At 46.8% G+C, this 139973-nt stretch overlaps 13 protein-coding genes, 3 long non-coding RNA genes, 1 other non-coding gene and 1 pseudogene across 19 annotated transcripts; 9 read left to right on the forward strand and 9 right to left on the reverse strand.

Annotated features, from left to right (window-relative positions):
* Nucleotides 1–4010: 4010 nt before the first annotated feature.
* Nucleotides 4011–7905, reverse strand: LOC100839982 (phospholipase D alpha 2). Its single transcript, XM_003563613.4, has 3 exons — nucleotides 7432–7905; nucleotides 5239–7165; nucleotides 4011–4685 (listed from the first exon to the last, which is right to left on the reverse strand). The coding sequence occupies exons 1-3, from the start codon at nucleotides 7537–7539 to the stop codon at nucleotides 4249–4251; spliced, it is 2472 nt and encodes an 823-aa protein (XP_003563661.1). The 5' UTR covers nucleotides 7540–7905; the 3' UTR covers nucleotides 4011–4248.
* Nucleotides 7906–15764: 7859 nt separating this feature from the next.
* On the forward strand, nucleotides 15765–17257 carry LOC100840291 (ethylene-responsive transcription factor WIN1). The gene is made up of 2 exons (XM_003563614.4): nucleotides 15765–16111; nucleotides 16288–17257. The coding sequence occupies exons 1-2, from the start codon at nucleotides 16029–16031 to the stop codon at nucleotides 16880–16882; spliced, it is 678 nt and encodes a 225-aa protein (XP_003563662.1). The 5' UTR covers nucleotides 15765–16028; the 3' UTR covers nucleotides 16883–17257.
* Nucleotides 17258–22624: 5367 nt separating this feature from the next.
* On the reverse strand, nucleotides 22625–25179 carry LOC112270884. 2 transcript variants are annotated; one of them, XR_002963470.1, is made up of 2 exons: nucleotides 24817–25179; nucleotides 22625–24083 (listed from the first exon to the last, which is right to left on the reverse strand). It is a non-coding gene; the product is annotated as an uncharacterized LOC112270884 (long non-coding RNA). The 2 variants fall into 2 exon arrangements; XR_002963469.1 differs by having other exon boundaries at nucleotides 22625–24095; nucleotides 24817–25163.
* Nucleotides 25180–30715: 5536 nt separating this feature from the next.
* Nucleotides 30716–34204, forward strand: LOC100840599 (SPX domain-containing protein 1). The gene is made up of 3 exons (XM_003563615.4): nucleotides 30716–31202; nucleotides 31308–31440; nucleotides 33531–34204. Exons 1-3 carry the CDS (start codon nucleotides 30891–30893, stop codon nucleotides 33983–33985), a joined length of 900 nt encoding a protein of 299 aa, XP_003563663.1. The 5' UTR covers nucleotides 30716–30890; the 3' UTR covers nucleotides 33986–34204.
* Nucleotides 34205–34833: 629 nt separating this feature from the next.
* On the forward strand, nucleotides 34834–36705 carry LOC100840897 (DNA-directed RNA polymerase III subunit rpc6). Its single transcript, XM_003563616.4, has one exon. It carries the CDS (start codon nucleotides 35110–35112, stop codon nucleotides 35884–35886), a length of 777 nt encoding a protein of 258 aa, XP_003563664.1. The 5' UTR covers nucleotides 34834–35109; the 3' UTR covers nucleotides 35887–36705.
* Nucleotides 36706–48708: 12003 nt separating this feature from the next.
* Nucleotides 48709–49814, forward strand: LOC100841203 (protein MKS1). The gene has a single exon (XM_003563617.4). It carries the CDS (start codon nucleotides 48879–48881, stop codon nucleotides 49506–49508), a length of 630 nt encoding a protein of 209 aa, XP_003563665.1. The 5' UTR covers nucleotides 48709–48878; the 3' UTR covers nucleotides 49509–49814.
* Nucleotides 49815–50461: 647 nt separating this feature from the next.
* Nucleotides 50462–50533, forward strand: TRNAP-AGG. Its single transcript has one exon. It is a non-coding gene; the product is annotated as a tRNA-Pro (tRNA).
* Nucleotides 50534–54969: 4436 nt separating this feature from the next.
* Nucleotides 54970–55148, reverse strand: LOC112270319 (annotated as a pseudogene).
* Nucleotides 55149–58112: 2964 nt separating this feature from the next.
* Nucleotides 58113–62786, forward strand: LOC100841507 (heme oxygenase 1, chloroplastic). The gene is made up of 4 exons (XM_003563618.4): nucleotides 58113–58829; nucleotides 61674–61897; nucleotides 62348–62455; nucleotides 62549–62786. The coding sequence occupies exons 1-4, from the start codon at nucleotides 58415–58417 to the stop codon at nucleotides 62639–62641; spliced, it is 840 nt and encodes a 279-aa protein (XP_003563666.1). The 5' UTR covers nucleotides 58113–58414; the 3' UTR covers nucleotides 62642–62786.
* Nucleotides 62787–62933: 147 nt separating this feature from the next.
* On the forward strand, nucleotides 62934–65446 carry LOC100841815 (NADP-dependent alkenal double bond reductase P2). The gene is made up of 4 exons (XM_003563619.4): nucleotides 62934–64093; nucleotides 64189–64542; nucleotides 64620–64702; nucleotides 64809–65446. The coding sequence occupies exons 1-4, from the start codon at nucleotides 63869–63871 to the stop codon at nucleotides 65179–65181; spliced, it is 1035 nt and encodes a 344-aa protein (XP_003563667.1). The 5' UTR covers nucleotides 62934–63868; the 3' UTR covers nucleotides 65182–65446.
* Nucleotides 65447–65734: 288 nt separating this feature from the next.
* Nucleotides 65735–70358, reverse strand: LOC100842111 (beta-glucuronosyltransferase GlcAT14A). Its single transcript, XM_003563620.4, has 4 exons — nucleotides 69432–70358; nucleotides 68670–68745; nucleotides 68477–68592; nucleotides 65735–66688 (listed from the first exon to the last, which is right to left on the reverse strand). Exons 1-4 carry the CDS (start codon nucleotides 70048–70050, stop codon nucleotides 66174–66176), a joined length of 1326 nt encoding a protein of 441 aa, XP_003563668.1. The 5' UTR covers nucleotides 70051–70358; the 3' UTR covers nucleotides 65735–66173.
* A 7030-nt stretch (nucleotides 70359–77388) lies between these two features.
* On the forward strand, nucleotides 77389–80821 carry LOC100842423 (adenine nucleotide transporter BT1, chloroplastic/mitochondrial). Of its 2 annotated transcripts, XM_014897619.2 has the most exons (4): nucleotides 77389–77558; nucleotides 77807–78495; nucleotides 79697–79858; nucleotides 79940–80407. In XM_014897619.2, exons 2-4 carry the CDS (start codon nucleotides 77869–77871, stop codon nucleotides 80405–80407), a joined length of 1257 nt encoding a protein of 418 aa, XP_014753105.1. In that variant the 5' UTR covers nucleotides 77389–77558; nucleotides 77807–77868. The 2 variants fall into 2 exon arrangements, with proteins under 2 accessions (XP_014753105.1, XP_003563669.1); XM_003563621.4 differs by lacking the exon at nucleotides 77389–77558 and having other exon boundaries at nucleotides 77869–78495; nucleotides 79940–80821.
* A 6611-nt stretch (nucleotides 80822–87432) lies between these two features.
* On the reverse strand, nucleotides 87433–88362 carry LOC100835679 (putative protein phosphatase 2C 24). Its single transcript, XM_003560560.1, has one exon. It carries the CDS (start codon nucleotides 88360–88362, stop codon nucleotides 87433–87435), a length of 930 nt encoding a protein of 309 aa, XP_003560608.1.
* A 79-nt stretch (nucleotides 88363–88441) lies between these two features.
* On the forward strand, nucleotides 88442–93748 carry LOC112270143. Its single transcript, XR_002962516.1, has 2 exons — nucleotides 88442–93314; nucleotides 93481–93748. It is a non-coding gene; the product is annotated as an uncharacterized LOC112270143 (long non-coding RNA).
* A 1614-nt stretch (nucleotides 93749–95362) lies between these two features.
* LOC100842728 (uncharacterized protein At2g34160) lies at nucleotides 95363–97387 on the reverse strand. The gene is made up of 5 exons (XM_003563622.4): nucleotides 97076–97387; nucleotides 96755–96803; nucleotides 96035–96097; nucleotides 95892–95956; nucleotides 95363–95756 (listed from the first exon to the last, which is right to left on the reverse strand). The coding sequence occupies exons 1-5, from the start codon at nucleotides 97190–97192 to the stop codon at nucleotides 95652–95654; spliced, it is 399 nt and encodes a 132-aa protein (XP_003563670.1). The 5' UTR covers nucleotides 97193–97387; the 3' UTR covers nucleotides 95363–95651.
* Nucleotides 97388–104276: 6889 nt separating this feature from the next.
* LOC106865814 lies at nucleotides 104277–105558 on the reverse strand. Its single transcript, XM_014896636.2, has 2 exons — nucleotides 104520–105558; nucleotides 104277–104415 (listed from the first exon to the last, which is right to left on the reverse strand). Exons 1-2 carry the CDS (start codon nucleotides 105382–105384, stop codon nucleotides 104399–104401), a joined length of 882 nt encoding a protein of 293 aa, XP_014752122.2. The 5' UTR covers nucleotides 105385–105558; the 3' UTR covers nucleotides 104277–104398.
* Nucleotides 105559–124901: 19343 nt separating this feature from the next.
* LOC104582151 lies at nucleotides 124902–126472 on the reverse strand. The gene is made up of 2 exons (XM_010231503.1): nucleotides 126104–126472; nucleotides 124902–124919 (listed from the first exon to the last, which is right to left on the reverse strand). Exons 1-2 carry the CDS (start codon nucleotides 126470–126472, stop codon nucleotides 124902–124904), a joined length of 387 nt encoding a protein of 128 aa, XP_010229805.1.
* Nucleotides 126473–131424: 4952 nt separating this feature from the next.
* LOC106866648 lies at nucleotides 131425–132786 on the reverse strand. Its single transcript, XR_001407607.2, has 2 exons — nucleotides 132428–132786; nucleotides 131425–132334 (listed from the first exon to the last, which is right to left on the reverse strand). It is a non-coding gene; the product is annotated as an uncharacterized LOC106866648 (long non-coding RNA).
* Nucleotides 132787–139973: the final 7187 nt, after the last annotated feature.

Here is a 139973-nt window from a genome sequence, read left to right on the forward strand (position 1 = left end):
GGCGTGTACAGTCACTGAAATTGTTTTTTCCCAAATATGTTTGTGAGATGTCTACATATGTAGACAAAAAGAGGGTACACATAGTTATATCAACAATTATACAACTTTTATTTCTAATTTAAAGAATAAAAGTTAGAGATACCAAATTCAATACGGGAAAGGCATTACAATTTATGCGCAAATTTAGAGATACCAAATTCAATAACGGAAAGGCATTACAACAGTACAAAAAAATATCGTTTTCTCTCTTGTAGCATCAACCACCGAGTTTTATGCATACAGAGCAAGACTAGGATAAATTTACCTTACAACTCATTTGACACATCAATTCTGCCTAGCATCCTCGAGTTTATTTTGGATTTCAGAAACCAACTTGTTTGGTTGGCGTGAAATTGATTACTCCTTCTGTCCCATATTAAATGACTTCATATTATATGTATCTAGACGTATTTTAGTATATAGATAAGTTCATATTTAAACAAATTTGAGTCAATTAATATGGGACGTAGAGAGTATATGATTTCAATTTGAAATTCTATGAAATCACACTGTAACTGACATTTGTTTCTCTCTAAAAGGCATCAAATTTTTAAATTGTCTCTCGCTATGAGAATCCATTGGCTGACAAACATGATTTTGCGAGTGAATAACAAAGGGACAAATATCAATACATTTCCTATTTAATCTGCACACACTCTTTGAATTGAACGTCTAAACTACTGATGGATAGGCTCAAAAGTTGATATACTTTCCAGTTCAAAGGTCAAGGAGTAGACGGCCTCTGTCTCCTGAGAAGAAAGAAATGCGCCATGAAGGTGCGGGAATAAAATGTGGAAATAAAAGGAGAAGAAGAGCCTGGAAGTGAGGCGACCAAGGCGCACATGACTCATGAGAGCCGCAGAAGTGGACTGTGTCAGCGTGTGCGAAGGACTAGAAGCGCTTGAATTCTACTCTCCCGTCGGCATGTGCCTGTCGACCCGTTGACACGATTTGGTGCGAGTTGGGTTGGACGGTGGCAATATACTGTAGTTGGGGTGCTCCTCGCTCAATCCTACGAGTACTCGTGTTGCGACGGGTGTGGGCACTGGAGGCGGTCTGGCTGATGTTGCGAGTGATTGCGATTTGGACCGGTCATTGATGGGGATTATTATGGTCTGTACTCTCGTGGATGGTGTGATACGCGGGATTTGTTTTTTGAGTTGATAAATGAAATCTGTATAGTGCTCCCGGGCGGCACCCTGGCCAACTACCTCGTGCCTGTTTCGCGGCATTGGACACCTCACACCTATCGCATGCCAAGATGAGCTGTGATGGCCGGTCCAATTTATCGTACGTGTCAATCTATCTTGGTGTAGGTCCAGGCGATACAAGCGAGCTACTAGTAAGAGGACAGAAAAAACTTGTACTGCTGCTGCCTTCGTCCAATAATACGAGCCATATTAGGATTCGGTTGACCAAACCTTTGATCACGAGTTACTTCATGAATATGTGACTAATGTGATCAAAATAATAAACATAAACAAATATCTTTGAGTATGAACATAATAGATATGAATCTATGTCATATAATTATATATTAATAAAATAATTTGTGATCAAAACATTGATAAAAAAAACCTAATACGTCCCATATCGTTGAGCAGAGGTACTACTAGGTCAGGAATGTCATCAGACAGGAGAGGACAGTAGGGCACCAGGACATCTTTGATGGGCATGATTCAAAAACGCGGAAAAATAAAATACAATAGGATTATAATGTTACGCCTAATTGACTTTTACGGAACTGAATTTGCACTGCAGTTTTTTAATGCCAAAAGTCTCTGCATGAGAATTTGGGACAAATAAAAAATTCCATACGAAATGTATTGCAGGTGAAATCCACATGAACAATTCCTATGTTCCTACAATCAAGAGCTGCAAAAAATATACTCCCTCGGTACTAAAATAAGTGACTCAAATTTGTCTAAATTCATATGTATTTACAGAACTGAGGCACGATTGACTGAAATTAAGGTACGATTGAACAGAAGCTGGTTAGGCACGATTGAACTATTTGCTCTCTTAATTTTCAATTTCAGTCCAATCGTGCCTTAGTTTCGTAACCTGCTTATGTTAATTTGCTCCCTTAATTTCAGTCGTGCCTTAATTTCAGTCGAATTGCTGTGTTTGTGGACGAAACACAAGCTACGTCCATTTAAGCTAATTTGTTCCAATCGGTTTGAGCGACACCAGTTGGAACTAATCAGCTTCGCCCGAACCGGTTAGTCGCTGACTGCCCCTAATCGGCTTGGGCCAAGCAGCCTGGCCCATGCCGAGGGTGGCCTAGTTTTGTAATTTTTAAAAAACTCGTATTGTTTTCAAAATGATTAAATAATTTGTATTATTTAAAAAATCAGCTAAATAAGTGACTCGAATTTGTCTAAATTCACATGTATTTATACGTGATTTACAATGTATAAATACATGCGAGTTTTGACAAATCTGACATATAAATAGATGCGAATTTTGACAAATCTGAGTCACTTGTTTACGGACGAAGGAAGCACTATAACGAAGCATAGATTAAGTTCTCAGTGCACTGGTTGTATCTCAAGCCCACCAGATACTAAACCCTAGGCCTCGTGTGTCACGTTGTGTTCAGCGTCAGTAAAAGAAAGCTGAAAGAAAAACTGTACATTTCATTCTCCATTTTGAGGTCGTCAAACTGCCGAGCCACGTTAATTATGGACCATCTGGAATAGCCATTTATTTTAGAAAGATGAATAGCCATTTATGTAGTGCTTCTTGGATAATTCTTCCCGGGAATACTCATCCCAGCATCTCTTGATCGTGCCAGTGCCTGGCTTTAAGTGTTTGCGCTGAAAATGGATGGACGCGAAGAAACGGAGGAATAAATTGGACAGGAACAGGCTTGATGCACAAGGATGGAAAAGGACCGAGAAAAAGCAAGAAAGACGAAAGCATCAAGTGGTCCAAAGGTCACTCAGGTCAGCGATCACCATTTCTCCTCCAAAGCTTCCACCAAAGACCAGACCAGACCAACACCAAACTGACAGAACAAGCAACAGCAGCTGCAGTTGGCCAGAAAGTTCTTCCATACTGAACATGAGCGGTGACTCAATGAAATACACAAATGCTCCATCTTAGAGCATCCTTGTGAATATGGTTGTCCATATGCCATTTAAACAACCAAAGTGCAAAGTAAGGATCCAACAGCTTGTCTACATGCTAGTCTAAATTCAGACATCGTCCAAATCTCTCTCCACAATGTCCATATATAGACGATCCAGCGACGATGTCCAAATGCCCACTATATGATTTAGCTATGAAGATAGGAGAGACAATATAGACGACTCAGATATAGACAAGCTGATGGAGGATTATAAGATTTTAGAAAAAAAAAAATTTAGACCATTGTCTATATTGAGACAACCGACCATTTTCCAACAAAGTCACTGCCCACACCCTGTAATCTATACTCCGTATCTGAGAAAACTCAAACAAAAATGTTTCCAATAAACCCCCTCATCCCCACCCCTCAAATCTGTCCAGTCCTCGTATCAATCACTTCACCTCTCTCATATCTAGGGCGCAAGATGAGCGCTCCTCATTTTTTATACCAGCAAAATAAGTCTGTACTGATCCACGCAATTTGGTGCTCACCTATGCAATTTGGTGCATAGGTGAAATCTGAGGGTTCGAAATGCTCTTGTATCCACTCTAACAATGGAACTAATAAAGTGCCAGGACATCGCCCAGGGGATGAGCATTCTGACTAGACTTACTACTGTCTAGTGTCGACATTATTTTCATCAATGATGCAGCGCATGCAGAAATATAGGATCAACAAAGCAGCCATACTGGCTGCGTGTTAGCTCCAGGAACCTTTCAGAAGCTGTCTGCAATCCAAGAGGTCAACATCTCTTTACTTTTTTTTAGGGAAAACAACAGCTTTCTTTAGATACCAGTACAAGAGTTTATTTCCCCGTCGCTGCATCAAGATGGTCATAAAAGTCTGAAGTGTGGACAACTACTGATTCAGTCCAATCTCAAGTGAAGCATTAAAAAAATCTTCCGAGTTCAGACTTCAGTACTCATAAGCATGCATCATGCAAGGGCTAGACTAGCTAAAATGTTCAGACTTCAGATAAGCCGATCAGCCAAATACCGGACAGAAACATCATGTAGAGGTAACAGCAATAGAATAGCCTACATACACTTGCTGAAGTGCAGAATTTGGGGTGCTCTCTATGTGGTGAGAATGGGAGGCATGTAATTAGATTTCATTCCAAGCACGGGAGCCTGCGTGTCGGGAAAGCATTTCATCCCTGGCAGCTCTGTCACTATACCGTCCTTCGTCACGGCAACCGGATAGGTGAGAAGGTGCCCGGGCAGGTCGTCGTTGAGTTCATCACTAGCATAGAGGTCCCAGTACTTGTCAGCCATCTTGTTCACCCTCTGGACGCACTCCAGGCTCCCTGGCTTCAGGAAATCATCGTGCAGCATGCCGAGGTGTTCATACCACAGCGACATCCGGAAACCATGGATCTGCCCTCTGGCAACCTGGTCTTCGGTGTTCAGGTGGTGTGGCTGGAATGCACCCATGGCGATTTCAGAGTCCCTGCCCCCGTCCATTGACCGTTGGTTGATGTTGGCTGATCCGACAATGATGTACTCGTCATCGACTGAAACAAGCCAATAAGGGTACATGTTAGATTTTGAACTTCAAACAAACGAGACATGTCCTGGCGGTTTACAATAGGATCAAGTGATAATATCAGGGCAATTTGTCACAACAAGAACAGAGTAGTGGAGATATGTTCTGTTGTAACAATATCAGGTATGACATGTCTGTTCGAGAGAAAAAAAGTACAGTATGTCAGTTGTGCATCAGAATCTCGACAACGACAAAACTGATCAGGTATATCGCAAGAGTTGCCTAGTGGCTAGTTCCTCCTAGGCAATGTACTATTTTATCTAAACACATTTCTGAATGCCTGCCTGCCTTTTTCCCAATTTTTTTTAAAAACAGAGGACAGCTACAAATGATTCTAAGCATGCTTCAAAGAATGGAACATTAGAAACTCGACATGTAATGTAAAGTGCCTAAGATGTCCAACAACTGCAAGAATTTTCATGTAGCATCTGGTATTCTGTAGTTTGCTGCAAGATGTTAATTAATCGCAGGAAATTCACATTGCTAGAAAGTTCTTGGGTCTGCAATGTGAAAGAGCATACCTATCATCATTTTGGAGTGAACATAGACCATGTACCGCCGAGCCTTCTGTGCCCTCTCGTAGTCTGACCCTTCCATTGGCTGCTCTGCAGGTTCATACTCGCCACTCCTCTTCACCTCCCTGTTCCCTAAGCAAAAGAATGTGAGGTAATCCTTGGGGTTCGCGTCGATCCTCTTCCCCTCAAGAGCAACGGCAATGTCATGGTACATCATGTCCATGGTCCTCCTCTGCCAATCTAGTATTGCCTGCACAGATGCACCTGCAGGAGCACCTTCCGGCCACATTGGCAGCACAACATAGACCGCGAAATGTTCACCAGCCTCGATCTTGCTCACGATCTTCAGCGAAAGCTCACGGGGAATCAGATGCAACGCCTCAATTTCTTCCGGCTTTATGCCATCAGCTTTCCAAGCGAATGAGCTGCCAAGGAAGTATTGATTCTCGATGTAGATGAAGTGCTTGGCGCGGCGTATCGCGTGGATGTAGGCATCCTGGATGCTCCTGTCAATGATGTTGTTCTTGCCACTGACAAGGCCAGACCGAGCAGCATCCTCGGGGGTGCTAGGAAAGCCGAAGCACGCACCACCGTCGATGGACCGGAACACCTGCACATTCCATGCCTCCTGGTCATCAGGGAACATCACTGGCGATGGCGGTATGATGAGGTTCACCAAGGCTTTGAGATCAACAAGGAGGTCATTGCTGCTGCCTTGCTTCCTCCACCGCTGCTCGAAGTTGTAGAGCACGTCCCAGGCCGCGGGGCCTTCGAGCTTGGCGTGGATGTCGTGCCACGGCTCCCTCGGCCCGCCCTTGCCGATGGCCGCGCCCACCAGGATGGGCTGGTGGAAGTCCTTGTGGTGTGCCGTGTCCAGCGTCCTGAACAGGGAGTGGAACTGGGTGTCGTAGCGTCCGTCGCAGAGGTCGAGGCCGCCTACGAAGCTGACGATGCGGCGGCGGGTGGAGCCGCCCCTCACCGGCATGTCGTGGTCGACGGCGATGATCTTCTGGTGGTGGCTGATCATGTAGGCGATCTGCGCGCCCTTGACGACGCTGCTGCCGACGTCGGGGTTCCGCGGGCAGAGCACGCAGTGCACGTCGGTGCCGCGGAAGTAGTCGGCCGTCTCGGCGTCGTGCGTGCCCATGTACCCTTGCTTCCAGCCGATGGACTCCACGGAGGAGCGGTCGTCCCAGACGAGCATGAGCACGCGCACGCCCTCGCTGGCCTTGCGCTTCAGGAGCTCGCCCAGGGTGGCGTCGCCGCCGGGGCGCGGCGGCCGGGCGCCGTCACGCAGGAGCGTGATCTCCGTGTACACCGACCATCCCGTGACGTACACCAGGTGGCGCGCGTCGCTGATGGCGTCGAAGACGTCCTCCCAGCACCGCCCTTGCTCGTACATCCGGCCGCCGGAGAGCGGGATCCTGGGCGCGAACGCGTCCGGGGTGTGCGCGTCCTGGTACAGGGTGACCTTGCACCCGGGCCGCTGCGAGAAGAAGGTGTACGGCACGCCGGGGAACCGCAGGCCGCCGATACCCCGCCCCCACTCTCGGCGGCCCTCGGCAGCAGCGACATCGCAGAACCTGAGGCGGACATGGATGGTCGGCCCGTGGGGGAGCTTCTTCTTCCCCGGGTCGAGCACGTCGAGCCGGCGCTCGATTTCCTTGCCGGCGGCGTCGAGGAGGTCGCGGACGGGGAGGTAAGCGCGGCCGAGGAGCGTGGCGCCGATGGGCTGATCGGCCTTGACGGTGAAGACGACGTCGGCTGCGAAGTGGGCGCAGTAGATGTGGAACTCCTCGTACCACCGCGGGTTCACCGGGTCGTCGGCGATGACCCGCGTCCGGCCCACGCGCGCCCGCCCGAGGTCGATGGTCGCGTACAGCCGCGTCGACCCTTTCCCCCGCCCGATCGTCTCCTCGAACCCTTCCACGAACTACAACATGTGGGACAAGCAAAGATTCTCAGTAGTTTCCCCGACGAACAACATTCAAATCTAGCATCGCACGCTCCACTGTAAAAATCCGCATCCATTTTATACTTTTAACTTTTTGCGACTCCTCACCTACTCCATTCAAATCTACCGACAAGATTTCAGATCTCCTCCTAAGGAAGTGAGATTTTGATTTTAAATTTCCACGCAATCTTCTCTGCTCACAGCTGATGGTAGTAGGTAGCAAGTAGAGGTTGCAGGGAGCTGACCTTGCGGAAGATCCCAGGGGCGCCGCCGGTGGCGCGGGTGGGGTCGGTGAGCTTGTCGGCCTCCAAGATGGTGGCGTGGAGGGTGCCGTGAAGCAGCCGGTGAGCCATTGCGCCGCTGCCGTCGCCGCGCAAGAAAGCTTCGAGATTCAAGACGGACGGACGAAACAATGTGCCAAGAAGGCGAGAGTGAAAGGTCCGTGACCGTCCAATAGGAGCCCGCTAGCTGTCAGCTTTACCGGAAAGAAGCTTGTCGAGCTGTTCGTAGCGATGTGAAATAGGATTTTATCAGAAGAAATCTGTTGGAAGGAATTAATTGGGAGTAATTGGCAATTATTAACTGAAATTAAAAGAGAGAGAGAGAAACAAAATCTTTTTTGATTTTCTGGTTACTACTGCATGAATAAAAGATACTATTTCCGAACATGACGAAGTGGAAGCAAAGCAAAGGCGAATTGGATGGGGAGCTGCCCACTATCTCTGGCATTTCACTTGGTAGCGGTAGAGCAGGGCAGGGCCAGGCCCCAGCGGGCAGCCGGCCACAGTAGTTGCCACTTTATAAAGGTGAGTCACGTGGCGTCATCGCTATAGTAGATCGCAGGCAGGCTCGCAGCAGAGCTCGACTGTGCGCGTACGAGAATCAGAGGAAGATGCTGTCAACGAAGATATGATCACGATCCACAATGCGCACCACGGCCAAGTGAGCATCCACCGACGGGTAGATCAGATTTCACAATTTTTTTCGTGGCAGGATGTACCATCGTGTCTCCTTCCTTCTCCGTTTATTTTGTCCTGCTCCCCTCCATTCTCGCTTCTCCCGTCGTCTCAACTCCTGGCTCGCATAAGACCCTTCATGTTGCCATGGTAACCACTACCGTCGCCATGATAACTCGAAATCATGGTTGGAAATTGTATTTGTGGGTAACTTCCTTGAGCTCCATAAAATTTGGCATGTTGTGGATAATGAGGATGAAAATTGGGATTGGAATTATATTGAGGGGCACTATAGTTCATTTCATATGAGAAGAACGAATGTTTGTGTACTACTGGCTGATTGGGTTTTGTGTATTTGCAGCAGCATGTTTGGATTTTGGTGATTTGAAGGTGGAAATGATGAAGGTGGGAGTGAAGAGGAGTTCATCGTGCTTGTGAAGCTTTGTGAAGTGGAATGCTCCATCCATATTTCCAAATAAGATTTTTTCGTAGAAGAGTGTTGCATTGCTTGTTTGAAATAGATGCATCCCCCGATAGAAAAAAGCCCTAGCCGCCACCCAACGGCCGCTCCCGACCGATCTCGTTTCCCGGCCGGCCGGCCAGGGAACGACGTCGCTGCTTCTTCTACGTTTGGTGCTATAGTAAATCCTCAAAATTAGGCTTTGGTCAACCGGCAACCGAGTTATGGTGGTGATGGCGGCACTGTGCGGGTCAAGAATAAGATTTTTCCGACTTCTCGTCCACCACATCGACGGCAATCCTGCCGCTGGCGTTGAGAAGTGCGGGATGGTTGGTCGCTACTCTTCTGACTGGTGGATCTGTTTATTTGTTTGTGCTTTGCAAGTCGTCTACGCGTATCGTTTTATTGGTTCCTTTTCTGATCGATGAGACTCGGCCAGCTTCGACCTCATAGTGGAGTTATTGTGGCCAAGTCTTCTCGGATTCGTCTGGCCGGATCTGAGATGATCATCCAACTCTCTTCGTTGTTTTCTTCTCTGGGACGGTGATTTGTTTCTCAGATCATTACTGCCGGCATCTTCTGGCTCCGACCGGCGACTTCCCAGCAGCTACGTTAACAACGGTTTCCTGGCTCCGACGTGGTTTGGAGGTCTAGAGGTAGCATCGAGTTTCGCTCACGGCACGCCACCAACGAGTGCAGGAGGAAGACAACGACGTTTAGCTACAAAAACTTGCGTGTGATTTTCTTTTACCTTAGAGATGGTTCTTTAAGGGTTGTTTGATTTTAATATATGGCCTTGGCCTTCTCGCAAAAAAAAGAAAAGAAATAGATGCATCCATTGTATAGAGAATGCAGGCACAAACGGTCATATTTGTTCTTGTATGCAACGTAGGGTATTTGGGGTTGCTGGTAGTTGAAATGAGAAAGATGGTTGCCGCTGGCACTTGTAAAAATATTATTATTATATTTGTCCGGAAGTTTGGGCATCGGAGCAACTACATACTCCAGTTCCCTTGATTTCTGGTTTGGCACCAACTGGACAGTGGAGGGCACCGGTGACAAATGTCCAAAAGTTAATTTGGCACTGGTATTTGACCTACGCTATGGTGGGTCTAAGATCTCTCCACAATGGCCAGTCAAATTTTTGACGTCCTTCTCGGAGCAGTTAGGCGGGGGGGGGGGGGGGGGGATTTTCTAAAGCAGATATTTACCCAAACCAAATATAATATTTTGTACACTCATCAACCCCTCATTTTTGCACTAAGTATTTTTAGAGCGCCTTTATCAAGTGTTAAGGCAACAAACTGCCGTAAGAATACAAGCTGGGCTGCCTTTGCAGTTGCCCCGTTTGTAAAAAAAGAAGAAGCAAACACTACTGTCTACTGCATGGATTGAGCTCTATGCTACTCTGTTGCACACTAAAAATCAGGCTCTACTGTCTACTGTGTTCTAAACATATAAAGCAATTATAAAAAAATTATGTCCAGAAGCACCAAACATTCACTAAACACCTTTGGGGGAACACCCATGCGGGATGACACATGAGTATATCTGGACATGACCACTTAGGGTGTGTTTGGTTTCATTTTTGGCACGATTTCTGTGTTTGGTTCCTGAAATATGCAAACTAGAATGGAACCAAGTGGTTCTCAGAAAGAAATATATCTTCAATATGCGGAACCAACTGATAACGTCAAAACGAAGGAATGTGTTATTGCTATCGAAATGGGCGGGTCCCAGCGAAAAATTAGACCCAAATTCCCCCCCCCCCCCACACACACCCACCCCACCCCTCTATTCTCACCCCTCCCCAACCAACCCAACCTGTCTCTCCCCCCCTCCCCCCTCGTCTCATGTCTCTCTCCCATGGCGGCTGTGAGCTTGGGCTTCCACCTCCACGAGATCCCTGCCATCTCGAGGAGATCCTGACAAGCGGCGGGCATGTCCGCGCGGCAGGCGTCGGGAGAGGAGGCCAGCGGCGGGTTAGGCGGAGGACACCACAGATCTCGGGTACCCCCACGGGTTCAGGCCAGATCGCGGCCGGCGAGTGGCGACGGAGGAGGCCGGCTGATATTAGTTGAGATGTTGTGCACAATTCCTACCAATGAATGAACATATTTGTTGTTTGTTTTCTTCTAAGAATGTTGAAACTTCATGCGGGATCTAGAAAATGTTAATTTCTTCTGAATTTAATTTGTTTGTGTTATGTATCAACTTCCTTATGTGCATAATTTTGAGGTAACCTCACCAGCATGTCGGTGCATCATTTGCATCACACTCCATCTCCCAAACCAAACAGATAATGAAACCATTCCATTCCACTGTATTTCACAATTCCATCTTCTCAACAAAACAACAAATGAGAACCATTTCCATTATATTCCATTTCTATAGGAATGGATAGGTTTCACTCCAATGGAGTGGTTTCATTCCATTCCACCTAACTCTGCAATCAAACACTACCTTAATGCACTGGCTTATCACCACTGCCGCCACCACCATTTATCTAGAAAAGGGATAAAAATTCCAGACCCCAAGTACCCATACTTCCACAAAAACCCACAAAATAATAATCCCCACACTTTTTGGATGAGATATCCCAAACCACACCGCTACTACCTCCGCTGACATTGACCCCAAACCACCACTCTACACTTCGTTGCTACCACATCGGAAATTCCATCAGCATTTATACCCACTGCCATGTCGGAATCCCCATGGACATGACCCCCTTGGGTAAAGCGGAGGCTATACCCATAACGATATCTACCCCATCTTTGTAGCCACACATTTCATGTCATACACCGTATTAGTTGCTTTATGTTATATTGGAGAGAGATAATTAGTAGCGAGAGTACTACTTGTGTCAGCCATTTTTTGGATGTGACACCTGACAACTTATTTTCTTTACTTCTCTCTCCTCTGTGTCAGGCACTCACTTTTTTCTTTCCCACTCATATTTTTTGTCTCACTTTGGTTATAATATATTTTATTTCTTTTGTGCATAGAGGTCCACTTGTTACTCTTTTACTAATTTTACTCGTTTGTACATGTTACAGTACGTCAGGTACATGTAAAATTTAGACAGTACGTGATATGTTAAATGTACACGAAGGCACATCAAATTGAGTACACCATGGTCCATGGTAACGATAGTTAGTACATCATCTCAATACTTAGTACCTCGTCTGGTTGTACATCTTAGTACATTGCAAACACATAATGGTACATGTCAAGTACACTAGGTACATGACAATATGCCATCCGTTTTATGTACCTCATCAATTTTAAGTATCCTGTCAACATCCATCTACACTCAAAAGTAATAAGTACCTTCAATGTTTTGCAAGTACATCCTGATTTATCAATTTTTAATACCAAGTCCTTGTACATCAATCCACATGAAAATGAATACATGTTGGCACTAAAAAAGCACATCCGATAGCATCAAACAAATCAACTCATCGATGATTATCTATGTACATTACCTCCTCAATCATATCCCAGTGGCAAGATCGAAAAATCCATCGGCGTGTATCCTACCACATCATCGACATGACCCTTTGGGGCTCCCCCCTCCACAAACCTAACTAACATGAATCTGAAGCTGCGATGACAAGCTATCGAGCAACTGTGCGGGAGAGGGAGAACAACATGAACCGAGAGAGACGGCGACTCCTTCCTCTTCCCATGTTCTTCGAAAAATCCATTAACTCCGACGATGAGCTGCACGAAAACCCCTCCCTTCTCTGTCTTTCTCGAATGCTCTCCGCGAAAAGAAAGGGCAGCTTCGAGTGAAAAAAAATCAAAACGGATGCTCCGGCCCAGCGGGCAATCAAAATGAAAAACAGATCCCAGCGCGCGACTCAAACCCCATAAAGCCCACTTGCAACTCGACCCAAAACACAGACACCTTCGAATAAAAGCCCAGCACGCATCAAGGTTGGTGACAAAATGAATGGACACAAAGGTGAATGGCAACGAATTGCTGATCAGCTAGCTGCTGAATAGCAAAACCGTATAAAAATACAACACACGTCCCTTAGCACCTTCGGCTGTTGGAAGCGAGAGAAACAAGCGAAAATTACAATGGTGGTTTTTGTCTGGCCAAACTTAGCACCCAGATAGGCCCACCAATTAAATGTTTCCTGCAGCCCAGGTAGATGCGAAGGCCCAAAACTATAGCTCCAATAACTACCAGTACCAGTACTTTGTTTAACGCAACAACTAGTGGTATGTACTGGCCCGTTCGCAACCACAAGTCCACAAGTCGCCTTATTATTACTTGTGCCCAGCTAGCAAAACCCTTTCAACATAGCTCAACGCTGCTGTTTGTAAAAAAGGAAATGCTCAACATACGAAGTAATCTCTAACTCTCTATGCCAAATCTGCAAACAGAATTTGGGACAGGTTTCTTTCATGGGCTGGCCGACACAATTAGCCCTGAAACCTAGGAGTTAGGACACTCAGCTGATTTCCTGCACACTGCACTGCGTGTGCGGAAATTCGGCAAAAAACGATTGACTAGTGAGGGTTTGGTGCTGACCCACACAATCACGAGAAATCCAGCCCCCGGGTACCGCCACTTTACTTCAAAGGCATAGTGAAACCAGAAGTACGGCCAGTAGCTAGCTTTGCTACAGGTCAGAACAAGATTAGGCGGAGGGATATATTAGTAACTCCTACAGGTTTTATTACAAAGTTCTGATCAACTCGTAGATGTAAGTCTAGGAAGTCGCCGACCACTCCATCTTTCTTTTCTTCTTAGTTGAAACAAGGAAACACGCGTACAAAAATAGTACTGTACCTTTCGGAGACTTGGACGGCCAGACGCCACGCCCATCGGGTCGCCTTCTGCTTCCCGCAACGATCGGCGTCGGCCGGTCCGGCCAGCTCGGCTGCGGGCCCAATGTCGACTGCAAATAATGTGAACTGGCAGAGAAAACGTAAGCAATTGTCAAAAGGCAAGGGAGAATTTGCTGTAGTTATATTAGTTATGGAAAGAAAGAAATTAAGCCTTGGAGACCAAAATTAGCATCTGAAAGCATGCAGAAAATGGTGCTAATCAAGCTTAGAGGCTACTCCTACATCACGGGTCTCACCTTAAAAGCTAAAACAGTCTCCAAGCACCACCATTGCCGTATTACGGGTCCACACATTACAGCCCAAAATAGCCGATAATACTCCAGTACGGGACTGGTAGGAAGCAAGTTGCCAGATGCTGTCTGCTAGATCACTGATCATCAGAGTACTGTTACAGTTAGCGGTACGGGCATAGCGTACTACCAGGCCAACCGCGGTACTGAACTGAACCGCCTGCTCATCCTTTTTAACCGTCTTTCACACGACATGTCCTGACAGCGTATGGCCACAACGGCCAACAACAACCACCTTAACCTGCCTGCTCTTGCACTTTCACTTTCCATGGGAAAAAGGATCAAAAGGACCGCGCCCGCGCGTGTGAGCTCTGTACGACGACGAAGAGATGGAAGCTTCCATGCATCCGGCCAAGAACTCACTGACACACGTATCTGAGTGGAGCCGAGAACCGTAAAAGCAAGAGCTGGGCCATTCAATTCGGCTGGCGCCATTAATTTTCCCCTTTGGCACGCCCTTGATCTTCTTCTTTTTTTACGGAACGGACGCCGATGATTGAATTGCCCTGCTGCTTGAGTGAGTGGTTGATTGATTGACCGATTGAGTACTGCATGCAGCGTGCATGGTGGGTTGATGGATGGATGCAAGGCCGCAGTTATTGCCGGCCAACCGCTTGCTCCTGATGATCCGTTGCAAATGTGAATGTGAATGTGTCCGTCCTTCCCCATGAACGTAGCTTTGGAACTAGTTAAACATGCAGTGCATCGGTTCAGGCCATGGATCGTGTTTCAGCACTAGGACCGCTTGAGTTGCTGCCATACCGACATGGGCTGGGCATTGTATCAAAGCACAAGCGCATGCTCTGTCATGAAACAGGCAGTAGTATTCTTTTTCCTTTTCAAGTAAAGAAAAAACTTAATTTGAATAGCATATGAATGTTGTGACGACATACAATTGAAGTAATCAGTTTTGTGTACCGTTGTAACTATATTGAAAAAAAAATCACACAAAAAGATTGAAAGTTAACATCTGAAATTGGACAGCTAAATCACACAAAAAGATTTAAAGTTAACATCTGAAGTATTTGTGAAGCAGGGAGTAACAACCCTTCGAGTCCTGAGCCTTCACATAAACCTGCTGAACTACATGCAGCAATGTACAGGCAAAATGGACGCAGCAAGTTGGTTGGATCAAATGACAAGTTTAGCGTTCACAATTGAGCGAGCTAGGACGAGTGGCAACCAGCTGCTAGTTAGCAATATAGGAGCTGGCGACGGGTGGATCCATCCATGCATGGCTCAGCTCGATGAGGTCATGTAAATGAGGTCTCCCATAGTCCCATGCCATGAATGAGGTCGCCAAGGGCGTAGGTGAGGGAGTTTAATTACCGGAGGGTACGTACTGGGCAGCGAGGAGAGTGGTTACGTGTCACCGACAGGCCACCCCGGCTGCTAGCGCAACGGGGCCTCTTCTCCTCCTCTCTCGCCGGAGAGACTTTTCTTCCCTCCCTTCCTTGAGCTTGTCTTTGTGGTCTTTCCCTCTGGTTGAGCTTTATCCCTTGCCACACGCATGTCGGTACTGCAGCTGACCCCACGGCTCCAACCTCCCCGCACTGTACATATATGCTGCGCGTTAGACACTGCTACAATGCACACATGTTTATATTTGGAAATGAAGTTGTATTTCCATACTGATGTATAACAACTTCCACGGTAGTATGTACTAGATGATTATTTCCACGTACTTGAAAAATAGAGTCGTAACTTCTAGCTCCTGAAAGTAAATTTGTCTTGGTAGGATGATAGGTGGACTAATCCATGGGTCACACAAATCTTACCACAAAGACAGTATACGCCAATGTCCTACTAGCTGAGTACGTAGGAGTAGATCTTATACGTGGAACTCAAGTCAGACGTACTGCACAATCCCACAGTTAAGTTACTGCCAGTGGCTGCCACAACCCCCACAAATCCAAAATCCACAGCAGGCTACTGCTCCCACACGCGCGCGATCGAGCACATGTAGCCGTCCCTATATATGCATGCGCGTACATATGCATCTATCCATCTTTCTATCTAACCACATTTAATCTAACGCTGGAAGTACAGGGGTGAGGGGTAGCTTATATTCACTGGAAGTAGCAGGGCACAGCACACTACACTCCTCCCCCCACTCTTCCTTCTCTGAAGGAGGCCGGGCTCACACTCTCTCACACTGCCACTGCCACACTCCCTGCTCATTCCCTTCCCTCTGCCGCTCCTGTCCTTCCCTTCCCTGCTAGAGAAATCATCAACTTCTCTCCCGCTCTCTGCATTCTGCAGAGGGAAACATGGTACAGTCGAAGAAGAAGTTTCGCGGTGTCAGGCAGCGCCACTGGGGCTCCTGGGTCTCCGAGATCAGGCACCCTCTCCTGTAAGCCTCACTCTCGATCACTAGCTGCTAATCCTACATACCCGTGTAGCTATCCCATGTTGTCCTGAGAGATACATTAACTTCAATTGCTACTTTGATATTGCTTTCGTCAATTCTTTTTCATGATGTGTCCATGCATGCTTGTGTGAATGGTTTGCCATGTTCTTAATTTGAAGGAAGAGGAGGGTGTGGCTAGGCACCTTCGAGACGGCGGAAGAGGCGGCACGGGCATACGACGAGGCCGCCATCCTGATGAGCGGGCGCAACGCCAAGACCAACTTCCCTGTCCCGAGGAGCGCCACCGGAGAGATCATCGTCGCCCCAGCAGCGGCAAGGGACAGTCGTGGCGGCGGTCTCGGCTCGTCCTCCGGCGCAGGTAGCCTGTCACAGATCCTCAGCGCCAAGCTCCGCAAGTGCTGCAAGACGCCGTCCCCATCCCTCACCTGCCTCCGCCTCGACACCGAGAAGTCCCACATTGGCGTCTGGCAGAAGCGCGCGGGCACCCGCGCCGACTCCAGCTGGGTCATGACAGTCGAGCTCAACAAGGAACCAGCAGCAGCAGCAACAACAACAACGCTCAGTGACAGCGTGGCACCGACGACTCCGTCCACGTCATCCACGTCCGCATCCACAGCAGGCTCGCCACCGGTGGGAATGGACGACGAGGAGAGGATCGCGCTGCAGATGATCGAGGAGCTGCTGGGCGGGAGCAGCCCGAATTCGCCGTCACATGGGCTGCTGCAGGGTGAAGAAGGCAGCTTCGTCATCTGAGCATGCAAGAAAAAGTTTACAAAAAAAATGCACGGTTAAGAAAGCGTGATCAGGTCACCATCCTAGATCAAGGATCTGGTAGGGTGGTTGGTGCACAAGCAGTTAAGATCATTGCTAGCTCCACATGATAGGTATCTCAGTATCATCTCTCTGTTAAGTCCTTCGTAAATCAAGTTTAGGAAACAGTTAATTACTAAGCGTGAAGCTCTGTGTATTTATTAGTTATAATTAAAGGCTTACTTGTATGTATACGCCATTCCCCCGTCATGATAGTGACACTATGTATGTATCAGTATAATCAGACCATATATAATTACATATATATCATCAGTGATATCGCTTTCTAATGAATGGAAATAAACACTTTGTAATGCAGTACTCTTGTGCTTTTAATTTGCTTTGCTTTCAGACTACTGTTGGGGTTTCATCAAAAGGATATCTGGAATTTGGTGAGTGTGATATTTGCAAATCCGTCTTTTTATAAGACTAGTACAGTGCCCGTACGTTGCCACGGCATCTTAAACATGTGCACACGAAAATTCATGTTTATACAAAACATAATAATATAATTGGACATTCATCAAAATGATCTCGGGGTCGATGCTAGCAGCCGCGGCCACGGACATGGCACCCAGTCCACGTCGCCCGCCGGCCGTGGCTGGCGTCAGAGCACGCGGTGGTGCAGTGCACGAGGAACGGTGGATAGTGCCGATCAGTCCTGGACCCCTTTGCTCGTCTCTTGCACGATAATCTAATCCGACGCCGACGCGTATCGAGAGCGGTCACCGCAGGGAGGTGCTGCGCGGGCAGTTGAGTCGGCGGCAGCGGCCCGGGAAGGTAGTGCTGTGGGAATAGGAAAAAGAAGGTTCGATGGAGTGTAAGGAGACACGAAAAATCAGAACATGCACGGAAATTGATGCACGGCGGACGACGACGAAGGAAACCTTCCTGCTTTTATTATTAGGGATAGATAGTCGTCTCTAAGCACTGCTCGTTCTAGTCCAGTTTTGGTAGTACGTCCTAAGAATAAGGTTGCAGAAAAAGAAACTTATGGACTGTCATATGAATGCAAGCAAGTTTTTGAACATTACTTTTTTATAGCCGGAAGAAGGAACAAAGACAAGACACATCGTCACATCAAATTTTACTGTATATCATCTCAACTCCAATAGTACACTGAAAGCAAATAGTTAACCAAAGTGCATCAATGGAAATTGAGAAGTAAACAGATTTCAAACTACAAAAGGATCTGGTAAGACAAAATGACAGGGAGAACATAATTTACCAAAAACAACCCATTTATTCGTTTAAGTAGTCCCGTGCATGACAGGGCACCTTCCGGGTGTCCCCATCGAACTCCAAGGGATCAGTCATCATCAGAAAACCATCAGATACTGTAAAAACATTGCTGCGTAGAAACATGATCAGATAGCTAGCGGTGAGCTCAAATATTGATCAATACACGAAACATAGCAAATTGAGATTTAAAAAACTCCCATCTCTCCTCATTCAAGAAATAAATCCAACTGAAAGGGAGTCAATAATCAGCAATCATGTTGGCCTAGTACACGGGCCATGCATAACGAGACACTACTGCACCAAGGGTATATGGACGAACACTGATGGCCACAAGGCATCGACTTAACTGAGGCAGTGCGCATATGAATGGGTATTCATTCATACACAGAGCAGTATTAAAAGCCAGAGCAAAATGAGACCATGCATGTCAGTTTCAACCTATGTCGTGTAACTTTTCGCAGAAAAATAGAAAACCTATGTCGTGTAACTGTGACGCCAATGCAGCACAAGCTAGCAACCAAAAAGTTTTCAAGATAAACATAACAGCATGTATGAAATATAAAATGGGAAATAAATTGAAGCACTAAAATGGATGGCAAAGATCACGGTCCCCATATCCTTTCCCTTTCTTAATTTCACAGCATACACATATAGTCGCAATGAAGCACGGATCAACTCCACAGTTGGTTTTATAGGTTGGTAAAGAATGCAATCAATGCACAAGGCCCCAGTCAGTTAGTTGGTCAGTCATAAAGTACAATCATGTCAGAACAAAAAGTAATGATAACCCTTTAAGAAAAAGGTAAAGACAATAGTGTGACATTATATATTAGCTGCCTGCCATTGATAAATCATGCATACACTAGTGTGAGGTCTAGGATGCTGATGAAAACAATAGTGGCGCTACACATTTAGTAGTACACAAAATGATGTAGTACCTGATTAAGATAAGACCTTAGGGAAATCCAATGATAGCCAGAAACAAAATTGATGCCAATATAGTGGGCTTCCTATTGAGTTTGGATGCTTAAAACAAACAAACCAGTTTGCCTTTCTCATCATGTCCTTGTATCATAAAAGATGCTCACCAATTCAGGTCTCCATCTATCAAAACATAATAAATGGGTTCCACACAACAAAACTGAAATATGACAAATAGTGCTCCTATATGTCCTGCAGAACAGATTGTTAGATACATGATGTTCAAATGATTTTGGCTAGTGACACTACTGATCTTAAGCTCCTTGCACCTATAAATTCTGAAAAATCATGCTAGTTTCCCCTTGACATCTTGTGGTGCCACAGTAGCTGGTGAAGGACCTCCCATGTTGCAAAAGCGTGCATTAAATATGTCCAGTAGTGTAGGTGTGTACTGGTCCATCAACATTAACTTCGCCCTTCTCTGCACTCTAATTGGAATCGATCTGGCGATATCAACCTAATTAAGATACATAAACTAGTATATTGCATTAAGTTACCCAGCGAAGTTGACACTGTTATCCGCCAGATCTACCTAAAATGGCCCAAATTTCATTGCATGTACATGCTAACTAATTCATCGACTATATTGTCAGGTGGATGGTGAAGATAGCAGGCGTATAACCCCTTGGCAATTATACTGAAAAATGGAAAGCTGCTTCTGGATGGTGAGAAAAGCTGCAGAGCAGCAGAGGTACACGATTAGACAAAGGACACTATGAATCATTCAAGTAAACAGCATTCCCGTATTTTTCTACATAACTGGTTAGTTATGATAGTTGCAACCCACATATACATTACTGTAGAAGATTAACTTAGATATGAGGAAAACCATATTTGAAATATAACTGTCTACATAAATTTGTTTTTCCCATAAACCATAAGTTAAAAATGCAGGCCAAGTTTATTATAAAGTAGTAACGAGACTGAAAATTGGGGAGTACCAATGAGGCAGTTATTGTATAGGAGTGATAGTCTAACTTTTCGCAACAACCATTGGATTGTGAATTATAAAATTGAATTGAAGATTTACGGATTGTTCAGATCCAAAGCATCCCACCGTAAGTAGTACTCCATTTTATGATGGCATAGAAAATAGTAACTTAAGGTCATAAAAGTTGCTGAAATTCTCAAATGTTTATGATGGTATCAAATGCACAGGTAATACCGAATTTGTCACTACGAAACATATATTCCCTCCGTCCAACAAAGGATGTCTCAACTTTGACTAAATATGAATGCATCTATGCACAAAATCACATCTAGATACATCCAAATTTTGACAAATTTGAGACATCTTTTGTTGGACGGAGGGAGTACTTGGATATGAGAAAACAATATTTAAATTATAAGTTTATCTAAACTTGTTTGCCTGATAAGCCACTCGAAGCAAAGAAAATCAGAGTATCAAGCATACGTTAAATGCAAGACATAAGATTGCAATTAGGAGGTAAAGAGACTAAGAGTGAATGAGAGTCCCTTTCCCAACAACCATTGGATTGTGATTTATAAAAATGAATTAGAGATTTACATGTAGTTAGAACACAAGTATCCGATCATAACTCGTACAGCACAGAAGATTAGTTCCACACCCTACCGAGTGATCTGCTGAGGTATGCAGTGAATAAATTACTATACTATGCAAAAGTATTATCTAAAAGAGACACTGTACGCAAGACTCGGTACTTCTTTCTATCAAAGATAAATCAAGTCTGACACAATTACAAAATGCGCAATGTCGTCTAAAAAAACAAGTCTGACACAGCATTTCTGTATGCAGATAGCTGTAGACCAGCCAACCACCCATTGCAAAGCGTTGATAAGTATAACTGCTAGTGTATTCCCTAGTGTATGATCAAACCCCTGCCCCTCTTAGGAGGGCTTAGTACCGTGGCCTTGTGGTCCTATCTAGTTGTTAGATCTTGACTCTATTACAGGCTTACAGCCACATTTGGAGTCTTTCCATGGAATAATAAAGAATGAGTACTCTTTTTAATAGTACACATATAGATTGCATTGAAGACTTGCAGAACAATGTTTTAGTTATTCCCTATTTTATAAGTTGTATATGCCACGGTGTCACCATGGAATGCAAGCAAAAAAAAAACATCCCCACTTTCGACCACTATCTATTATACTGGAGTAAATTTTGCAAGACTATAGGTTTATTGTCAAAACCATCAGAAAAGTACACCAGTCATCAATTTAGCAGAAACACAGATTTACGGGTCAAATAACTGCATGTTTGAAGAATTCAGTTGGATACTGTGGCTACATGGCAACCGGTCCACCTGCCAATGAAATGCATATCAGATATCACCATCTACGGTCGCAGTTGACTTGGCATGTGAGGTTCCTTTGTGCTGTTGACACTGTTATGATTTGACAGGAACTCATAAACATGTAGTTTTGGATACACTTCACCTAAATTATGTAGTTATGTAAAATTGTTGCTTAAATTTGTAGTTTTCTGATAGATCTGACATTACAAATATAATTTGTGAACATGTTATTTGACTCAATCAACTAGCTTTTGGACAGTTCCCATTGACATCCATACTTTTGCGCATGAAGTGGTTTGAGTAGTTCTACCTAATCTGGTTACTGCACATTACTAGCAAAATTATGCAGTCCGGTGCCTGTCAGCAGAAAAAAGGAGGGTCCAGAAAAGACCAAGTGGAACTTAGTCAAATAACCAATAAGTTTCATAGAGCTATGCAAGATAAATCAAACCTGACATTACGTACAATATATACATGGGCATAATTTTATTGATTATTTGATTCAAGTTCAGTACCGATATTGCAAAGCTTCAACCGCTTGATCTTTAAAAAAGGCAAAGCCATGGTGCTGGTCTTGGTACTTATATGCACTGTTTATTTCGATAGCCTTGTTCTCAATTTCACCAGTTCAACTATTTTACACTTGGCAAATGTTCATTTGGTCCCATACTTTTTGTAGCCTACATAGTTGAGCACATCTTCTGCTTGTCAATATAAGATCCTTAAGCCTTGACTAATGAACTTCAGTGCATAGAACGGATATGACAGTCAAGGGTTACAATTATTCAGGTGACAACACTTAGAGCTCACAAACACAAGCCAACAGTTACGAAAGCACAAATGTGTCAGGCCTATAGCGTTCATAAGTTACCATAAAAAATTACTGTGAGAGTAACATGTGCTACGGGAGATAGCATAGTAAGGAAAGTGACTCCGTGCTTCGTGAAAGAAAACAGCAAATATCCCAAAACAAATAAGGAGTCAAAAGGTTGATTTGCACTAGAAAGTTAGGGACCAAGATGCAGCTTTATTTTGGAAGAGTATAGAGTCACTCATGTATGTGGTAAGGTATCATTCAAAGCTCCTTGTGCTGCAGCTAGCAAACAAGTAGAAAACTAAAAGTCCTAAAGTTATAGCATTAACTCTTAACAGAATTTATATAACTCAAACGATTTCAATAGGATTAAGGAAAACTGTGAATCATACCTTTCGTATTTGACTCATATATTGTTTACATTCACATAGGTGGCAGATGATTTACATTTGTCATATGAATTTATGATATAGAAGCCCTGTCGAACTGATGCCCCTGCACTCCTGCAGGCACCAGAGAATGAATAAACTCACAAAAAAAAAATGCTTACAGTCGTCCTCAACAACAAAATTGCCCTATCCTCATCCTCCATTCATGATATTGCACATTGGAATTCAACAGGTTAAACAATAAGCTTGACATACTCCCAAAATCCATAATCCATAGTTCCCTACTATGTCCGAAACCTCATAGAAACAGGAGATTATGTCCCTTGGTGGAAACTTAGAATCCTTTTGAACTGTCTTGCCTCCTGCTTGCCATCTTATAGCTATGATAAAAGCAATTCCCAATGTGCTCCGCTAGCACTTAACAGTATTTGCAATGCAAAATCGACCCTTATTATGAAACCCACGTGCATGGCAGCTAGAGGCCTATCGTTCTGCTTACTAGCCACTCTCTCGAAACCTTTGCTTCTTCTGCCAAGACTCCACAATAGCGATTATTGTTTAGTTACTTAACTGCTCTGTTCAGTTTACTTGGTTTCCTGCAGGTATATATCTTACTGTTAACCAGAGCATACGTCTTCCTAATCTCTAAATATACTGTTGTGAGTGTCATAAGCACAGGCTGTGGAAGTGCTCGAAAGAGTTACCTGGCCAAATACCTGAACACCATTGGCTGTAAACAATCTAACGTCATCCAAACAAAGGTGCAGAACACTACAAGGATCAATGTTGTAAGATCAACCGGCCTACCATATCTTAGTGGTACCAACTATCACCCATCTCAACTTCTGCAGTTCTGGAGCCAAAAGATCTCCATAGAGCAGTTTTAAAAGGCAGATCCTTTTGGAGCACTATTGCTTGCTCTTCCACCAACAGGTGCAACTGCATATGGTCCTCACTGGTCCATAAGTGCTACAACGAACAGCTAGAGATTTTGTTAACTGGGAACAGAACTGATTCCTTTGCTGATACCAACCATTAACAGAAACAAAAGCTCCCATTATGTATAACTTGCATCTGTCTCAAGAATGAGCAAAACCTTCGGCGGAAGACCACAGGACCAGGCTCATGTGATTGTGGTTCTGGATGAAGCGATCTCGCCAGTGTCTGAAATGGGTGCAGCTGCTACCTCGAGTATAGAAGCTTTCACCATCAACTAGGAATTCAGCATATTCTGCTGCTGTAGCAGAGAACAGCAAAAGGAAAAGGAACGCTCTTGAATTCCTTCTCAATCTGGCCCACATGTGTACTTGCCAGTTGCCATATTATCCAGATGCAACACAGTGTTGCTCCTAAGGAATGACTTCTGCCTGCTAAAAAAACCCATGGCAGGCAACACATTATCCAGCAACCCCTGAATTAGATGATGAAATAGGACGGACCTGCATCACGTACTACTTCACAAATATAAGTAAAACTGGTAATGCCATAACGTAGATAATAGAGGAAAACTAGAAGAATGACATAAACTAACTCTACTTTTTGTAGGGAAAACTCTTTCACTATGGTACATATTTGTTGCGGCATAGAACTGAACAAAGTCCTATATGAACAATCTCACGGTTGAAACAGATAAAGCTTCGGTCACAATTTAAACTACAATAGCTAAGCCATTGTATCCATATGTGTACATTTATCTCGCAGCCATCCGAATGCAAAATGCGTTGTCAGAAACTATTGCTATCTCGAAACAACAATATTTCAGAAATTATATTCAGGAATTCGACCATGAGCAAACAATGATAAAAATCACATTGCACAGAAGACATGGCCACCTCGTTACATCCCACTCTGAAACCAAACAAGGACATTCTAACTACCAAAATTTCGATGGCAACATCTCAGAACTCCCCCCCCCCCCCCCCTCGCCTCGCCACAGGTCTGACAACCACACCACCGTTTCAAAACCGCAGGCAGAACGGTAAGGGCTGCCGCGTTCGTACGCATTAAGAGCAGTAATTCCCGCTCAAAGTAAGTCGCACATTACAAAGCGCACTCTTCGCAAGGCCAAAACCGCCCCCCTCGCCACGAAACACGAGAACCCATAGGTGGGTAGCACCGGCCGCCGTAAGAAGCGGTTGTAGGGTTAAGGGGGAGGAGACTTTCGGAGTATACCTCTCGCGGCGGCGGTGTCGTCTGGACTCTGGAGACCGCGCACCGGGGCTCTTGCCTCGTGGCCAGCGACGGCGAGGGATTCGAGTCGGCTAGGAGCGGCACCGCACGGGGACCGCCCGGTCAGGGAACACGAGCGGGCGAGAGAGAGCAGCGCGGCCATCTCTCGAGTTGTGATGGGCTACTTCTCGTGGGCTCGTGTGATTCATTTCAAAGAAATGGAACTGGGCGGGGCCTTGGGCTCTAAAAGACTTCTCATGGGCTCGTAGAGTCGTAGTTGAGCCTACTTGGGAGTCTGGACTCTGGAGTGCGGTCGTTTGTTGGGTTTGGCCGTCGGGTGAGTTCTTAATTTTTTTTTTGGAGACGGGTGAGTTCTTAATGAGCAGGGTTCTCTGGACTCGTCGTGGTTTGTGGACGTCGAGCATAAGCAGCCTAAGAGGGCCCTTTTTGCGGCCCACTTATGTTGCGGCGTGTTATGACTTGCAATACCATGTTTTTCTTAGTAAATTTCAAGGAATAATAGTTTTTGGGGCAGTCGTCTCATCAGCCCCATTTTTTGCTAATTTGCTTGTAGAACCACATTCTTTCGGTCAGACTGTCTCAACTAGCCCAAAATACAAGTTTTAGCCCGTCTAACAGGATTCCTTACAGTTGTGCCGCATTTGTTAGGTGCCACGATGGACCCAAAAATGCGGGTTACCGAGAGGGGAAAGGGGCCCAGCGGAATTAAAATTTAGGTTACCAGGTCGGGTCGGGTCCGACATGGCAATTGACAGGCTGGGCCCACCAGCTAGGAATCCTGTCAAACAGATTAAACTTGTGTTTTGAGCTAGTTGAGACATCTTGACTGAAAATGTGTGTTTATGCAGACAAATTAGCAAAAACTGGAGCTCGGTGAGACGACTGCCCCAAAAATTGTGGTTCTCTGAAATTTACTCTGTTTTTCTTTGTCCCATGTTATTTTTGCTGATAGACTAGCCAATTGGTTTGTGGTAAATAGTGATAAAGATGGTTGTCATGAGGCTAGTCTAAAGAAATTGTCCACAAATTTCTATATTTATTTTTAAGATTAATGTGTTTGAGAAAAAATAAACGAGTTCGGCTTTGATGTATGTCATCTTCTGAAAATAGAAGGTATGGTTTTAAACACTTTCCTTGTGTGTTGCGTGCACCTTCTACATTTTGGAATTCCTGCAATTCAATGGAACATCCAAAAAGCCATTTTTGCAAATTCAAGCCTGTTGTGCTTCAATTTTCTGTAGGATTAAGCATGTCATGGCATCATAAGCTCACCTTTTCTACCATTTATTTCTCTTGAGACAAACTACAATGTGGGTGACGCGTAGGTTATATCGCTATATCAGTCCATTCATTCTACTCAGAGATGCCGACTTTACGAGATACAGTCATACATAATCTCTTGCACACAAGCTAACGAAGTCGACCCATTCATCGACCTAACGAATATGCTGCTATGGTCCAATAAGACTGTTGGCCGTCACACTTAAGAAGGATATGCTCACCTGATGCCATTTTAATTTTGTAGGCCAAAGATCCACGGTCGGCGAAGAACATAGGAGTACTTACTTGCAAGTGCGCACCGGCCTACCGAACCGGCGAAAAAACAAAGATCACGTAACGTATCTGTAGTTTGGCCGTTATGTACGCATATCGGTGCCAGAATATGCGAAGATTCGGGTCGTCTTCTGGAGAATAGGTACGACTGGCCAAAGAAAATTTAAAATCCAGTCTAGGCTGACTGCAGCACACTGCTGTCTGCTGCTGTTTTGTGCTTCAGGTGTTCAGATTCTTCCTTCTCGTCGTGTTCTTCCTGATCAGAAAATCGAGGAGCAGCATGCTGGTCGAACGGAAGTATACGAACTTGTTACTACGCTCTCAGATAGAGAGGAGTCCAATTGGGTATAATTATAGCATCAGAGTTTTTAGAAGCAAGAATAATCATCCTACTCCGTCAATAATAAATCAGTAAAAGTATCAGTTAAACTGCAGCTCTGCCACTCACCGACAGTATCAACACCTGGAACATTGGCCTTAGATGACCAATCAATCCCTGTTTTGTTAACTTGGTTTTTTTTTCTCTGGGTTTATTACAACTTCTAGGCACATGCATCAGGAGGATTGAGCTTTTGTGCTTTTCTCAGTCGGGCAGAGGAGTGAGAGAGATGGGCGGGCCGATGTATGGGGACAGAGGAGGACTGGCACTTTAAGGCAGGACAGGGACGCGCAAAGGACCTGCCCGGGACATATCCGGTTGGATATTCCGGTCCCAACTCGCAAGCATGGAATTATGCTTCGAATCTTCCATCGCGACAAGTCTTGGAGTGTAGCAGTACTATACTTTAATTCTGGGAATGGTTTTGGAGTTCTCTTCCGATCTTCTGTGCCAAAAGCATTGTGTTTCTCTACCGAGCTGGTTGTTTTGGTACTCCGTATGTAACAACCTTGTTTTTTTAAAAAAAAAACTCACACTCTACTCTCATGACCTTCTAGAGAAGGAGCCGGCAGATCTTGAGAGATTGATGAAATCCGAATTCCTGGATTTAGATCCTCAAATAAATATAGAAAATGTGAGCATAAATGTCAAGTGTGGGACTTGAGCCTAGGTGAGCTGGTTCTCTCACAAGAAACTAGACCACCTCAGTTAGGCTCAATTCACATGTAACAAGCTTGTTGTTTGAGCATGGTCTACGAGTTGTTGTTTTTTTGCGAAGAATGGTCTAAGAGTTTTTTTTTTCGAACAATGGTCAAAGAGTTTTAGTCTAAGCAAAAAAAAAAGAGTCTAGGATTTAGTTCTAGAAAATACTCTCTCTGATCTGATCTTAAATTCTTGACTCAAATTTGCTCAAATATGGATGTATCTATTTTTAAAAAGCGTCTAGATACATGTAATATTTTGACAACAATTTATGATCAGGGGGAGTAGTTTTTTAGATTGGTTGCATTTCTCGGCCTATATATTCGTGATAAAGCATAAACAGCCACCGGATACCAGTTTACAGAGCAACAGAGGTCCAAACCAACGAAAGAAACAAAAGCTATGTCCGTGTTGACAATGTTAATTTAGAGTAGAGAAGTGGAAGTACTCTGATCGTATCCTCAAACGTGCTTTTGTCTTTCCTCCTGACTGATAGCTCTTAGGGCTGTAAGAAGATTGAAGATTTGAAGTCAGCCCCATGCTCGGGGATCATTCCCTTGAGTAGGGCTTGTTGCGGGTCGTACAGAGCACACGTCTCTCTGTGAACACCACGCAAATAATAATATGCATGAACATGGATATTATTTCGGACAATTTTAATTGTTAAATTGCAGTTTGTCATGTCACTATAATAACATTATAGAATTTACATTGAGCGAACGTTCGCTCTTTAGTCTCTCGAAGCGAACATCTGGTAGCCCTCCGATTGAGAAGACCATGTCTGAGTTCGTGCCACGTGTCTTGTAGGCATGACAACTTTAGTTATGTGGCGTGACAACTTTAGTTCTGTAGAGCTGGCAACTTTGGTTTATGAGGGTTGCAACTTTAGTTCTGTGTGGGTGGAAACTTTACTTCGTCGCGCCAGAAAACTGGGATGCGAACGTTTAATTCCGTGGGATGGCAATTTTAATTTTGTGGGGTTGGCAACTTTAGTCTGTGAGGGTGGCAACTTTATTTCTGTGCGGATGTCAACTTTACTCGTCGTGACGAAAGACCAAGGAGCGAACGTTCCCTATTCCATCCCCATTACATTCATTATTTGGAGAAAAATATTGTGAAACAAAAATGTATAATTTCTATGAGTTAGTTTCCACCCCAACCCTCTATATAGCGTCAAACACTTAACTCAAAACTAATTCACTCATTGACTCTTCATTTCTACATCTGGATGGGTGAACTCTAGATTCTGGACTTTATGTTTAGTAACTTTTTATATATATTTCAGGGACGAAGCATGTAAGTTAGAGTCTTACCGAACACTAATGGTTCTTGTGTTAATCTTCAATCATTTGTGCATGTAAATTATTTACCCTACTAATTTGACAGCCTATGGTCACTCACTGTGATTTATGATGACCACTCATTCCGTATTCACATGACACATATAGCACTCAATGGATACGAGCTAGTCGAACTCTATCCCATCCAACTTTGTCGTGTTAATGTCCAATCTCTTCCACTTCAGGATGAACGAGGAATAAAAGGGGGCTGCTACGAATTAAAAATGCCAATGCACGACACCGGATACTTCCACAAACCACGCGTCCTCCTGCATGCACACCGGCCGGCAATATCGCACGCGCACAGCAACCTGACCAACCCACCGCTCCGTACACACACATTGCCAGCGGGCCACTAACCGACCAAACCCCACCACCCACATGCATCCACCAGAGATCCCACCACACACTAATCGCTGACAGGAGTCCATCCACATCAGCCAGGCCCCGTAGTCATTCAAGGACGGAAAGCAACACGCAGTCAACCGGACGGAAAAACAACCCGCGAACGAAAAGAAAAAAAAAACACCCACCTCCGTGGAGCAAGGAGAAGCCAAACAATCCTTCGGCTTTAGGATTTGGATGTTATTCTTGCTTGTATATTTCCTAGTTACGTGTTGGTAGAACTCCACTACATCCTAGTAGCACTCCTTAGCATTTCTTTCATAGCCCACTATCATTGTCGTGTTTGTCATCAAAAGTAGTCACATCCCATTTCCAATTGTGCTGGCCAAACCCATTTCATTGCAACACCTTGAAGAGTAATGTCTAGGACATGAAGGTAAAGGCATGTGCGATATCCAAATTTTAACATTGTGCGTGATATCCAATTTTAACGTTGCTGGAGGCAATTTGAGCATGAGGAGCTTTCTCGTCACGTGCTGGAAAAGCTTGCTGGTTAGTCTCAACCATGTCCCCAACTTCGACATGCGCCACCCTGAATGTTATTGTCTTTGCCACCAATTTCGCAAGCACGAACTTTTGAAAAGATGCCACGAGCTAATATTGCTACAAAGAACTGGACATCAGAGATCCAAAGCCTTGTTATGGAAGATGCCACCCGTGTCGGAAGTTACGTGTCGGTGTGTCGTGAGGGTAGTTGATCGACGCGTGGAATTCGTGAGAAGTCTCCCTAACCGACAGTACTGAGCAACACATCAAAATCAAAATGCGTGAATGTTGTCTCGATCATTGCAACTTTTTTTGAATTGGGCATAAATTGTGGAGAATAATGGTGGTCTAGCCTAGATCCTTGGCAGGGCAGGTGAGGATAGGTTATGGCATGTACAATGGGGCTGATTTAGGTGTCTATAAGAGGTAGTTTTGTTGAGGTGGAGGAAAGAAATTGAAAAAAGACAACAGTCTGTCTGTAGTTCTACAGACAATCTAATAGACAACTTATAGACAGATTATTTACCATTATATGTCTCATGTCTATAATTTTTAGTAGAGATTTTTTAGACAATGTATAGACAGACTATTGTATATACTATCTGTAAAATTGTCTGTAAATCACATACAAAACATTATAGATGGCTGGGTGTCTCTACCTTTGTACATGCCCTTAGGCTTGAGCCGTGCGCAAGCGCATTAGAGCATGTTCAATGCACGGTGCTTAGAGAGGTGCTTGCATAAAAAACCAAGTTTTGTCTAAGCACTGGTGTTTGTGTTGTATAGTACAGGTGTTTAATTAATCACCTCTAGTATACAAATCAACTTTCATTGGACACGCTCTTGCCATGTTTTCGGTGGTGGTGGACGTAAGGCTACAGTAGATTCGGACAGAGAGGTTTGATAAGCGATAGGCGATAGTCATCCGATCAGCGTTCAGAAAAAGCGGAAACTCGAGAAAGGAATAATAATCCACTGCCGCACACCGCAAAATAATATCCTCCCGCTCGCGAATATTCCGTTCTTGCCCTTCCCCCTCTCCGCATATCCTCTCTCCCCCCTCTTCCCTTTCCCCTCTATTTCATCGCCCCCGCCGCAGGACCTCCAGCACAATCCCTACATCCTTCTTCGTTCCCCTCGCCATTGCCCATTGGAGATCGAGCCACATAATCCTCTGTCAGTCTGGCCGGATGAAGTTCGGCAAGAGCCTGAGCAGCCAGATCGTGGAGACGCTGCCGGAGTGGCGCGACAAGTTCCTGTCCTACAAGGACCTCAAGAAGCGGCTCAAGCTCATCGGCATCGGCGCCGGAGGGGAGGAGGAGCGGCAGGCCAAGCGCGCCCGCGTCGCTGAAGCCGCCGCGGATGGCGATGACGCCGCGCCGGCGCCGGCACCGGCGATGACGCCGGAGGAGGCCGAGTTCATGCGGCTCCTAGAGGCCGAGCTCGACAAGTTCAATTCCTTCTTCGTCGAGAAAGAGGAGGAGTACATCATCCGCCAGAAGGTGCCTAGCCACTAGCTCGTACAGTTCTTCATTTGTTTTTCCTTTTTTCCTTTGTTATTGGTGGAGTTCTTTGATCTGATTGGTATAGTGGATGGGACGGTGCAGGAGTTGCAGGACAGGGTGGCGAGGGCGGCCGGGATGGAGTCCAGGGAGGAACTGCTGCGAGTGCACAAGGAGATCGTCGATTTCCACGGCGAGATGGTGCTGCTCGAGAATTACAGCGCCCTCAACTACACTGGTGAGTCGAGCGCGCACTTCCCACTACTGCTGCATCATATTGCCTCTAGTTGTTATGCCGTTGCAAAATTAATACTTTAAGGATGTGTTGCTAGTTGCTACTTATGTCCTTTGGGAATGATGATTTGTGCCTGTTGTGTTTCCATGTTTGGGAAGGGAGTAGGGAAATGGCTGAAATTTGGGTAATCAAGTATTTTAGCACGCATCGCAAAACGGAGGAGCTAAGAGTGAGCTTCTGTGAACATAGGTCAAGATAAGGGCGACTTGCCATGCCCTCTCCAGGCAGCCATGCCTTGCTTGCTAGTGAGTGGAGCACTTGTGTCGCTTTCAAGGAGAATGGATTGAAATCACACACGTCATTGTCCTGACTATTGACGAATATGAATGATTGCTGCGAAATTGTCTGCGCATGATACTTAAGCAATTTGATTTCTAGCGGCAAACTAGTGATTTCTTGCGTGGGTGCAGATATTTTGTTTATTTTGAACCTTTTCCCTGCTAGTTGAAATAGCCCTAAGAGGTTGTACATCTTTAGGCGTAAATTTAATTTTGTTTGGCTTGCTGTCAAGTGTTGAGTATCGGCATCCATTAACCATTCATTCAGAGGTTGTAGACACTAGACAGTATAAAATTGTAAAAGAAATGAGAGAAAATAAGTTTTGTTTTTCAAGAGTCCAGTTTGCATATCAGCATCGTAATATGGTGTTTTCCCAATTCACATTAAGATATTGTTGGGTTCAGAATTAACATAGTCACACGCTTTCAAGCTGTGATGTGGTATTATGCACTAGATTATCCGCTGTTCAGAATAAACAAACTAGCTCTGTAACGTTAATCTTGTTTCCTCTTTGTCAATATTGCTGGCTCTATGGGAAGATTTTTTTTGTAAAGTCATATTTTTGCCAGCTCTAGTGAACTTGAGGTTACTGTTTTAGACAAAAAAGGCACAATGCCTGGCTTTACTTTAATAATAAAGTCCCAAAATGGCGAGCCAACAAGATACAATGCTGGGGAAACATCGTAAAGGACAACAAATAAGAACAAGCAATCAAAAACCAAATCAAAAGGTGCAGCTTGAAAGTTGATGAAACCCACAATCAGACGAAGAACCATGCTTTTATGAGCTATCAAATGTTGAAAAAGCACAAAGCTAGTTTGTTCTGATGTTCTCTGCAGATACACTATTTGTCTAAAGTTGTTGCCTGACTAGGATGGATAATGTCAGGGTTCAAATTTCGTTGTGGTTGGGAACCATTTGATCCAAGTTGACTAAACACATCAAGAAGCATCTGTTTTAGTATCAAGCATGAGTCTGCAAACATTTGTTTCTGAGGCACCCTCTGCATTTATCAATAGAGTCGCTTAAAAAAAATCTGGGAAAGTCAACTAGTGAAGCCTGGGCACTTTCTCAAGGTTTAGTTCACTTGCTGATTGTAATCTTGACACTTAAAAAGCGTATCCGTTCTGAAGTTTTGTTGTCTTGGATTATGACAAGCTGTGTATGTTTTACTTCCGGATGCTTGGTTCTTGTATACTTTAACCAGACCGTTTCACCATCTGTGCTTGTTGCCATCTTTTTACTAGTCGTGCTGGTCTGTTTATTTCTGTGATCTGTGTGGTCAACTGATCTCACAGCCCTTTAGCAATATCATCAAATACAAGCGTAAATTCATCTAGAATAACAGAAAACTAGGTAAAGTTTATAGATAATCATGTTTTTCACACCACAGGGTAAGAGTCCTGGCACCGCCATTCTAGTGCCGTATGACAGTTTGAAACTATCCGTTCATCATCTTTGTTGCCCCACGGCTACTGGCGCCTTTAGTCAGGTTCCCTTGTGAAGGGGCACAATAAATTACTTATGACTGCTGTTTCAATCGTTAGCAACACACAAAAGTACACTTTGTCAAAGGTGCATATTTGCTGTATATCTCATGTTCTGTAGATTTCACTGTGGGTATAATTTATAGTCTGACTCATGTAAGTATGTAACAATGCTATGTAATAATGCTCCATGCCTAACCTTCCATGCATCCAGATTGTTTAGAATTTTCATAATTCGCAATTCCTATTTCCCTGTTCTCTTTATAGGACTGGTCAAGATTCTCAAGAAGTATGACAAGAGAACTGGGGCCCTGATCCGTCTGCCCTTCATCCAGAATGTGCTACTTCAGCCTTTCTTCACTACTGACCTCCTGTACCAGCTTGTCAAGGAATGTGAGGCCATGCTTGACCAGCTACTACCGTCAAACAAACCATTTGTATCAAGTGAAGATGGACAAGAAAATACTAACAGCGAGGACAAGTTGTCAAACCCCAGTTCTTCCTTGGTTAACAGCGGCTGCATTCCAGAGCTTGACGAGATCGAGTTCATGGAGAGCATGTACATGAAAAGCACGGTCGCGGCGCTTAGATCTCTGAAAGAGATCCGGAGCAAAAGCTCGACTGTCAGTGCATTCTCCTTGCCGCCTCTTCAGGGAAGCAATGCACCAGAGGAGCAGGAAAGGTGGAAGAAGATGTCTGTGATTGAGCAGGCTGCCAAATGACAAGATGAGCACACGACACACGCCTCTTACTCGTAACGACCTTAATCTTCGTGTTTGCTGGAGATGGGACTGGGATCTCACTCTCCCCGTCACATATTCAGTAATTTGTAAAATTCGAGGATCCCTAACAGCTGTAAAATGGTGGAAATATTCAATGTACATTGTTAAATCACATAATGCCATCATGATCATCAAACTGAGCAAATTTGGTTTTATTCACTACACTGAATTAAATCATGTATTTTTTACATTCTTTGGTCTGGTTTATCTTGTTTCTTGCCTGCCTAAAAAGAACTTGTTTCTTCATAGAAATTATCTTTGCTTGTTGCAAAAGAAAACCAAAGGGTTTATGAAATGAGGGAGAGTATTATATCGCTGGGCTGTAGATAGATCCTAGCTGTAGAGAGGTGTCTGGATCTGCTTTGATATTACAGCTGAGAAACGGGACGTAATTTCAGATCATTACTCTTCTGAAGACCAAATTCATACTGTCATCTTGGTTTGGGGTGTGGTATCATAACTTAAACTTAAGCTAGGCTATACTCTTTTTTCTTTTTCTTTTTGTTTTTGTTTTTTTGACAGCAAGCTAGGCTATATTCTGTGGAGTAAGCGTCCAAAGCGGCGTTCTAAGACGAAGAAAACCTAGTTTCAAAAAAAACAAAAGACGAAGAAAACCTCCTTTTTTTGTTTTTTTTAGAATACGAAGAAAACCTCCTGGAAGCAAAGACTCGTGTAATTGGGCTGACGAGTGCCATCTGGCTTCCTTATTGGAGTAGCATCCTTCGTAGAGTTGCTCCCGGCCCAGGCCCAGCCCCATAGCCTCTGCCTCTTTCTGACTGGGTAGCTCTCTCTCGGCCCCGTCCCGTTCGCTGCTTCGCTCGTGGCAGAGAGATAGGGGATAGAGAGGCGGCAGCACCCTCAATTCTCCCCCAATTCTCTCGACCTCGACGAAAAACCCTAGACGCCGTCGCGCCGGCGACATCTCCTTCCTCTCCCCCGGCGGCCAAGCCACACTTCAGTTCTGATTTCTCAGATCAATCGGCCAACTCGTCCTCTTCTTGCCCCCGCTGCCCCCATTTGCTCCTTCCGCACCCTCCGCCGCCCGCTCCTCATCGGCTTCCGCTATGCCGCCGCGCAAGCGCCCGCTGGAGCCGTCCTCGGGCAAGCCTCCCCCACCGGACGTCAAGGCCATCGTCCCCCCGCCCTCCGATCCCCCCGCCGCAGCCCAGGAGATCCCACCTATCTCCGCCGCCATCCTCAACAACCTCCCGGGCCCCGAGCGCGAGGTCTACAAGCGCGTCTACGCGGCGGGCAACAAGGGCATCTGGAGCCAGGATCTCCGGCACTCGATGCAGCTGGCCGCCCCCACCGTCACCAAGCTCACCCGCGCCCTCGTCCAGCGGGGAATCCTCAAGGAGGTCACGGACGTCCGCCACCGAGGGAAGAAGGTCTTCATGGACTCCCGCATGGAGCCCGCCCCGGAGATCACCGGCGGCACCTGGTATCACAATGGCCAGCTCGATACCGAGGCTGTCGCTGCCGTGCGCCGCAGGTGCCTCGACCAGATAGACAGGCTCGGCGCTGCCACCCCAGACATGGTCCACAAGGGCGTCGAGAGGGAAGACCCCAGGGCAGGGTACATGATCGACCAGATCAGGGACATCCTAAAGACCATGGCGCTCGACAGGGTCCTTGAGGAGTGCAGGAGCACTGGGGAGGGAGAGTTCAGCGCTGTCAGGTCTGGGAGGGTGTGCTACCGGAGGGGCGGCGCTCCCCAGGGTGGCATGATTGAGGGGATCCCATGTGGGGTTTGCCCCAGGATTGATGAATGCTCGCCGGATGGGGTCATCTCGCCGACCACCTGTGTCTACTACAAGAAGTGGCTGCAGATGGACTTCTAGGTTGTGAACCATCTTCTGCATGCAGATTGTGCTGGGATGGATTGGTGAATCAAGCTTTAGATTGCTCAATTGGCATTGGTATGAACTTGTGGGATCGCTGCAGTTCTGATAGCATGGTGTTGTGCTGTGTGGTCTAGGACAGGATAGGCATGTCAGCTGTCAGGTGCATTTCCTTATTAAAGTATTTACTAACTAAATACCCGAGAAGTTGCTACCGGTAGAAAAAATTAGATTATTCAACATATTTCTATGATTATCAGAACAAATTAGACTACCTAGAGTCCATTATTGCCAAGCTTAGCAAATGAAACACACTTTTGCTTGTTGTTTCTCAATTTTGTCATAGTTTTAGTCTATGCCACTTGTTATCTTAAAATGTACAATTTTTTTGTCAAGTGCTCAGTGTAGCTTCTCAAAAAGGTGCAGTACTGCAGTTGACAATCCCAATATGCGCAACAAAGCATTATCCACCATGGGAAAATTCTATAGCATCTGAATTGTAATCTTCAAGTGAAATATGATTTGTCACAACTCACAACTGCCTTATAGTTGTGGTAGTGTTCTGTTCTTATAGTGCAGGTGTTGTATATATATGATGTACTCCCTCCGTCCCATATTAACTGTCAAATTTGTCCAAATATGAATGTATCTATGCCTAAAAAGCGTCTAGATACATATAATATTTTGACAATTAATATGGGACGGAGGGAGTAATAGGTACCTATTGTTTTTAGAACTTTATTATTTGTGCACTTCCTGAAGCCCTTTCTGGCCCTTCTTTTATCAATATCAACATGCCATACCAAATGCCTTAGGGTACTATGAATTGTGTTATTAATAAGATACTATGACAGTCCATAAATTGATGGCCATGTAGTATGTATCTGCCGTCTAACTACTTGTCTCATTTTCCTTCCGCATTGTCAGCTTCTTATCCTGTTTATGATTCTTACCCTCAGTCGAACTCTGAATAACATGTTCAATTCATTGTCTGCTTCTATTAATTTAAGGTCTCAATTTTGGTGCTTGCTTGTGGCACTATTGTTTTGCTTGACCGGGTGAAACTGTCAATGAGTATACAAGATTGAAGCTCAAGTTTCCTTAATGTGAACCTCTGATCATATCGCAACTATAGACATTTACACTGGCTTAGCGAATCTGTTAATGGGCTTTTATACTATGAAGGCCTTTTTGGAAGGCTAAAGAACTTAGAGGTAGTAATGAACAAGGTAACACTATATTGAGCACAAAGTTTACATGTTCACAGCACGGACACGGAATTTCAAGTAATTCTTCTCGCCTTTTTGTTTTTGTTACAAACCTAATGTTTGGTTCGTGCATCCTGATAAAATTGTGTATGCAAATAGGAAGAATCTTACGAGATAACTCATGGAATGAGATGGTCCTGTCAGGTCTTAATTCAGTTTTAACCCAAATATGAAATGTCTATGCTAGCAGTCTGCAACCTGTTGGCTAAGCCAAATCTAAATTATACCTGCATCTATCATCATATTTTGAAAGGCGTTCAAAATGACTGTTTCATTGGTGAAGACTCGGAGAGAATAAGCCCCTAGTTTGAAAAAAAAAATACGTGGAGGACGGTGAGGTTTATATACTGTAATATTAGTTGACCTCAAACTGCATTAATTGCCATCCTTTAAGATTGAAAATTAGTGGAGTTGTGTACCAGGTCCTCTAGAGATTTCTTGTATTTCTGTTCCTCTATTATTGTTTTCAACAATAATTTTATAGAGCCTCCTCAATCCTTTGTCAACTCATTGGAGATAATGTATTGAGAGTTCAAAACTGTTTTTATAAGCTACCCTGGTATAATCTTTTTTCTTCAATTCCTTGTTGCAAACCAGAACTGAGAAAACAAACTGAACGTTCTTCACACAGGCTATGTTAGGATAAATCTCAGCAAATTATATAATGCATGCACATGGTTAAGTACTTATTATTGTGAAAAACAAGGTGTGGTTGGTTGTCTGTTCTTTTCAGCTTACGCCTGATATGATTTCACAATAAACTGTAGTTTCCGTTGTGGTAAAAAAACTGTATTTTCCGTTCGACTGCTGGCAGTCTGCCACCTGTTCGCTAAGCCAAATCTAACTAATATAAGACTGACTTAAGAGTGAGATAAGTTCTACATCCCTGACATGCCGACAGTATTATCTTGTCCAGGGATATGGGAGTTGACCCGGATCAACTTTTATTATTTGTGCTGGCCATTTGCTTTATATGTACGGTAGCTGTATTATCTTTGCAATCATTTGCTTTACTCGTATCGCCCAAGATGTATCCGCTTCATCTGAAGCCCCATCCATACAGAAATGCAAGGTCAAGGCTTAATGAGTTTCATTTCCAGCTGCTATTCTCTTATCGCAGTCTGCTGTTGTAATACGTTGGTTTCGAGAGGAACCACTGTCAGTTCCAAACTGTACATCGCTTGTACTCCAGGGGAAGCTACAATTGCTTTCCAGCTTGCTTTTACCTTTTTTTTTGAGATAACAGGCAGCATCATTTATCTTCAGTGGATGACTGAGCCTTGTTTTGCGACACATAAAAAACATATCCGGGCAAACTTCTTTGTGTGACCGACATCATGCTCTTTTTTTACGAGCAATATGAGTTAACGTTGCTTGGATGTATTTAAGTTGGTTTTCTTGGTGGTTTTTATGAGCTTTTTAATTTCTCTGTTTCAAAATATAATGTAATGTATTGACCTAAAAGTACTTTGTTAATACGTAGTTTACCTGATATGAAATTGATATCACCAGATTAGTTTTCAAGTTACTCATTGGTAGATTTTGTACTCCCTCTGTTCCATAATACAAGGCAGGCACGAATTTCAAGATTTTGCTTTGACCACCAATTAGACCAACAAAATGTGAATTATGTAATATAAAAATTATACCGTCGAAAACTTCTTTCAGATATGAATCTAGTGGTATAATTTTTATAACATATAATCCAAATTTTGTTAGTCTAATTGATGATCAAAGTTGGACCTCAAAATGCGTAGACGTCTTATATTATGGAACAGAGGGAGTATCATATGAACCATAACAAAAGTCTTGTCTTAATGAAACCTAGTATATCTTAGCTAGTGACGATGATAATTAGGAAAATTCACTGAGGTCAATTGTTTGTTCATCCCAATCCGCATGCAGGTTCCTCGCCGATGCGTGCTAGGTTTTGAATTATATGCAAATACATTGCTGAATTATTCTTGTCTTCTTGAAGACCCCTTGGCACGGTAAGGACTTTTCTTGGCATATGCACCTATTTATTTTGCTAGCAATTGCTAGAAGTTTGATTTGTAGTGGCGAGGGTTAGGATTCCAAAAGCGAGAGATTCCACCAGCAAGTTGGATGGCTTCTTCTCTCTTCGGTGAGGCGATCACGATCAAGGAGGAGGGGCTCCAGTCTCCCTCTCCGGTACTTACCGTCGCCGGTGGGCCCCACGCCGCCAGTGGGCCTCGCGTCGCCGGTGGGCACCCCGCAGCCGGAGCCACGCGGGTGGCCGACGCCCACGCCAGGGCCATACTGCGCCGGCGGTTCCCGCGCCACCAGCCTCCGCCACGCCGGCATCCGCGACACCGGCCTTCGCACCGTCGGATCCTGCGCCGCCGGCTCCCCGGAGTACATGCCCTCCATGGAATGGTTGATGTAGGGGCCGGCGCCGCCCATGCTCGGCGAGGAGGACGACTTCGTCATCGCCCTAGCGCCTCCACCGCCCGCGCCCCTCTACTGCCGTCCATGGGTTCGGGCCGTGCCCGGTGAGGGACGGCACGGCGCCGACCCTTCCCTCCCCGACTCCTCACGCGCCGGTCGCCGAAGATGAGCCTCCGGCCGTCACCGCCGCACCTCCGGCCGTGGACGCCCGGCCGCCGACCTCGCTCCCCCAGCCGCCAACGACGAAGACGCCGTCCACCCGGACGCCCGGCGCCTCCTCAAGAAATTCGCGGCCGCCATGGCCGCCAACCGCGCCGCTACAGCCGCCGGCGGGTGGGACCCGAAGGCCCTCGACCTCTCCTCCTCCAACGAGGAGGGGTCCCCATCCATCTAACTGCGTCGGCGACGCGGTGGCGGGGGCGTAGCGGCGACAGCGGCATGACGGCAGCGGGGTTTGAGGGAAGAAACGGCGGCGGCGGGGCGGGGTAACCCTAACCCTAAACGCCCCCCCCCCCCCGCCCCTTAACCGCCTACGCCCCCTCTCCCTCGGCCCGACCTGGGACGGCCGAAAGGCCGCCGAGGCCCAGGCCCATGCCCGCGCCCTCCTTCCACTGGCTACGGCCATTTTGCGGAAAAGTCCGGATAATTCCGGCTATTTGCGATTTGATTCTTATATCTATTTAATAGTAGTATTTTACATACATATAGGTCCCTGAACTTATATTTATTTAGATTCCAATGGTTTTAAGATACATTCCTATTAAAAGACATATTCCTATGTAAATGTCAATGTAAATATTGTCGTGTTCAATGTGTTTGTATGATATACATCCCCTATTACATGTGATATTTACATCTTGCAATTGAGATATTTATTTCTTGCATATTTGAGAGTTTGCTTCAACGATTAAGTCCCAAAAAGGAATCAAAAATGTCCAAATTAGACTTGATTCAAGAGAAATCTCCATTAGTGATAAGCAAAAACTATCACCATGTGACTACCTCAATTTAATATATGCGAAACACAAGGTACTATTGACTTTCAATAACGGTAAAATGCTACATGGCGTTAAATGTTTCGTGGGAACATACACCTTATTGAAAGCAACGAATTATTTCGCGTAGTGCTGAGAGATCTACATTGTATCGAATACACACAATGACTACCTTCAACGTGCTCTTCCAATATTAAATTAAAAAATAACACAAGGTGCTACGGTCTTTTAATAACGATAAAATGCTACATGGCGTTGAATGTTCCGTGAGAACATACACCTTATTGAAAGCAGCGAATTTTCCGCGTAGAGCTGAGAGATCTATACCAATAATTGCTGATTATCTTCAAAGTGTTATTTGAGGTCTACACTATATGAATTTAACATCGATTAAATCTCATGAATTTCTTGCAATTTAATTACAACAATGACCACAATATTTTGGCTTTACCAACTAGTAATTGAAAAAATACATGGTTTTTCAACCCCATGTAGGACAAAATGACCGGGAAAGAGTTTGAGAAACTTGCCCTCGACGGTCGAAACTATCCAACTTGTGCAATGGACGTAAAAGTGAGCCTTGCGTCACGCGGTCTTTCAGCGACCATACAACCTCCTCAAGAAGGACAACCGCCCATCGCAGATTTATACAAATATAATGCCTTATACACTATAAGGAACCACATCCATGCTGATCTCAAATTAGAGTATCTCATGGAAAAAGATCCATACACACCATGGCTTGCCCTACAAACTAGATATGAACAGCAGAAGGCCGTGATTTTGCCTGAAACCACACATGAATGGAGTCAACTACGCCTACGAGATTTTAAATCCATTGGAGAGTTCAATCATGCCGTTCACAAAATTTGTTCAAAGTTGCAATTTTGCGAGAAGGAACCTTCTGAAGCGGAAAAGATTGAGAAGACCTTATCCACTATGCTTCCGGTTGATAGGATCCTCCAGCAACAGTATCGTGCACGCCAATTCAATAGATATTCTGATCTTATCCATGTTTTACTTCAAGCCGAAAAGCATGATGAACTTCTAATGAGGAACCATCATCAGCGTCCTGTAGGCGCTGCACCTTTGCCTGAAGTACATGCTAATTTTCAGAAAAACAACAAGTTGAATGAATCGACTAATTGATCAAACAACTTCAAAGGCAAGCAAAAGGGTGGCAAGAAAAACAAGCTACGTGTACTGGAAAAGGGGAAAGGCACTTTCAAACCACAATACGACAAAGCTAAAGTTTGTTAGAAATATGGGTGCTACAAGCATATTACAAAGAAACGTCGCACCCCTCGTCATTTGGTAGATCTGTACCTCCAATCCGTAGGACGCAAGCGACCTGCTCATCAAGGACCAAGATTTGAATCACACTTCAATTTCCAATCCGACAATTTTAAGGAAGCCGGTTGTTCGCATGATATCAAGGAGGAACCAATCAACAACCCGACAATCCGATCGTCTGAGGATCTAATGAGCACGGAGAACATGATCATTGAATTCACTTCAAATGATATGTTTGGAGACCTAAATTAGTTCACCTATCTCTGAAATAGATTTTCTCTATATTTACGTTCCTAAGTATTGTTGTAAATAAATTATAGTGACCGTTGTCATCTATATTGTAATATTACATTATTGTATCAGCACTTTGATACCTACATATTTGACATATGTATTGTAAATTACGATATTGTATTATCAATTTAATACATAAATAAATTTGTATGTATTCTATATATCTATTAAGAAAGATATTAAAATTCTTCCTTTTCCATATATATTTTTCTACGGGAGTCAATCCAAAATGGACGAAGAACTTTGCCTTGTGGACAGCGCCACCACAAATACTATACTTAGGGAAACAAAATATTTTCAAACCCTTAGTAAAACGCAAGGGAATATTTTGACAATCGCTGGACGCGATACATTAATTGTTGGCTCTGGACGTGCCATCATCACACTTCCTATGGGTACACAAGTAATAATCGAGGACACTTTATTGTATCCCGATTCAACTCGTACTCTAATAAGTTATAGGGATATCCGTCAAAATGGGATTCATATTGAAACCCACGATGACAACAATGAGGAATTTCTCCTATTTACAAAAAGTAACGGATATGGCAAACAAATTCTTGAAAAAATTCCTTCTTTATCGTCCGGATTGTACTATACATACATAAAACCTGTAGCCCATGTTGCGTATAAAATAATTTTTCAGAACGTCAATACATTCCAGACTTGGCATGATCACCTTGGTCACCCTGGTATCGGGATGATACGAAAAATTATTAATAATTCTGTTGGTCATAATATTAATAAAGCAAAATTCTCAAAATCTCAGGATTTTGTATGCACCGCTTGTGCACAAGGCAAGCTCATTTTAAGACCTTCTTATCTTAAAATACAAGCGGAACCACTCCAATTCCTTGAACGAATTCAAGGAGATATTTGTGGCACAATCCAACCATTGTCTGGACCATTTAGGTATTTCATGGTCTTAATCGACACATCTACAAGATGGTCTAATGTGTGTCTACTTTTCACACGTAACCATGCATTCGCAAACATAATGAGCCAAGTGATTAAACTAAAAGCTCATTATCCAGAACATCAAATTAAAACAATTCGAATGGACAATGCCGCTGAATTCTCCTCACGCGCCTTCAATGATTATTGCATGGCATTAGGAATCGAAATTCAGTACTTAGTCCCATATGTCCACACACAAAATGGTTTGGCTGAATCTTTAATTAAGAGAATTAAGTTTATTGCAAGATCTTTATTACAGAATTGTAATTTACCAACAACTTGTTGGGGTCATGCAGTTATACATGCCACTGATTTAATTCAATTGCGACCAACTGCATATCATACCTCTTCTCCCCTTCAATTAGTACATGAAAATCCACCAAGTATTTCCCATCTGCGAAAATTCGGCTTCCCATCTGCGAAAATTCGGCTGCGCTACATACGTACCGATCTCACCACCACAACGTACATCAATGGGACCACATAGAAAATTGGGGATCTATGTGGGGTACAAATCACCGTCAATTATCAAGTACCTAAAACCTCGCACAGGGGATCTATTCACTGCCCGGTACGCTGATTGTATTTTGAATGAGGATCATTTCCCGGCATTAGGGGGAGAATTAAAGTACCAAAAACAAGAATGCCATGAAATCAAGTGGAATGTCTAAGGCATTTCCGTCTCAGATCCACGTACTCAAGAAACTGAACAACAGGTTCAGAAAATTATAAATTTGCAACATATTGCAAACAATCTACCAGACACATTTGTTGATTAGAAAGCTGTAACTAAATCCTGTAATCCTGCACATAACGTACCCGAAAGAGTGGAGGTACCAATAAAAACTACTCAACCTCCTGCACCTACCGTTCAAACGAAGAGGGGAAGAGGTACGACAATCAAAAAGGATCTAGCTTTAAGCAAGCAACAAAAGGAACAAACGAAGGAACCACGGCAAAGAAAACAGAAGAATAAACTTTCTGAATCTCCTTCAACAACAACAAATGTGAGTCAACATTTGATTGACCGAGATCAATTGAGTAATATACACCCAGTGGATAAACAACATCCACAACCCAGCTCAATACTGCACTCAATTACTGATGCTGGGACATCGGAAAACCTGGACTTAACCGCATAGGGAAATCGTGAACAATCACCAAAGGTAAACAAAATTTTCACAAATTACTTTGACACTGGAGAAATATACAATAGAAAGACTACGTTTGTTGACACTTATTTCTCAACTAAGATTGCAAACAACCTTCTAAATGATCATGATCCAAAAACCATAGCTGAGTGTGAAAAACGCTCCGACTAGCCTAAATGGAAGAATGCAATTCAAGCAGAAATAGCCTCGCTCAATAAAAGGAAGGTATTTACAGAAGTAATACCTACACCTCCAAATGTTTTCCCAGTGGGATTCAAATGGGTTTTTGTATAGAAAAGGAACGGAAACAATGAGGTGGTGAGATATAAAGCGAGACTAGTAGCACAAGGGTTCACGCAGATACCCGGCATTGATTTCAATGAAACACATTTTCCGATTATGAGTGGAATTTACATTCCGATATTTAATCTCATTGTCTGTTCAAAATCGTCTATCTATGCAGTTGACGGACGTCGTGACTGCATATCTTTATGAGTCATTAGATTCGGACATTTACATGAAGGTTCCCGATGGAATCCAAATTCCGAATACTAACGAAGACGCAACATGTACTGTGTAAAGTTGAATTCTTTATATGGTTTAAAACAGTCGGGTAGAATGTGGTACAATCGACTAAGTGAGTTTCTCATTAAAAAGAGTTACTCTAACAATGATGACTGCCCATGTGTATTCATCAAGAAATACAGAACATGATTTTGCATTATCTCTGTATATGTTGATGATTTAAACATCATTGGCAACAAACAGGATATAAATGAAGCTTGTAATCATCTAATGACGAAATTTGAAATGAAAGATTTGGGTAAAACCAAATTCTGCTTGGGTTTACAACTTGAGCACCTTCCTTCGGAAATATTGGTTCACCAAGCTACATATATCCAAAAAATCTTAGAGAAATTTAACATGGACAAATCCTATCCATGCAAAACACCTATGGTAGTTCGATCTCTAGACGTAAAGAAAGATCCGTTCAGACCAAAAGGTGCTGGAGAGGAAATTTTGGGATCTGAATTCCCATATCTTAGTGCCATTGGAGCATTAATGTACCTAGCAAATTGCATCCGGCCGGATATTGCATTTGTGGTAAATTTACTAGCTAGACACAGCGGAGCCCCAACAAAACGCCATTGGGTAGGAGTCAAGCAAATTTTTCGCTACCTACCAGGCACTAAAGATCTAGGTCTATATTTCCAAAAGGAAAAACAAAACTCTGAAATAATCAGATACACTGATGCTGGCTATTTATCTGATCCCCACAATGCAGATCCCAGACCGGTTTCGTGTTCCTACACGGTGGGACAGCCATATCGTGGAAGTCTTCTAAACAGACTCTAGTGGCTACATCCACAAATCATTCGGAAATAATAACCTTATATGAAGCATCTCGTGAAAGTGTATGGCTACGCAGAGTGATTAACCACATACAACAATCATGTGGCATTGGTTCGATTGAATCACCAACCATTATCTATGAGGATAATTTTGCTTGTGTTACTCGGATGCAATCAGGTTATATAAAAAGCTATATAACTAAACATATTGCACCTAAACTATTCTATCCTCATGAATTACAACAAAATAGGGAGATAAATATTTTGCAAACCAAATCATGTGATAACCTCGCTGATTTGTTCACCAAGTCCTTACCCAACTCCACATTTCAAAAATGTGTATACAGGATTGGTATGCGACGACTTAAAAATTTGCAGGCATCAGGGGAGTATTCACCTGAATTTAACCTGTTCATAACATTATATTGCACTCTTTTCCTATTATGAGTTTTACTCACTAGTTTCTCATAAAATGTTTTTAATGAGACAATAATAACATAAGATTATATGTCATATTTTCTATTTTCCCCACCGGGATTTTTATAGATAATATACAAGACATATTTATTATTCACATAATTCGACATGAATTATCAAGTGACAGTATTCAAAATATGTTATACAATTTTCTCCTTATTTTTCCCATTGGGTTTTTAAAAGGAGTTTTCATAACATATCAATATTATTATTATTTTCTTAATATTTTTCCCACAGGGTTTTTGGAGGAAATTACAAGACTACAAGATTCCATGATGATTCAAGAATATACAAATCAACGGAGCAAATTGATCAAGGGGGAGTGTTGAGAATAATTATTTATGATCAATTACGATTAATTATTAGTTAATTAATAGTTAATTAGGCAGTTAAAGTTGTTACTGTTGGTGTCCCAATTTTGGAAAAATTGGGACGCGAATGCCCAAAACTTGGGACACTAATGCATGTATTGGTGTCTCTTTCCCTTTTATAAATATAATCATCGATCAATGGAATAAGATACAGATTTCATTCTAACAGGAGCTTCCTAAAACCGGAAAGAGGGTAGCTACCATGCAGGCAAGATCCTTGACACCTTCCTCAGAGCGTCATACATCTTCCCCGAAGTAACCCTGGACAAGTGGATTAATAATTAATGGTAATAAATAATACTAATCTAGTACTCCGTATCAATTAATTAACGTGCCAACACACCACCGCGACCCGGCCAGTCCTTACCCCTCCCTGTCGTACGTACGTATGTACGCATGGCGCTTTCTTGCACGCTGCTGCGATTTGGTGATTGCTGAATCAGGTCACGCCTTCACGCCTTGCCGCGCTGCCCCTGCATTGTCAAACCGGGAGAAAGTGACGGCGTCGAAGCTCAGGAAACGAAACACAGGGCGCTGCTGCGCGCTGTGTTCGTACCTGCTCCCGATAAATTATCTTACAATATCAAGGATTCAAGATGGTAGTCGGGAAGAAGAAGTGCTGCTGCTGGGGCGGCGGCCCGTGAGAAAAAGACGTGAGATATACGTTGCGCCTTTTCTAACTGCTGATTGATCTTTCTTTCTGGCACCGGGTAGTCCAGCTGCATGTGCACCTGGCGTACAGACTGAAGCAGCTCCGAAGGTACTGAAAAAGCGTCGTTGCTCTTTTGGATCGAGCTGATTTTCCTTTCCGTCAGGTGCTTTCGGGGTTGATTAAATTGACGGAGTATCACTCAGCGATCGATGGCGCATCATATGACACGTTTTTACCCGTGCTTCTTTTCTGCAGGGGTTGTGGCATATGTCCCGTGTACGTACGTACTCCTACGTTTCATGTGCAAGAAAACATGCATGTCTAATGTTTCGTACTGTTCCGATCCCTAATAGTTTTGTACTAAATCTAAACACTTATTATGGATCGAAGAAAGTATCTTGTATCCTATATCCGAGCTCCGTCCTGCTGGTAGTTAATAGCACGGACCTTATTGAATTGCCGTCTTGGCAGCCTCGCAGGCAAGCACAGGAATTAAACGTGCGTGCATGCATGCACCTCGTCGTCCTATCGCCCTCAAATATTATTCCGGTCCGGTCCTCCTCCGTCCGTCCGTCAAGCAGTCCTTAGCCGCGCAGTCCCAGATTGTGTGCTTGACCCCATCCGCGCTAGCAGCTAGATCACCGATCGATTACCCGGGCACACGCACCTACGTTTACGTTAATTAAAACCTGCGGGCGACCGAGAGTTCACGCCACGTCGCCCCGGCCGGCTGCTGCAAAAACTACACATGTTTCGCCCCGCGCAGTTAGCCACAGCTAGATCGACATACATACATATCGGCCCCTGCAGGAAGCTCTCTTAGTCGTGTCCATGTGCGTGTGGGAGCTGACTTTGCCGGCCCCGGCAGCCAATGGCGCGAGATGAAGTGCACCATGTACGTGTCTCCGTCCATATCGATACCGACGGGCGCTTCTCCTGTCCGCTCGCTCAGCCGACGTGGACACCAAATGCATACACAATCGCACACATTAATTCTTTTAAGGCGAGGAGGGGCCGGATGGCCGTCGCGCGCCTTGTGTTTTTAAAATGGTTTTTAGATGGTTTGTTGGCCCGGGGCTCTCGAGCTAGCTAGCTTGCCCGGTCGCCGCTCTGTTTCGTCGGCTCAATCTTGCCTGCGGCTGCTGGTGGGCCCAGGGGGTGGATGTGCATTTGTCAAAAGGATGGTGTTGCATCGTCATATGGGGGCAGGATCTGCTGTGGCGACCCAAAATCAACTTTGGTTGTAAAAATGTCGAGGTGTTGCACTACGAATGGGTTTCTTCTAGAGTAAAATTCGAAGAAGAACCCCTTGGTGGCTACCAGACATCATATTTATATTAGTCTTAAAATTGCGGGAGTGCTACATTTCAATTGGGTTTCTCCAAGCTGTAAAAAAAAAGCAGATCGATGGCGTCATCAACTAATGCAGCTAGCACAACCGGGGCTACGACGGTGCGACCCACAAGGGATGGAATTGCAGGCACGTGCCACGCCGTATCATTATAATTTCTTTGTCTCATTCGATTTTAAGCGTTAATTAACCTATATGTCAAGAAGAGCCCCGGCCCTGCCGGGACGCTGTCGTCGGCTATAAAACCCACGTCTAACCGGTCCGTCGAGTTTTAGCCTCTTGCTGTCCCCTTCAAATCTTCCGTGTCTCCTCCATCTGCTAGCTGCCTCAGCTCTCAAAAGTCGCACCTATCCATCAATAAACACCGCGCGCGTAGCTATCCATCCACATCGATCCTTGCGCACCTTGGGTTCATTCCATCCATGGCCGCCGCGAGCTACGACGCCGATCACGTCCGGCGCCACAGCGGCCTCGGCGTGCACGCCGCGTCGCGGAAGATCGGCAAGCCGGCGCCGTCGGCACCGTCGACATCGCAGAATCGGAAGCCGGTGATCATCTACATGGTGTCCCCGAAGGTGATCCACGTGGAGGCCCACGAGTTCATGTCGCTCGTGCAGCGGCTCACCGGCCCCGACGGCGGCGACGATCAGGCCAGGCTGCAGCAGGCCTCGACGTCGTCGTCTTCCCCGAGGGCGGCGGCGGCCCGCAAGCAGGGCGCGCCGCCGGTGCGCGTGAAGGCGCGGGCCCTGAACCGGCCCGGCCCGGCGGTGTCCGTGTCGGTCACGGCCACGAGGCAGCAGCAGCAGCAGCAGCAGGCCGGGCCTCCGTCGTCGTGGGCCGTGCCGTCGCCGGCGTCGGGGTTCCTGTTCCGCGACCTCAGCCCGCTCCGCGGCGGCGCGCTCAAGGGCGAGGGGGCCTCCTCCCTCGTCTCCCCATGGCTGCACCACGTCAGCGGCGGCGACCATTTCCTGAGCCCCGGTGCGCCGGGCCTCGCCTCGCCCTCGGGCTTCCTCGACATCTTCGGCCCGCTATCCTCCTCTCAGCACCAATGATTCATCGGATCCATGGTCAGGATTCTGGGAACTCAAGAGTACGTACGTATGCTTTAGGGTTTTTGCTGCGTGAACTCGCATCGATAGCTCTCAGCCTCTCACATGATGATCAATCAAAAATATCCCCTGCGTGGATCCTGGATGGTTCGGCAAAGCTGTAAATAGGCGTAGGTTTTCGATCACGGTATTCGGGTATTGAGTTCATGTGCTTGATTTTGATCTTGTTTTGCAGTTCTTGTTGTACATTAATTGTAATAACTGGTGCACCCTTGACCTTGAGATATATGAAATTGATTTATTTGTTCATTCGTTTCAGTTGGCGCGCGTGCGCGCAAGTTGTAATTGTCAGGAGCAGCTGCTTAACTGGAAATAGCTAGCCTACGCGCTTCAATTAACAGTATCGATCTATATGCAACATATCCTGTGTGCTGGAAATGGCCTAGCTGATTCACTATACATCTGTGGATTGTGTGTTGTTGTTCCATTTTCCAGTTTATACTACTACGGAGAATATCATCCTGCTCCCCGTGTTACATGCAAACCACTTATGCTAGCTCTCGAAGAAATCAAGCAGATCGTGTTTTGGTCCACTGGCGATGCGGCATCTACAGCTTGCTCACCATGGCTATATATATGTCTCAGAATTGGCATACAATTGACAGGTTTAAGCGGATACATATTTCTTTTTTTTCACAGGATTATATATTAGGAGCTACAGATTGCAATGCACGTTTTCTTTCCTATACGAGCATTCAGTCTTATAGCTTGTCTAATTCTAGTTTTCTATATCATCTGAGGAATCACAAAAACCTTGCAAAGTCTGAAAACACTTGCAGCGGATATTTCAGAAGTAGTCTTGCGTTGCCACACCCAATTAAGATGATTAGGATCCTAGCATGGATGATCATTCAAGCCCGAATATGTAATCTGCAATATTAATTTACAACAACAAAGGGCATTTGGTCTAGTGGTATGATTCTCGCTTAGGGTGCGAGAGGTCCCGAGTTCAATTCTCGGAATGCCCCAAATTTTAGACTTTTTTGTTTATTCCGCCTGCTACGTTTGGTACCTTCCTACTGTCTCTACTGACTCGCACGTTGCTGCGGGACTATTGTTTTCTATTAATTAATAGCTTGAAAAAAGGTGCACAAAATATCTGTACTCATATGCAAAAAGAAAGACCATCAAATTTATCTGTACTCATATGCAAATGCCTGAACAAATACATTTTGAAATGTGAAACAAATACACTTTAGTACTAACTGACAAAGAATCAGTATTAAGATGGCATTCATATCCTATGAATATGTATTTGTATTCTAAATAGGAATAAATTAGCTGGATAAGAAAATGATGTCAATATGGAGATGCAGTATTCAAAAGAATATCTCAATAAGCAATTAAGCATTGGCTTCAATATTCGCTTACGGTATGCCAGAAAGAGGATCGAACAGTGCTTGATTCCGAGTACATAAACACCAATGGCAGCTCATTAAACTTACAAAACTCGCCACAGAGAAGTAATAACACAGCTAGCAGTGGGAAGCATTCTTTCAACCTGCCAAGCCTTCATAATTCTTGCATCACCATTTGCATTCCCACTGTTCTAGGAATAGAAGAGCTTAGCTGTTGCATGTTGGCTGTTGTAATCTTGAGTGCGAGGAGGAGAAGAAACAATGGCGCTCTCCCCGACGTTCTCCTTTCCATGAGGCTTTCCATGTTAGAGCGCACAGCGGCTCGGCCCAACTACTCATACATGAGCTGATGCCTTACCGGCCTAGGTCCACAGGAGCCCACAACATATAAGGCCTCGAGCCTAACTCAACCCAAAAGACTGATCCAATAGGTGAGGTTTGCTCCACCTTATATGTTGTGCTCCCCCACAGTCAATTTCCGATGTGGGACTAAATCCAACATTCTCCCCCGTCACACATCGGGCTGAACGGGCTCCCCCGTCATCTGGAGATGTTAGTTCTTTTTTCAACCATGGGTCTTGATCTCCCGTTACTAAGAGATCAACCACGAGGCTCTGATATCAATTGTTAGAGCGCACAGCGGCTCGGCCCAACTACTCATACATGAGCTGATGCCTTACCGGCTCAGGTCCACAGGAGCCCACAACATATAAGGCCTCGAGCCTAACTCAACCCAAAGGACCGATCCAATAGGTGAGGTTTGCTCCACCTTATATGTTGTGCTCCCCCACAGTCAATTTCCGATGTGGGACTAAACCCAACATTCCAGACGTGCTGACTCAGTAACACCATTTAGCTATTGGATGTTGTAGCCTGAAGGCGGCCTGGGGAGGCGGACGCCTGCCCCTACGCGGTGGCCTGTTGAGGCGGAGGTGGCGCGTAGCGCTACAACGGCGGCATGGGCGGCGGGAAGGGGGCCCCGGCAGCAGCACGCCGTTCGGCGCCTGCTACGGGTGTGGCGAGGCGACGCCGGGCTGCGGCTGTGGTATCATGGCACCTGCGGCCGGAACGCCGCGGTGGCGCACAAGGAAGAGGTCCAGGATGTGGCGGCGAGCCGCGGAGCTTGAAGATCCTCCTCCGTGCACCTTGCAGCACGGGCCGCCACGCGTGAAGCTCGGCGAAGAAGCCCGAGCATGCCAGTGCTCCACCGGCCAGCAGCGTGCTATCTCATGAGGAGTATATAGCATCATGGACAATTATTATTGAGTGGAAATTGAGAAGGGCAAATGGGAGGAGGAATGGAAACGACAGGACATTTGTTCCTTGATTAGTGCGACTGTTTCTATTCTACTACGGTGTACTCGGTAATTGATACTACCAGAAGAGAGAGGGTCATTTGTTCCTTAATTAGTGCGTCCCTTAATTTCCATTCTAATACGGAGTAACTATTTAAGATCGTGCTAATTGATAACGGAAGAGAGAGAGAGAGAGAGGGGGGAGGAGGAAAGAGAACACATGACATTTGTTTCTTGGGATGGTTTAACGGATGGATGGACCCAAGTTTTTTTTTATCGGAAACACAGGCAAGTTGGGGCGCCTCGTGGGAATGATGGGGCTGCTGACATGGCACAAATCATTAACATGATTGGTGGCTGATGTGGATAGGCTGCATGTTGAGAGAAATAGGTTAGTGGGTTGTCTCTACTTAGATATAGAGGATCACCCATTGCAGCAATTTATTTACTCATTCCAATTGGAGTTGGAAAGAAAAGCAAACCTTCGCGCAAATAAATTCTTGCTCACCTATTTTGCATGGCAGGTTGATATTTATCTTAATGTGTTCTAAGAGGCTTTTACAAGCAGAGATGTTGTCCTGCAAAACATGTTTTGAAGAACACACCTATATGAGCTTGACTGTTAAACGTCGCAGTCCGTGAGAGTTAGGGTGCTCTCTAATAAACTCATGAAAGGTCCCGGAGTATGACGCATAAGCTCCACCCGCGGAGAAGTCCTGCGGTAGCCTAGTATCGGTCAAGGCTTTGTGTGAAACTAGGTTCGCAGAAAACTTGTAGTTCAAGGCACCGTCCACTGTTCAAGTTGCATAGTGTAACATAAAGTCCTACGTGGAAGTTCAACTTAACAGCATCGGTATATTAAACAATGCTTTGGAATCATAGGCAAATCTTATGTGCCTTTAGGATCTGGTGGGGGATTGTTGGAATTTATGTGGCCCAACCCATTATTTAATCTATAGTCCAATAAATTCCTGGAAAAAATCCCTACGGCCCATGTTAACCCATTCATGTGTGTCAAGAGGTGGGACAAAACTTTAGTCCCATATTGCTAGTTGAAGAGAGTTTGCACCAAAGGGAGGCTCCTCCACTTGTTGTATGAGCATGAGAAGAAGAGAACTTCTACGCGCTCCTCCTCCTCCGCCGCCCGCCACGACGCGCGCGTGCCGCGAGTTGCGGGAATGCCTCGAGCCGAGAGCTTCTCTATCTTTTTGCCACGCGTGTATGGAAAATAAACGGTTGCACAGAAGCTGAAACGAATTTGTCAGTGGGTTTTTATTGCAGCCGGGCTGAAACGAATTGTCAGTGGGTTTTTATTGCATCGCCTCTTCGTTTTCGCCTCCCTCTGTTGCCTGTTCGGCTGCCTGCTGTGCCTATATAAGAAAGGTCGCTCCTCTCCAGAAAACACACCGAAAAATCACTCCTGCCTCCTCTCGTTCCAGAGCATTGCGGTGCCGCTCCGTTCTTCCCAATCCCGTCTCGCAGTGTGCACCGCAGGTCGGGACAGTAGGCCTCCGAAACCCCGCCTCTTCAAGTCCTGTACAAGAGAACGGCGATAAGGTTTTTGGGGAGCGCTACGCGCGACTACTGGCTTCTTCCTCTTCGCTGCCAACGCACTGGACTCCGACGACTCCTTCCAAGACGACGACTTCTTCCCAGAGGTCGACGACATCCTCGGCATCAACATGACTGGCAACGGAAACACAAACGGTTCCGCCTTTGCACCGTACGTATCACTGTTTCCCATACTTGAGACCATACTGCAATTCGTATGTTTAGTTCTTGCGTGTTTTGTTCATATGCTTGCATGGCTACTGTGTTTGATCTAGTCATGTTTTTCCCACTATTCATGTTGATTAATTCTTGTCGCGAATCATTCATGGTTGCAATATTCCACATGTTTTATTTACTGTTTTTATCTATTAAATCTTGTGATAAATTGCTCATATTTCCATCAGTAGATATATTCAAATTTTGACAAACTTGAGACATCCTTTGTTGAACGGAGAAATTACTGTAACATGTTTAGTTTTACTGACCGTTGCAAGAAGAAAACGCAGATACGTATGATGTCAACGGCATCTGCTTGTGGTCGACAACAACTAGCTCTTCTCGACAGACTGAACCAACCGCCTTGGTCTGATAGTATCCATTATCCCCCTTTTTTTTTGTCTTAGAAACGAACTCCCACGCTTGCTTGGGTATGAACCACATAGGACAACGAGGTGGTGCATCACAGCAGTATATTGACATGTTGAAGTAGTTCTAAGTTACAGGTATCATGTTTCTACTTAATTAGCACATTGAGCTTTCTACTTAATTAGCACATTCAACTTAAGCCATGAAGCACGAAAAAATATAAATTCTCGGTGGCTTCAACTTCCAGACATCACGAATACCCACTATTTATCTAACTGGAGGCACTTAAACAACAATGGACGATTTCATTTCGCAAAGAGAAGCGATTTTACAAGACACATGTGAACAATACCAAAGATAATTTGGATGTCATACAAACTACGAATGAACCGAGGCAGAACTACTCGATGGCTGCAGCAATTCTGGATGATTGTGCAATCCTGGCATCTTATATCATGAAGATCTCCTTCAGCCCAAGGGAAGTCAATGGTGTGGCGCATGATCTCACATCAATTGCAGAATCTTCTCCACCGGCACTCTCCACCGCAGTACCTCTTTTAATCAAAGATGTACGTAAACATGATTTCAAATGAAATGCTTTGATTGAAGATTTGGTTGGGGTGCGCCGGCCCGGTCAGCAATGCAACGACCAGGCGACACACGAGAGCCCCAATAGCAAGCTATTGTTGCCGACTCTCCGCCATAAAAAATAAATAAATTTAATATCGGTGTGGACATATGGTCCACATATCGATACTACACTTGATCTTAGCCCAAAAGGCCGAGAAGGGTATGATTTGACAGATGGCCCTGGCTCGCCTCATATAGTGTTTCTCCTCCACCGATGAGTTTAGCTGGGCGATTTGGTACTAAACAGAGGCAGGCAGAAGCACAACGCTCTGTGTTCCTCTGATTTGGGCTGTCGTCTATATGGAGCCCATACATAGTTGGGCTGATTCCTTTACTTAGCTCAGAATAAAACGTTTGCTCAAAAAAAAAAAAAGCTCGGAATAAAACGAGAAAGGTTGCCACAGGTGGGCTTCTAAGAAATGTGTTTATGGCTTACTGAGGAAAAGGAGACCGTTCTACAAAACAAAACAACAAAACTTATCTCCATCTCAAAAAAAAAATGAGAACCTTTTTCGAATGAAGAAAAAGATGACTTGCCTCAGGGTGGATAACTACTGACTAGTGCAGCTGTCAATATGTCTGGTCAGTCATAGAAACAAGCTTAGCCAAAAATTGAAGTTCCACTGCTGATTCAATTCGTGTGTCTTTGATGTCACGATTATACATCCGCAAAAAAAAATGTCACGATTATACGGGCGCAATGAGCGAGAAGACTGGAAAATTAAGGCGTCGCCGACGCATATCTACACCACCCGGCACGGAAGCTGAGAGGGACCAATACGTTATACGTGTCACGTATGTGCAACTTTGTTTAATTTTGGGTAGCAATTTGTGCTGAACACGCTGCCTGAAATTGCTTCAAAATTTACATCAAGTTGGCTAACATCACGCAGTATCACCGATTGATAAATAAATAAACGTCATGATTGGGAGAAGTGATTTGTCACCGGTAACTCCAGCCCGTAGGGGTCAAGCAAAGCAAGCGCTAGGCAAAGATTGCGGTGCATCTGATATGTACTCTGACCTCGTCTGTCCTCCACAAAAGCGTTGAAATTATGAAAAGCATTGACACAGTTAGAATAGGAATCATGCATCCATGCGTATCTGTTACGTTGAAAAAAAACGAATGAGAGAGAAACAGAAAAGAGAGACGATTTGGCTAGAATTGGGACGTTTTATCCACTTCATTATCACTTCTCCACAACAACATTGGTGGGTCGGCCGGTTTTGGGAAAGGGATATAGGATGAGATAGATGAAGAATTAAGGCGGTGTGATTGTGCTCGTTAGTGTAGGAGACAAAACGGGGACGTGGTTAATAAAGAACAGAATCTTGGACAAGGAAGGTGGGATGTTTCTTCAAGGGAAAAAAAGAATGGAAGATAAGAGAAAGAAGCAATGCGGTGGATAAGTCATAAAGTGCGCCCCGGTTCTGAAAAGAATCTTCATTGTCCCGATCCTAATGTCTCGTCACAAGATTGAGCAAGAAAATGTCACTCCTACGTAAATATAGTCATATAGTGCCTTTGCTGTCGCAGTCTCTTCTCTTGATTCTGGAAGAACGCTTATAAAAGCTTTGTGTCTCACTCGCTCATTCAATTAAGAGAAATAATTTTGCCGTCACGATCACAAAGGAACAGAGTTCTAAAAAAGTGCAAGGAAACATTTCCTAAGCACCAATTAGGACAATGCAGCAGTACTTTCTCGAACAAAAGTTAAGGCATGGCCTGCACACACACAGCGACACCTCTCCTGGCATGATAGAAAGCGACCGTGCAACCTGTTTAATTTTCTGTGCTTTTGCTGCTGCCCAGAAGTCAGAAGATGCCAACTCCGTAGCATTTGTTAGGGAAGTTAACTCCACTAGTAACCGTTTGACACACGGAAGGCACTACGTAACGTAGCGTGAAGCAAAGCGCTGGTGATGCTCAGGCCCCTGGTGATACTTAACGTGTACGCCTCTCCGTCCGTTCCTCGCCGTCGTCGGTGCGTCACTCCCCGCTGATCCCATGGCGGTCATGGTTCCAACTTCCAAGCGCCCGAGCCGTGTTGTTTCTTGTCCTTTATAAATTTTACAAAATCACAGTTTTTGAAACACCGCAGTTAACAGAAACCGTTGGTAGAATCGCACTTTTTGAATGAAGCTGTCTCAGTTAACCCGAAAGCAAGTGGTTTGACGGTTTGCTTGATTTCTTACATGTGTGCCCACCTATCGAACACCACGTCAGTCCAACCCGACCTGTTAGCCCGCGATTAAACTCTTCGGCCTCTTCTCACTCCCACGAGTTTCCGGGGCCGACGTGGCGTTCGACATATGGGCCTCACCTGTAAGAATCCTGGTTTCGGTCTGACTGAGACAACTTGACTGAAAAAATGTGATTCCGCAAACGGTTTTTCGGTAACTGGTTCAACGACACGACAACACTCAAAATCACGTTGTTTACATCCACAGCGTAATGACACGACACGTACGGCATGGAAGAGCAGTTTGGTTGTAAGTGTGCTACGCTCACAAATTAATGGGCCTCGGTTCTAAATACTCCATCCGTCTCATATTAAGTGCCGAAACATTACATGTATCTAGATGTATTTTAATGTATAAATATGTCCATTTTTAAACAATTTTGAGTCACTTACTATGAGACGGTGAGAGTATAATATCTTAGATTTGTCCTGAGTCAATTTGTTTCAAATATGATCAAGTTTATATAAAAATCTGTCAACATTTACAACTGCAAATTAGTTTTTTCCTTGTAGCTATTTTTCATTTTGGATGTGGTGGATTATTTTGTCTCTATTGGGCTAACAAAAAATTCGTTTTTTTTTACTGTAGAACACCAAGAATTTGTTATTTATGATTTATTTCCGTCGGCGAAACTGTCAAGCATGGCCCCTTTTGGACCAAGAATAAAGAAATGGACGAGACCGTCGGCCCACTCGCCGTCACGTGAACACCTAATGGCTCCCCGCCCTCCTTGTCCCCGGGGCCCATTCGTCATTCACCACCACGTCGTCAAGCCTCAAGCACAGTCCATTCCCCAACTGACATATGTACCCCAATACTTCTTGACCCCACATGTCAGAGTTACCCTCTCCTTTCTCGTCGCATAGAAAAAGAGGGGACGGGAACCCCATCGTCTTCCCCAAGACGGAGAGAGCCTCCCGAGTCCTGATTACGCCATTGCCGCGCCGCCATTCCCGGCCGTTCCAATCCACTCCCCATCCAGCCCGAGCGCAAAAAATACAGTTATTCTAGTGCGGACCACTATTCAATTTCGATCCCGCACCCCTCCTCGCGCTCGCGCTCCAAGCCCGCACTCCAAAGCAACCGCGCCCGCCAGCCCGCCCGTCCCTTTCGCCATCGGCGAGCGACTCGCCTTCCCCGGCACGAAACCCTAGCGCTATAAGAGAACCCTCGCCTAGCCGTATCCATGGCGCCCGCAGCAGCAGCATCACTCGCCACCCCGCATACCCTCGCGGCCCCACGCGTCTCTGTCGCCGTCGCCGGGAGGAACAGCGGCCTGTCCGTGTCGGTCGGCGTGCGCCAGGTGCCGGGGGTTTCTGCGGTGCTTTCGCGGAGGAGGATGGTCGCGACGGCGGCGGCGACCGAGATGGCCCCCGCGGCGAAGGGGGAGGAAGGCGGGAAGGCGTTCGTGGAAGAGATGAGGGCCGTCGCGATGCGGCTCCACACAAAGGACCAAGCCAGGGAGGGGGAGAAGGAGCCCCAGGCGCCGCCCGTCGCCAAGTGGGAGCCCACCATCGAGGGCTACCTCCGCTTCCTCGTCGACAGCAAGCTCGTCTTCCAGACCCTCGAGGACATCGTCGACCGCGCCGCCGTCCCTTGGTGTGAGTGGTAGCAAAGCCTCCATAATTTATTGCTGTTTCGTGTCTTAGTTTCTCGCGAGAGAAAAATCTGCGGCTCTACGCCTCTAGTACCTGATGTTTGCTACTGCTACGCATGTTTTTTTTTTTGTTAAATCGATAAAAATCGATTGGTTTATAGTTCATACGCAAAGAAGGGTAAACTGTTTCCCCACCTTTTTGTTCCTAGAATAGTCAGATAGTAGCACAATTTATTTTAGCCAGAATAAAGCCATCCATAGTATTTTATGAAAACAATAGCTAAATCGGAGGTATAGAAAGAGAGTTAGGGTTGGGAGGTGGGCAGTGATAGTTTTGGCAGGGTTTGTTTAGCCTTTCTCTTGCTGGTTTGGATACTTTTGAAAGATATGTTATCCTGATCATGGTTTAGAAATCCAAATTAAAGATTTTTGGCACATGATTTGCATATGCTTTGCAGAAATTACTCATTTATAGAGTCAGGCATCAAGTCTGCAGTTGCTAAAGTTGTACTCCCTCCGTCTCATAATAAGTGACTTTCTATTACATGTATCTAGACGCTTTTTAGATATAGATACATCCATATTTGGGCAAATTTGAGTCACTTAATATGGGACGGAGGGAGTATGTTTTTCCCTGTTGTAACAAGATGTACTGCCAGTAGTCTTACTGGCAGTTCCAAGATTTCCTTTGGATGGGATCAAGTTCAGTTCTTTTAGGTGTTTTGATTTTAGCATCATGTGCATCATAATTTGCTTTACAGGAAAAATACATCGTTAAATTTCCTTGGTTTCCTCAGAAATCCCATAGTTCCATAGCAATCTTCGTTTTATTTTGACAACCTGTGCAAAACCTATACTGTTATACAAGTTGGCTAATGGTTGGATGGCTCAAATCTCCTCCTTCAGTGTGATGGTCGAAAGTCCAAACCATCTCTTTTAAGTATTGATCTTTTCAGTGCCATCCTTCTCGTTTGTGGGTTCCTCATATTACCTCTTGACATACGTCAAATTGCCTCGGTAGAGCTGGTCAAACCATTTACTAAGGATATCGAATTACCGTATTCTTCTTCTGGCATTCTTCTAGTGCTAAGGATATCGAATTACAATGCATATCCCCTTGAAGGTATAGTTATTATTAAAACCATTGAACAATACATAGGGTGCAGATTATTTGATTGCCTTGCTAATTAAGTTATGCCTGTTAGTGTCTTTATGTGATCATTATAATTTTAGTTGTGCATCTGAGTGCACTTCTCCTCATAACAATGTTTCTTTTTCGAAGGAAAAACTGTGGATACAAGTATTGGTTCCAAAATTCCATCCATAATTCCATACACATCACTTTGTGGCTGTTATCTCGAGTATTGATTCAAAATTCCATCACTTTGTCAAGTAAAATATCATGAAACCCTAACAATCGGGGATTTTGTATTCGATAACCACAACTTTTGAAAAATAATAATTACATAACCACAAGTATTTGGCTAATTACGAACAGGGAACCCAAATTGTGATATCTGCGGCCATTGACAGCAAAACTGACTGGTTAGGCCTACTGTTCAGTCACCACGTGGCCAAAAAACCCGGAGACAGGGTCTCTCCACCCGGAATGTGCAACCGACCTGAACCTGGAGTAAATATCAAGGAACCACAACAATTGTGGTTTCATTTTCAGAAAAACACAACATATATTTATTTTGACGTCCGATTTTTTTTCCTTGCCTGTAGGATTTTTAGCTTGATTCTCCCTTCTTTGCTCGATTGTTTGTGATTTAATATAAATGGCAATTAATGTGTGTTATGAAACCATATGGGGATGGGGAAGTATTTCCTGATGCAGAATATAATTGTCAAAAACTCTCAACACTATATAAATATTTGCTCAGGGATGAAGTATTTGAATCTTAATATTTTCAATGGAGCAAAATAATTTTGTCAAAAGATCAATATAAATTATTTTCCATGGCAAAAGAATATTTTCCATATTGTTTTTTTTTAACTGAAACCCCAATTGTTGTTGTTCCTTGATATTTACTCTGGGTTGAGGCTGGTTCAGAAGGTTCCAGGTGGAGAGCAATTTTTCCTAAGGTTTTTTTGGCCATGTGGCGACTGGCCGGTGGGCCCAAGTGGTCAGTTTTATTGCCAGAGGCCGCAAATCTCACAATCTGGGTTCTTCGTTTGTATTTATCCAAATAGTTTGTGGTTATGTTATTTTGTTTTGGAAAATTTGCGGTTATCTGATACCAATGCCTTAACTGTTTGGGTTTTACAATATTTACTGTTGTTTCAACCAACTCTTTAATTTGGGCGTGAAAAAACTTGTTATTAGTTTGCTCTTCTTTTTGCTTGGAAAATAATGGCTCACAGAAAACTAACAAAAAATGTACATGATGTATAAAATTAATAATTGTACCTCTTTTAATCGCTGTAGATTGCTTAAATTCACTATCAGGTTGTCTAAATTTATCTGGTTTGATGGATTTTATTTAGTTCCCTTCGCCATACAACTTGTAGAAACTATAGTTGTTGCCTTTGACCAGCTTTGATTATTCACAACATAATTTGGAAACAGAAAATAGTATGCACTTTAGCTGCGGCGTGTGACTTGTTCTAACTTTACATCTAGTAGAATGAAAATTTATAGACCTTTTATTATTTATTTTAGACAAAGAAAATGTTTAATAACTGGAACATGCTTTTTAGTTAGGAACATGCTAGTTAGTTTGTGCGCATCTGTGTTCTATTATTACTTAGCTTGTTTGGCCAGTTAAATTAGTATTCTTATGAGAAAGTTAGAAGGTTTCTTTTCTCAATATCAATAAGCACATTCTTGTGATGCATGCATCAGATGCTGAGTTCCGGAATACTGGATTGGAGAGGTCAGAGCAACTGAAGAAGGATTTGGAATGGTTCAGGCAACAGGGCCACACAATTCCGGAACCATCTGCTCCTGGCACTACCTATGCTTCCTATCTGGAAGAGCTGTCGGAAAAGGACCCCCAAGCATTTATCTGTCATTTCTATAATGTGTACTTTGCTCATACCGCTGGAGGCCGAATGATTGGCAAAAAGGTACTATTTCTTTCTTTAAAGTATTATAGGTGTCAAACAATGTCTGTTAAGATGACATTCCTTAGTCCTTACTGCTGCTGAGAATGTTTTGTCTGCTGAAAGGAGAAAGCTGCCACTAGTTTTCCATTGACTGCGTCATTGAGTTTCAAATCTCAAATTTGTTGGTTCAGCTAATTAAATTCCACTGGAAGATAGTAGTATGCTATTACTGTGCACTTTATTGAGGATCACATTACAGACAATTCCATTTTCTATCTCGTTGTTCTACTCTTTAGATATTTGTTCATTCATCCCATAGTCTGATGCAATTTTTGGTAATCCTAGTATTTTTCTTTGCGGATCGGGGTATTTTGGTAGTCTGTAATCTGTTCATGTGGTGGTGGAAGTGACAGTAGTTACTTGTTCCTCAATTAGTTGACGTCCTTAAATCATGCCCTCTGGTCATCTTAGGTCGCCGAGAAGATTCTGAACAAGAAGGAGCTAGAGTTCTACAAGTGGGAGGGTACCCTCTCCCAGCTGCTGCAGAATGTCCGCAACAAACTCAACCAAGTTGCACTTGTGAGTCCTGAAGCTTCGATATCATGCTCTTATTTTTGTCTGGTCATCTATTCTTGCTATGAATAGATCTTAACCTGATTATATTTTTCTCAGAGTTGGTCTCGAGAAGAGAAGGACCACTGCCTGGAGGAGACTGAGAAGTCGTTCGCCTATTCAGGAGATCTCCTTCGCCAGATATTCACCTGAGCCAAGAATTCTGTGCCAAGAATTCCTTCCATGATAAACATTGTAAATATTAAGCCCATGTCTGTACGCTGGGGGGATACACTCCCCTGGGCCTGAACTGCCTTGCAATCAAATTGTCATATATTGATATCCCTTCCTTTTCATTTGCCTGGGGTTTGCTTCTTGCATTCTTTAGAGGGTGCTATCGCTACCCGTTTCAGGGAGTGTGGGTTTGGGAAGCTCTACAGGCCTTGGTTTCCTAAGCGTTGATCACATTTGTGCCTGCTTTTCTTGAACCGAAGCCCGTTTGTGAATAAGTTAATCAAAGAGAGGGCTGTTTCCAAACCTACATTAGGTACAACTAATACAGTACAAATCTAAACTAATTACAAGTCTTTTGAGCTTTAATCTATTGGTCAGAACGAAAACAAAAACCTAATCCAAAACAGTGTACTTTGTCCTGGTACCAGAGATTTCCGAACAGGTTTATTTCTCAGCCGTCCAGATGTCAGAGCTTCAAAATCAGAAATAAGCACTCCAGAAATTTCAGAAACTAGGTTCAACATTTATCTAGCAATAACAGAGTCAAAGAGCAAATGATGTACTATTGAGTATTGACTCTTCTTCTCCACAAAACATACATTCCAAAGTTTTGAAGATTTTCGTTTTTCTTAAATTGTCCTTAGTCATCAGTATGTTTTTAGCAGGCAGTTTCTGCTTCCACATAGTATCAGGTAAGAAAACTGGATGTACGCCTGTCTTGTAAAGAGAACTTGAAGAATAGATCCCTTCACCATCATATTGCCATCATTTGTTTCACCGTTTTAATGAGGAAAAGTCCTACGACATGTACATTTTAATTGGCCCTCCGACATATAAGTTCGATTACCAAGTGGCAAGTGGAACAGAGCCAATCCATAAATGATATACACCGTTTGATTCCTAGTTGTCTCCATCTGGTTTTGTTTGCTAGTACTTTTTTGAGGGAGAGCGTACGAAATCCTGTGGGAAGCATCTCTACCGAAACGTCTACCACGGCATCTTTCCTTTGTCCTGGGGCGCCCTTGGGTTTAACGAACGGCACCACCGAAAGACCACCAGCTCGGCATCATCATATAGTACTGTCCTACATACACATCCGGCCATTGATCTTCTCGCGTCAACTAGCTAGCTCCTGACTGCCAAAGCACCCACATTGCTTGTTTTCTTTGCTTGCTGTTCTTCTTCCCCGGCGGCAACAGACGATCGATGGAGGTTGAGAACCGGTACGTGGCCGTGCGGCACCACGTCGAGGGGTCCCCCTCAGAGTCCGACTTCGAACTGATCACGGCGGCAACACCGGTGCGGTGGACGCCGGAGTCCGGCGAGGTCCTGGTGAAGAACCTGTACCTGTCCGTGGACCCCTACCAGCTCAACCGCATGAAGCGCCACAGCGCGTCCCACCTCGCCGTCGACGTCATCGTGCCCGGCGAGGTAAAACCAGGACAAGAATTTATGAACGGAGGCTCAGGTCTTATTAACTCATCGCAGACTTACATATTTGTTGTGGTAATTTCTTGGTTATATAGAGGATAGCGGCGTACGGGGCGGGCGAGGTGGTGGCGTCGGGGTGCGCGGAGTACGAGGCGGGGGACATCGTAGCGGGCGTGCTGGCGTGGGAGGACTACACGCTGTTCCGGCCGTCCCCCGCCGTGCTCATGTCCAAGGTGGACGCCTCGGACGATTTCCCCTTGTCGTACCACATCGGCGTGCTGGGCACGAGCGGGATGACGGCCTACGGCGGCTTCTACGAGGTGTGCAAGCCCAAGAAAGGGGAGACGGTGTTCGTGTCCGCCGCGTCCGGCTCCGTCGGCAGCCTCGTCGGCCAGTTCGCCAAGCTCCACGGCTGCTACGTCGTCGGCTGCGCCGGAACCCAAGCCAAGGTCACTTATTCACAATTGCTTGCAAACCTGCTCCGGCAACATTTCTGACCATGGATAGATTCATGGATCAATTTCAGGTCGACCTGCTGAAGGACAAGCTGGGGTTCGACGACGCCTTCAACTACAGAGAGGAGCCTGACCTCAAAGCCGCGCTCAAGAGGTTTTGCCCGAGTTCTGTTTTCAGCACCTCACAACGCTCCCCCCCAAAAAATAACGTGTCATATAACATTCCTGCTAAAACGGTGTGGCTGTAAAATTTCTGACAGGCGCTTCCCTGACGGGATCGACATCTACTTCGAGAACGTGGGCGGGGAGATGCTGGAGGCGGCGCTGGCCAACATGAACGCCTACGGCCGGGTCGCCGTCTGCGGGGTCATCGCCGAGTACACCGACCCCGGGAGGCGTGCCGTGCCGGACCTGCTGGAGGTGGTCTACAAGCGCATAACGCTCCGGGGCTTCTTCGCCTACGACTACATCACCAGGTTCCACGAGTTCGTCGGGATCATCGGCGGATGGATCCGCGAGGGCAAGATCCAGGTCGTCGAGGACGTATCCAACGGGCTAGAGAGCGTCCCGTCGGCTTTCGCCGCGCTGTTCCGCGGCGAGAATGTTGGCAAGAAACTCGTTAAACTGGCGTAGGATAAAAAAACGAGGTTCTGTTGATCGGTTCAAACGCCAGATTCCAAAACTTTGTTCATCGTTCCCCCACGAGAGGAGAAGACCTTTACTCCGAAATAGGAGACCTATTTGTGTCAGAAATGAGGGAGATTGTTTTGTTACTGTACTTTAATTCCACTTCAGTCTGTACTCTGGACAGTGATGAATGTAACTTCTTTGAGAAAACAAAACGTTGTTTTGTTCAGCTGAAACACGCATGAAAGGCAATGAGTTCTGCCTGAAATCACGTTGCTGACTTGCTGCTACAAGGCAAATCCAACGAAGAACGTAGTTTTATCTTCCAAATTCTGTCCACGCCATATCATCAGACCAGAAAGGTACACAGAAGAAAAATCAGCAAATCAAGATTATCAATGCACCTGTTTCATACCAGCCAAGTCAGTTTCCACAAGTCTCAACTGAATACTGTATCTACCTTTTAAGTTTCCACAAATAGTTGCACATCACAGACACTAGAATGCATATTTTTTTACCAAGGAGAAAAACAGTGCAAAATAATCTGTATACTCAGCAGTGGGAAAAAGGAAAACAAATCAAAGAATACATGTACGCAGCCAAAATGTCCAGTTTGCCCAAAGGATCCACAATTAATACAATGCGCTGATGGTTGGCTAAGTAGATCAGTCCCGTGGTTTCTAAAGGAAGAATGGACTACCTTCGACAACCCTCAGCGCTGAGAAACCGAAAATTCCAATATTATTTATGGTTGGGCTAATATAATCTTCTAACATAACCTAATGAGCTATTAGTGGTGTATAATCTCTGCCTGCTAAGGCCGTGGTCTCCTGCTGTACGGTAACTCAACTCAAGTGGTTGTCTATAAGAATACCTATCAGACCATTCCATCCATGCGGGATTTGACGCTATGTGCTGCTTCTTCAGCTAGCAGAATGACTAGCTAATGGCTCAACCCTCAGATTTTGACCGAGTAACCTATCATCTTTCTGGAAGTTTCACAAGCAATGCTTGTCATCAAAACCTTCCTGGGTGAGCAAGCCTGTGACAAGATTCTTTAGCCTGTCCGCACCAGGCCCTGGGCGGAGATCTTGTACACGTTCGACAGTGAAATGTTTTCCTTTCACTGTTGTATTCAACATATCCATCCATCCGCCAGCCACAAATCCATCAGGTTGACGGCCCAATATTTCCTGATCAATCTTGTCTAGAACAGGATCTTCTCTTCCAAACTTCCTTGCAAAGGGAGCATTGCTGTTAACCATACCATCAAAGTCATTGAGGGTGAGGTAATGGGGATGTTGCTTTGGTGGGTTGTCCCAAGAAATGAAATGTAGATCATGGTTAACTGTGGTATTGCGGAACTCTGGGACATTGCAGATGACTGTGTGAAAGTACCCCTCTGGTGAAGAGAGAAAATTGGCATAATACATCAGGACTGTCCTTGGAAGATTGTCCCATCCCCATATGCAGTATTCAATAAACTGATGAGTAAGCATCATCCATGCTGATCCTGAAACATGGTACATTGGAGAAAAACATGTGGGTCACACGTTAAGACAATGAAATTGTGCAAGGAATGATTCGTTGTTGAGACCTTTAACTAGTACGGGGTCAGAAGGAAGCATATTCTGATATTTAACATCACCAAAAACAAATTCCATGACAATTTTAGGAATAATAAAGAGCACCAAAGCAGATGCCCAGTTATTATGGAATACAACATAATATTACAATAATTGTAAGAATTATGGCTTATTGTGTATTATCTCAGTTACTTTTTAAGCTATGACATGCTAAATGGGAGATTGCAGTGCTGTGCAGCAATAATAATTTTAGATGAAAAAAAAGCCAGAACGTCAATTTCACCGATACAAGATGAGAACAGCCGGGGGTGATGTTATGGACTGGAGACATTTGGGAGAAGGACTCTGGGGAGCAGGCCATCACATCCGCAGCAGCAAGAAAAACATGGGGGGAGAAAGACAGACTAGGACTAGCAGGAGGAAGTCCATAAACAGAGAAAGATGTCTTTTGTGGACTAGCATTGAATTAGGAAGTCTAGAAGAAAAGGAGTGTAATCTGCTACGAGTTCATGTTGCGCTAGGAAAGGTCTAAAGGGTACATATCCACTATATGAACTTATGAAGATAATATGTATTCCATGATGAATCACGCAAAGAAATAACCAATCTATTCTCTCATTTCATATATACCTAGGAAAGGCCTGGCTTCTTCACCACAGCAATTATCCCGTGAATCTAGGTTCACAACAGTCAACAGGTCATGATTGGCAGTACTATCAGCCAATGCAATGTGTTTCATGTGAGGCGCTTATCCTTCCAAAGATCCTCCACTAGTGGTTCAAAAGCAAGCAAAATACATTTTATCCGCTCTCTAACAATTTTAGGAGTCGTCGTTAAAAGGGTGTGACTTTCAGTAATCCAGGCAATCAATGAAATTTATCATCTTCTAACCAGAGTAAGAAAACACATGTGCAGTACACAATGCTGATGCCTATGTCTTGATGATAATAAAACAATGGGTAAATATGCAGAGAAAGGATGTGTAAATGTGGGGTAACAAACAAAACTATATATTGTGAAGTGATTTAATTGGTTCATGCTACTGATTACTGAATAGGAAGCAAATAACAATCTTTTGTGTCATCTTTGAATGAGTGTTGACCTATAGCCATAAAGAAAAACAATATTTCATTCTGGAAGACATCAGTGGAGCAAGAAACATAACATTGAGTGGCATGCTTGGACAACTAGAACGAAGCTATTCAGTGTCACGCCATCACCTCAACTGCTAGTCTTCTTATTCCGTTTCTGGATGATATAGGCAATAGGTGAATATACTGTGGTGTACCATCTGTTTCTGAACTAATTACTAATCATATGCTGACACTCAGTAACAAGAGATTCTGGTGATGCAGCAAGTATTCGTAGACAAAAGAAATATTAATTACTCCCTCCGCTCCATAATTCTTGTCTCAAATTTGCTCAAAAATGGATGTATCTATTCCTAAAAGGTGTCTAGATACATGTAAGATTTCGACAAGAATTATGGAACAGAGGGAGTATCATGCTAGTCCCCGGAAGTAGTAGGTACTAGTGATGAGTAGCATTCATTTATGGAACACTATATTAATTGAACTGGTTTTTCAACTTGGCACTAAATGTCTCAATAGCAAACCTAGTAGCTTTGAGATATAGATGAGATGGGGTAAATGAGTAAAAACTAAGAAGAGGATAGTATGGCTCATGTCATAGCATCTGGGAGAAGAAAGCATTACCAGTGAAGAGCTTGAACGCGGTTGGCACACTCCTTTTCTCTGTAATCCAGAAAACATCTGACTTCTGCAGACTGTATAGCCCTGGGTCGACGATTACAGGTTTTGCCCTCTGATACCTACACAGACACATTTAGCCACTGCACGACTTTCATGAATAAATAAAAGAGCACTTCCAGCAGAATTCCATGCTTACTCCTTCCATCCTATGTCACTGGTGTGTTCAATGAAGTTAAGCTCCCTTGGCAAGGTAGAGAGCACATACAGTAGATCTGCATAGAACGAAGATTAGTCAGATAAACTGAGAGGCATGCTAATCCTAAATTCTCAAATCCCTACAATAATCCAAGTGGGCCAGTAAAGCAACATGAGCACAGGGCAGATACCGAATTTGGAACGACCCACTTTATCTCCATGAACAAGTAGAAGAATCCAATACAGGAAATAGATCGGAAATGGGAAAGGCAAAGAAAGATTGAGGTCGGGAGATCAGACCAGTAGAAGTATATCCATATAAAGAAAGAAATACGCCCCCAAGATTTGGCTTCCCATATGGAGTACCGCCTTGAATGGGTAAAAGTAATCAAATCTAACCAAATCCCCAATCCAGTAGAAGAAACTGGGTGTAAATTAATCTAACCAGTTATTAACGCATACAATCACTGGATGGCAGTTGAAGCGTATAAAAATCACATCTTTCCCCCCGACTTTTCAGCCGAAACCATCTCAGAAGAAGAAAAAAAGAACTTTCCGCCGAACCACACCAGCTCCAATTTGAAAATTCGAATCCCAGTAGCCTCCAGTGAGCGAAACATGGGATTGGATTTCGCCCAAAATCGGCACGCGAAGATCGGGCCATTTGGAATCGCGGAATTTGGATCGGAAAACTGGTGTGTTTATTCGTACGATCCAATCCAATGGCGGAATTGGGGCGACAGCAGATCGCATCTGCGCTTACCGTCCTGGGAGACGAGGGGGTAGTCGGAGGCGGAGAGGTTGATGAACCAGTCCCAATCGCCGCCCTCGCGCAGCAGGATGGCTGCGGCGTGCAGCGTGTTGGCGACCATGGTGGGGCCCCGGTAGGTGACGAGGTTGGCGCGGGTGACGACCCTGACGTTGCGGAAGCGGGAGTAGACGGGGTCGGCGCGCAGGGCGGCGGCGAGCTCGGCGCGCTCGGCCGCGGGCGCCTCCAGGTCGAGGTGCACGACGTAGCGGTTGGCCGGGTGGTAGAGCGCCCTGAGCGTCCGCCGCAGCGCGACCCCGTCCCCCGCGGAGCCGGACACGAGGTAGGCGATCCTGGGCACGGCGCGCTGCGTCCGCGCGACGCCGTCGGGCCGCATCTGCTGCTGCTGCTGCCGCAGCTTGGCCTCGACGAAGAGCGGCTCCGCGGAGGCCGCGGACGGGAGGGGCGAGAAGGAGAGGAGCAGCGCCCGCGAGGATGAGAAGAAGAGGGAGGCTGAGATGAGGAGGGAGGAGAGCAGTACGGACGCGAGCAGCGGCGCCGCCCAGCGCCGGTGGTGGTGCGCCGCCGCCGCGGCCGATGCCGTCCCCGGCGACGGCGGCTTCGTCTCCATCATGGCCCGGGGATCGGCGTTGGCGGTGGCGATGCGGGGATTAAATGCGGCCGGCGACGGTTGGGGCTGGTGTTCTTCTTGTGGCGTGTCCTGAAGGGGGTGGTGCTGGTGGTGGTGAGGTTACCTCTCTCCCCAGGGCCAGGGCCAAGGCGAAGGAGGGGGCTGGCTGACGAGTCACGAGAGGAAGAGCGCGACCCCGGGCGGTGGGTGCGTTTGGTTGAGGAGCTGGGTTGGGTTGGGTTGGCCAATGCGCACCACCGCAAGCGCAAAGGAGAAACGGATCCAGAGATGCTGTGGTGTGGTGCCTCGTGGAGTGAAGTGAGGGGCTGGGTTTGGAATTTCCGGTGCGACCAACTTTACGTATTCCGGGACCGGTTCTCTTCTGCCAAGGCGGCGGCGAGCAGCTGCTTTCCTAGCGTCCGATTAAATTCCACTCACTATACGTTGAGTGTTTTTAAAGACATGCGAACATTATTTCCTAGCTAGAAATAACGGTAATGGATCACTTCGTATAAGCATTGTCCTCGCTACATATACGGGGTGTCGCAGATCTATTGGTATTGACACGCAGACCGACATTAATTGCCAGCTTAAGATAACACTTACTATTTGTTGCATCGTATGCATTAAATACATATTTAGATACAACTCCTGCAATGTTTTGTATCTTGGTATTGTATCTAAATAAGCTATCATCTACTCTCTTCGATCCTAAATTGTTGTCGAAATATGACATGTATCTAGATGCTTTTTAAGAATAGATTCATCCATATTTGGACAAATTTGAGTCAAGAATTAAGAATCAGAGGGAGTACTTTTTTTTAGAGAGACTTGTTGGGTTTAGAGCTAACTGTTGTATCTGGATTAAGATACCGTATCAATCTCTCTCCTCTTTAAATAACCTTCCACCTTAGCTTTTTTTATTATGCGGCAATTTTAGATACAGTACACGACACTGCATTCTGAGTGCCCGTATAGGTAACTCAGCGTATGAGTATTAATATGTATTTATTGTTTACCCTGGATGTTGACTTGCAAACATTAATTGCTACTCTATCTAAGATGATCCATTTCAAATATAAAAATTTGACGAGAGAACGTACGACACTATTTGTCCGATTTGCATCCGATGGTGTCCATCCAGTCTTCCATACGCATGATGAAATTACTGCACACCACATGATCAATCGTTAGACAGGGATCGGACATAGAAGTTAAGTGCCGTATGCGCAACAATTATGATTTCACAATTACTCCTTTTTTTGGATAAGTAGTTAATTAAATATTGCAAGATTTTATATACATTGTGCAAACCATCATATTATTATCTTTGACGAAAACGGCAGCGCCGATTCAATTAATTAAGAGTTGGAAGATACATATGCGCAAAAGCGCAAAAAGAAAAGAAAAGACAGAGCACACAAATATGGCTTACACGGCGATCATCGTCACAACGAAGCACACATGCATCGCGAGAGGAGCACTCCTAATGTCATCGAATGGCCACACAACGCCGAGACAGTGCAACGCACACAAACATCGACACCAACTTAGCTGTCATCACCACGGTCAGTAAAGCAACATGCCAACGAGTGTAGCCGACAAGGTCGAAGGACCTAACCGTACTCCTATTCATTAATTTATACTACGATGCGCAATAAAGTTATTTATTTTTGAATTATTTTTTGAAAAAATCTAAACATATGATTTCCACACCAAATCTAAAATCCAAAACTCCGTTGAATAAAATTTTAAGACCTAATGGGAGTAGACTATTGCCTCCTCTACCACTATAAAGGGTAGGACATACAAAGATTGAACTCACGTGACGATGAGTTGTTGTGCACTCGCGTGTTTGTGAATCCTTAGCTAGGACCATGTACGATGGTACAAACGTACGGCCGCCGTGTTGTTTGTATCGTACTCCACTAGTACGGAGTATTATTTACGTCATTACAATAGCCTATCTGTTAGAAATGTACGTATCGCCTCAAAAGATTATATGTACGGCCGCCGAGCTGTCCACACTCTACTCTCCGTTCAGCTCAGAAAACACGGCTCGCCAGTCACCAGATGCGCGGGACAACCTCTGTTGCGACCCTGCCTAGCCGGGTTCCGTCCTCAGCCAGACCTGTCCGTGGCTAATCGGTTAAGGCTGGTCACAGTACAAATAACTTAAATACAAACATAGATGTCAATTAAGCATTTTGATGACATGTCATGATAATTAATGAAGAAAAAGAAAAAGAGATAGTAACTAGACATCATATTTTTCAAAATAGAATAAGTCTATAAGACAATTAATGAGATTTATATGTTATCACAAATTATTTTACTCTCACTATTTACATAATAACATAAACTATTTTACGTAACTATGCGCCATGACCAGGCTAAAAGCAAAGGGAGAGGTCATCCACGTGCGATGCTTCGTAAGCTTCAATTTAACATCTCACGGAAACCGGCCAGGTGTCCTCATAGTAAACGGGGACACGTCGTGTTAGGTTTGGTCTCTTTCCTTCCTTCCTTCCTTCCCATGGCACGTTCGCGATGAGATTCGATCTGGCAAGCCTGAGCCAGTACACGACTCGAACTTCGTTTCCCGAAGCATTTTATCCTTTGCCCAAAATGCGCATGGCCAGCACCATGGCATCAACCATGCGTCTCTTACGTACTCTAGTGTCATTTTCTCTCTTTTCCTCAATCCTCTGCGGGGATTGTTTTCGTGCCTACTACCAGGAATTGGAGAAATGATCGAAGCTTCTCAAGACGGGGATATTTAACCATACGAGTTGACTGTGGACGGCAGTGTTTAATGCTAAGAATTCCCAAAAAAAGAACAACCGTGCATCCGTTAAACTCCCCCAAAGTCGTCTGTTATTCGGGAGCTGTTATTCGGCAAGCCTGAGCCATGATCGAATCGGAACCCAATCCCCTTTGTCCCTCCCACACGGCGGACGCACGAGAGAGCCCAGTCGTCTCGGCGCCATGCTCAGCAGGAAACCAACGATTCCTGGACGTCATCGTGGCATCAATCAGGCAGAGCAAACAAAAGCAGAGGGCCCGGGAGAACGATTCGTCTCACTCCACTCACGAGCGTCACTTGAAAGTGCTCGTGAGATACTCTATGCACTGTCCAGGAAAAAGATGGGGCTGGCATATCTTTGTCCAGCAGTCAGGCCAATTGTATTCTGGGTACTAGGGCAGGTTATCAACTTCTTTCTTGATTCCTAGCCTATTCTTCTATTCTATTGGGATAGCCTATAACTATTCGGTTTGTTCTCCGCTAGAAAAAAGGTTTTATTGCTATTGATCAGGCCAGGTTAGGCCATCATTTCTTTTTTAAGGGAAGGAGAGAAATCAGGTAGAAGCTCGCTGTTTCTAGAGACAGATGGCACGCTTTCAAGATCCTCCTCCACGAGATGGGAGGGCGATGGACACGTGTGGCCGTTGTGGGTGCCTTGCTCTCTAGTTCACACTTTACACTATTTATTTTTCAGTTGATACTGGAATATGGTGAGAAGGGATAGCCACCTGCCACCATGACTTGTCTGGTCGTTCGAGGGTGTGTGTCATGTGGATCACTATCTGTTCTCCCTGTCAAAATATTACATGTATCTATCTAAACGTTTTTTTAAAATAGATACATCCATATTTGAACAATTTAAGTCAAAAATTTAGAATCAGGAGGAGTAGTTTGTCAAAGCTTACATTTAGACGATCATAATACTCGTTTGAGAGTATTGATTTTGTTACTGCGCATAGGGAGTAGCTACGCGTATAATTAGTATATTTGTATTCTACTCCGTACTTACTAATACTCTTATGCGTTGCTACGGATGGGAGCTTAAACATTACTTTTACATCTTTGCAAAGTGTTAATATTTTCAGAGCACAACCTTTTTTAGCACGGATTCGTGCTTTATTCTATAACATCTATCTTTGGTGCCAAAAGATAAAACTAATACTCCACCTAACTCTAGAATTTTAGTCCGTGACTTCTATTTTCCGGCTAATTATGAAGCTTAGGGGTGTAGCTACAGTGTTTCATTGGTGTGGGGGTGACACCGACGATTTCGTTCAAACCTTACGCCTACAACCCAAATTAAAATTGAAAGCAAATATCAAGAAACCCTCATTTTTGAAAGTTTAGTATCAGAACACCACAATATTTGGATTTTGTTTTTCACTTAACCACAACTCTTGGACTAATCTATCACAAGAAACCCATAATTTTGCAATTTACTAGATTGACACCAGATCTAAAGGTGGGCCCCACTCGTTGGTGTCTACAAGCAAATATAACTCCGTTTTCAGGTGACCCGGTCTACAACTAGTTGTTTTGATCACAGCTGACGCCTTAAGTGATTCAGCCGAGCCCTTTGTCTGGTTAACATACCAAATTGTTCTCCATCTCATTGAGAAAGCGACTCTATTTTGTGGTGGTTAAGTGAAAATACTAAACCTCCAAAAATAAGGGTTCCATGATATTTTCTCAAATTGACTCCATCCAAAACAAATACAAACCAGCAACCAATCTCTTGATACCAACGGTTATTTATACTGAATTCACCCCTGATAAAGCTCTAACTTTTCCATCAAGTTTTTTTATGTTTCTACCTGTGCGGTCACTATCCTGGTGTTATCATCACTTGATAAGGATCAACGTGATCCAAAAGGATTTTATGCCCAATCTTTCACGGCGATCGACGAACAAGCAGATCAGCAACCGAGCGAAATCAATCTGAAGTAATCCAGATCAAACCCCTCCAATTCCTCATGTTGGAACTGATTCGAATCAACTCCACCGCAGGGCATAACATCAGATCTTCAAGATCAGCAAGCAAACACGACGATATGCTCCCCCAAACATTGGGACTTTTCTGGTCTCTATTCTTAATCTCGAAAATTCAACTCCCTACAACGACGACTATCAAAAACTCTTTATAAGGTGACTCTAACCCTAATCGGGTGTGCATGGGTGTGGGGGTGTGTGGATTTCTGTGTTTCTTTGTTTTTTTGTTGAATTCATTAATAACAACAGGTTTTAGATTACCAAAATTTAAACACTGCACGTGAAAGTTTATGCGTGATTTTAAAAATTGCACGTGAAACTTTATGCCTGATTTTAAAATTTGCACGTGAAATTTTTTGCGTCTAATTGCACGTGAAATTTTGTGCATGACTCTAAAAATTGCACGTGAAATTTTGTGCGCGATTCTAAAAATTGAACGTGAAATTTTGTGCGCGATTCTAAAAATTTGCACGTGAAATTTTATTCGTGATTCTAATTGCACGTCAAAATTTGTGCGTGATTAGAAAAATGGCACGCGAATTTTTGTGCATGTCTAAAAGTTGCACGTGAAATTTTATCCCCGATTGTAATTGCACGTGAAATTTGTGCATGATTCAAAATTTTGTGCAGATTCTAAAAATTTGCACTGCAATTTATGCGCGATTCTAAAAAATCGACATGAAATTTTATGCACGATTCTAAAGGGATAATGAAAACAAGAAAAATCAAGAGACTAAACAAAAAAAAATATAAATAAGAAAAGGAAATAATAAAGAAGATATAAAACAAATGGAAGAAAAAAGAAATGAAAGAAAAAACAATGGTGAACATGGGACTTGAACTTACAATTTCATGAATCCAACACAAGACACCGCTGCTAGCCACAAAACCAATTGGTTGGTACTGTTCTACTTGAGTTATTATATTTTATATATAGCGAGGTATCTCAGATCGAATGAGAAATATCAATTCTCAGGCTGAGGACTAGCAATTCCTAAACAAAAACGACGTGTCTCTATGTCCGAATCGGCCGTCTCTACGCCACGAATCAGCATAGGTCCCCTTTTTGTTGGCGAACAATGTCGTACCCGGTGGTTATTGCGAAATGAAGTGCTCCAATTATCCTACGGTGCACCCCCCCTACTAATTAACTATCGCAAGGCCAGAAGAGTGTGTCTGAAGCAATGCGATTTGATCATTCATTAGCCACACGGCCTGCTGATTCGGATGTGGACGGGCACGCTATCGTCGTTGGGTAACGTGGGCTTAATTCGCTAATCATGCTCAGCTGCCTCAACTTGTTATCGCGTCATCGCACAATAATAATCCCCCTTGCTTCGGTCGTAAACACGGGTGACCCACGGCAGGCTCCTCTTCTTGTCTGGCCGTACGGAAAATTATTAAATTCACGACAATCTTTTTTTCTTGCAGTATTATTCATATAACGGGAATGTTTTCGAATTTCGTATAGCGGGAGATTAATCCAGGCTATACAAAGGAGAGAAAGACTCAAAGAATGGATATAAAGATTGTCACAAGCCCACAAACGGTAGAGTCTTGACCTCATTTCACCAGGCTAAACATGTCCATATGTAAGCTGAAATGTTGCTTGAAATATGCAAAGTATCATGTGAAAACTAGTGTTAGGTGCAAATCTGATTTTTTTTATCGCGACCGTTGAATCCTAGATGAACAACCCAAATGCAAGGTGGGAAGTCCTATAGCCACTTAATAGTCGTTTTCTCAAAAACCGCCTGCCGATCATTGAAATTGTAGCAGTTGTAACCCTTCTTCCTCTCCAACTTCCGTTCATCTTAACCTAGCCACCGAGGTCTAGTTCCCCTAAAACCAACGAGACTGACGGCGTTGCCCCTCTCCCCTCCTCCACTCAACTCCCTTCTCCCTACGTGGCACCGTCGCCGAGATTTCCTTTAGCCAAAGGCTGAGATGATCCTCACCACTCCTCCCTCCCTCTACTTGCTCCTCCACGGACTGAGAATGTGTATACCATGAATGATTTTGTCGGTTCATGTAACCATGAAAAAAATTATGTGAATTTGCTGAACAATTTCTACTCAGCATCCTAAATCGTCTCTGCCGCAGGCCATATTTAAGGGGAGGGGGCGGGGCGCGATTTACAGGGTGCTCTCCTCATTTTTTTTTGCGGCCTTCGCCTGTGCAGGCTGAATAGAATAGAGCTCTCTTCTACTGCATCGCCTTAAGCTGACCAACCCCTTGCTGCTAAATTGATTGAACTTTCATCAAGATTGATGTCGTAAAGAAGTTTGAGAAAAAACGTTTCAAGAGCCATAGTTAAAAGAGTGAAGAAATAGACAAAATCTAAAGACGAACGGATAAACTATTTCTTAAAATAAGATGAATTCCAAAACCACCGGCCGGTCTCCTCCCCCCATCTTTTGAGCCCATCTCTTTTTTCGATCAAAATCAATTTTCTTCTTAAACGGCTCAAAATCATTGTTTTTGAGCCCATCTATATTCACGTTTTTCTTCTTTTCTATTTTGTGCCGCACCGCACCCCTCCCTCCTTATCCCCCTGCTTGTGGCCCATCACGCTGCCGAGCCGAGCGCCCTAGACCCCTCCCCTCGCTCGTCTTCCTCTCCTCACGCGAGCGCCGCCACCCCTCCCGTCCTTCTGCCGAGCGCCGCTACAGTCCCCTCGTCCGTCTTCCTCCTCGCGCGAGCGCCGCCACCGCCGGTTGGTCTCCCCTCCGACTCCCTCTCGCTCCCGACAGTTTCTCCTCCCATCACCCCCACGAACCGATTCCGCCCTTCCTTTAGCTGCCCGTTTCATCTCCTTAATTTTCTCCAATTCGTATCCGAGGCAAAAATCAAGGTAGGGCGGCCGCCCCCCTTACCTTGCCCTACTAGGTCCTCCGCCTGTGTTCCTAGTGTCCAGCTTTTGGGATGGGTGGCTAAGAATATGCTCCTTGTTGTGACCGTCAGTGCAGTGCAGCCGTCCACCTCCTTTGTGCGTTGCAGACTGAGGCAAAAATAATTTCTATCCCATGGCGGCAACGATGGTGGCGATGACGGCTAAGAGCAAGAGCTGTGTGCCGGCCTCGGAGAAGAAAAATGGGTGGTCTATCCCACCACTTCCGGAGCTCCGGTTCCCTTGGGATTTGCACGAAGAGAAAAGCTTCTCGTTAAGCTTGCATGACTCTGCCTCCCCTCATGGTGGGCTGTTTGCTAGTGTTGGTCTTAAAGTGTCGGCTGCTGCTCCGGCAGTGTCAACCAGTCCGGTGGAGCAGGAAATGAAGATTCCTTTTGCTGATCACTGCATAAAGTATGTCTCCTCAGCGGTCGGGTTTCCGGTTGTTGGGACACTGGCTCAGCCTGTTGAGGAGGAGGTGGATGGAAAGGCCAGAAAGAAGGCCAAGAAGCGCGGATTAAAGCTGAAAATTAAGATTGGGAACCCACATTTGCGGCGGCTGGTTAGTGGAGCTATTGCAGGGGCTGTCTCGAGGACCTGTGTGGCGCCACTTGAGACAATTAGGACTCACCTGATGGTTGGAAGCAATGGGGACTCGATGACGGAAGTCTTCCAGTCAATTATGAAGGCAGAGGGGTGGACAGGGCTGTTTCGTGGAAATTTTGTAAACGTTATCCGTGTTGCTCCAAGCAAGGCGATTGAGGTAAGTCATTACTTCCAGTTTATGTTACCTTGCAATTCCCTGGAGATCCAGTTGCTAAAATGTATCATGTTATGTAGCCGATGTTTGTTGTATTTCTGACGCTATAGAGGTTCATTGCTGATTAACCGACTATACTGGGTGTCAACTTTACTTCCAGCTTGTGCAGTTTTCCACACTTCAATGCGATGTTAATTGTGGAGGCACACTTGGGATAAGATGTGTTATGATAACTGATATCCTATAACAACTTTTAGTTTGCTGATATGGCGAAATTCATGTGGAATAGGGGCTTTAACAATAATGTAACAGCACCAGTTTGTGGTCAATTTTATGTAGCACCCAGGCTTGTTGTTAATGAAGTAGGTATATCCATATATGCAATTTGTACAGGCACTTCTTTGAAAGGAGTTCTAGTCCATGTAACTGTTGTGTTAATGTTTCATACATTTGGTTACAAGTGAGTTTCGTCTTTGATATGATAAAGGGTCTGTCCTCTATTGTTAGCATCTGGTGGTCTCAAGACATTTAGCAAAGTCAAACTGGACACTTTTAGTATGTGTTTAGAAGTTCTTTTATTTAGTTTTACTCCCTAATCTGAATTATTAGTTGAACTGGAACTGTTTCCTTATACTGATATTTGGTGCTTGGTCTCTCTCTATTCACAACCGTAGGATTGACTCTACACTGTTAGCTTGTGTCCACAACCTTTTTTTGGTACTTTTTCACACTTTTGCTCCCTAATATGAATTATTACTCGAACTGCAACCGTTTCATTTCTTTTATTTTGTCTTGTGACATTTTGTTCAAACACACTCTCTCTATTCACAAGTGCCGGCTCCACTCTAGAAAACAAAACATGTGTGTGATTTTACCATAGATACTTTGTCTTGCCAGCTATTGAGAGGCTTTAAAATAAACTTGTGAAGTAGGTGCTCTGCTTTTCTGATCAATATCATTCATATAGCCTTGTACTGCTAAAGAATTATGCCATGTGGGTATTATTATGATTTATGAGACTGCAAAGATAGGTGTTATCCTGAAATTGGTTGTAAAATTCCATGCCCAGTATTTTTTTCTGCTTATGAACTTTAGTATGTTAGAAGGACCTAAGATTTGCAATAACTGATCAAACACACTGTGATCTACCTCTACAGACATAGTAATATCTCAATTTAATTGATCTATTTCCATCCAAGTGCAGCTATTTGCTTTTGATACAGCCAAGAAATTCTTGACTCCAAAGGCTGACGAGTCCCCCAAGACTCCCTTCCCTCCATCACTTGTGGCTGGAGCACTTGCAGGAGTCAGCTCAACATTGTGCACATATCCTTTGGAATTGATCAAGACCCGTTTGACCATAGAGGTGAATAGAAACTCTTTGTCAACAATGAGCAGAAGTGATGTTTCTTTCTGTACCTCACCTCACATCTACCTGTTTCTGCAGAAAGATGTCTATGACAACTTCCTCCATTGTTTCATCAAGATTGTACGAGAGGAAGGCCCCTCAGAGCTTTACCGTGGTCTGACACCAAGTCTGATAGGAGTGGTGCCATATGCCGCGACCAATTACTATGCCTACGACACCCTAAGGAAGCTCTACAAAAAGACATTCAAGCAGGAGGAAATCAGTAACATTGCAACTCTCTTGATCGGTTCGGCTGCGGGTGCCATCTCGAGCACCGCCACCTTCCCCCTTGAGGTAGCTCGCAAGCAAATGCAAGCTGGAGCAGTTGGCGGGAGGCAGGTCTACAAGAACGTATTCCATGCTCTTTACTGCATAATGGAGAAGGACGGGATTGGCGGTCTTTACAAGGGGCTTGGACCAAGCTGCATCAAGCTGATGCCTGCGGCGGGGATCTCATTCATGTGCTATGAGGCCTGCAAGAAGATACTGGTTGAAGCTGAGGAGTAGAGTGAAGCATGTGCCCTTGTAGAAGAGGCAGGAGGATCAAGTCGTATCTTTCAAGAAAAGAAAACTGGATGATCAACTCGTCAGAAATTTAGGTCCCAGGATTTTGATATATCTGTTAGATGAAGTTTTGGCTTCGAGTAGTTTGTGTGTTCCGAGTTGAAATCTATAAACAGCATTCTGGCTAGCGGAAGCAGTTTTGTCATGCCACTTTGCTTCTCTGCTAACCTTTCTCCCTGTTGCTACCAGATCTTGCAATCTCAACATGGTGCATGGTCGAATCTTTTTTTTTGTGTGTGGATTATCCAGGATATCCTGCCAATTGCTGTTTGATGATTTACCTGTGACGATTTCCGATGATGTAATCATGTGGACCTGGATTTTCGAGGTTCTCAAATCATGGTATTCGGGTTATGAATCTTGAAGCAGTTGCAATCTATGTGATCTTTGCATATGACAATTAGCACCGACTGCCATAGTTGAATGCCGATTTTGTACAGCTCGTGCGTTTTGGCCTGATCACAAGTTCAGAGATACAGTCGTACTCCGCATATGTTTTTCTTTGACAAATCTGGCCATCTCGTGAGACTAAATACATATCTGGCCCTTTGTAGACAACATAAAAAAAACTGACCCCTGTTGTCGACACCAAACTTCTTGGCGCTGAATATGTGGTGCCGAATATCATAACCGCGGCTTCAGTCTCACTGGTGTTGAGACAACGGTCCAAAAGTGAAAATAGTCCGAAATAGTGCCATATATACAAAGAGGTCTCCAGAAAAGAGCCAGTTTTGTCAGAAAAGAAAAAACTCTCATCGAACAAAAGCAGGCCTCCACGCCATCCCATCCAATCTAGAAAGTCCTAGATCCCAAAAACGATGGATCATGTCTCGCTTAAAAATATCAGCTGCAAAACGTCATTTCACTCTAACAAATGTTAATTAAGGCTCCTGGTGGTTGCCCAAAAAGGACAATATCATTTCTTGAAAAAATATATCTAACCTTGGCCTTCTGCATCGGGCGGCTCCTTGATTCATCATTGACATCATCAGTAGATGTCATGATCTCTGCAATATATTTTGATTGAGTAACAGATAAAAAAACGGCAAAGATGTCCCCACAAACAGGACAATAGGAAATTAGGAATCTTACTCTTTTCAATAGCGAGGCCATTATTTTCAGAATTTCGGCAGCAGCCACTACAGTGGCAATGGCTGAAAGATTCATCAGTTAAAAGGCATAATCGCAGAGAATGAATGAGCAGGGAAGTGGAATGAAGGAGATGCATAACTGTGCCACTAACTAACAGGCTTTAACATCAATCTGGAGCAGATAAATAGCTGAATCAATAATCACTTTTATGATATTATTACATGAATGAATGTAACTTTGAGCACATAAATTTCCAAGAATTCAGATTGGCAAGACAAATCAACAGCAACAAAACAACAAACAGACTTGTAAGAAATTAACTATGACAATTTGCAGATGCATTTGAATGAAATGAAAGTGACTAAATATATAACAATCTGTCATCTCAAATGTGCAATTAAGGAAACCATTGGTTCAGAAGATTCCACTAGCATGACATGTACATGGTACAGCTCTGTCCAAATGTAGTTAGTTGTCACTAGAATTAGGAATTGTATGCTCCGTTACTGACCTATCATGAATCACAACAACCAGACACCAGTGAGCTGGGGTAAACAAACAAAAAACCTTACATAATGGAAGTCCTGTTACCAAACATGACACTGAAAACAACCAATGTGTGTTGCGGTCAAATCTACGGCACGGCCGCAACTGGAGAGGCTGGTTCGGCAGGCGCCACAACGATCGGGGCGGTGGTGCTGGCCCTAGCAACGGTGCACGGGACCCCTGCTGCTGATTACCCAGTGCGTGACCAGATAGATCCTTTTTTTTTTCGAAAAGGAGGAATACCCCCGGCCTCTGACCAGATAGATCCTATGTGCCTCCTTCGCCTATGTTTTCTGCTCCTGCTCTGTCTTGTGCTGAGTTGGTTCCCTCCTCTGTTGCGCTGCCTGATTTACACCTGCCCATGCCGGAGCAGAATGAGCTTATGCTCAGGCCAGCCCAGGCTGATCACAGTGCGGCTTCGCCTGCTGACCTCATCTCGCAGGTCACTCTGGAGTGCCCTGAATCCCTGCTGAAGGCGCCGGTCATTCCGCCGCCCCCTACTTCTGCTCGTCGAAGTGGTCGGCTCTGTGCGAAGAACAAGACATGCAAGATCCCCACTGCCAAACGTGCGGAGGTCAAGCTCATGGAGGCTTTTGGTGAGGCTGTCTCCTCCATTGACGAGCCTGACACTGACAAGGTTGCTGCTGCCAAGATGAAGGCCTACCTGCAGATATACAGTCAGCCTCTCACGGTCAAGGTGATTGAAGCTATGCGCATTCTTGCTGGTGTCAAAGATAAGGCCAAGATTGATTTGTCTGCGCTGGGCTTCACTGCTGCTGACCTTGATGCCCTGGGCAAGGAGGTGGCCGTGGTCTGATGGATCACTGCTTGTATCGGTCGTCTGTTAGTGTCATGATTAGTCACAATCTCGGTGTGGGTTGGCTGCCACTGTTGGCTGCAGGCTGTCTGTACCCTTAAGGGTTTTAGTTCTGTTTCATGTCTCGTTCCTGAACTGTAGCATTCGCCCCCCTATGGGGACTAGTATTTGTATTGCTGAACCTGTTCGGTTGCTGTTGTTGAAGCGTTTAGTTGCTGATTTGTCTGTGGTTTGTTTTAGAATGTCTTGGGGACAGGGGTTACTGGCTGTTAATCCTGAGCTGTTCTGGTTCTGGTTCTAGGAGCTACGTGGGGTGTTCATCTGGGTGCATAATGATTGACAACCTGAAGATCCTCTGTTGGAATGTTCGTGGCCTTAATGCTCCGGCCAGAAGGAGGGTGCTCTGCCGTCTTGTAGCTTCTGCAGGCTGTCTATTCTTTGCTTACAGGAAACAAAACTCTCGCAGGTAGATAATTTTATTGCGAGAGAAATCTCTGGAGGGTGTTGCATGGCTAGGTGTGCAAGGAAGCTGTTGGCACCCGCGGTGGATTAATGATTCTTTGGGACCCCTCTAGGATCACGGTTGACTCTGCTGATGTTGTTACCCTTAATTTCTCCCTTACCATTCGCATTCGCGAGTCTGATTCCTCCTAGTTACTCACCTCTGTTTATGGGCCGTGTGATGATGAGCTCAAGCCTGATTTCTTTGATGAAATCAGAGGCCTTAGACCTTTTGATGACACTAAGTGGCTGATCCTGGGCGATTTTAATGTCATCCTTTCGGTGGCTGACAAGAACAACTCCTCGATCAACCGGCGCCTTATGCGCGCCTTCCGTGAGGTGGTGAATTCTTCTGAGCTCATTGACATTCCCCTTTTGGACCGCAGGTTCACCTGGTCTAATGAACAATCCCCGCCGACCCTGGTGCGCCTCGATCGTGCGCTTGCTAATATCAGCCGGACCGATTCCTTTCCGAATTATCAGCTCATTCCGCTTGCTTCGTCCATGTCTGATCACTGTCCACTGCTCCTCTGCCCGTCGGACCTGCCCGTCAAATGCCGCCGATTTCGTTTTGAAAACCACTGGACGCTTGTTGCGGGGTTTTGGGACATGGTGACCACCTCCTGGAACAAGCCGGTTCGTTCTAATCACCCCTCGATCGCCTTGAGTGACAGACTTCGGCGGCTGGCCCGTGACACCCGATCCTGGTCTGCTAAACGTATAGGTGACATTGCGCTTCAATTAGAGTTGGCCCTGAACATAATCCGTAACCTGGACATCTCCCTGGAGCTCCGGCCGCTCTCACCGGATGAATTCCACCTTTGCAGAGATCTCAAACTGAGAGTTTTGGGCCTCGCCGCCCTTGAAAATTTGGGATGTTACAGACCTAACACCCTTAAGATGAATCTCGCCCCCGAGGTTCTTGATGGCTAGCAAAAAGGTGTGGGTGGTCTTCTCGAAGATCCTGTTCACGTTCCCATGTAGCTTCCTCTTCGGTGTGGTGATTCCATTGTACCTTGCAGAATTTGATCGTCTTGGTGCGAGTATGCCTCTCTGCGGTATCCAAGATCCTGATCGGTTTCTCTTCATAAGTAAGGTCGCTTTGCAGCTCGACTTTCTCAAGTGGGACTGTATCTCTCAACGGTGTATCAGCTAATTCCGGGTGGCCTTTCTTCAGTTGCGACACATGGAACACATTGTGGATGCTTGTCAACACTTCCGGTAATTCCAACTTGTAAGCCACTTCCCCTTGGCGTGCCAAAATTTTGTAGGGTCCAATGAAACGCGGTGCCAATTTACCTTTAATTCTGAACCTCTTAACTCCACGTATCGGCAAAGCTCTGAGGTACGCTTTGTCACCGATCTCATAGGTGACCTCTCTACGCTTGGAGTCTGCATAGCTCTTCTGCCTGGATTGAGCTATCTTTAGTCTGTCTCGAATTAGTCTGACTTTCTCTTCGGCATTTTTTACCATGTCGGGGCCAAATAAACTTCGGTCTCCCACACCATCCCATAATAGAGGTGTCCTGCATTTCTTGCCATACAAAGCTTCAAATGGTGCCATTCCAATGCTCGATTGAAAACTATTGTTGTACGAGAATTCTGCGTACGGTAAGTTCTCATCCCAACTAGAGCCATAATCTAGAGTGCAAGCTCTCAACATATGTTCAAGAATTTGGTTCACCCTTTCGGTTTGTCCATCCGTCTGTGGATGAAACGCTGTGCTAAATTCTAGTCTCATGCCTAGAGACTCATGCAACTGTCGCCAAAATCTTGACGTAAATTGAGTGCCTCTGTCTGAAACTATCTCCATAGGGACTCCGTGTAGACACACAATTTTAGACATGTAGCGTTTGGCCAACTGAGCACTTGTATAAGTGGTCTTCATAGGTATAAGTGAGCAACTTTGGTCAAACGGTCGACTACTACCCATATCGAATCATAGCCAGACTTTGTTCTCGGCAATCCGGTGATGAAGTCCATGCCTACTTTGTCCCATTTCTAGTCTGGTACTGGTAGCAGTTGCAATAGTCCAGCTTGCTTCTGGTGTTCAGCCTTGACTCTGTTACAAACATCACACAGAGCAATATATTCTGCGATATCTCGCTTCAATTCAGCCCACCAGAAACGTTTCTTCAGATCCATGTACATTTTGGTGTTTCCGGGGTGAATGGAGTATGGTGAATCGTGAGCCTCCTGAAATATCAACTTTCTGATCTCAGGGTCCTGGGGTACGCAAATACGCTTCTTAAATCAAATAATTCCTTGTTCATCCTCACCAAATCCTTCAGTTTTGTTTTCGGCCATATTAGCTTTTATTTATGCAATCTCTATATCAGTTTTTTAGACTTCTCTAATCTTGTCCAACAGTGTGGGTTGTACCTCTAAGGTAGCCAGATAACCTTCCGTGACTGGCCTATATAATCTGTTAAACTGAGTAAATCACAAGATTGGCCTATATAATCTGTTATGTCTGATCCTTTGCTCCTGATCTTTGTTCCCCGACGGACGTGTACCTGCATTTAATGAAGAACGGTTGAATTATACTAGTCATCACTGGCAATGATTTAGAATTTCTTTGTTTTTTCTTCCTTCCAGTTTGCAGCTACAAGAGAATTTCTTTGTTTTTTCTTCCTTCCAGTTTGTAGCTACAAGATGATTGTTTGTTGAATGATATATAGCTCGAAAAATGTATTACTGATGTTGGCAAAGTAGTGAGTTGACTCGGCACTTTTCAGCCTATCACGTAGCTTTGCTAGTTTTCATAGTTTGTTGTACTGCTATTCGGTTTTCACTGGAGAATTGGATTAACTTTTCTTTCTGCACAAAAGAATTGGATTAACCTGTAGTAACAGCGTAGCAGAATTTTGGAATATCGCACACCAAAATCAATCTCATATATATAACCACTGCAAGAGAAATAGTCCGTAGAGACATTATGTTTGGTTCGTAGAGACAGTATAATTGTCTCTACATAACTTTAGACACACTTGGTACAATGCCACAAAACTGTCACTACGGACAGTGTCGCCATATGTGATGAGACACTAATAAAACGTCTCTATTGTTTTAGACATTGCATAGAGACACTATACCGTCTCTACATTTTGTAAAGACATTGCATTGTGTCTCTATACTTTTTAGACATTTTATAGAGCTCTACATTCAATACGACATTTTGTAAAGACATTAAATTGTGTCTCTATACTCATGTGCTAAAAAATATACATTGAAAAAATCATGTTGAAACCAATCCTCAAACTCAAGACCTTAAGGAAAACTACACACTCACCTAACCATTTCAACCTGATACCAATTCTTGCTTATACTTCTAATGAATCTATTATGAGTAGGCTGCTACATGTCTCAAACTTGCTAAGAATATCTCTACACAACATAAAATTTGTGTCAAATAGTGTCTCTAACCATACCGTAAGGTCATTTCATCAAGTACCTCAAAATCATGTCTCTACATGAGTCTTGTGACGATCTATTAAATGCCTCAAAAAAGTCTCTACACCACAATGTCTCAACTAGTGTCTCTATATTTAAGACATTATCCATAGCAGCTCATATACTGCTTCTACATGAAACTCTGTTTCAAAATTGTCTCTAGGTAGAGACAAAGAGTATATTGTCTCAATGAAAATGTCTTTACAAGACATTTGTGTTGTAGTGAATAAATTGATTCAATAACAATAATTTCATCAAGGAGTCCTTAATAATGGACTCAAAGAATTAATTACATCATCTAAATTTAACTGACTAGCCTTTTGCCAAGGCATGCTAACCTAACTACTGAAGCTCAGCAAGGAGCTAATTTGCTTCCTTTGCCAAAGCTCACTGAGCTAAACTACAGATCAAGGAGTCCCTAATATTGGACTCAAAGAATTAATTACAGAGATCCTCATTAAGTAACTAGCTTTTTGCCAAGGCATGCTAACCTAACTACACAAGTGATGGTCAACAAGGAGCTAAATTTGCTTCCTTTGCCAGAGCATACTAAGATAAGCTACTCAAGAATGTATGCCACGACGACTGTGATATCATCCTCCTTCCCGCCTCTGCAGCTCGTCCCAGTCTGTTCCCTGCATGAGACGCTGAAGGGCGAGTCCCCGGAGCTCCTGGCCTTGACGTAAGCTTCCTCTGCGATGACGTTGGCCAATAAATCCGGAGGGAGCTTCACGGCCGCGCCCATCTGCACGATCCTCTCCAGCCCGGAGTCGAAGACGTTGTCAAACAGCCCGTCGGAGCCGACGACCACCACGTCGCCGGCTTTCACCCTGACCTCGCCAACCGCCGCGTCACTGATCTTGTTTCCGCCTTCGGAGCGTAGCTGGTATGGGCAGTTGAAGTAGTTCTGTTGCGGTTGCGAGCGCTGGATGATCTTGCCGCGGCGGAACACGGCGAAGCCGCTGTCGCCGACGTACGCCCACTTGAGGAATCTGCCGGTGAGCGAGAGGATGATGGCAGTGGAGGCGGCCGGAGTGCGCGCCGCCACTGCGCGCAGGTAAGATCGCTCCAGCAGCCCGCAGGGGCAGATGTGAGTTCCGGGGACGCAGGACTCGACCTCGGCGCGGGCGTTCTCCATGATCTTGCGCGAGAAGGCGGCGGCGTCCATGCCTTTCCCGCGGCAGCCCCCGACGCCGTCTGCGACGCCAATCACGCCAGGCTCGGCATGGGCGAAATGGGCGTCTTCGTCATGATCGGGAAGGTAGCAACTGGCGAATTCCATCTTCAATGGGACCTCGTCGAACTCCATCAGGTCCTCGGGCTCGTACATATTCGAGAGGGCGGCGAGGTACCTGGCGACGTCTTGGCGCGCGCCGGCGGCGGAGGCGGGCAAGCTCCCGAAATGGATGCGGAAGGCGAGACGGAGGGGCTCGGGAGTTCGAGCCCTTATCTTTTCCAGAGTTTGACGGATTTGAGGCAGGGAATCCATGGTTGCCTTGAAGCTAGTTCTTGTTGGGAGAAGAAATCGACTTCTTTGCTCGCGCGAGTTGAGTTCTTGGCTTTTTCCGGGAGGGGGGAGAGGAGAGAGTCTAGTTCTCCCGCGGAGGAATTGCTTGCGAAATTTTGAATCTAGGGTTTGCAAATTGTGATCGGAGGGTAATAAAACCCGGTTACCGACTTAGTTTCCTTTTTTTGATCGGTGTCCGAGTTGATCTCGAACTCGAGTTGCCAGCGAGCGCCAGTTTGGCGGTTCGTTATTTTTGGAAATTTTTGAATCCGAGAGTTTTATGGAACGGTCGGTCGATTTCTTCTTACCGAAGCGTCTCTCTGTCTCTCCCCCCCGATCCTCAATCCCCAATCTCCCCGTCTCTCCTAATTCCCCAAACATTCGAGAGTCCAAAATCCAAATCCCTACTACTTCTCCAATCTCCCTTCCTTCCGTCGGCGGCGGCGAGGAGATTGGGCGGCGGCGCTGGCGATGCCGTCGGCGAGGAAATTGGGGGGCGGCGCTGGCGGGGATCGTCGACCTCCGCGGAACGGCGTCGGGGCGGTCCCGGAACCAGAGGTGGCGCAGCGCGGTCTCCGATCGCTCCCCGCAGTGTTCCCATGTTCCCCGCGCAGCCCCGCGACCTCCGCGCTGCCATCGTGCAGACGGATGGTTTGCTTCCGCACCCCCCCCACCTCCACTCCAGCAGGCTCTTCGCAAGATCGATGTTCTGCATTTGTGATTTGGGAGATTTCGGTTAGGGTTCTTGCCTCCGCCAGTCCTGCCATGCGGGAGGCCCATAGATGGCAATTCAGTTAGCGCTTGGTGTGTTAGGATGCGATTTTTCGTGCTTGTCAGTGTCGTATATGAGTAATTGGCAATTGCGAGTTGCATTCCGTTGAATTGGTTAGGATCGCCGGCGTCATCCACTCCAGAGGAGGAGGGTAGAATCAACGTGGTAGGAATGAGAAATGGGGAGGATGAAGATGGTAGAGGGTGTCAGGACTTTAGAGGTTCAGAGTTGAATGTTCTGGTCTTTATTTGGTGATTGTGGGCTAGTTTTTAAACAACTGATCTTATTTGTATAATTCAATGTGATAATGTTGACTGATCAAAAATCAAAATGGTCATGAACCAAGGGAGTGCCAAAATCTGCAAAATCTGCCTATCGAAGGAAATTTCATGCTTCAGAGAATCAAAACCTACAATGTAATTCTATATGCATCATTCAAACAGCATTTTTCTGCATATGCCATGTCAGAACTATTTATGGGTCTACAAAATACTACTGCCATCAAACCATCTTGATGCATTATTTTGTTCTTAAGGTTGGTATTTTAGTGTTTCCGGTGCATGTTCAGACATTTCTAGAGCAAAAACTCTGGGGCTTCAGAGAGTGGACGATTTAACTCATTCTGATATAGCGTTGGTTCATTCATCTTTATGCAGTCATGAGTCATGCAAATTCAATCTAATATCTGCTTATGAAAAAAATTTCTTAGGCATGAGTCATTTACAGGTAGTCAATGGAGAATCTTTTCTCCTTTTGCCTTATGCTATTTATATTTAAACTCCACCTGGGGTTTCTGGGCAGTTCCATGGTGTACTTTGTTATGTTGTGGTACAGCACTTTCCGTAGTTGTAAGGAACTTTTTGATGCAAGTCTTTCCGTTGATACAAATTATTGTTGTATAAACCTTAAACACTAGGACTTGGCACTGTTATATTTTCTTTTGGTATCAATACACTGCTCCAGTTCCTTACCTCTCAGGAGCGTTTTGACTATGTACATTCACTGTGTAACTGGTAAGATACTGAACCCGATATAGTGGTATTAGGTTCTGGGGCGGAGCCAGGATTTAGGAACAGTGGGGGCGAGACTGTGACACAATCATAATTTTTTTTGGCATCGATGCAAGCTAATAAAGATAGTGTTGAAAATACTAATAAGATTTTGTAATTGATTATGAGAAATGGGGAGGATGAAGATGGTAGAGGGTGTCAAGACCTTAGAGGTTCAGAGTTCTGGCCTTTGTAATTGATTAATATACTTGTCTTTTCTATGGATATTAGTGATTGTTTCTAGTACTTAGTTGTGTTGCTTGTTTTGATGAAAACCTAATTGAAAGCAGAATATGGCAGGTACAATTAATGAGTAACAAAATCAATGCATCTGTGCAACTAACAATAGCTTATGTAGGGATTTCAGTGGATAGTGATTGACGGGAAGGAATTATTCATCTCTTTCTGTTTACTACTACAGTATTGAAGGTGCTTAATTTTGTAATCATGTTTTTGCGTGTTCTGCGTGATTGACGCTCCCAGGCAAGAGAATTGCAACAGAATTAATTTGGTGATTGCGCGCTGTTTTTATACCATCTGAACTTATTTATAGAACCCTGCAGGTTTGAATACCAAGAATTAATTTGATAATATTGACTGAGCAAAAATCAAAATGGTCAATAAGTCAAGGGAGTGCCAAAAACTGCCTATCGAAGGAAACTTTTCTCGACAACATTTGGTGCAGAGAATCAAGTTCTACACTTTAAGTCTATATGCATCAGTGAAACAGCATTTTTCTGCACATGCCATCTCAGAACTACTTATGGGATCTACAAAATATTACGGCCATCAAACCATCTTAATTTGTGCATTATTTTGTTCTAAAGGCTGGCATTTTTGTGTTTCTGGTGCATATTGAGGCTTTCCAGAGCAAAAACTCTGGAAGCTTCAGAGAGTGGACGTGTTTACTAATTCTGATATAGCAGTAGTCGAGTAATCTTCATGCAGTCATGAGTCATACTATCCACTTCTGGGAAAAAAAAATTCTAGGCATGAGTCATTTACAGGTAGTCCTGGGAGCATCTATTCTCTTTTTGCCTTTTGCAGTCCATAATTGGACTCCATCTGAGGGTGCTCGACAGATCCATGGTACAACTTTGGATGGGTAACAACATTTTCCCTATTTGTAAGGAAGTTTTGATGCAAGTCTTTCTCTTGATAAGTATTATTTTTGTATAAATCTAAAACACTAGTATTCCCTCCGTCCGGAAATAAGTGATGTGGATTTGTATAAGAATCTATGCAAATCCAAGTCACTTATTTCCAGACGGAGACTATGCACTGTTATATTTTCTTTTAGTATCAATACACTGCTCAGCTCCCAGCTTCTCAGGAGCATTTGGCTATGTACATTCATTCACTGCGATAACTTGTAAGATACTAAATCAGGTATAGTGTTATTAGGTTCAGGGAAGAGACAGGATTTAGGCATAGACGGCGCGAGACTGACACAATTAGATATATATTTTATTTTTTTGGCTTTGAGGCAAGCTATTGAAGATAGTGTTCAAAAGACTAAACATGGACTATCTTCAATAGTGTTCAAAATACTACAACTCATACTCTAAAGACTAATGTAGATATATTGACATAACTGTGAGACTATTGCATACTTCTATTGAATTTAGGTGCGAGTTTATTATATCATCCATTATTGCTATTAGCCTTCTGCCATCTAACTTAAAGTTTCAAATGTAAGGACCACAGGTTCTAACTTAATTGGTGATTACTTGCTTTTGGTCCTACTTATAGAACCCTGCAGGTTTGGATACCAAGAATTCAATGTGATAATATTGACTGGTCCAAAATCAAAATGGCCAGTAAATCAAGGGAGTGCCAAAAAATTGCCTATTGAAGGAAATTGTTCTCTATGATATTTGATTATTCAGAGAATCAAGTCCTAAGTGTACGTGCATCATCCAAAAAGCATTTCTCTGCATATGCTATCTCACACCTACTGCTAATAGGATGTACAAAATAAATATTACTGCCATGAAACCATCTTTATGCATTATTTTGCCTTGAAGGCTGGTATTTTTGTGTTTCTGGTGCATGTTCAGACATTTCTAGAGCAAAAACTCTGGGGCGCTTCAGAGAGTGGACGATTTAACTCAATTTTTTATGCAAATTCTTATATAGCAGTTGTTGAGGATCTTGGACACATCTTCAAAAGATATCCTCATTGTCACCTTGCTCTTACTTTCGCAATTACAAAGGCCAACCTTTGAACTCTGGATTTGTACCTATGTGAAGGACCAGTATTGGCATCTCTAAGTAAGTTAATGTCTATGGATTAGATCTTAGTATGAAAAGCTGGCACAAATTGAGTAACCCCTTCCTTTCCTTTTAAGACTACAGAATTCTTGAAGGAATTACTTGAAGCGTACAACTTAAAATAAATGAAGGTTTCCTGCATGCTTAGCGATGAATTAGAACTGGCTTGGGTTATGAAGTCTTATCTACTATCTGCTTATCGAAACAATTTCTAGGCATGAGTGGTTTACAGGTGAAGTCAATAGAGCATCTAATCTCTTTTTGCCTTGTGCTGGACAGTTTCATGGTATGCCTCTGGATGTTAAGGTACAGTAATTTCCCTAGTTGTACGGAACTTTTTGGTGCAAGTCTTTCTCTTGATATAAATTATTGCTGTTTAGACTATAGACACTAGTACTTTGCACTTTTATTTTTTCGTTTGGTGTCAATGAACTGTTCTTACACCGTTGCCACTTGGCCAGTGTTACACATGCTGATTCTACAAGCTCCCAGCCTCTCAGGAACATTTTGATCATTTACATTCACTGTGATAACTGAGAAGGTACTAAATCTGATATAATGTTATTAGGTTGCCCATTTCGAAGGTTCAAGAGAGAGTTTTTGATGCTTGAGGCATGGAATTTCTGCAACGCAGCCTCTCAGTTATCCGGCACGTGAGGAGGAAGAAAGGGGGGATAATTGAGGAGTAGCTTGATTGGGATGCTGACGCCCTGACACATTGTCGAAGGAGGAAGAACTGAGGAGGAAGAAATGCTGGAGAGGGGCGGATGAGAAAGAAATAGCTGTACCCTCCTGAATGTGCCAAGCGCTCAGGCGAACGGCCCAAGCGTCTTCTCTAGGTAATTAATAGTTGCCAGTAATTTGCAAAACTGATCCGCTGATGGATTTTCTCTTTCTTGAATAACTTTACTCAGTGAGTGATGCACTGTATATTCCATCCCAGTGTCCTCTCTGAAATCATTTGAACTTGTACTCATTGAATTGAATTCTGTAATCCCTTGTTAGGATCAGCGGAGATCTCTGTATGCCAACAGTTTTACAGGTTGTTCAGGCTTCTGCACGTTGCAGCGGGAATTAGTTAGCTCGTGTTATAGTTGGAGAAGTTGTAAGGACTAATGAGAGTACATGTAGAACACACTTGTACGGTCTGGGCATGGAATGTGGTGCATATAACCACATTTATTGTCATGCCAGAAACAAAACTGTGTTGGGAGGTCTTCACTCTCGCTGCTTGGGGGCTTTGGAAAGTGAGAAACGCTAAGCTATTTGATAACATTGCCCTGTCTGTCACTGCCTGGAAAATCGGTCTTAAATCTGAGCTTCAGAAACTTGCCTACCGATCCACTAACGGGAAATTCACCGCTAAACTCACATCAACTACAGGAACTAGCCTTTTGATCTAGGAGGGCCTGTCCTCTCGGATCCTTTTTCTTTCTCACTAACCCATGTAACATGTACAGTTTTCTAACCCCTCTAATACAAGCGTAGTAGGAGCCTCTCCTGCTGTTTTCCACGTAAAAAAAAACAAATTTGTTATATATCTTGCATTCGAAAATTATTGTTCCATAATATACTACTACTAGATAAGTTGATCAACATATCTTGCATTCGAATATAGTTTGTGATGTAACTGTTACATATAACAGTATTATTGTTCCATAATATACTACTCCCAGATAAGTTGACCAACATTTGGTTTTCCTTCTGAATAGTCGATCAGAAACCAGCGAGAACTGTGCATGGTGAGGGCCTTTCTCGCATCCATTTCCGACCAGTCTAAGATCGACCCTTTCTGCACCATTTTACTTATCAACAATGAGGAGAACAAGGGCATTCATTTCCATTTCCCCTATTAGGCTCTTGCGAGAAAACATCCATGAGATGATCACCATCCGTTATCCTTAATTATTCCAAAATTGACTCCTAATATAGCCCCCTAAAGCCACATCACCTTCATGGTAATAACCATCAGATCAGTTCTAATTAAAAATCAACAGTAAGATATGCCATTTGAGGGATTGCGAGGTGGTGATTCCCCAGCTTGCTGCCTACACGACCAAGAGTGGTTGCAAGTGACGGCAACAATAAGGATCCTAACCTTGCCCCAGTGGACCCATGTTCTCGACGTCCCTAGCTCTGTCACAGAAATTGCACTGGAACGACTGCCATGTGTCAGGAAGGTCAAGCATAAAAGTGACAATTAAGCAATAGCTTTACAAAAACAGTTTCCTATAAATTAAAACTTCGCAAGAACCGTGGCCTTACCGAGTGATGTTTGAAATATCTTGCATTCACTTTGTTAGTGCGTACTTCATTTGTTGCTAGTATCAGCTATCCACTCTACATCTTCTGTTTTATTCAGTTTGGTTCATTCACTTGGTGGTTTACTCTAATTCGGTTTGATCTTGGGCGAATATGTCATCAAGGTGGAGGCGGGAGAAAAGAGGAGCGTCATTGTGAGAAAGTGAGAGCCGGAGAGGGAGAGGCGCCATCCGCCCGAGCGCGCGATCGATTTGTGGTAAAGGTAGGGGCAGTTCCAGTTTTGAAGTCCTATTTTGCCAAAACACATCAGGGCAAATTATCAACCAATAAGTCTGTGAAGTAGGGCAGATACTCCCAACTTTGTGGCATATTGCAAGTGAGTTGCTGAATCTACCGGGATCGATATGCAAGGGTTGACATTTCTGATGATCTCGGGGGGTATCTGCTGAACCTTTTGATCCTTATTCAGGACTGCCTTCCTTGCGAAACTGCCATTGGCAAGCCTAAAAGCCTGCTTAATTAGTCATGTTCCTTTTTCGCAAGTTTTAACAAGCATCGTGCCTGAAACAGTCTGAACCAAGGAATGGTAGTGTAAATGAAGATACAAAATGTTGACTGCTATTGCTTGGTGTGACCATAATTGATATTTTAAATAACATTTTCACAACAAAATATGTCACTCCAACCCTTCAACACGGAACAAACTCAAAAGAACCAACATGGCCTGAACATAAGTAACCATACCGAAACACATGTTAGATATCATACCAGAAACAGAAGCTACTATTCAAACGAATCAAATAAGCAGAGCTGTTTGATAATTGAAGTAGCTATCCCTTGTTGGAAGGATTGAAACACAAAACCTAACAGCAAGTACTAAATCAAGCTACAACAGCCAGCTTAAAATAGCTTATTTAACTCTGCTCCTCGCCCTCCTCAGCGGCTGCGACTTCCCTCTCCTCCGCAGCAATTGCCATCAGCTCATCAAAGTTCTCCGTCTTGCCAAGCACTATTTCAATCTGTGGTGTGGTAACAGTTCTAAGAATCAGCAAACATTGAAGTATCTATCGTTTGTTTTCTACTTAATGAATAGCTAAATACCCTGGTGGTTGCCCAGAAAAGAACAATATAATTTCTTTTAAAAAAAATCTAACCTTGGCTTTCTGCATCGGGCGGCTCCTTGATTCATCATTGACATCAACAGTGGATGTCATGATCTCTGCAAGATATATTCACTGAGTAACTAGAAGGAAAAAATTACAAAGATGATTACAAACAAGGGCAACAGGAATCTTACTCTTTTCCATAGCTAGGCCATTATTTTTCAGAATTTCGGCAACAGTCACTACAGTAGCAATAGCTGAAAGATGAGAGATTCATCAGTTCAAAAGCATCATCTCAGAGAACAAATGAACAGAGAGTAAAACGAAGGAGATGCATAAACATGTCATGAACAGGCTTTCACATCAATGTGGACCAGATAAACAGCCGAATCAAGATTACTTTTATGATGTTACATGAATGTATCTTTGAGCCCATAAATTTCCATGAATTCAGATTGACAAGACAAATCAACAGCAAACAAAACAACGCATTTGAAGGAAGTGAAAGTGACTAAATATATAACAATAAGTCATCTCAGATGTGAAATTAAGGAAACCATTTGTTCAGAAGATTCCACTAGCACGAGATGCACATGGTACAGCCCTGTCCAAATATGTTTAGTAGTCACTAGAATTAGGAATTGCATGCTCTGATACTGGCCAGTCATGAATCACAACCACCAGACAACAGTGAGAGCTGGGATAAACAAACAAAAGACCTTACATAATAACACTGAAAACAATCGGTGTGTGTTGCAGTCAAATCTAAAACTGAAGTAAATCAGAAGATTGGCCTATGTAACCAGTTATACCATGAAGGCAATCAACATGAACGCCTCACTGCAGGCAGCCATTAACTGCTAGCACCAAAAACAGTTGATATCATATCAACCCAAAAGGGCGCGAGAGCTTACCCATGCCGAGGGCTGATAGCTCCACCTCGTTATGCACCTGCATGTACCTCTGCAAAATCATCACTACAACTATTAGCTTCGGATTTTACCAAAAACACACACACCAGACACCAGAAAACAAAATTCCACAACGGAAAGAAAATAAATCTAATATAATTCCACAAAGAATATACAGAAAAACTAATTCAAAGCAAGTCTTCAATAACAAGGAACAAATAGAGATGAAGATGAGCTTTTCTAGGGTTTTAGAACAAAACAAACGAAGGAACAGTGCATTCCCCAACACTCGGTCAAAACAGCCAAACAAAACATGCTCTTCACCTTGGCGAGGTTGACATAGAAGAAGAGCGGCTTCTTCGTGTTGGAGACCTGGATCCGGTTCTTCTTGTGCGGCTCCGTTATGGCCAGGTTGTTGACCGCCTCCGTCACCTCCTCCATCTCTCCCTTCCTCCCTCAAGCACAACCCCAACCCGAAACCCTAGCTCGCCGAGGCAAACGACGCCGCCGCGCTAGAGGAGCAAAGCACACCAAACTGGGGAAAATCTAGAAAGCGGAGGACCTGCACGCAAGAAAAATAAATATCGCAATTCGGCGGCGAGATTTGGGTGGCCCTATCGTATTGGGTTGGGCGGCTTTGGGCTATATGGGACGAGAAGGAGGGTGCTGGAGCTCGGGTCGAACTGGGTCATGAGTACAACCCGTCGCGGCCACGGGCTTGCTTCGAAGCGGGCCAGTATCCAGTCCAGAAGTTTTGAAAGGGCCTGGATGGGCTGGGCCTGTGGGCCATGGTGGCCGAGTAGGGCTTCGGACGTACTCCTGAATTTGAAGTAAAACAACCACAAGTATCGGTATTATTTGTCTCAAATTTATCCAAATACGGATGTATCTATGTGTAAAAAACGTCTAGATACATGTAATTTTTTAACAAGTAATTTCGGCCGGATGGAGTACTTCATTTTACAAGAGCTCTCTTTGAGCCCTTCCTCTTTTGCAATCCAGGTTGTCCCACTATTCTCGAGGAAAAATCACTGCCCGGGAACCAGTAGCTAGGTGGCACTTGTGACTTTTAAGGTTGATTTAATCAGGTTCAAATTTTAGACTTGGCGGTTGGTGTCCATATTTCTTAAATTTATGACAAAATTTAACCCCGATATTCTTGTAGTGAAAATGATGTATCCGTCAATGTGGTGACTTCGTCAATATCAAATCATGTCGGCTCAGTCTCGAAGTTGCTGATAGGATAGGGTTACATGTGTGCGTTCATAAAGATGAGTGTTCTTGCATGTTGGTGAGCGTCTGCGTATTTTCTTAAAAAACAGTTAATTTGAGACGAAGGGAGTACACATGTTTCGATGAAAAGAATTGTCCCAACTTTTACTTCCGTGGAATCATTTATGGAGTGGCATACACACTGAATCTCACTGTGTCATGCGTCAGGACAGAAAACGGTCATTTGAACCCACGACCTCAGAGACTGCAAACCACTATGATAGTGCATCACTTCTGTCAACTACACTACTACATAAAGCTTTATCAGTAACGGTCGAAAAACCGCATCACTAACGGACGGGACGACCGTCATTAAGTTCCTGCCAGTAATGATATGTACAACCCATCAGTGGCGGGCACCAAACACACGACCGTCGTGGTGGTGTCACGGCAGATGCCATGGAATGGCTTATTTTGGGGCCGATGGACGAAGGAGGAACCGGAGGAGAGAGGACGTACTGGGAAACACGCACAAATATACAAGCACACACAGATTTACCCAGGTTCGGAGCCCTCTTGCCGAGGTAAGACTCCTACTCCTGCTTTGTAGTATAAGCCGAGATAGTAAAGATTTACAATGGTGCTCCTTGAGCAGTATTCTTGAGGAAGAAGAAGAAGAAGGGGAAAACCCTAGATGCCTAAGTGTTGGATCCCTCTCCTGGGAGGGGTGGTGCTCTATTTATGGACCGCCCATGTCACACTGACATGCGGGCCAGAGCCTAACATTATCTTCTTTGGGCCCCGCCGGGCACACGCCTTGGTTCGCTCCGGGTGGCACCGCAGGGGACAAGACAACTTTACTTTCCCTGGCTCCCTGCAACAAGTACAGCAGCCATCTGCCGGCTTCCGTCAGAGATTCTCTTTCGGTGCTTCTTTTGCATAGGCCTGGCACCACAACGTAAGCAGCGACTGCTTTCTCGTGATAAAAATAACGTTGCTTTACTTTGCGCTAGGAGACAAGGATGAGACCGTACCGCCGAGATCAGAGTACCTGTCCTTATCCTGCCATCATACAAGACAAGATAGTCATGCCGGCATACACTTGGTAAGCCGACTTAGCATTAGTTTGGCTATGGATGCCGACGTACATGCCTGTACCGGCTTTGCCTTTGTTATCTCGGCTAAAGTGTGTCGTCCAGACCCTACCGAGGGTCATCCCCCCGACACTAGTCCCCGAAGCTGTTGCGATCCGGCAGGGAAGAATGTTGGGCCACGATAGCTTCCCATACACAAACCACCGAAGCCAACCAGGGGTTAGCCGAAGAGGGTGCCGTGACGACCTTGAGCTCCCTTTGCCGAGATCAAGTTATTCCGACATATCGAGTTGGCGTGCTTATTCAACCCTGAGCCGAGATCCCTTTCTCCTCCGTGGCCGACAATAGAAAACTTGCTTCTGCCGACATTGGTGCCACCTGTCGCTTGTACTCTGGGCTACGCTCAAGTAACGGGAAGATAAGACCCGAAGTACTGCTGGCGCGCCTTTTGAGGCGAGCGTGCTATCTCATCGGACAGTAAAACCGTTAGGCCATTAAGGGAGGAATATTGGTTCCCACGCGGATCTTTATCCTCCCGAATTCGACAGGATTAACTGCGCCACGCCGCGCAGTAACCGAACGTGTGCGCGTTAATGGGGTTGATTGGCCCCATGATCGTGCGCGGCTCTTCGGTTGGCCAACCCTTCGCACTCCCCCATCTTTCTCACTCTCCTCTGCTCCTTGCGCACTCCGCCATTACTGTGAACTCCGAGCTCTTCCGCCGCCGCACTCCCTAGCTCTTAGCCACCGAGCTCGCCGCCGCAAATTCGCGCGCGCTTGCTTGGCTCTCCGCCGTCGTTTCCTTGCTCGCTTGAGCCTTGCGCCAGCACCTTCTCACCGGAGAAGCAAACCGTAGATCTAGTTTTCCAATCCATGGCTTCTTCCTCCCCCGCCGCCGCCGCTGTCGACCCCACTACCCAGCACCCTGAGGAGGAGATGGGCTCGGAGCGAGCTGGCTGTGACGGCTCCGACATCTCGCCGGCGGACATTGAGTGGCTCCGCTGCTCTCGGCGGATTCTGAAGGGGCGCGTAGAGATAAACAAAAAAAACTTTTCCTACGCGAACTCCCAAGATCTAGCCGAGGTAGAAGGCCACGAGGATTACCACTAGACGCGCAGTTGCGGATTATTGATGCGGCGCCTTGATGCAGTGCAGTCCCTCGATCCGATCCAGCCGATCCAATCCCGCGATCGTCGAAGTGCTGAACGTACAGCACCTCTGCCGGTATCCACACGTGCGAGGAGGAGCTCCGGCGGCGGACTGCTAGATCCGGTGCGACGGTTGAACTGAATCGGGCTAGGGTTCTCAACGCATGAGAGTGGAAAAAACCGTGCCCTTTAGGCATCCCACGCCCCTGCTTATATATCGAGTGGAAGTGGGCTCCAAGCCTTGTGGCCCATCCACCCTGCGAGTCCAACTCGCATTGTCAGCCCAATTCCAGTTCGGGTCCAACCCGACCAAATACTTGCTCCCGCTCTTAAGTGTGTGACCCCACAGGCTCATGGCGACTTGGACACGATTGGAGTCCGACTCACAATCGATCAATCGGTAGCGGCTCCTAGCAGAACGTGCCGACTCCCAAGTACCATCGAGTCATGACGACGTACCTTCCAATGTGACATACGTCTTAGTCCCTTTTTGCCTCACGATATACCTTGTCGAACTATAGGCGATTAATCGTCATCCCTTTAATAGTTCAACTCTCTTCTCGATCTGTGATATACGATTCATCCGACTAACTCTTAGTCGATCAACCCGGTTAACAATTAACCAAGTCGCGCATGGCCATGCTTCCCGAATCATATCACTCGAGAGGGCCCAGAGAATATCTCTCCAGTCGGAGGGGCAAAATCCCATCTTGGTTATCCACATCACACAGCTTGATTCTCAGTCAACCCGAACTCTGCCTTTATAACTGCCCTGTTACGGAACAACGTTTGACAGAACCTAAGTTGGTGATCCACAACTCGGATTGTGCGATAACCTCAGGTCTAAGGATTACATTGATTGAGACATGCAAATGACGACCTACTCGTTGCATCTCAATATGGGTCAGTCCGACTCGCTAAACTCTTTAGCCGAGTCCGTGTAAGCTGGAATGACATCACCATGCCCATGACAAGTGGAACCGAGTCATCAGCCAACTTTCACATTAGTCTAGGTTATGTGTCCAGCACAACCTCAATGACTAAGGACAATTTAGTATGAACAACATGAATACATAGTTCCACAATCAAATCACATATTCAATGATACATATCAGATGTTCAAACAAGGACAACTCAATAATATTTATGAATACATTGGGAATTACATCATACATGATTGCCTCTAGGGCATATTCCCAACAGTCTCCCACTTGCACTAGAGTCAATCATCTTGACATCATATGTCTAGACATCTAATGCCCATACCTCTCATGTGCGCCTCATGCTTAGGCTGTGGTAGCGCCTTTGTCAACGGATCTGCAATGTTTGCATCCGTGTGTACCTTGCATAACTTGATATCACCTTGTTCGACGAACTGGCGAATGAGGTGGTAACGCATGAGTATATGTTTGTTCTTCTGGTGTTGTCTAGGTTCCTTGGCTTGTGCGATAGCACCATTGTTGTCACAATATACGTCCAATGAATTGGACGCGCCCTGAACCACACCAAGATCAATCAGGAGATTCCTGATCCAAACGGCTTCCTTTGCTGCCTCCGAGGCAGCAATATACTCAGCCTCTGTTGTAGACGCAGACACAGTATCTTGCTTGGAACTCTTCCAGCTCACAGCCCCTCCGTTCATCACGAACACATATCCAGATTGCGAACGAGAATCATCTGAGTCGGTGAGATAACTCGCATCCGTGTAACCCTTTACACTGAGTTCATCCTCACCTCCATAAACTAGGAACATGTCCTTAGTCCTTCTCAAGTACTTAAGGATGTTTTTAACTGCTACCCAGTGGCTTTCGCCAGGGTCAGCCTGGTATCTGCTTGTTGCACTTAGAGCATAGGAAACATCAGGCCTAGTACAAATCATGGCATACATGATGGATCTGACTGCCGAAGCATACGGGATCGCACTCATCCGATTTCGCTCATCAGTTGTCGAAGGACACTGAGTCTTGCTAAGCTTTACACCATGGGACATCGGTAAGAATCCCTTCTTAGACGATTCCATGTTGAATTTCTTCAACACTTTGTCCAAATATGTACTTTGACTCAATCCAATGAGCCGCCTAGATCTATCTCTATAGATCCTGATTCCCAGTATGTAAGTTGCCTCACCCAAATCTTTCATTGCGAAACTCCTTTCCAATGATTCTTTGGTTTCTTGCAACATCAAGACATCATTTCCCATCAATAATATGTCGTCCACATATAAGATTAGAAAATTTACTTTGCTCCCACTAAACTTCTTGTACAAACAAGAATCATGATCGCTCTTGATGAAGCCAAAAGATTTGACTACCTCATCAAAGCGAATGTTCCAACTCCGAGATGCTTGCTTCAGTCCATAAATGGATTTCTGAAGTTTGCATACCTTGTCAGCGTTAGCCGGATCGACAAAACCTTCGGGCTGTATCATATATACGTCCTCAGTTAAATTTCCATTGAGGAAAGCCGTCTTGACATCCATCTGCCATATCTCATAGTCGAAATAGGCTGCTATAGCTAACATGATCCGAACCGACTTAAGCATCGCTACGGGCGAGAAGGTCTCGTCGTAGTCAACTCCTTGAACCTGTCGGAACCCCTTCGCGACAAGCCGTGCTTTATAGACAGAAACATTTCCATCCATGTCAGTTTTCTTCTTAAAGACCCATTTGCTCTCGACGGGTCTTGCACCGTCTGGCAGATCAACCAAGGTCCAAACTTGATTTTCATCCATGGACTTTAACTCAGATCTCATGGCTCCAAGCCATGACTCAGAATCAGATCCCACCATCGCTTCCGAATAAGTTGTCGGCTCATCACTGTCTAACAGTAATACTTCACGAGCACTTTGCAATCTAGCAGATCTCCGTGGTTCTGGTGCTTTTACCGGCATAGATACCACGACCGGCTTAGCCTCTAAGACTGTAGCTGACTCGCCTCTAGCAGGTTCCTCCCGAATTTCTTCGAGTTGCACTGTGCTCCCACTGACTCCCCGACTGAGAAACTCTTTCTCAAGGAAGACACCGTTCCGAGCGACAAACACTTTGCCCTCTTCTCGGTTGTAGAAGTAGTACCCTAAGGTTTCCCTTGGATACCCCACGAAAATACACTTATCCGACTTGGCCGTGAGCTTGTCCGACTGAAGTCGCTTGACGAATGCTTCACAGCCCCAAATCTTAAGAAAAGACAAACTCGGCCTTTTGCCAGTCCACATCTCATGCGGTGTCTTCTCTACCGATTTCGATGGTACTCTGTTTAGTGTGAACGCTGCAGTTTCTAGACAATATCCCCAAAATGACAAAGGTAGATCTGTTCGACTCATCATTGATCGTACCATGTCCAACAAGGTCCGATTCCGCCGTTCTGATACACCGTTCCTCTGCGGCGTACCCGGTGGAGTAAGCTGAGGAACTATTCCACAACTCTTTAGATGGTCATCAAACTCATGGCTCATGTACTCGCCTCCACGGTCCGACCGTAGAAACTTTATTTTCTTGCCGAGTTGATTTTGTACCTCACTCTGGAATTCCTTGAATTTCTCAAAGGCTTCCGACTTGTGTTTCATTAAATAGACATATCCATATCTACTCAAATCATCAGTGAAGGTAATGAAGTACTCATAACCACCTCTGGCTGTCGTGCTCATTGGGCCACATACATCACTATGTATTAGATCCAACAAGTCAGACGCCCTTTCACAACTCCTTGCAAAAGGCGTCTTGGTCATTTTGCCGAGTAGGCATGACTCGCATGTCTCGAACGACTCCAAGTCGAACGAAGTTAAAAGTCCATCATCATGGAGCTTCTTCATGCGCTTCCAACTTATATGACCAAGCCGACAGTGCCAAAAGTAAGTCATATTCAGATCATTTGGTTTTAACCTTTTCACATTTATGTTATAGACTGATTCACTATCAAGATTCAAAATAAATAACCCGTCCAGGACGGGTGCAAAGCCGTGAAACATATCTTTCAAATATAAAGAACAACCATTATTCTTAATATTCGACTCATAACCTTGTCTCATTAAACATGAGGCAGAAATAATGTTTCGACTAAGCACTGGAACATAATAACAATTATTCAGCTCCATTAAGAATCCTGAAGGTAAATGAAGTTGCATCGTGCCGACTTCCAACGCAGCGACTCTCGCTTTGTTGCCGACTCGAATATCAACCTCGCCTCTTGCCACGCTCCTAGTTCTTACCAGCCCCTGCAACGAGTTGCAGATGTGAATTACTGATCCGGTATCATATACCCATGAACTGTTAGGTGCATCAGCAAGATAAATGTCTATAACATTACAAACAAGCGTACCTGAGTTAGAAGTCCCACTTCCACTCTTGGCTTTGTCAGCCAAAAACTTGCTGCAGTTCCTCTTCCAGTGCCCATCCGTCTTGCAATAGAAGCAAGTGGATCCAGCTGCAGGAGATGGCTTAGTCCCTGAGGCAGCGCTCGGGACAGAGTCCTGAGTTTTGCCTCCTGACTTAGCCTTCTTCTTCTTAGTCCAAGAACCCTTCTTGAACTTAGCCTTATTCTGCACCATCAACACTTGACTGGTGCCTTTCTTGAGATCAGCCTCTGCTGTCTTGAGCATCCCATGTAGTTCAGTGAGCTTCTTATCCATACCATGCATGTGATAGTTCGAGATGAACGGAGCATATGCACTAGGAAGAGAGTTCAGAACTATATCTGTAGCGAACTCATCGCTTATGGGAAAACCCAGCCTATCCAAAGACTGCACGTAACCAGTCATCTTGATCACGTGCGGACTCAGTGGATCGCCGTCTTTGAGCTTACAGCCAAGCAAAGCTTGAGAGACTTGATACCTCTCGGTCTTTGCCTGAGCCTGGAACATACTTTTGAGGCTTTCGATCATATCGTAGGCCTCAACATTCTCGAACTGCTGCTGCAAGTCCGGTTCCATGTGTGCAAGCATAAGACAGCTAATTTCCGTAGACTCATCTCTAGCCTTACGGTGGGCATTCATGACAGCGACTGTCGCATCTTCATCAGGCTCATCTGGGAGTGGAGTGTCTAGAACATGGTCCTTCTTTTCTTGCTTGAGGACTATCCTCAGATTACGATACCAGTTGGTGAAATTAGTTCCATTAAGTTTATCTTTCTCTAGGATCGACCTCAACGCAAAAGTGGACAAATGAGGAAGGTTGCTAGGTGCCATTGATCTACAACAGAAAATATGCAAAACACTTAAGACATGTATTCATAAAAGAGCAGGAATATTAAACGCTTTAATACTTATGCTCCCACTAGAACCAACATCTCTCCGATGGTTACTAAGTGATTCAGGATCCTAAATAAGCAAAACGACTAGTGAGCTTTAGCATCACCGCTAGCCGCCAAGTGATCTGGGTAGGCAACACCTTGCCAATCGCATCTCATACGACTCCTGTTAGTCGGGTGGCATCACATGCCTCGGCTCCCGACCTACCTCGCCCCGAGCCCCACAACCGTTGTGATGGACTCGTCTAGCTTACCAAGTGCTTCCGCTGTAAGAGTCCGACTCAAACCCACCTAGTTGGAAAGAATTGGTAGCACCTCAATTTCATGAGCCCACTACCAAGAATGTCCAACTTGTGATGGTGCAGCACTTGGCGGGGCGACCGACTAGACCTTCTTTGAGAGATTTAAACTACCAACTATCTAATAGAGGTAAAACTGAGACATAACAATAACACAAATAAAGCAATTATAATGTGAAATGGTATGGCTCTCTTCATGGTGATCTCCATCTCCACAAAGCTTGTAAGTAGACTCGTGCCAATTCTTGTCACGTGCCGCCTTACTCCATGTCGCCGACTTGTACATCGGATTGCATGTCCTCCAGGTTCTCCAAGTAGCTACACTAGCTAGTGAACGGAAATTACATGGAAAATTCGACACGCAGGTCGTTATACAATAAATGACAGCACCTAGGCTCCAGCCGGCTGACAAAAAACGTGACACGCAGATCACGTATGGATTACACACATCACATGCACATAAGCCATACCATTCACAACATCCTGCAAAACAAGTTATGCATAGAAACGATATCTATCGGCGTTGTGAATCTCGCAACGACATCTAAGGCGCTACGACAGGGCGAAGCCGGCGGTCCCGGTCATGGATTTCTTCATCGGATAAAACAATTTTACCCAGATCCGATCTGTGTTCCGATTCGACCAAACTCTTTGATCTTCGATCACCGCAACTGGATTTACGTGTCACAGTATACCCCGATGGCGGAAACCGACCGGTAGGGGTATGTCGTTCCACGACCTTAGCAGTATGATCACGGACAACAGATCATCCATATCCCCGAGTATGATTGATCCAATCAACCTTGTACAAAACCGATCTATCTCATAGACCGACCACCAAAACAGCAACTAGATCCAATCTAATGCCTACTGCATATCACATATGCGCGATCAAGGGCCTAAAACCAGAAGCTACCGCTCTGATACCACTGAAGGGGCGCGTAGAGATAAACAAAAAAAACTTTTCCTACGCGAACTCCCAAGATCTAGCCGAGGTAGAAGGCCACGAGGATTACCACTAGACGCGCAGTTGCGGATTATTGATGCGGCGCCTTGATGCAGTGCAGTCCCTCGATCCGATCCAGCCGATCCAATCCCGCGATCGTCGAAGTGCTGAACGTACAGCACCTCTGCCGGTATCCACACGTGCGAGGAGGAGCTCCGGCGGCGGACTGCTAGATCCGGTGCGACGGTTGAACTGAATCGGGCTAGGGTTCTCAACGCATGAGAGTGGAAAAAACCGTGCCCTTTAGGCATCCCACGCCCCTGCTTATATATCGAGTGGAAGTGGGCTCCAAGCCTTGTGGCCCATCCACCCTGCGAGTCCAACTCGCATTGTCAGCCCAATTCCAGTTCGGGTCCAACCCGACCAAATACTTGCTCCCGCTCTTAAGTGTGTGACCCCACAGGCTCATGGCGACTTGGACACGATTGGAGTCCGACTCACAATCGATCAATCGGTAGCGGCTCCTAGCAGAACGTGCCGACTCCCAAGTACCATCGAGTCATGACGACGTACCTTCCAATGTGACATACGTCTTAGTCCCTTTTTGCCTCACGATATACCTTGTCGAACTATAGGCGATTAATCGTCATCCCTTTAATAGTTCAACTCTCTTCTCGATCTGTGATATACGATTCATCCGACTAACTCTTAGTCGATCAACCCGGTTAACAATTAACCAAGTCGCGCATGGCCATGCTTCCCGAATCATATCACTCGAGAGGGCCCAGAGAATATCTCTCCAGTCGGAGGGGCAAAATCCCATCTTGGTTATCCACATCACACAGCTTGATTCTCAGTCAACCCGAACTCTGCCTTTATAACTGCCCTGTTACGGAACAACGTTTGACAGAACCTAAGTTGGTGATCCACAACTCGGATTGTGCGATAACCTCAGGTCTAAGGATTACATTGATTGAGACATGCAAATGACGACCTACTCGTTGCATCTCAATATGGGTCAGTCCGACTCGCTAAACTCTTTAGCCGAGTCCGTGTAAGCTGGAATGACATCACCATGCCCATGACAAGTGGAACCGAGTCATCAGCCAACTTTCACATTAGTCTAGGTTATGTGTCCAGCACAACCTCAATGACTAAGAACAATTTAGTATGAACAACATGAATACATAGTTCCACAATCAAATCACATATTCAATGATACATATCAGATGTTCAAACAAGGACAACTCAATAATATTTATGAATACATTGGGAATTACATCATACATGATTGCCTCTAGGGCATATTCCCAACAGATTCCAGAAGATGGGGAGTGCCGGATCCCCGGCAACGAGATCGTGCCGGCACCCGAATCTGGTGAGCACATTGTCTTCCTTGCTCACTTCAAACGAGGGTTCGCTCTGCCGGCTAGTGACTTCACTAGGAAATTTTTAGACTTTTTTGGCCTTCAGCTGCACCACCTTCCGGCAAACGCCATCCTCACACTCTCGGTGTTTTTCACCTGTTGCGAGGCCTATCTCGGCCTCTGGCCTTGCATCGACTTGTGGGCCAAATACTTTATGTTCCGGCCCCAAGTTCTTCCCGACAAAGAGAATCCCGGCGCAGCCAAACCCATGACCTAGTGCGGCGCCGCCACCGTGATACCCCGTCGAGGCTCAGATTTTCCTCGGATCCAAGGTCTCGAGTCCTGCAAAAAGTGGCTCCAGACCTTCTTCTATGTCAAGAACTCCTCCAACACCGACAAGATTAACTTGCTGGAATTCGTAATCGGCCCTCGGGAGGAGAAAAAGAACTGGAAGTATGATCCGAAGGACACCCTTCCCAAGATCAACGAGATCCACGCCGGCATCCTTGAACTCAAGGCAGAAGGGATGACGGGTAACGATTTGCTGGCCACCTTTGTCTATTGGCGGTTATGCCCGCTACAACGCCGGACGCACAAGATGTGCTTCTACAGCGGTTAGTTTGACCCAAACCGGGTGTCAACCTTCCGGCTTGACCAGGCTGAGGTCCGACGCCGGGTTAAGGCAATCGCGAAGACGAGTATGCCTGAGCGCTAGGAATGGGGTCTGCCGGCGTACAATCGGAAGTACCGTGCTCAGGTGAGTTTTTGTTTATACATATCTTCTGTTCATATCCGACATATGGTTATGCCGGCTTTTATTTGACAAAGACTTATCTCGGCGCAACCTGATTTCTTTGTGCAGAAGTTCACCCTTCGGTGCAATTGCCGCTGCGGCCTCGGCAGCCGCTGCTGAGGTAGCCGCCGCCGGGTCGCTGGCGGTCGGTGCGGCCGAGGTGCCCCGGACCGTGGCAACCCCATGGGCACCCACGGCCCCGCCCGCTCGGGGGGTCTTCCGGACCGATTCGTCGGCGAGCGCCAGCAAGAGGGGGAGGGATGACTCCCCGCCTGCCGCACAGAGCAAGAAGGCGCGCGCGGACGCCGATAGCGCTGCTGACCCCGCCCGCACAGGGGCCCGCGGCGCCACCATCGCACCTGCCGACGGCCCAACCCATATGGAGGTGGTGCAGGCAACAGGTATAGCTCCTTCTTGCCTCCAGTCTTGCATCTTCAATTGTCACTTAATCGCGTAACCGAACCTTTTCTTTCCATAAGTGGCACTTCGCCAGCGGCACGCCTCCTGGAGACCCCTGCCGAGATGGAGGAGGAGGTGGAGGCTCCCCCCACAAGCCCATCGGCCCCGCAAGGTGACCATCCTGAACCCCCTTATCCGCCTCCGGCAACTGTTTCAGCCTCCTACTTCTCACACTTGTCGCTGCTGCAGGCCAAGTGCTCCCGCATCGGGGATGGGTGCCACTGTGGTTGACCTCGACTCCGACGTCGAGGTCACGGGGACGGCGGCGGAGCCGGAAACGGCCCCCGCGCCAAGCCCTGTTGTGCCGGCCACGGCGGCGGCGGTGACCGCCGCCGCCACCGGGACGGTGCCCGGCGACGTGCCAGCGGCCGCGGATGCTGCTGGCGGTCCCTTCCGGGGGCGCGGCAGCCTCACCAGCCCCGCAGTTCCCGGACGCGGGCAAGGGGGAGGTTGCCGGGGAGGAGCGACAGGACGCTTCCGCACAAGCGGACGACCCCCCGCCCAGCTACACGGTAGCGGCGGGGGCTTCGTCGTCGACGGCCGCTTCCTTGAACACTGACCTTGGCACCCTTGCCGGGGTGGCTTGGAATCCCATCACTTGGGATCCGAGTGTCTTCGACCGAGGGCACCGGTTCCTTGACGCTGTCAAGGACCAGCAACTGGCCTTCGTCACCTCGTTCAACGAGGTGAGGGAGCATCACGCGATCGCCAAGAGCCAGCTTGGGGAGCTGCGGCAAGCCATGGAACAGGAGCGGCAAGAGCTCTCCCGGCTGCGTGAGGAGACGCACCTCGCCAGAGAGGAGGCGCACCTTGCCCGGGAAGCCCTAGAGGATGCCAGCACACCGGTCGTCCCAGAAGCAGAGCTGTACCAGTGACTGGAGGCTCAGCGCGCCGAGCTCCAGGGAGCTCTGGACTCGCTGGTGGCGGCTCAAGCGGAAACCAAGAAGGAGCACGCCAAGGTGCTCGCTGCTGCCGAGGCTCGAATTGACGAGAAGTGTGACCTGATCGCCAACTACCGCGGTGAGATCCAGGGCCTGCGCGTCAAGCTGGAGGGGCAGGTCAAGGCCACCGAAAGCGCGGTGCACGCAGCGGCCCGGCACGAGATCCAGCTCGACGCCGCCAAGGACAGAGCGGCCCGGCTCGAGACCGAGCTGGCCACCGTCAGGGAGGAGCTCGCCAAGGCCGGCAAGGACAACGCGGCCAAGGCCGCGGAGCTCGCGACGCTGGAGAGCCACCTCCGCAAGGCCAAGAAAGCCGCGAACGACGCCCGGCTCCACCACAGCACGCTGATCGGGCAGCGGCAGCTGGAAACCAAGAAGCTGCTCAAGATCGCCCAGGCGCTGCGCGACCTGCTGCCCAGGTTCGAGCTGCAGGCCGCGGAGGTGGATGGCACGGACGTCTCGATGCTGATCCCGTTCTTCTCCGACCTGTGGGGAAGCTCGGGGCGCTCGACGTCTGGATCGCCCAGTTCGGTGCCAACGAGGTTGCCAACTGCGCCCGGGAGGTTGTCGGGACGATCCTTCCGAGGATACACCTCCGGGACCCGGAGTTTTCCTTCGAGACGCTGCTGGACGCCTGGTCGGACAGCGAGGACGAGCCCACCCACACTCAGGCGGTGAGTGCGTTCGTCGACGAGGTGGTCGAGCGGAGGCAGCAGAAGCCGGACCCCGAGCCGTCCCCGGGGCCCCCGGCGGAAGACGCCGGCAACTAGTTGCCGCAGCCTTCTGCCGGCCCCTGCTGCTTTCTTGCTTGTCTCCTTTTGTTTTCGCCCTGCAAGCACGACGCTTGGCGCCGTTTGAACAATTACATTTTCATTAGGTCGTGTAATCGTTTGCTACTTAATCAATCAAGCTCTTTAGCTCTGCTTAATCCTTACTCCTTGTTCCCGAGGCTGCCTCGCGGGGTGGATCTCTTTGCCCTTGTGTGTTGTACTTTGTGTTGCCGGGGACCCGCGCGCCTGACCCTTGACCAGACCAGGGACCCGGGACGGACCCGTAGTGCCGACCTGGGGTCAAGCAGTAACAGCGAGCCACTCCACTTGCGGGGTAACTACTCCAAGCCTTGCCCTCCCGGGACGAACCCGGGAGCCACACGGGGAGCGCACTTCCCCCGCAAGCATCCTCCTAACACCCCGGCCACACGCAGGTTCCGGGGCCACCCTTAACGAGGCAGCGTTCAGTTACGTTCAGTTCTTAAAGAGTTTAACGTTCAGGTTCAAGCACTTAGCTTTTGGTTCGGTCTCGTGCTTGGAACGCTTGCTTGTACGCCTGGTACGTTGCCCTTGAGAAAGCCTGTTTGAGGGAGGCGGCGGGGACGCCACGGCAGGATCGCCGCCGGCGTCAAGCGCCGACGACGATGCTCCCGCCGCGTCTCCGCAGCAACCCTCACCTTTGGGAAAGCCCTTGCTTCCGGAGGAACCTGTTCCGAGGGGTGCGGCAGGGACGTCGTGACTTCCTCGCCACCACCGGCAAGCGTGGGTGGCGAAGACATCATGACGTCCCCGCAGCAGCCCTCGCTGCTTAGGGAAAATCTGCCTGAGGGACGCAGCAGGGATGCTGTGGTGGGCTAGAGCGCACGGCGAACGCTGGCACCGGCGCCATCACAGCGTCCTCGCGACGACCCCCGCCCCTGGAGGTGCCCTCTGGAGGGGTGCGGCCGGGACACTACGGCAGCGCACCCGTCGGCGCTGAGCGCCGATGGCATGCACTACCATAATGTCTCCGCAGCAACCCTCACTCCTTGCGGAGATTCCCTCTGGAGGGATGCGACAGGAGCAATGCGGCAGTGCACCCGTCAGCGCCAAGCGCTGATGGAATGCACCCCCATAGTGCTTCCGCGGCAGCCCTCGCCCCGGAGCCGCTCACTAGAGGAGGTGTGGCCAGGACACGGCGGCAGTGCACCCGCCTGCGTTGAGCGCTCGTGGCATGCACCACCACCGTGTCTCTGTGACGCCCCTCGGAGTGGACTCGGTGGGGGGATGCAGCAAGGGCGCGACGGCAGCGCACCTGTCTGCGCTGGGCGCTGATGGAATGCACCACCATCGCGCCTCTGCGGGACCGCCCGCCCTCACAGCCTCTTCCTTGGCTTCGCTCTGAGATGTTCCGTGGCCGGGGCGCCCCTTTTATAGGCGCGGGGGACGGGCCAGCGCAGCACCCGTGGCACCCCGCCCCTTGAAGCGCGGTACGGTCTTCGCCACTCCGCATGCCAAGTTGCTGTGGCACACGTGGCGGCTTCCTCGTGAGTCAACAGCCTCGGAGGGCGGCAAGTCCCCCGTCATGCGGTCGCTCCGCACCCCAAGGCGCCGCTACGCGCCATGACCCGTGGATGGTCCACGAGCACTACAGTGCGCAAGATTCCGCCTTTACCCTGCACATTAGATTCTTACCAAGACCCGAGATACTGCAAAAAATTTCGAAATTCACGAAAACACGGAGCAGTATTATGGATAATCTCCTGCCTCCTAGCCCCCGGGCACGGAAGGGTTGATACCAAACTTGGATGTGAGCACTTTATTTCCTAGACGCAGCGACTGCGTGATGCACGTTGCGGGGAGCCCGACAACTGCATGTCCCGTGATGCACGTTGCGGGCAGCCCGGCAACTGCATGTCCCGTGCCGGAGCAATCCGGCCACGGGTTTATATTTTCGAGGCTCCGGCAGCCCCCTGCTCACAACCAAGTATGGAAAGATACTTCCGTTCACCTAGAGCAGGAGACGGAAGAAGGAGGAACATGCAAATAAACGTGGCAATCTTAAAATTCAGGAAACAACACTTATCTTTATTCACAATAATCAGTGGTTTACACACAGGGGTTGCCCGGCTACACTAGTTCGAGAGGTATGCATCGGCAGCATCACCTGTGGGTTGGCCTCCGCCGCTTCACGGGTATATTTTGCAGATATTTTGCATCGGCAAGCCATCTTCGGTTTCCAGCCGGACAGCCCCTGGTCTTGTCACCTGTACTACCCGGAAGGGGCCCTCCCATTTCGGAGTCAACTTGTTCCCGGCCTTCATTCCTTGTATTCGGCGCAGGACAAGGTCTCCGTTCTCGAGCCTCCGGGGACGGACTCGTCTGTCGTGATAACGATGGAGTCCCTGCTGGTAGCGCGGGCTCGCACAGCAGCCCGGCATTGAAGCTCTTCGATGAAGTTCAGATCGTCAACCCTTTGCTCGTGTTGGCTGGAGTTGCCGTACGCGCGTACCCGGGGAGATCCGTGCTTGAGCTCGAGGGGCAGCACCACTTCTGCCCTGTAGACAAGGGCGAAAGGGGTTTCGCCCGTTGTCCGACTAGGTGTGGTCCTGATTGACCATAGCACGGGCTGGAGTTTTTCGACCCGGTTTTTCCCGTGGCCTTTGAGTTTGTCAAAGTTTTCGTCTTGAGCCCCCACAGCACTTCTGCGTTGGCTCGCTCCACCTGCCCGTTACTCCTTGGGTGAGCAATGGACGCGAAGTGTATCTTGGTGCCCATGCCCTCACAGTAGGCCTGGAACACCGCGCTCGTGAATTACGTGCCGTTGTCGGTGATGATGCTATTAGGCACACCAAACCGGCACACAATGTTCTTGAAGAACCTGATGGCCGCCTGGGCGGTCACCTTCCGCACTGGTTCCACCTCCACCCACTTGGAGAACTTGTCGATGGCCACGAACAAGTACTCGTAACCGCCGACTGCCCTCGGTAGCTTGCCGACGATGTCCAGCCCCCAGGCCGCGAATGGCCATGAGGACGGGATGACATACAGGGCTTGCGCCGGCTGGTTGCTCTTCTTCGAGTGGAATTGACACGCCTCACACGTCTTCACCAGCTGCTCCGCGTCGGCCAGGGCCGTGGGCCAGTAAAAACCGTGCCGAAACGCCTTGCCGGCCAGCGCGCGGGAGGCCACATGATGGGAGCATGTGCGTCGATGTATCTCTTCCAACAGTGCGCGCCCTTCGTCTTGTGGTACGTAGATGAGCTTGACTCCATTTGCACGCCTGCGATAGAGGTTCCCGTCCACCACGGCGTACATTTTGGCTTGCCGCGCCACTCGCTCTGCGGCGACGTCGTCTTCCGGGAGGGCCTCCCCCTTCAAGTAGCGGGCGATTTCCACCGCCTAGGGACGGGTCTCCCTGCCAACGCATGCCGCTATGTCAGCAGCATGGACCCCTGCTGTTGCGGGGTTTCCTTCGGTTGCCGGAGGGGCTTCCCTGGCAACCGGCTTGGGGGCGACTGAAGGAGCCGCTTGCTTGTGGCAGAACACTCCCGCCGGGGGTTTCCGACGCTCTGCTGCCATCTTGGACAGCTCGTCAGCCACGAAGTTGTCCTTCCGTTTGACGTGCTCGAATCGCAAACCCTTGAACTTGCGTTCTAGCTTGCGGACTTCCTCCACGTACGGTGCCATCTGCGGGCAGTCGTAGTCCTTGTTAACCTGGTTGATCACGAGCTGGGAGTCCCCGCGAACGACCAGGCGCTTGATGTCCAGGACGATTGCTGCCCGCAACCCGGCGAGCAAACCCTCATACTCTGCCGTGTTGTTGGTGGAGTTCGGGAAATCGAGTTGGACAGCGAACCTCAATTGGTCCCTCGTCGGTGACTCAATGACGACCCCAGTGCCGACTCTTTGGAGACTGAACGCGCCATCGAAGTAGAGGACCCAGTAGCCTTCATCCAGCTTGCCTGGCAGGCTGGTCTCCGGCGCCTCCTCTTCTATGCTCGTCGACGTCCACTCGGCGACAAAGTCCGCCAAGGCCGCACTCTTGATGCTCTTGGAGTTGGTGAAGTGCAAATCGAACTCTGACAGCTCCATTCTCCACTCGGCCACCCTTCCGGTGACTTCACGGTTGGTGAGGGCTCGCTCAAGGCAGAACCCCAACACCACCGTGACACGGAGTGCCTGGAAGTAGTGGCGCAGCTTGCGGGACGCGAGCCGGATCCCCAGGAGGAGCTCCTGCACCTGCGGGTACCTCGTTCGGGCGTCATGCAGCACCGTGCTGACGAAGTACAGTGGGTGTTGCACGAGCCGCTTGCGCGGGGCTAAAGTTGCCGGCTCGGGGTTGGGCCCTGGGTCCCAGGCGGTTGCCGGGGGCCGCCCAGCCCCCTGCCCCGCAGCCTCGGTCCCCGGAACGTCTTCCTCCCTCTCGGCAACCAGCACCGAGCTGACCACTTGGTCAGTCGCTGCTAGGTAGAGTACAGCGGCTCGCCCGGCTTGGGGGCGACGAGGACCGGCGGCGATCTCAGGTATTGTTACAGATCCTGGAACGCCGCCTCGGCCTCGGGGGTCCACTCTATTGGGCCCTTCTTCTTCATCACCTTGAAGAAAGGCAGAGCGCGTTCGCCCAGCCTTGAGATGAAGCGGCCCAGCGCGGCAACGCAACCGTTGAGGCGCTGGACGTCCTTCACCTTGCGGGGAGCCTCCATCTTCTCGATAGCCTCTATCTTCTGTGGGTTGGCTTGTATCCCCCTGTGCGAAACCAAGAAACCCAGAAGCTGGCCCGAGTCTACACCGAAGGTGCACTTCTCAGGGTTCAGCTTGAGTTTGACCGTGCGGAGGTTATCAAACGTCTACCTTAGGTCATCAATCAGCGAGTCCTCGCGCTTCGATTTGATGACGATGTCGTCCATGTAGGCTTGCACGTTCCGTCCTAGCTGGGGTCCCAAACACTCGCAACGCGCGCTGGAATGTTGAGCCCGCTTTCTTCAACCTGAAGGGCATGCACGTGTAACAGTAGCAGCCAACCGGGGTGATGAACGCCGTTTTCTCCTCGTCTTCGACCGCCATCTTAATTTGATGGTAGCCGGAAAAAGCATCTAGAAAGCTCAGCAAGTCACAACCAGTGGTGGAATCAACTATTTGATCGACACGGGGTACAGGGAAAGGATCCTTGGGACATGCACGGTTTAGATTAGTAAAATCTACACACATGCGAAGCTTATTCCTCGCCTTGGGCACTACTACAGGGTTAGCTAACCAAGTGGGGTACAGAACTTCCCTGATAGCCCCGGCAGCCTTGAGCTTGTCCACCTCTTGCTTGATGAAATCTTTGCGCTCCTGCGCTTGCCGTCGAATCTTCTGCTTGACGGGGCGGGCGTCCGGGCGCACCGCGAGTCGATTATCAATCACCTCCCTAGGGACTCCGGGAAGGTCCGACGGCTCCCAAGCGAACACGTCGGCATTCTCCCGGAGGAAAGTGATGAGGGCGCTTTCCTATTCAGTAGTAAGGTTCGCACCAACGGTGACGGTGCGCTCCCTGTTGCCGGCTTGGAGGGGCAGCTTCTTCACCTTGGTGGCCTCCTCCCGGAGCTTCTGGCCCTTGCCGGGGCACAAGCTCGAGCCTGCGCTTCCCCGGGCAAGCTCTTGCGGGGCAGCGCGGGCCTTCTTCGTTGCCGGACCATCACCCGGCGAGCCTTCGTCTCCGGCAACGTCCTCGTCATCGGCGTCGGCTGCGGCGGCGGCCCTGACGACCTCGCCCCCACACCAGGCCGCGTCCTTGAGGTCGCACCTGATGGAAAGCACTCCGTATACGGACGGCATCTTCATGACGCCGTAGGTGCAATGCGTTGCCGCCATGAACTTGATCAGCGCCGGCCGACCAAGGATCCCATTGTAGGGCAACGGGGTGTGCGCCGCGTCGAACACTATGTGCTCCGTCCTGAACGCTTCGCGGGACCCGAAGGTCACCGGCAGCGTGATGTGCCCCAGGGGGCGTATGATCCCGGGGTTCACTCACCAGAACGGGTCGGTGGGTTTCAGCTGCTCCACGGGCAACTAGAGTTTCTCCACCAACCTGGTGGACAGGAGGTTTAACCTCGCTCCGTTGTCCACCAGCACTTTGGTCACCGTCATGTTGCTGATGATCGGTGAGACCACGAAGGGTATGACTCCAGAACCCAGCTGCCACGCTGGGTGATCGTCGGCGCTGAAGGTGATCGGCACGTGCGACCACCTCAGCGGTTGCTGCGGCTTCGCGTCCGGCAACAGCGCGCACACGTCGCGGGTGAGACGCTTCACCGCGGCATGGGATGGGAGAGCGTAAGCTCCCCCATGGATGCAGGCAACGCCGTGGGGCTCCTGGAAGCCCGGCTCGTCGCCGCCAGTGCTGTCAGACTCGCGCTACTCCTCAGCATGACCCCGGTCCCGTTCGCGGGGAGGGCGCTCCCTGCCCATGTGGGCCTGGCCGTGTCCTCCCTGGGCTTCCTCCCTGCCGGCGCCGCCACCGGCAGGCCTCGGCCCCGCTCTGGGGTCGTTCGGGCAGTCCCGGGAGAGATGCCCGATGTCCCCGCAGTTGAAGCAGGCATCGGTTGCTCGACGCTCCTCATGGCACTGCTCGCGCCGCTGCTTGATCCCGTGATGGATGCGGCAGTCCTGCGCATCGTGGGTGGAGTTGGCGTGGATGGGGCAGCGGGGCGCGTCGCCCTGCTTGCCACCAGACCCGCCACTGGGTGAGGCCTTCTTGGCAGGCCTCGCAGCAACAGCCCCCGACTCCGCAGCGAGAACTTGCTTCCTGCTGCGCTTGCGGGAACCCTTCTTCTGCGAACCCTCTCCTGGGCTTGCGGCAGCCTTAGCTGCGAGTTCGGGCGCTAGGCGCCCTTCCTCGGCCATGGCGCACTTGTGCGCCAGGTCATACAGATCCTGCGTCGTCCGGATCCGATGCGTGCTCAGCTTCTCGCGCATCTTGGGGTCGCGGACGTTGATGGCGAAGGTGTTGACGATGGCGGCAGCCTCTGCCTCTGGGATAGAGTAGGAGAGGTTGGAGAAGCAGTTGACGAAGCTCCGCAACGTCTCTCCCGGCTTCTGCACCACGGTGTGCAGCTCCGCCATGGTTCTCGGGCGCTTATAACCGCCCTGGAACGCGCTCACAAACTGGTCGCGCAGGTCCGCCCAAGTGGCGATGGACCCGGCAGGCCGGTTGACCAGCCAGGTTCTCGCTGATCCTTTCAAGACCATCGGGAACCAATTGGCTCTGACCTTGTCGTCGGCGCCGATGGCATGCATCCCCAACATGTAGGTCAGGAGGAAATCCTTGGGATTCACGGTCCCATCATATGTACCGAGCGCGGGCGCTCGGAACTTGTGGGGCCATGTCACCCGCCGCAGCTCGCGCGTGAACGTGGTGCAGCCGTCCTCGGGGCCCATAGGAGCATCTTCCTACTCCTGCAGGCGTTGGCGCTCTACCTCGCACCGACGCCGGCGCTCCAGGCGCTGACGCAGATCCTCTTGCTGGCGGGCATTCAAAATGCTGCGCGCGTCGCCTCACGCGACGGTGGGTGACGAGTCTGAGGACCCCTTCGGGTCCCCATCTCCCAGGCCTCCCTGCGGGGGAGGGTTTTCCACTTGCCGCGAGGCACGGGGCGCATCTCCGCGCTCCGGGTTCTGCCCGCGACCGGAGCCTGCTGGGGCGCCCTCGCCATGCGGCTGCTGGGCGGCGAGCGTGAGGAGCGCGTCCAACTCCTCGCCCCATGTCTCGTGCGCCGGCGTGCCCTGCTGCGGTTCGTACCGCACCATGACCCGCGCGGCGATGATGGCCTCCGCCGAGGTCCGCGCGGGAGGCAGCCGGTTTCCCGAGCGGCTGCCCTCCGCTCTATCCCCGGACTCACCTAGGTGCGTGGGGTGCGACCTCGTCGGTGTCGCTCACGACGCAGTATGCTCGTGGCACAGCTGGCGCTGTGCGCCTTCGCCCCGCAATTCGACTCGCTGGCCGGCGTGGACGGCGCCATGTCCGCTCGCACGGCTGGCCTCGGCGCTGGGGGCCGCCGGCGCCCTCGGCCGGTTATCTGCTGACGGCCGAGGAGGCGGGGGCGGCAGCTGCGATTGCTGCGCTCGTGAGGGTTCAGGATTTTCCTGAACCCGCGACGCGGGCTGTGCGTCATGCGACCGCGTGTGTGCCGCTGGAGCTTCACGCGGGTCGATCCGAGGGTCACCAGCGCGCTTGGGAGGCATGGTGGTTTGCTCTGCCGCCAAGGAGGACGAGGTCGATGTGGGTGTAGACGCCGCCGCCGGCGTCACCGGCGAGCTCTCCTCACGCGCCCCCTACCTGGCGCGCCAGATGTCGTCGCACGGGGCTCCGACACCGGGGGTGTGCGGGCACCCCCTTCTTAGGTTTGGCAGTGGGCTACGGGGATCGCTCCGGCGATCGCCGGCGGGACCAATGCAACTGCGTAAGAAGGAACCAAGAACACTACCAAGGGCACATGCACACGCTTTTACCCAGGTTCGGGCCACCTTGCGGTGTAAAACCCTACGTCCTGCTTGTCTGAACTTGTATTACTGTGAAATGAGCTATTTACAGGTTGCCGGGGGAAGCCCCCGGGTGGTCTCTTTTGGCTAAGTGTTCTTTTCTACTTTGGGCTACTGCCAGTATTGCGCTATGAGTTGGCTCTGGAAACAAACCAACGAACAACCTGAACCCCTGTAAAAAGCGAACCCGAACCCTTTGACCGTTGGCGGGGGTCCTCCTTTTATAGCCAAGAGGATACCACAGGTGCCATGGTGCATGGTTTACAAGTGGCAAGCAAGGAGCTCAGGCAGCTCCTCCTCGGCGCGTTGGCATGCATGCATGAGCGCCAACCCCGCTGCTAGGGGTCTAGGGCCTAACAAATATGACTGGACAGCCAATGTTCGCCTGACTAGACGGGTAACGCTCCTCTTGTCGGCTCATTAAATGCGTCGTGCGCTTCACTCCTTGCCCTAGCGAAACTGCACACTGGGCGTCTGTCGCGCGCCCACGTGGCGTCGCTGCTCTGCCCGCTCGGCCCCGCCCTCACGGCGGGAACCCGCGCCCAGGAACACCTCCTCCCGGCAAGTTCCTTCGCGGGAGGTGCCCAGGCGGGAATATTCCCCGAAGCCCCGCTAGCCCTTCTGGGCTGGTAGCTTGCCGGGCAGCCTGCAAGGTGCCGTCCGGGGTGAGATCCTCCCGGGAACTCAGCGATGCGGCCCATGCGTCGTGCAACGGTGGTACCCCGGGTGCCACTGGTGCGACAGCAATGAAGACGGAAAATCCCCGGACAAGCGCTTTGGGAGCCAACGCGTGACAATCGACCATGAAGATCCTGACTCGGAGGATCACATGCCGATTGCTCATGCCGGCCCTCGTCGTATCGAATGTAACGACTTCCGACATCCTCTCATAGTCATTAGAACATTTATCACCAAGATACTTACGTCTGCATTAATTCGGAAGCAGTTGACTCGGTTGAGCCTGCCGCTGCTGAGGCGTCGGGTCCGGCTACTGCTGAGGCGTCGGGCCCAGCTGCCGTTGCGGCGCCGGCCCGTGAGAAACGCGCCATGGAGAAACGCGCCGCCGAGAAACGTGCTGCCGAGAAGGATCTTCCGCGAACTATGAAGCGGAAGAAAACCGCCTGTAGTGGACCCAAGCCGAAGCCCATAACCGTTGGGTAACGCTTACAACATCTCAATCTTTGCTTCTTTACTGTCATGAAAATAACCAACTCTCATTCCTGCAGGGCGGCTCTGACGGCCACACAATCTCAAACGTGCATCGCGTCTGAGATTCCGGCAGCTCCATCTCCCCGTGCCGAGCCTGCAACTCAAACCATGGGGGAGACCGAGACTGCTGCGGATCCGACATCTCCCGTCCGGGATGTCGGCCTGAGCGTCGACGCTTCGAGCGTCGCCCAAGCCGGGATGTCCGCAGCCGGGAACTCGGCAGTCGGGGCTGCTCCTTCCTCGGCAGCAACCGAGACATAGACGGAGCCGCTGGTAACGGAGACTCCGCAGCAGCCGGCAACGGGGCCCCAAGAACCCCAAGGACCGCAGCCGACTTTGACACCGCCATCATCACCACCGCAGCCGCAAGCTACTCAACTTGCTGCTACACAAGCTAAGAGAGCTAGGAGCTCCACTATCCCAGCGGGAGAAGCGCCTCCGAGTTCCTCCAGCTCGCAGTCTACCCGGGGGCACCAGGGAGTTCCCCTCAAGACGACCAGCGGGCACAGCTGGGGGTTGCTGGGCCAGTTCATAATGGACTGGAATAGTGCCGACAATTATGAGGTGACCTCCAACACCCTCCAGACAGCGCGGCAAAACCCTCTGATGGGCCCTGCACCCTCCAGGGTGGCCTTGTTTGAGTCCAGCCGAGCTGCAGAGGTATGAAAAAACTCCTTTAAAGATTTTTACTTCTAATTCCAGTACAGTACCCATACTCCTAGTCCCCGAGGTTTAGGGCGAGTAAGAATTAGTCGGCCTGAAGCTTATCTTAAAAAACTTTAAACACTCTGCCACACCTTTAAAAACTTCAAACACCTATTCCCCGAGATTCAAGCCGGGTTTAGAATAGTCGGCCTGAAGCTTAAAAACTTCAAACACTTATTACCCGAGATTCAGGCCAGGTTTAGAATAGTCGGCATGAAGCTTAAAAACTTCAAACACGTATTCCCCGAGATTCAGGCCAGGTTTAGAATAGTCGGCCTGAAGCTTAAAAACTTCAAACACGTATTCCCCGAGATTCAGGCCGGGTTTAGAATAGTCGGTCTGAAGCTTAAAAACTTGAAACACGTATTCCCCGAGATTCAGGCCGGGTTTAGAATAGTCGTCCTGAAGCTTAAAAACTTCAAACACGTATTCCCCGAGATTCAGGCCAGGTTTAGAATAGTCGGCCTGAAGCTTAAAAACTTCAAACACGTATTCCCCGAGATTCAGGCCGGGTTTAGAATAGTCGGTCTGAAGCTTAAAAACTTGAAACACGTATTCCCCGAGATTCAGGCCGGGTTTAGAATAGTCGTCCTGAAGCTTAAAAACTTCAAACACTTATTCTCCGAGATTCAGGCCGGGTTTAGAATAGTCGTTTGACCTGAAGCTAATAGCTGTTGACCTCCCACTGTAATAGACTTATCTATGCATCACTATTTTGCAGACCTGCATGAATAAGCGCACCGCCACCTTCAAGACCTTGCTAGTGAAATACAACAAGCTGGCGCCGGAGCACAAGGCTTTGGTAGCCGATCGCCAGAGCCAGAGTAAGTACATTCTTGCCGTCATAAAAACTTTGTCCAAGTATTAGTGCATTGCGAAAACTGATACGTGCTCTTGTTCACAGCCGGGGACAACGTTCAATTGTCGGAGCTTTTGAAGCGCGTCGCCAAAGTTCAAGGTATCATCTTATCCTTATTCCGGGTTCCATCCATTTTAAACTCAGGCTTCTGTGACACACATCTGCTAAATAGATGAGAAGACCCGGCTCGAAGAGCAGCACCGGGATGAAGTGGCCCGGCTGAAGGCGCAGCTCGAAGCGCAGGCAGAGGCGCACAAGACCGAGGTGGGTCAACTTACCTCGGCTCTCTCTACCCAGGCCGACGAGAAGATCCGTCTAGAAAGCGAAGTGCAGAAAGGCAAGGATCTTGTTGCCAAGGTTGAGACCCACACCACTGCTGCCGAGAAGTAAAATGCCGAGAAGGCCCGCCTGCTCGGCGTGTGCCGGCGTGACCTCATCAAAATTGATACAATGCTGACTAGTAAGTTGCCCTTATCTAAATCTCTTCCTCTGTGATATGGACATGCTAACCATGGATACGACCTTTGAGACGGAGCTACTACTATCTTGTCTCGTTTTATTACGTAGGCATCTTGTCGAGCTTTTCAAGTCCAAGGTGAAGATGAGATACGATGGAGGCGAACGGGAGGGCCAACAAGAATCAAGCATTTATACAGCTGAGAGGGAAGGATTTCAAGTGTACTTTCCAACAAATCAAACGGCACATGATTCTGAGCTTGATAGAGAAAGATATCACGAATTAAAGTTGAATCCGATTCGGGTCCGAGCTGCTAGGAGACCCGAATTTGTTTTAATCACCCAGGCCGCATCCGGAGTCCAAATCAAGCAAACAAGTACTTGTTGGAAAGGTAATTACAAGACCTTTCCAACGGATCTGGCCCAATCAAGAGATTCGACTCGTGCTGACCGTGATGGACAAAACAAGCTGACGGATCTGTTTTTCTGTTTCCTAAAGAGTTGTAGTTTGTTAGGAAAGTTAGAAATATAGTTGGATTTCGGCCTCCTTACTCAAGGTGGACGAAAATATCTCTCCCTCCACCTTTATATACCCCATGAGCCCCCTAACGATCCTTGGGTTCTGATTAGATAAAGTTTAGCCATTTTTGCTACTTTCGTGTAATCGCGTGTGTCGGTTAGACTACCTGTTTTATCGTCGTCAAGACTCCAACTTATCGTCTCGTTGAGACATTGGTTTGATATAGTATACTCGCAATTTTAGATTGCATCCGCTATTTATCTTGTCCCTGCTTGTTCTTCGATTGCTTGCAGGAACAAAGACCTTCGTGGTCAGGTTGATCGTGCCCCCGCAGGATCAATAACCTTCTGGAGTTGGTGTATCGATCGCTAAGGCGCTGCCTCCTAGGTTGTAGTCGGATCGTCAACGTCACCTCCGACCAAATCGATAATTAGGTATCTCATCGAAAGATCGGGACACCCTCGACGCTATCACTCTGTTCATTTGTCCAAAAGTAGCAATAGGGTGCCGAAACTCAATACAATCTTTTTGCCTTTTTCAGAATTTTTCCCACAATCTGTTGAGACTGTCCAAGCTGCCGTGATCAAGGCGCGTAGAAAGAGGGATCTAGCCGGGGCAGTACCCTTCGAATATGACTTGGAGGATTACTTGGTCAGCATTGCGAGCCGGGTTAAGCCTTTGAAGTCGTTCGGGGTGAATATGCTCAATGCCGGCATCCGAGCCTTTCGAGCCTTGTGGCCGGGAGAAGAACCTCTGACCGGCATCCTGGAATTGGCAACGCGCCTTCTGGAGGTGGAGGATCGTCTTAATGAGTGGCGGGAGTCGGCCGCTCGTGTCAGCGCCGACGAGGCCTTGGCGTTTGTATTTTCTTGGTACGACGGCATCAACCTCGACGTGCTGCAGTCGATGCGTGTCGGCTCCCCTTATCTCTCGGACCCTGAGCTGATCGCGAAGCATCAGGAGCGGGCCTACTCCTTCATCCAATATGCCGATGTGCATAAATTTGTGGAGGGCCCGGTATCCGAAGCAAAGGCAGAGATGGCTGAGGAAGAAGACGAGGAGGCAGTCGACAAAGAGATTGTCGTCGAATCAGCGTCCACTGGAACGGATTCTCCGAGTTCCGCCGCCGCCAATCCTTCTGTCTCTTCTTAGGCATGTCGGACAAAATATGTTAAGATTGTTAGATCCCCGGGATGCCGGGTGCATATGTAACCGGGTTAAAACACTTTTGTTTGTGAGACATCATACTTTTAATTTATCTAAATCTTTTAATTATCGAGTTCCCGACCGAGTCCCCGAGTTTATCTTTTCTGTTGGTGAATTGTATGACTCCGGCTCTTTGTCTGCCTTGCCAGCGTTCGACGTATGAATCGCGAAGTCATAGAACAAACCTTCCAAAAAGTTAAACTCGGCAAATTCGTTTGGCAATACGCGTAACAAGAATGAAATGTCGGGTTGAGTAAAACAATGCGCATCTCGACTCGCTTCTTTGTTTATTTCCGCAATCGTTCTTCATGTGCCCAGTTATGTCGTACCCAATCTCTAGCTTGCCATGAAGCCGGGTTGCGAACAACAACGAAGTCATAGAGGGGACTTTTGATACCGGCACACTACTAAACCAACATAAGATTACACAACTAAGCCATACTGACATACAAAATGGGTAAATGCAATACAACACTTAAATAACATGGGAGTCCCCGAGTCCCTTTTAAGAACCCGACGGATAATTTCATTGTCTCGAAACATTCAACATAAGGAGAAAACGATACAAATACTCATCTCTCAAGTATAGAACGGACGAAGCAAAGCTACATTCCATGGACTCTTGGTCTCCTCGCCTGACCGGTCCATCCTGTTCGCTTTAGGATCCTGCGCATCTATAATATAGTAGGAATCGTTGTGAAGCGCTTTGCTCACAATGAATGGTCCTTCCCATGGAGGCGATAGTTTGTGCATGCCGGTTGTGCGCTACACAAGTCGGGGCACGAGATCTCCTTCCTGGAATACTCGGTTTACCTTCCGGCTGTGATAACGCCTTAGGTGTTGTTGATAGATGGCCAACCGAGATAGAGCCAATTCCCGTGCTTCTTCGAGCAGGTCGACATCATTTTCTCGGGCCTCTTTTACCTCGGCTTACGTATACATGGTCATTTGCAGAGAGTCATGTTCAATGTCGGCTAGTAAGACAGCTTCCGCCCCGTATACGAGGAAGAATGGCGTATAGCCTGTGGAGCGATTTGGAGTTGTCCTGAGACTCCATAGCACAGCTGAGAGTTCATCTAGCCAGCATCCCGGAGTACGTTCCAATGGCTCAATCAGCCGAGGCTTTCGTATCGGCTTCACCTCAATCCATTTGGTGAACTTGTCCACCATGACCAAGATATGCGTCATGCCTCCTTGCGCCCACTTGAAAGGTCCCACCATATCCAAACACCAAACAGCAAATGGCCAAGTGATTGGAATAGTCTTGAGCTCGGATGCTGGCATATGAATCTTGCTGGCATATCGCTGGCAACCGTTGCACTTCCTGACCATGTCTTCTGCTTCCTGTAGTGCGCTCGCCAGTAGAAACCATGCCAGAATGCCTTGCCTACTAGCGTTCTTGAAGATGCGTGATGGCCGCACTCTCCCTAATGAATATCCCGGTGTATCTCTTGCCCTTCCTCCGGCTCAACGCATCGCTGTAGGATGTTAGTAACACTTCTCTTGTATAGCTCACCATTGATGATGGTGTACGCCTTTGCCCTTCTCTGAATTTGCCTTGCCGACACTTCCTCTTCCGGGAGACTCCCATCTTTGAGGTAGGACATTATCGATTGTGCCCAAACCGGCATGGGACGAGTGGCAAAGACCGGCTCATCTAGTACATCTATCTCCATTGGCTTAACCGCCATTGCTTCCACCGAGTTGGGGCGCTCAGTCCCCGGGTTACTGGAACCGCTGCCACTGCCAATGTCCATGGGGGTGACATCAGCTTCTGAGCTCGCCGGGATAAAGATTGACTCCGACTCTGGTGATGGCTTGATAGATGGTTTGCGTAAATGCTCCAATGCCACACCAGCCGGGATGGCCTGTCGTGTTGAGCCGAGTTTTGACAATGTGTCGGCTGCCTCGTTCTCCGCCTGCGGTATATGGTGGAATTCGCACCCTTCGAAGTGACCACTTATTTTCTGAGCATGGAACCAGTATAGCGCCATATTGGCATCCAATGCATCCCAATTGCCGGAAGCTTGCTGGACTACCAGATCGGAGTCACCAAAGCATTGAATCCGGCGAACTCCAATTTCTTTTGCCATCTTCAGTCCGTGCACAAGCGCCTCAAACTCGGCAACATTGTTGGATGCTGCGAAGTGAATTTGCAACACATATTTAAGTTGGTCACGCTTTGGCGAGGTCAGAACTATGCCGGCACCAAGCCCACTTTTCATCTTGGAGCCGTCAAAATGCATCTTCCAGTAGGTAGTTTCAGGTGGCAGTGGTTCATACTCCATCTCGGCCCAATCCACCAGGAAATCCGCCAGAGCATGAGATTTTACGGCATCCCGTCTGTCGTACTGCAGCATGTAGGGTGCTAGCTCAATAGCCCATTTCGCTATCCAGCCGCTTGCATCTTTATTGCGCATAATTTCAAAGATGGGCGCCTCGCATATAACCCGGATCTGATGTGCATCAAAATAATGCTTCAGCTTTTTTGCCGCCATATAAACGTCGTATGCCATCTTCTGGTAATGGGGAAAATTCTACTTAGATGATGATAGCACCTCGCTCAAGTAATATACCGGCCTTTGCACCGATTTGTAATGGGGATAATTCTTCATATCTTTCCACCACTATGACGGCACTAACGACTCGGTTTGTTGCTGCTATGTATAACAAAATTGGCTCCTTCTCCATCGACGAGGCTAATATCGGCGCCGTAGCAATCATCTTCTTCAGCTCTTGAAAAGCTACTTCCGCCTGTTGCGTCCACACAAATTTGTCGGTTTTCTTCATCAGTTGGTATAAGAGCATTGCCTTTTCACCCAGCCGACTAATGAAACGACTTAGTGACGCTAGGCATCCAGTGAATTATTGCACATCTTTGAGGCATTTCGGCAGTTTCATTCTCTCTATGGCAGCGATTTTCACGTGGTTCGTTTCTATACCTCGGCTTGATACCAGGAACCCAAGCAACTTCCCTGCCGGCACACCGAATCTGCATTTGGCCGGGTTCAGCTTCATTCGGAATCTCCTCAGATTTGTGAATGTTTCCCGGATATCATCCAGTAGCGTGGCGCTTTCCTTGGTTTTTATGATGACATCGTCGACATATACCTGCACATTTTTGCCGAGATGATCGTGTAAGCATTTCTGCATGCATCTTTGATAAGTAGCCCCTGCATTTCTCAAACCAAACGGCATAGTGCGATAGCAATAAGCCCCGAACGGGGTGATAAATGATGTCTTTATTTGATCATTAGGGTTCAGCGGTATCTGGTGAAAACCAGAGTACGCGTCTAGAAAAGACAGCAACTCACACCCGGCAGTGGAGTCGATCACCTGATCGATCCGAGGTAACGGAAAAGGATCTTTGGGACATGCCTCGTTCAGGCTGGTGTAGTCAATACACATGCGCCACACCTTGGCAGCAGTCGGGTCGTCTTTCTTCTTCTTGACCATGGCCGGATTTGCCAGCCAGTCGGGATGCAATACTTCCATGATAAAGCCGGCAGCTAGAAGCCGGGATATCTCTTCCGATATGACTTTCCTTCTGTCGTCGGCGAAGCGTCGAAGGGGCTGCTTCACCGGTCTTGCGTCTCGTCTGACATGTAATGAGTGCTCAGCCAGCTCCCTCAGCACACCCGGCAGGTCCTGATTTGACCATGCGAAGATGTCCCGATGCTCACGGAGGAAGCTAGTGAGCTCGCCTTCCTATTTCGCACCCAGGCCGGCACCAATGATGACGGTGCGGTCCGGGAACTCACTGTCAACCTGTATCTTCTTCGTCTCCTTGGCTGCCTGGAAAGCCACACTTCCATGGGGATTGGTCATAGCCGGCAGGCCAATCTGTGCCGCCTGGGCCAACGCAACAGCTTCTTGTAACTTCTTCTTCTTACCAGCAATGACTAGTTACTTGGCCAGAGCAGAGCCTGCCGCCATGCACTCCATTGAACGCTTGTAGTTGCCAGTGATGGTTATGGTACATTTGGTCCCGGCATCTTCTTCTTCACATAGTCAATGTGGGTGGTTGCCATGAACTTGGCCAATGCTGGTCTGCCAAAAGCGCATGGTATGGACTGCTAAGGTCCACCACTTCAAACACCAGGTTCTCGGTCCGACAGTTCTCCCTGGTGCCGAATAAGACGTCAACTCGGATCTTGCTTACTGGAGCACAAGACACTCCCGGCACAATACCATGAAAGGTAGTCCGACTAGGCTCAAGCATGTTATCAGTAATGCCGAGCTTGAGCACCGTGTCCCGGTACATGATGTTTATGCTGCTCCCATTATTAATGAGAACCCGAGTGAACTTGACGTTAATGTCGGGCCCGATGAGTGTCGGGTCAACCACCAGAGCATATCCACCAGGATTTGGCATAACCTTGGGATGATCTGACTGGTTCCAGTTGAGCTCCTGTTCCGACCAGTACATAAACTTTGGAACTGCCGGCATCACAGCATTGACTTCCATCTCTCGCTTGCGCTGACTTTGCTTGTCAGTCGGCTCCGTGATGAAGATAATGTAGCTCTGGTGATGCTCCTTGTACTCATTTCTTCCGGCATATTCCGGGATACCTTGGTCTTCCACTTGGTTGACAGCGTTGTTTGCCGATGGGGGTCCCTGAATCTAGGGCGTTAGCGCCTGTGAGGGGGGGGAGGAGGGGGCAGCCGGCTTGCCTCACCCTTCTCGGCCCGCTGCATCCAGCTGCATTGTCGGGTTGTGTGATTTGCCGGTTTGCTAGAGTTAGTCGTGTGAAAACGACAACGATGATCCAGCATCACCTCTAACGTATACTTCGGCTTATCTTGCCAGGGCTTCTTTTGCTCTCCCTTCTTGACCCACTGCTGATTTCCTGTCTTCTGACGCTGGGTAGAGCCGGCATCAGGTTGATCCTGAATAGCGGCGACATGGGCTGGCCCATACCGGTAATCCGGCCTGTCATCCCTTCTCTTGTTGCGATGGTTTTGATGATTGTTCCTCCGAAATGCCCCGGCAGGATTGTATGTCGGCTGCTCCCTTTGTGGTTCTGCCGGCATCAGCGATGGCTGAGTCGGATCACCAAGCGCATACATATCGGCGATCTTGATCATCTCCGATAGAGTGGCCGGCATCTCTCTTTGCAGCTTTTGCCACAGCATGCTACCATGCCGGCATCCTTGGGCAAACCATGCTATGGCTTGCGATTCCACTATCCCTTCACAGGAATTGCGGATTGTTCCATCTTGTCAGGTAATCCCGGTCAGTCTCGTTTGTCTCGTTGTTTGCACATGGACAACCGCTGAGGGCGATTTAGCCTCTTGTAAGTGCTAGTGAAATTGTTGACAAAAACTTCTTCAAAGTCTATCCAGCAATTGATGCTGCCTTCTGGTAAATTGTTCAGCCATATCCTTGCCGGCCCTATCGACATCTGGGGTACATAACGTACCGCCCATCTGCGGTTGCCGCCTGCCACATGCACTGCAGTGACATAGTCTTCCAGCCAATCTTCCGGCTTAGTACTGCCGTCATATGTTCTCGTACCCCTGGGCAGCTGGAAACCCTGGGCTGGTGTCTCCCTCATGATCCTGTGCGCGAAACAACGCGGTCCTGGAGGGCCTTGCTCTTCCAGAAGCTTCGACAGATGGATTCTGTCGAGCCGGTGTCGGGCATCCAGCGGCGACACTTGCCTGTTCCCAACTCGGGCTCCGAGCGGGCCGAGATTGTCGCGTTCTCGCCTGATATAGCCTTCGTCACCCATGGCCGAGTATCCATCATCGTAACGGTCATGCCGACGATCTTCACCTCGATATAGGGGGTTGCGCCCGACACTCTGCTGACCTGCAGCAGTATTGAGTGCCGGACCCCGAGGTCGGTGTCCATAATCAAACGAGTAACGCTCTTGTTGGTCTCGACGATTGTTGCCGGGACGCAGACCACTTTGGCTGTCATCAACCCTCCTGACCATTTGCTTATCGGCCAAGGCCGGGTCATAACGCTCTAGTTGCTTATCTCGGCCCGAGTTGACACTTTTGTCCCGTTTGCCACCAGGCGAGGACGCTTGCCTGTCAACCCGGCATCAGCACCTGCTGCCGAGTGAATGACTTGAGATGCACTAGGCTTGCCGTGCAATCTCATGTATGCCTCATTCTGCTCGTTAGCTGTGCGGTAGAACTGAGACCATGCGCATTGTTATACTCACGGAGCGAAATATCAAGTTGTTGCCGAGCGTGAGCCACGTCGACAGCTGCCTTCAGCAGTTTCTGTCGCTCCAACTCCAAATCCGTCTGCAGCTGGGTCGGGTTGGCGTTCGATGCCACCAGCGCGGTCAGCCGTTCGATGGAGGTCTGGAGCTGAGTCGGCTTTGACGGCAGGGCTGATGTGCCGTGATTTGCTTGGGACCGCCACTTTCTGCAGCGCCCCTGCCAGCATCAACGCCGTGAGCCGTCACCATGACCTCCACACGGTCAGCGGGGCAGTCGACATGCCGGCCGCGAACCGTGCAGACGGCGGGGGGATCTTCGGCCACCACCACCCGCTCTGGGTACCTGCAGGGACTATCAGTAGCAACATAAACCTCATGCATGCCGAAGTTGATGAAGTGGCCCGCGCAAGGAAGCGGTGCGTTGTTGAAGCAGCCCGCGTTGTTGTCGATGAAGCCTAGAGAGCCGAATCTCTGGACCAAACCGGAGACCACGCGCTCTCCGGTGACGAGGAAGCTTCCCGTCCGGATGAAAACTCCAGCCAGCGCCACTGTTGGCCCCACGGTGGGCGCCAACTGTCGTGGTGGTGTCACGGCAGATGTCATGGGATGGCTTATCTTGGGGCCGACGGACGAAGGAGGAACCGGAGGAGGGAGGACGTGCTGGGAAACACGCACAAATATACAAGCACACACAGATTTACCCAGGTTCGGAGCCCTCTTGCCGAGGTAGGACTCCTACTCCTGCTTTGTAGTATAAGCCGAGATAGTAAAAATCTACAATGGTGCTCCTTGAGCAGTATTCTTGAGGAAGAAGAAGAAGAAGGGGGAAACCCTAGATGCCTAAGTTTTGGATACCTCTCCTGGGAGGGGTGGTGCTCTATTTATGGACCGCCCATGTCACACTGACATGCGGGCCAGAGCCTAACATTATCTTCTTTGGGCCCCGCCGGGCACACGCCTTGGTTCGCTCCGGGTGGCACCGCAGGGGACAAGACAACTTTATTTTCCCTGGCTCCCTGCAACAAGTACAGCAGCCATCTGCCGGCTTCCATCAGAGATTCTCTTTCGGTGCTTCTTTTGCATAGGCCTGGCACCACAACGTAAGCAGCGACTACTTTCCTGTGATAAAGATAACGCTTCTTTACTTTGCGCCAGGAGACAAGGATGAGACATTTGAGGCATCTCGGCGGTAGCCGAGATCAGAGTACCTGTCCTTATCCTGCAATCATACAAGACAAGATAGTCATGCCGGCATACACTTGGTATGCTGGCTTAGCATTAGTTTGGCTTATGGATGCCGGCGTACATGCTTGTACCGGTTTTGCCTTCGTTATGTCGGCTAAAGTGTGTCGTCTAGACCCTACCCGGAGTCATCCCCCAGACAACGACCGACACTGATGTAGTTTTTGGAAGAAAAAAAATAGAAATGGCCCTACCGGCCCTCACGTTCCCTAATCCAAAATTACATATCAAATCCCTAATCCCCAATCCTCACGCCGGCAGCCGGATATCATTCCATTCCCCAAATCACAAATCAAGCAAATTAATCAAATGTTACAACAAATCAAACTAGCGCCAGTGCTCCTCCACGCATCGCTGCCGGTGCTCCAGGCCGTCCGTGCTGCTGCTCCTCCACATGCGGGGGTGAACCAGGCCGTCCGTCTCGTCGGTGATGGTCTGTGTGAGAGAGAGATGGTGAGAGAGGGTGAGAGAGAGAACGAGAGATGGAGATGGAGGGAGAGAGAGAGGGGGGGGGGGGGGGGGGGTTACCGGCGGCGGCGGAGTCGATCTCGGCCGGAACGGTCGGCTGTGTGGGGGGGGGGGGAGGTCGGATCCGGCCGCTGGGGGGCCAAGGGAGGTGGATCCCATGCCGGGCTGGGTCGTGGCCGGCGAATCCGGCGCCACCGTGCACTGCCACGGCTGCTGCTCGACGTAGAAGAGGAAAGGGGCGGCGCCGCTACTCCTATCTCCAGGTGCTGCGCAACGGAGGAAGGGAGATGGGCAAGGCGGAAGGGAGATAGGAAGGGAGAGGAGCTGCAGCTTGTGTGGAGGAAGGGGAAGAAGAGGGTGGAGGCAGAGGAGTTGAGTGCGTGCGTGTGGAGATCAGATCGGGAGAGGAGTGCGTGAGATGTAGAGAGAGAGAGACAGAGGAAAGAGTGGATCTTTGGATGGGGAGGTGCCACGTCATCGATCCATGCCACAACTGCTTCAGCCAATCAGAACGCAGCACACGGATTGTGCTTTGTTTCCATCAGTGGCGGGCTGGACAGAAAAACCTGCCACTGATGTGTATAAAATTTGTTTCTTTTTCATTTTCAGTATAACATGATTTTTGTATAACTAAAATGGAAAATATTGTTTGTCATGAGAAGAAGCACATTTGTGCAAAACATGGATACATTATCACGAACGATGGCATAAAAATGGACAAAACTTGGTCATTTGGCTTAAACCTCAAGTTCAACTGTAGAAAATAACAAGATAGAACTAACTAGGTAGTTTTTCAACTGTTACCATATGATATTATTGTTCCATCATGTTAAACAAGAAAAAAATAAGACTTTAGCAAAAAGAATCATATTTTCTGATTTTTTATGAATTAGCTATGATTATTTGAATGTTCGAAGGTCTCCATGAGTCATTAGTGACGGGCCTAGATGAAAAGACCGCCACTAATGTGTGTTTGTGTGAATTTTGCTATTTTTCACATTGAACCATTAGTGACGGGCATTGGTCATCAGTGGCTAGCGAGCACGCGACCGTCACTGATGGCGTGTCATCAGTGACGGCGTGGTAGGCCCGTCATTCATGACCATCATCTCACTGATGACTCGTCACATATGCACTGTTTTGTAGTAGTGCTGCCGCATCATATATTTTATATCCATTGTTTAGGGGTTTTTTGGTTTAGTCGAAAGCCGTCGGTTTCTAACCGAAAAAAACGAATCCGATACGGTTAACTGTTTGGCTAATCGGAACCGAAAACAGGTAAAACCGAACTTTCGGTTTGGTTTCAGTTATTTTCTTCTGGTTTTCGGTTTGGTTTTGCACAGGATGAGTTTATTTACTGTCTGAACAGTGCTACCACTAGCGCAGCTGGTTCGTAGAACTTGCGTATATATTACTCAGCGTCTATATAGAAAACAATTCTACACCCTCCGTTCTCAATTCTTGTCGTAGTTTTAGTTCAATTGCCATGGCGAGACTCATCCTCAGCTTCCCGTCCGTGCTCCTAGTCATGTTACCTATGTGCCTTCCTCGTGTCACCTCGCTTAACTTCGACTACAATTTCACCACCTCTGCCGTCCTCGCCGGCGCTGACCTCAAGTACATGGTGTGTCTATACTAGAGTAGTAATTTCCTGTTACAAGCCTCAAGAGTTGTGCCAAATTGAAACCTAGCCTCAAAAGTAGTAGTTTTTGTGAAATTTACTCTTAATTTTCCAAAAGCTCTTAAAGGAGAAGACTACCTGCTTAGTGACTAAAGCATTATAAAGGGATTAAAGCATCTCTTATCTCCCTGCAGACGAAAGCCAGCCTTTTAGGCTTTCGGAAAAAAAGGTGGTAACCTGCAATTAGAGTTGGCTGGATACTCCTCCCTCCTCTATTGTACCCTTTCTCATTCGAGATGTAAACTTATTTGCTGATCAATAAAACGGGTACTTGTGGTCAAAAAAAGATCTTGATGGAAAATGTCACATAGAGCTGAGCCGTAGTACTGATAAAAAAATGTCACGTACAGCTGAGCCGTGGTACCCATGGAAAATGTCACATAAAAAATGAAAAAATGTCACATCAAAGAGGTCAATTTTTTTAATACTTGTTTTGCTAATCATAGCAGGAAAGCTAGTAGCACCGACGAAAAGAGTAGCTTGAGAGAGGATTCAGGGCATGTACAAGTACAATTGTTGATAGAACTGTTTTATTTTAGGTGTTTCACGTCATTAGACAACAAAAAATGTTGTATAATGAGTTATCTCTTAGTGTTATATCTTAAAATTAATGCTTAGATAAATAAAATTAACTAAATAAATGTTATGAAAAGGCAAAATCTAGTACAATTGGAAATTTGCATTATCTTTGTCTTATCATTCTTGTGAAGAGACCATCTCTTAATTAAAAGAAGGCCTGTGTCTTTTTTATTTATTTCTTCGACGTCAGATTTTATCCTACGTGACGTCGGTAAAAAAAAGTCTGACGTCCACACGCACTTATATACTCCTGTACAATTCTATGGGACGGGGGAGTATTTCACGGCCAAACGTACCAGAGGAGTAGCTTTGTGATTGGAAAGCTTGTTGCTATTCACGTACCAGAGGAGTAGCTTTGTGATTGGAAAGCTTGTTGCTGTAGTTTCAGAATGCCAACAGTACTCATGTTATCAGACAACTGGGGATAAATCTGCGAAGTTTCCGCTCTCCGGCCTATGAAATCCAAATGCACGGACAATTATATGCATTCACTTTGAATCAAGCAATGTATCAAGCCACAAACTGTTATTTTCCTGTTTGAATGTTGAACGTCTTTACTCTTTTTCTTCTGAAAATGAAGGCTGGGGGAGACCGTCTGCCTAGCTGCATGCAGCGTGCAGTAGTGAAATTCATGTGGCCGGCCAATCTAACATTTCTTCCTGGCATCAATTCGATCTTGCAGACAACCGGCCAGTTGGTAGTACATCGTCGTCACCACACAGTTGAAATACTTAAGTGGAGTACTATTTGTTTGACTTATCAGCTGCGTGATTAATGATTGAACAAAGCATACGTGGCTCAAAACGGATGATATCCTGGAGTCTGGAGCTTCATCTCAGCAGTATATTCAGGGCCAGCTGAAGCGCGCGAGACACCATCTACGGTACTTAGAACATCTCCAAGTACACTCGCCAAATTCTAGCCATTTGTTCATTTTTTATCCGATTTTGTCCGTGGAGAAAGAAAAACGATCCAACAGGATTCGCTATATTGATGTTATTCGTCCGTTTGTCCGCGGACATACCAAATGCTAGTTAAATTTGGCATTGCTTTGGCAAGCCGGACATCAGTTTGGTCAAAGCAAATAGTTTTCTTTCTCTCCTGCACTCATGCCATGTCATCTATGATGGACAACAATTTCAAGTGTTTAATGTTGATTTGTGCTTATTTTAGCATTATGGTCATGTGAAATATTTGAATTTTGTCATTCGAGATATCTGGACTATGTCATTTGCACTGTACTGTTTTATCTATCTCTGAATTAATATTATTGAATACATATTTGTTGATGATAGAATTGAAAAGAATTGGATGAGGACAATTTAAAGAGTAGACATTTGACATGTGACCGTCGAGAGATGTGATAAATTAACACTTGGCAAACGAACAAACGACATGTCAATTTGACACTAGGAGACTCCCGCCGCCAGATAACAATGGAGGAAAATTAGGGTTCGATTCAAAGCGTGCCATCTTCGTCCGGATTCGCCGGTTCCCCTCACCTCCTGCCGCCATCTTGGCATTGTGAGGTGGGGGGAACCTCGGTTCCTGCTAGATGTGTCAAGTTTTTAGCATTATTAGTCTTGTGGTCTTCATCGACAACGCTATGGCGAAGGGTGCGATGCCGTCAAGAATAAAGGTACTCTGTTTCTTCCTCTGCTGCGGTGGTGTCTTGTTGGACAGCGCCACGGGGCCAGAGAGTTTTACTCGCCGCAGATTCGATGTGTTCGATCTTGCGGATTTTGAGTTTCTATACTCGCAAATCCGTTCATATAGATTTGATGAGTTTTTGCTGGTGTGTCATGATGCTTTTGTTGGTTTGATCTTCTGTGATATTGGAGTCCTTCTCTGGCGTCCCGGTAAAGTTCATGTGGTTAGACAACCTATACTTTTGGGGGATAATCCCCGATCCAAATACGTTCAACGCTCACAGCTTCTCGTCTCTTTAAATGGGGAACTCAAGGGAATTTCTGAAACGTTTGAAAGCAGTCAAGATCGTGCAGTTGTACTCGAGTGCTTTCAAGCCTGCAATAATTATGGATCCGTTCATCTGCTTTTGCCTTTTCCGGGTGAATTCCTCCCACAACCACAAGGCTCCTCATCCTCTCTTTCCGTATGTAGAGGATACTGTAGCTCTAACGTGCTGTGGTCTCGTGGACAATCAGAAGCAGCCAACGCCAGGGGGCACCCACTTGACTGCAAATTGCAGTGAATGGAAAACACACTAAGGTGATAACATAGTAAGAGCACTGCTATAATGGAAACACTATATAATTCTCCAACTTCAACTGGTTTAGTTAACCTCTGAAGTTTCCCGGTAACTTCCAAAACCTTCTTTTTTTTGCGGGTAAACTTCCAAAACCTTCAGAGCAGAAATTGCAAAAATAAGGCCCAAAGCTCCATCATACATGCCAGCATCAATTGACAGTGTCCTGATTTTTTTCAAATATAATACTTTTATCAGTGATATCTCCTCAGTTACTACAAGAACCACAGCATGAAATTCTTAGCATATGAGATCCAATCAATAAAGCCTCTTTAGTTGAATTGGCCAGTTCAAATCGACCATGAATGTTACATATTTGATTAACCCACCTTCACAACGTACAGATTCTTAGTCAGTTAAAGGAAAACGCGCAAGAAAATGAGCGCAAGGCAAAGAAAAACATACGTCGTGACTCCGGCATCTCCCATCCAGCTGATAATGACAAATGACTTCAGTACCTTGGAGAGAAGGAGAGGCAGGACTCGAGAATGTCCTTTCAAGCTAACCTTCCCCATCAGATATCTCATTCATACAAATCAATGCCGTATTAGAAACGCATGGCACGCCTGACAGTAAAATAGAATATGCAGCACACATCTTGGGAAACAGAATGTGCTCGGTTTAGCTACATAATGTTTCATAGTCTTTCCGTCCAACAAAGGGTGTCTCAATTTTGACTAAATTTAAATGCATCTATACACTAAGTCATGTCTAGAGAAAGTAATTAATTTGCAGTGCTTATTCAATGTCAGATCTTACAAATTACATCCCCTTAGGCTGTCCCAAATTCCATTAAAAATCACTACGACAAAACGTGTATATGTGACGAGACATCAGTGATGGGCCTTTCGCGCCCGTCCCTGATGACCGTCATCAGTAGCGGGCCTTTCGTGCCCGTCACTGATGACCAACATCAGTGACGGTCGCGTACCGCACCCGTCACTGATGACGCCTCATCAGTGACGGGCGTCGTACGCCCGTCACTGATGACCAATCATCAGTAACGGGCCCGGGAGGCCCATCACTAATGGTTCGATGCCAAAAATAACAAAATTCAGAAAAGCACACATCAGTGGCGGGCTCAATATCAGGGGCCGCCATTGATGAGCCCGGGAAACCTTTGGATATTGGAAAAATCATAACTAATTCATAAAAAACCCAGAAAAATGTGATTATTTTTGCTGAAGTCTTAGTTTTTCTTGCTCGACATGATGGAACAATAATATCATATATTAGCATTTGAAAAATGACTTATGTGGTACAATTTTGTAGTTTTCCACAGTTGAGTTTATGGTTTAAGCCAAATGATTAAAGTTTTGTCCATTTCCATGTCCTAATTCATGATGATGTATTTATTTATTGCACATAGGTGTATATTACCACCAAACAGTGTTGCCAAAGAAATGTCAAATGTTTGGTTGAAAAATGTATTCTTGGTTATATCTAAATGCAAAAAATGAGGTGTTTTGTGAAACAACTACAATTAATATGGTTCAAATAACACCTATCCAATTTTCACATAAACTAGACCATATTCATAAATTTATAAGCCAATTATAAGTTATAAAATAGTTGTATTTTATACTAAGCAAGAAAATACAAAAAAAATCATGTTCGGGCCATGAGTGACGGGTCCTATAGCTACGCCTGCCACTAATGCTTATATGGGCCAACCCAACTTATTTGAGTCCCGGAACCAACCCCATTGCATATATAATACAACCTAACCCTAACCCCCACTCCTGCCTCTCTTTCTCCCTGCCGCCGCCACCTCCCTCCCTCACTTCTGCCCGTTTTCTCCTCCTTCCTCTCCCCAGTCCACACGCATCCATCTCTCCCTCTCCTTTCTTCTCCCTCCTCTCTCCCAGCCCGTGCAGTTGCCGCACTGTGCTCCTCTCTCTCCCAGCGTGCCCGGTTCTCCTCCTCCCTCCCCAGAGCACCCGATCCCCCTCTCTCCCAGCCCGGTTCTCCATCTCCCCGTCTCGATCTCCACCTCCCCGTCGCGGATCTGGGCCGGAGGCTACCGGAACCGGCCTATCTTCTCCTCCCGCACGCGTCTGCAGTGAGCGGCGGCGACGGCGGCATCTCCAGCTAGCGGTGGCATGGGTTAGGTTTGGGCTGCAATGGGTTGCGTTCAGGACTAGCTAGGGTTCTTTTTTTCCTTGTTTTTCATCAAATTTTTGGATCTTGATGTGAAGCAATGCCATATTTCTTGATCTGATTTGTGTCCAAGCTAGGGTTCTTGATCTGATTTGTGTCCATGTTGTGTGTTCGATCATCTCTATTCATCGATTCGTTGTTGGCCGGGGAGATGGGCTGCCTGCAGATGCCGGCGACGGGGAACGATCAGGGATGCCTGCTCCTGAGGCATGGGCGTGGCGACGGGAACGTGCGGGCTGGGCCAATGCCCAGCCTTTTTTTTTAAATGTGAAAAATGATATCAGTGTCGGTCCCTACAAGGACCCGCCACTGATGTGCATAACATCAGCAACGGGCTGACCGCCCGTCACTGATGTACCCCACATTAGTGACAGGAAGTTAGTGACGGGCGGTCTGCCCGTTACTGATAGCCATTTTTTACCGTTACTGATAAACATTTTTGTAGTAGTGAATGAACATGATTAGATGATCAGTCTATGCTTCATAGTGACATTGCGCAAACAACATATGTTCTCCGCAATTTGCAAAAATATTAAATATCAAACATACAAACCAAAATTCATGAAAGAAACCATCCATCTTCCTCAATTCCGGGAGATGTTAGAACGGATACGTAGGGCGGGTGGCGGCGGAGGAGCGAGTAAGCGGAGGCGAGCAGCAGCGTCAGGAGGCGGCGGCGGCAATCTGGAGGTGGAAAAAGTAGCGGCTCGGTGGTAGGTCACGGAGCCGAGAGAGGTGAAAGGCATCGAGCCATCCACGCTTAGGGCCAGTTCTTTTCGGCTTCAGCTTCTTCAGAAAACGGCCGTAGCATGTCTACCCACAGAAACTGTGGTGCGGAGAAGCCCTTGAGAAGTTTCAACCCAGTTCTTTTTGGATTTTGTCATCTCAGCCTATTGTCTGAGTTGTTTATTGAAAATTCT

This window comes from Brachypodium distachyon, chromosome 1 (assembly GCF_000005505.3).
Source record: "Brachypodium distachyon strain Bd21 chromosome 1, Brachypodium_distachyon_v3.0, whole genome shotgun sequence".
NCBI classification, from domain to species: domain Eukaryota; kingdom Viridiplantae; phylum Streptophyta; class Magnoliopsida; order Poales; family Poaceae; genus Brachypodium; species Brachypodium distachyon.

Bases quoted from the DNA above. Each gene is read 5' to 3' on its own strand.
- LOC100839982 (XM_003563613.4), bottom strand. From the start codon at position 7,539: ATGGCTCACCGGCTGCTTCACGGCACCCTCCACGCCACCATCTTGGAG. The intron at 7,166-7,431 runs GTCAGCTCCCTG...CACATGTTGTAG, and splicing joins CCCCTGGGATCTTCCGCAAG to TTCGTGGAAGGGTTCGAGGA. The intron at 4,686-5,238 runs GTATGCTCTTTC...GGCTTGTTTCAG, and splicing joins TCACTCCAAAATGATGATAG to TCGATGACGAGTACATCATT.
- LOC100840291 (XM_003563614.4), top strand. From the start codon at position 16,029: ATGGTACAGTCGAAGAAGAAGTTTCGCGGTGTCAGGCAGCGCCACTGG. The intron at 16,112-16,287 runs GTAAGCCTCACT...CTTAATTTGAAG, and splicing joins GAGATCAGGCACCCTCTCCT to GAAGAGGAGGGTGTGGCTAG.
- LOC100840599 (XM_003563615.4), top strand. From the start codon at position 30,891: ATGAAGTTCGGCAAGAGCCTGAGCAGCCAGATCGTGGAGACGCTGCCG. The intron at 31,203-31,307 runs GTGCCTAGCCAC...GGGACGGTGCAG, and splicing joins AGTACATCATCCGCCAGAAG to GAGTTGCAGGACAGGGTGGC. The intron at 31,441-33,530 runs GTGAGTCGAGCG...TTCTCTTTATAG, and splicing joins CAGCGCCCTCAACTACACTG to GACTGGTCAAGATTCTCAAG.
- LOC100840897 (XM_003563616.4), top strand. From the start codon at position 35,110: ATGCCGCCGCGCAAGCGCCCGCTGGAGCCGTCCTCGGGCAAGCCTCCC.
- LOC100841203 (XM_003563617.4), top strand. From the start codon at position 48,879: ATGGCCGCCGCGAGCTACGACGCCGATCACGTCCGGCGCCACAGCGGC.
- LOC100841507 (XM_003563618.4), top strand. From the start codon at position 58,415: ATGGCGCCCGCAGCAGCAGCATCACTCGCCACCCCGCATACCCTCGCG. The intron at 61,898-62,347 runs GTACTATTTCTT...TGGTCATCTTAG, and splicing joins GCCGAATGATTGGCAAAAAG to GTCGCCGAGAAGATTCTGAA. The intron at 62,456-62,548 runs GTGAGTCCTGAA...TATTTTTCTCAG, and splicing joins AACTCAACCAAGTTGCACTT to AGTTGGTCTCGAGAAGAGAA.
- LOC100841815 (XM_003563619.4), top strand. From the start codon at position 63,869: ATGGAGGTTGAGAACCGGTACGTGGCCGTGCGGCACCACGTCGAGGGG. The intron at 64,094-64,188 runs GTAAAACCAGGA...TTGGTTATATAG, and splicing joins ACGTCATCGTGCCCGGCGAG to AGGATAGCGGCGTACGGGGC. The intron at 64,703-64,808 runs GTTTTGCCCGAG...AATTTCTGACAG, and splicing joins CTCAAAGCCGCGCTCAAGAG to GCGCTTCCCTGACGGGATCG.
- LOC100842111 (XM_003563620.4), bottom strand. From the start codon at position 70,050: ATGATGGAGACGAAGCCGCCGTCGCCGGGGACGGCATCGGCCGCGGCG. The intron at 68,746-69,431 runs GTAAGCGCAGAT...CGTTCTATGCAG, and splicing joins CCCCCTCGTCTCCCAGGACG to ATCTACTGTATGTGCTCTCT. The intron at 66,689-68,476 runs GTAATGCTTTCT...ACCATGTTTCAG, and splicing joins CGCGTTCAAGCTCTTCACTG to GATCAGCATGGATGATGCTT.
- LOC100842423 (XM_014897619.2), top strand. From the start codon at position 77,869: ATGGCGGCAACGATGGTGGCGATGACGGCTAAGAGCAAGAGCTGTGTG. The intron at 78,496-79,696 runs GTAAGTCATTAC...ATCCAAGTGCAG, and splicing joins CTCCAAGCAAGGCGATTGAG to CTATTTGCTTTTGATACAGC. The intron at 79,859-79,939 runs GTGAATAGAAAC...CTGTTTCTGCAG, and splicing joins AGACCCGTTTGACCATAGAG to AAAGATGTCTATGACAACTT.
- LOC100835679 (XM_003560560.1), bottom strand. From the start codon at position 88,362: ATGGATTCCCTGCCTCAAATCCGTCAAACTCTGGAAAAGATAAGGGCT.
- LOC100842728 (XM_003563622.4), bottom strand. From the start codon at position 97,192: ATGGAGGAGGTGACGGAGGCGGTCAACAACCTGGCCATAACGGAGCCG. The intron at 96,098-96,754 runs GTAAGCTCTCGC...CTCATCTTTCAG, and splicing joins GCTATCAGCCCTCGGCATGG to CTATTGCTACTGTAGTGACT. The intron at 95,957-96,034 runs GTAAGATTCCTG...TATATCTTGCAG, and splicing joins TGGCCTAGCTATGGAAAAGA to AGATCATGACATCCACTGTT.
- LOC106865814 (XM_014896636.2), bottom strand. From the start codon at position 105,384: ATGGCACCTAGCAACCTTCCTCATTTGTCCACTTTTGCGTTGAGGTCG.
- LOC104582151 (XM_010231503.1), bottom strand. From the start codon at position 126,472: ATGGCGCTATACTGGTTCCATGCTCAGAAAATAAGTGGTCACTTCGAA.